The sequence below is a fragment of the Schistocerca gregaria genome, chromosome 10, assembly GCF_023897955.1.
Source record: "Schistocerca gregaria isolate iqSchGreg1 chromosome 10, iqSchGreg1.2, whole genome shotgun sequence".
NCBI classification, from domain to species: domain Eukaryota; kingdom Metazoa; phylum Arthropoda; class Insecta; order Orthoptera; family Acrididae; genus Schistocerca; species Schistocerca gregaria.
In genome coordinates this window covers 203,905,845-204,050,023 of record NC_064929.1, presented here as the reverse complement: position 1 = coordinate 204,050,023, position 144,179 = coordinate 203,905,845, and the positions used below count along the sequence as shown (strand labels likewise).

The 144,179-nt window shown below is 40.4% G+C and overlaps 1 protein-coding gene across 2 annotated transcripts; it reads right to left on the bottom strand.

Annotated features, from left to right (window-relative positions):
- Positions 1–54,342: 54,342 nt before the first annotated feature.
- Positions 54,343–140,461, bottom strand: LOC126293651 (F-box only protein 28). Of its 2 annotated transcripts, none has more exons than XM_049986933.1 (7): positions 139,880–140,461; positions 139,498–139,774; positions 99,262–99,510; positions 94,625–94,820; positions 74,623–74,836; positions 70,017–70,173; positions 54,343–58,253 (listed from the first exon to the last, which is right to left on the bottom strand). In XM_049986933.1, the coding sequence occupies exons 2-7, from the start codon at positions 139,747–139,749 to the stop codon at positions 57,603–57,605; spliced, it is 1,719 nt and encodes a 572-aa protein (XP_049842890.1). In that variant the 5' UTR covers positions 139,750–139,774; positions 139,880–140,461; the 3' UTR covers positions 54,343–57,602. The 2 variants fall into 2 exon arrangements, with proteins under 2 accessions (XP_049842890.1, XP_049842889.1); XM_049986932.1 differs by having other exon boundaries at positions 94,562–94,820; positions 139,880–140,300.
- Positions 140,462–144,179: the final 3,718 nt, after the last annotated feature.

The window sequence follows — 144,179 nt, the reverse complement described above, 5'->3', positions numbered from 1 at the left end:
CAAGCTACACTGCAAAGTCTGCCACTTGAGTTTGCTAAACGTCTCCACAACGCTATCACGCTTACCAAATAACCCTGTGATGAAAGGCGCCGCTCTTCTTTGGATCTTCTCTATCTCCTCTGTCAATGCGACCTGGTACAGATCCCACACTCATGAGCAATACTCAAATATAGGTCGAATGAGCCTTTTGTAAGCCACGTCCTTTGTTGACGGACTACATTTTCTAAGGACTCTCCCAATGAATCTCAACCTGGCACCCAACTAACCAATAATTATTTTTATGTGATCATTCCACTTCAAATCGTTCTGTACACATACTTCCTGATATTTTACAGAAGTAACTGCTACCAGTGTTTGTTCTGCTATCATATAATCATACAATAAAGGATCCTCCTTTCTATGTATTCGCAATACATTACATTTGTCTATATTTAAATGGAGAACAGGGGAGGGCAGGGGAGGCGGGGGGCAGTGAAAAATCGCACCACCACTCTTTAATTAAGAGAATATACATTATTATAACGTATAACAGTCTGGATGATTGACTGATCTGGCCTTGTAACATTAACGAAAACGGCCTTGCTGTACTGGTACTGCGAACGGCTGAATGCAAGGGGAAACTACGGCCATAATTTTTCCTGCAGCAGCTTTACTACATGATTAAATGATGATAGCGTCCTCTTGGGTAAAATATTCCGGAGGTAAAATAGTCCCCCATTCGGATCTCCGGGCGGGGACTACTCAGGAGGATGTCGTTATCAGGAGAAAGAAAACTGGCGTTCTTCGGATCGGAACGTGGAATGTCAGATCCCTTAATCGGGCAGGTAGATTAGGAAATTTAAAAAGGGTAATGGATAGGTTAAAGTTAGATATAGTGGGAATTAGTGAAGTCTGGTGGCAGGAGGAACAAGACTTCTGGTTTGGTGAATACATGGTTATAAATACAAAATCAAATAGGGGTAATACAGGAGTAGGTTTAATAATGAATAAAAAAATAGGATTGCGGGTAAGCTACTACAAACAGCATAGTTAACACATTATTCTGACCAAGATAAACACGAATCCCACGCCTACTACAGTAGTGCAAGTTTATATGCCAACTAGCTCTGCAGATGACGAAGAGATTGGTGAAACGTATGATGATATAAAAGAAATTATTCAGATATTGAAGGGAGACGAAAATTTAATAGTCATGGGTGACTGGACTTCAAGAGTAGGAAAAGGAAGAGAAGGAAACATAGTAGGTGAATATGGACTGGGGCAAAGAAATGAAAGAGGAAGCCACCTGGTAGAATTTTGCACAGAGCACAACTTAATCATAGCTAACACTTGGTTCAAGAATCATAAAAGAAGGCTGTATACATGGAAGAAGCCTGGGGATACTGACAGGTTTCAGATTGATTATATAATGGTAAGACAGAGATTTAGGAACCAGGTTTTAAATTGTAAGACATTTCCAGGGGCAGATGTGAACTCTGATCACAATCTATTGGTTATGACCTGTAGATTAAAACTGAAGAAACTGCAAAAAGGTGGGAATTTAAGGAGATGGGACATGGATAAACTAAAAGAACCAGAGGTTGTACAGAGTTTCAGGGAGAGCATAAGGGAGCAAGTGACAGGAATGGGGGAAAGAAATGCAGTAGAAGAAGAATGGGTAGCTTTGAGGGATGAAGTAGTGAAGGCAGCAGAGGATCAAGTAGGTAAAAAGACAAGGGCTAGTAGAAATCCTTGCGTAACAGGAGAAATATTGAATTTAATTGATGAAAGGAGAAAATATAAAAATGCAGTAAATGAAGCAGGCAAAAAGGAATACAAACGTCTCAAAAATGAGATCGAAAGGAAGTGCAAAATGGCTAAGCAGGGATGGCTAGAGGACAAACGGAAGGATGTAGAGGCTTATCTCACTAGGGGTAAGATAGATACTGCCTACAGGAAAATTAAAGAGACCTTTGGAGATAAGAGAACCAGTTGTATGAACATCAAGAGCTCTGATGGAAACCCAGTTCTAAGCAAAGAAGGGAAAGCAGAAAGGTGGAAGGAGTATATAGAGGGTCTATACAAGGGCGATGTACTTGAGGACAATATTATAGAAATGGAAGAGGATGTAGATGAAGATGAAATTGGAGATACGATACTGCGTGAAGAGTTTGACAGAGCACTGAAAGACCTGAGTCGAATCAAGGCCCCCGGAATAGACAACATTCCATTGGAACTACTGACGGCCTTGGGAGAGCCAGTCATGACAAAACTCTACCATCTGGTGAGCAAGATGTATGAGACAGGCGAAATACCCTCAGACTTCAAGAAGAATATAATAATTCCAATCCCAAAGAAAGCAGGTGTTGACAGATGTGAAAATTACCAAACTATCAGTTTAATAAGTCACAGCTGCAAAATGCTAAGGCGAATTCTTTACAGACGAATGGAAAAACTGGTAGAAGCCGACCTCGGGGAAGATCAGTTTGGATTCTGTAGAAATGCTGGAACACGTGAGGCAATACTGACCTTAGGACTTATCTTAGAAGCTAGATTAAGGAAGGGCAAACCTACATTCCTAGCATTTGTAGACTTAGAGAAAGCTTTTGACAATGTTGACTGGAATACTCTCTTTCAAATTCTGAAGGTGGCAGGGGTAAAATACAGGGAGCAAAAGGCTATTTACAATTTGTACCGAAACCAGATGGTAGTTATAAGAGTCGAGGGACACGAAAGGGAAGCAGTGGTTGGGAAAGGAGTGAGACAGGGTTGTAGTCTCTCCCCAATGTTACTCAATCTGTATATTGAGCAATCAGTAAAGGAAACAAAAGAAAAATTTGGAGTAGGTATTAAAATCCATGGAGAAGAAATAAAAACTTTGAGGTTCGCCGATGACATTGTAATTCTGTCAGAGACAACAAAGGATTTGGAAGAGCAGTTGAACAGAATGGATAGCTCTTGAAAGGAGGATATAAGATGAACATCAACAAAAGCAAAACGAGGATAGTGGAATGTAGTCATATTTAGTTGGGTGATGCTGAGGGAATTAGATTAGGAAATGAGACAATTAAAGTGGTAAAGGAGTTTTGCTATTTGGGGAGCAAAATAACTGATGATAGTTGAAGTAGAGAGGATATAAAATGTAGACTGGCAATGGCAAGGAAAGTGTTTCTGAAGAAGAGAAATTTGTTAACATCGAGTATAGATTTAAGTGTCAGTAAGACATTTCTGAAAGTATTTGTATGGAGTGTAGCCATGTATGGAGGTGAAACATGGACGATAAATAGTTTGGACAAGACGAGAATAGAAGCTTTCGAAATGTGGTGCTACAGAAGGATGCTGAAGATTAGATGGATAGATCACATAACTCATGAGGAAGTATTGAATAGGATGGGGGAGAAGAGAAGTTTGTGGCACATCTTGACTAGAAGAAGGGATCGGTTGGTAGGACATGTTCTGAGGCATCAAGGGATCACCAGTTTAGTATTGGAGGGTAAAAATCATAGAGGGAGACCAAGAGATGACTACACTAAGCAGATTCAGAAGGATGTAGGTTGCAGTAGGTACTGGGAGATGAAGAAGCTTGCACAGGATAGAGTAGCATGGAGAGCTGCATCAAACCAGTCTCAGGACTGAAGACCACAACAACAACAACAATGTATAACATTATGTTTTATAATAATGCTGATTCAGACATCCATAAGAGGTTAGTAGCCATATGTGCGGAAACTACCAAGTCACAGATCTGTGTTTCAATGGATATCAGAGTTCAGAGATGGCAGGGAATGCACTGAAAACTGCAAAAGCACTGGGTGTCCAGCAACTGCATGCAAACTAAACAATGTGCTGTGTTTCAATGTTTGATAATGGGTTACAGATGAATCACATTTGATGAACTAGAGAAGACCACAGGTTTATAACAGGGAACCCTCCATACCATCATCCATCAGGATTTGACAACAGGGAACCCTCCATACCATCATCCATCAGGATTTGACAACGAAGAATATGTGTGTATAATGGGTTCCCCATTCCCTCACCACTGCATAGAAACAGAAGTATGTGTGTTTATCCCAACAGTTGTTGTGCTAGTACAGTGGTGATCCAGTGGAGTTTTTTGAGCATCTGGTCACAGTTGATGAGTCACAGTTCTTCCACAAGGCTCCAAAAAATAAACGTCAGTCTGTGGAGTGTAAGCATATTGGAAGTTTTCATTCCAGGAAGTCACGGATGGGACTAGTTGTGCAGAACAAATGGTGACTGTGTTCTGGAATCAGGTAGAGATACTGCTGGTAGATTGGCTCCCTCCAAATATGACTCTCTGGAGTGATTGGTACTGCAATTCACTACACCATATCCACCAACACTTTCAACAATGCCACCACAGGAAGTGGGGCTGTTGCATTCTGCTCCAATACAACTGCGTCAGTCGCTAGACTATTGGCACTGTCCATAAACTAGGGTTTACTGTGCTGCTTCATCCTCTATATTTACTGGATGTGGCTCCTAGTGACTATGCCCTACTCAACACTATGATAGAGATCACGTGGGGTAAGAAGTTCACCACCAATGACAAACCTCACAAGTTGTCTATCAGTAGTCCCAGGATAGCCTCAGAAAAGGGTTTGCTATGCAAATACAGAAGCTACCAGAGGTTCACATACATTGATGGGGAAAACCTGTGATATAACTTGTAGGAATTTGTTCAGTAAATGGTTCCTGTGAAGGCAGGAAAATTGTAGCACAATTTTTGAATGTTGCAAGTGAATGTAAAATGTAATTTTAATGTAAAATTTTATTACTGTAAACCTGGTTAAAAGCAACTATCAAAAGCCATAATGTGTACATGATCATGTGATGGTATATAATTTTGCATTATTAAATTTGGAAATTTTCTCTTTGCAGTCAGAGGTACAAAGTTTTCTGTAGCCTTGCCATCTTATATTTATGAGTAACTGTGCAGTTTGTTACTGCTGTGTCAATGCAAACTTCCACATTTTGCACATAGTATTATACGAATACATATATTTGTTTGTGAGGTACTATTATCCTGTTTGAAGTTCTTCTTGGGTAGCATGTGGCAATGAAAGTTCACCAGCAGATGCCTTTACATCACAACAAGTATGTCATGGAGCTTCTAACAGTGCATGGATGCTGAAGGGTTGCTCAGAGAACACAGCATTAAGCTTCATCAGCAATGTACAGAAAAACGTTTTGTAAAAAATTCTGAATTTCAGTTGACTTACATTGATATCTTGAACAGAATGACCTATATGCCAATCAGTGCAGTTTTCAAAAACATCGATCATGTGAACCCCAACTCGCACTTTTCTTGCATGACATACTGAAAACTTTGGATCAAATGGATTAATTGCATGGGTTCAGTAGAGGATGTGGTAGACTTCAGGTTATTGGTAAAATACTGAGGAAGTGCAGTCAGTCTCCAAAGGAGATTTCTTACAAATTACTCTTGCGACCCATCCTAGAATATTGCTCAAGTGTGTGGGACCTGTACCTGATGGGACTAACAGGGCTTATTCAGTATATACAGAGAAGGGCAGCATGAATGGACACAGGTTTGTTTAATCCATGGGAGAATGTTACAGAAATACTGAAGAAACTGAAATGTCAAGACTCCTGAAGACAGACATAAACTATCCCAAGAAAGTATATTAACAAAGTTTCAAGAACTGGCTTTAGATGTTTACTCTAGGGTTTACATTTTTAACCCCCTACATATCGCACACACTGGGACTGTGAGGATAAGGTTGGAACAATTACTGCACCCACAGAGACATTCAAACAATCATTCCTCCCGTGCTGCCTATGTGAATGGAATGGGAAGAAAACCTAATAACTGGTACAATGGGATGTACCCTCTGCCATGCACCTCACGGTGGTTTGCAGAGATAGATGTAGATGATACATGTATAATGATGTCATACTGATGCAATAAATGTACACCATTATTTAATCCTGTGGATGCTTAAATCCAGTTCATGGAAGACTGATATAATAATGAGTATATTTAATTGGAAGATACTTCAAGAATAATAAATTTTCATGGACTTACGACCCAGCAGTCCTTCTCAATCAGGTGTCAATGAATGAATGTGACTTGACTTTTTCATTCAGTACAGTCTCCACATCACTCGCCCATGCCATCTAACATCGTGCATTTACATTCTGTTACAGTTTCAATGTATATATGCAGACTGAAGCAACAAATGAAAATTTGTACCAAGACCAGGATTCAAACCCAGCTCTCCTGCTCACTATGCAACTGCAGTAACCACTACCCCACCCTGGCACAGGGGCTGTGCACAACTGCACAAACTACTATAGCATGCCTCAATCCTCAATCAAAACTCCCAGTCATGCCTCAGCCCATTTGGTATTCCCTCTAAACTCAAACAACATTGTAGAGGCTTTCCACCTCTATTGGAATAGTATCTCAGTATCAAATTACTTGGGAGATTCTGCCTGAAACCTAGGCACAGGTTCATTCATTGCTTCAGTCTGCTTATAGAGGGTGAATCATCTAGAACTCGCACTGCAAATATTGCACAAATGGGCAGTGCTATTGATGTGCTGTTTTCACAGAATGGGTTGGTAGTCAGGGGTAATATCATTTTCTTTAAATGGAACAATGCCTATTGACTTCTACAAAAGAAAAGTAGGGTAAATTAGAATGTCAGTGGTGTTTGTTGAAGGATTCCATTGCGAGTCATTTACAAGATATTGTATGTTGAAAAGGTCCCATGTCGACACTTTTTTGTGCCATTCAATCTGCATAGTTGCTAGGTACAATGTTGTTATATTTGCTTAGAGTATGTTTGCATGTTGCTTGAGAGCATTTCACACCATGAAGCAATTATCCAAAAGGGACAGAAATCGGTAGATGTGGTGTGCACATACAGACAAACAAATGATTACAATTTCAGAAAAATTGGATGATTTATTCATGTTAAAGAGCTTCATAAATTGAGCAAGTCCACCTCTGGCCCTTATGCAAGCAGTTATTTGCTTGACAGAACTATTGTATGTCCTCCTGAGGGATATTGTACCAAATTCTGTCCAATTGACACGTTAGATCGCCAAAAACCTGAGATGGATGGAGGGTCTTGCCCATAATGTTCCAAATGTTCTCAATTGGGGAGAGATTCACCAAACTTGCTGGCCAAGATAAGGTTTTGTAAGTAGTAGAAATTATTACTGTGTGCACATGGGCGTTGTCTTGCAGAAATGCATGACCTGGATGGTTCGGTGTGGAGAGCAACAAAACAGGACACAGAATATTGTCAACATACCGTTGTGTTATAATGGTGTCGTGGATGACCGCCAAAGGGGTCCTGCTATGAAAAGAAATGGCATTCCAGACCATCGTGCCTGGTTGTCAGTCTGTCCAGGACGTGCAGACACACGTTTGTCCTGGGATCCCCCTGGATGGCATACCGACTGAGCTGTCACCCTCCGTATGGCCTGAAAACCATGAGTGATGATCTGGGATGCCATTTATTTCCACAGCAGGACCCCTTCGGTTGTTATTTACAGCACCCTTACAGCACAGCAATAAATCAGTGGTATTGTACACACCGTTTTCTTGCCCCTCATGACAAGCAATTCTGGGCTTGCTTTTCAGCAGCAAGATAATGTCTGCCTGCACACAATGAGAGTTTCAACTGCTTGTCTTCATGCTTACCAAACCCTAGATTGGCCTGTGAGATATCTGGATCTCTCCCTGACTGAGAACTTTTGGGGTATTATGGGCAAGGCCATACAACCAGCTCAACAATTTGTATTGTATTGTATTGTATTGTATTGTTGATGATCTAACATGCCATTTGGACAGAATTTGGCACAATATTCCTCAGAAGGACACCAAACAAGTCTACCAATCAATGACAAGCCAGATAACTGCTTGCATAAGGGCCACAGATGGACCAATGCACTATTGACTGGCTCAATTTGTGAAACTCTTTCTCTTGAATACATCATCCAATTTTTCTGAAATTGTAATTGTTTGTTTGTTTGTAAATGTACATACATCTACTGACTTCAGTCCCATTCAGATAATTCCTTTGTGTCTTGTGTGTGTGTGTGTGTGTGTGTGTGTGTGTGTTCTTCCAAACTATGGATGGTACTATTATGAAGTACAACCAGTATCCAAGAACTACAGTGCGGGGCTACCATACAGACCAAATGGGGGAAGGCCTCACACACTGGATGTATACGCTGCATACTGTCCAACAGGCCACACAACATGAAAACAGGTACATTATTGTCCCAGCAATGCTGTACTGATTCTCATGTCATGTGCTTGTGTTTCTAACTGTTGCTGTTGTTATTAAAAAAGCAATGACTGCTTTGGCAATTTTCTGTAATGAGCCAGTATTTTCAAACAATAGAAATTTTATGAATAAACATTACTCATTTGTAAAAAAAAAGTTTCATTTAAAACCAAAAAATACCACTGCTGCTATGGCACATTGACATGCCATTTTATTCTGTTATTAGCAAAAAATGGAAAAAAAACTGACTGAACTGAGAACAACCAAATACTGAAAATATCAATTATTCAGAACTAACATACTGATATCAGTTTTAACTGGTCAGTTTTTTTCAGCTACACTGCATACTGTATTAACAATAAAATATCACTACAAGGCTTAATGCTATGCGCACTTATGACAGCCAAATTTCATTGAGTAAATGAGAAACAAAGATGCTATTTTGAAAATCATCTTATCTATACTTTAATAATGACGTATCCCACTTTATCTATGTCCGGACAATTTGTCTGGCATAGTGGTTATTCTATTTACAGGCCACCATGCATAGTTATGATTAAAATTCAGGAAACTCTATTAGGTAATTGAATATTATCTCAAAATTCTGTAATTTAAACAACTTAATCAGCACATGTTATGAAAGTTCTCACCTGGCACAACTTAATCTTGAGTAATCATCACAGTCTAGCCAATTTGCACAAAATATTTATAAATTATAAACATAAGTCTTCCTTGTGAATTGTGTATCTATTAGTGAAAACTGTGTCAAAATGCCTTATGTAGTTCCTGAAGTTAGCCTGAAGATAAAGACAGAAAAACTTGGCTGGTGACTTTAATTTAAAATGTGGCAACGGCTCAGACATCAACAGCTCTGGAGCTGCAGCCCAGCAACCAAAATTAGGCCACAGTTAAAGGCCAATGCCCTGCCGGCTGAGCAGAACCAGACAACGTGGCCTCTGCACGAGGGATGTCATGTGGATTAATGCTGCACGACTGACTGATCTACCGATTACGCCACACCAGGCCATTGACGCTGCTACAGACATATTTTGATGCAGCCTCAATATAGGGGGTCATCCGCAACTGTCAGCATCTGGAAATGGAATTTAAACCAAGAAGACCAACCTGTCAGTAAGGCATCATAGTTGGGCCGTCCAATGACACAGAGCCCGTGTCGGTTGTCACCACATCTATGACACTGCCTCCACTGGGCCACGAACTGATGACCACTACCCAACCGTCAAACCCAGGCACAGGGGTGTCACGTCACTGCTGTACTGTCACCCTGCAGCCATCAGCCACCACCCACCAACATGCTGCGGTAGTCGGGCCACCACTACCATCCGTGGGAAGTGCCTGTGTCAGCATGTGCATACCGTGTGATGGGTCCGAGGATGACCCCCTGTAGTTTATAGTCAGTCTGTTTTAGCTGTGCTGAAACATGTCTGTTCATCTTCTTAAGTCTATCATGGACTCTGAACTGATCAAATAGTACACAGCACAAAACCCAAACAGCCATAGCTCAATCAGTTCTTATTTATTTTTCTTAAAGTTGCCAGTTTCAATGCTTCACTGGTGCCATCCTCAGACTGTTGCATGGTCTGTAAACAGACGTATCACAAAACTTGGTCCAGTACAACATGAGCCACCATAAAAATTTGGATTCCATGAATATTTTTAAGTGAGTACTCCCGTTGTACTGCACGAAGCTTTGTAGTTCATCGATTCACAGTACGCATATGGTCCTGAGGATGGCACCAGTAAAGTACGGAACTGGTTGATATATTTTTAAAGAAAAAAAAAGTTGAACTACAGCTGTAGTTTGGTTTTTGTTCTACATGATGCATTTTTTCCATCACTGAAGTGTTCTACCAACTGACTGGCTGCCTTCTTCACCCTCTCCATTGTCAACCTCCAGCAGAGAACCACTCACCCACACCTGCCCTTCAGTAAACGCCATCACAATATTGCTGTTAGGATATCCACTGGATGAGGATGATGATATTTGGTTTGTGAATGCTCAACTGTGTGGTTATCAGTGCCTGTACAAATTTCCAGTCTTTTCACAGCCCACTCTTCCCACTTTCACTAATGATGATGAAATGATGTGGACAACACAAACACCCAGCCCTGGAAATGGTCGTCCAATGGAACCTTGAAGAAAAGGAGATGCAGCAGCAGTGGAGTTCAGTGGACATTTTCAAGTAAGTGCCAGCAACAAGTGTTTTATTTTGGGCCTGTCTCATTATGCTTGCCCTTTCCTTTCTATTTTGGTTACAATATACACTTGTCTGAGCAAAGTGACCATCCTTGAGAAAGCAAAAACCCAGGAGACAATTCAGCATCTAGCAAATGAGGTAGTTGAGGTTATAGCTGACAATGAAGTTTTGTGTAGGGACATGAACTGTTTTAAGGGCGAAAGATGGGAAGGCTCATCTTCAGGCATGTTTTCACATATCCTTGATCCTGGTATGGCCTCATTGGTGGTGTCATTTTCTGGTAAATCTGTGGAAGATATTTTTGTATTCATGAATAAAATGCATACAGCTGTGAAATTAATGAACTGGAGTGATGAACAATTGTTAAGTGTAGCTCATTTAAATTTTATAGAGCATGCCAGGACATATATGAAGCGTGCGCACGAATAACACTCTATGGCACATTTTGGCATTTCGTAGAATCGCGTAGAATAATGCTGTGTACGGCAGTCTACATCACCTGCTGTTATAATTGACATGTTCACCGTCCGAGGGCAGCACTAAAGAGCGACGAGATGTGCACAGTTTTCGCGCCTCTGTGTGAACAATGCTGTATGTTACAAGGATGGCAGAGTGCGGCAAGGTGACGCTTACTGCAAGTGGTTTGAAATGTGCAAATAATGCACGGAAAAGTAACATTGTTAGTTGGCAGGATATTAAGAGGAAAAGGCTTCATGATGCTGGACTGGAACATAAATCTAGTTATCATTGGCAAAAAAATGGAATACTCAGTCTGAGTATTACTATGTTATTAAAGGAGAATGTGAGATTTGATAATCTAGTTGAATATTAGGTAGTAATAGTGATTGTTTTCGTGATTCGGGATCATGTATGCAATGCAGTAGTGTGCTCAAAAGAAGGATGCAAAGACATAAACCTGCAAATGAAATCAAACCTGTATGAAGAATATCATACCTTAACATATGATGAGAAGTCCATATACTTAATATAATCCATGGAAATAGGCATGCCAGCCAGGCACAAGAGAGGTAAAACAGACAATACTTCATGGCAACAAGCTACTTTCAAATACAAAGTTTAATCAAAAGAAGTGTGTCAAAAAACATTGCTCGACATATTGTCCATCACCCAGCGACGAATGCAGACTGTGCAATGTAAAGTAAAAAGTGGAATAACCACTCCTAAAGATGGCAGAGGAAAACATTGCAGTAGGCCACATGCCATATCAAATGATGACAGGGCTCTTATTCGGCAACACATATAGAGTTTTCCAAAGCAGATGAGCCGTTACAGCAGGAATAAATCCTCAAAAGAATGTCTGCACCCCTATCTCAACATCTGTAGAATGTATCGGTTGTTTATTGAAAAGTTTCCTGATAAGTCAATAAGCAGGTCATACTATCAACGTGTGTTTCAAACAAATTTTAATCTGCGTTTTGGAAGACCTAGATCAGATACTTGCAGACTGTGTGATTTGTTGTTTAACAAAATGATTGCAGCTTCCGATAAAATAGAACTGCACAAGATCGAAATTGAGAGTTAGTTGCATCATTCAAGGGCAGACCAAGCATACAAAGCCCAAAAAATGGTACGGAAATGGCTAAGAGGAATTACAATATACATGTTATATGTGTTGAGTTAGTTGCGTCATTCAAGGGCAGACCAAGCATACAAAGCCCTAAAAAATGGTATGGAAATGGCTAAGAAGAATTACAATATACATGTTATATGTGTTGACCTACAACAGGTTTTACATTGACTCATTCCACGGTATTCTACCAGAGACAGCTGTCATCGTATAATTTCACGATTCATGACATTGGTACTGGAAACATCACCGTAAATTTGTGGGGTGAATCCATCGAAAGGAGAGGTTCAGCTAAAATAGTTTCCTGTCTGCTTAAATTTGTGACACACAATTATGCCATGCTTAAAGAAGGTATGGAATGAAAACTGATTTTTGGTCTGACCGCTGTGTCAGGAAGAACAACAACTGGAGAGTTTTAGCACTTTATTTCTATCTGATCAGCTGCAAATACTTTACAGAAATACATCAGAAGTTTCTATGTTCGGGTCACAGTTTCCTACCTTGTGACTGGGATTTTGCAGTCATTGAGAAAAGAAAGAAAATGTCAAAAGTTATGGTTCCTTCAGAATGGAAGCACGTCATTGCTGAGGCCTTTGTCGATCCTTCAAAACTGACCATTCACGAGATGATGATGGAAGACTTCAAGGACATAGGATCCATCGCATCGCTTTTGAAAAAGCCACCTGCTTTGAAAATTACTGATGTACTTTGGTTGAAGCTGTGTACTGATGATCCTTGAGGTTTAAGCGAGCGTCGTACCCACAATGTGCTTCACCCATGGGAAAGGCACTGTATTGTGAAGCATGGTTGTGAACATCAAGTAAAAAATTCTCCATTGCCTTCTGAATTCTGGTTGCTCTACAACGGGACACTGCAAGATCATGAGGAGAAGAAAAGGGATCTATTGGACATGACAAAATATATGGAACCAAAATACAGGCAGTATTATGAAAACCTGCAGTGTGACAACTGACTATAATGTACTAGGTTTGAGGCTAAACTGGATAAACTAATGTTGTATTACATTTTTAAAGTTCAAGCAATCCAGTTTACAATAAATATTATTTAGTATCTTGTTTTAAATCTCTTACTTACTATTTTTGGATTCTAGACACCTAATAATTACAGCAGAGCACTGGCTGATCTGGAATAACGCTGTATATCCATTGCCATACAGCGTTATTCCATTTTAAAACTTACTTGTTTACAAAAAAATCTTTGCTTAGTGCAATTTTAAAAACCAGAAATTAATATTTTCCACAGTCTGTATGCACAAACAATACATATCTGCTATTACGTTATTGTATTGTATCAATTCTCTAGAACGAACAGTTTTTGTCAATTTCCCAACTGCAAAACGTGCCATACAGCGTTATTTGTGCGCATGCTTCATATGATGTGCACTGAGAAACTGCAGGATATTCAGCTCTTCACAGACTTTTAGGAAGGGTTAGTGGATCATTACAGGAAGCAGAATACCTTGCGATGTTATCACGAACAACTCAATACATAGTGCAGAAGCAGGTAGAATCAATAAAGGGTTTTGTGGGCATCTGCATCTACATCTACATCCACATGGATACTCTGCAAATCACATTCAAGTGCCTGGCAGAGGGTTCATCGAACCACATTCACAATTCCCTATTATTCCAATCTCATATAGTGCGCAGGAAGAATGAACACCTATATCTTTCCGTACAAGCTCTGATTTCCCTTATTTTATGGTGGTGATTCTTCCACCCTATGTAGGTTGGTGTCAACAAAATACTTTCGCATTCGGAGGAGAAAGTTGATGATTGGAATTAATATCAATACATATGAATTAATGAATAATGGTCATGCCAATAAAGTCATTTTGCAGGAGATGGAACAAAGCACACTGGATGCGTTTTTGTGGAGACTACCATCCAAAGTATCATAGAAAGTACAAATGGAGTTTCTGAGAACTGTAGACAAAGGGCAATTGCAGTAGCTTTGACTGAAACTGATTCTGTAGCTAGACCAAAGCAGAATCACATAGTGTTTAATGTGGAGATGGTGCATTATAGGTGTGGTGCACTGGGACACATTCACCGTTTCTATACAAAACCATAATGTTGAAGGTGCAAGCAAGAGGAGCACTGTGTTCAAAAATGCCCACAAGCACATACGTATGGAATACGGTAACACTTTCAGCCCTGTGCAAATGGTACAGGGTGTGTTGGTCAAAGCTGTGCAATGCTCCTAGTAAGTTCGACTATGGGACACCCTGGAGCAAAATCAGTGCTGAACATTTGTCTATTTGGATAATAGGTCATGTAAGGTGCTGCTGGATACAGGATCTCAGGTATCTGTGGCTAGCCAGAGTACACTGAGGACAGTGAATTTGAACCCATCATGCTGTAGGTTAAATAGTTTGGGTGGTAAAAGTGTGAATCTTCTCAATTCTACATTGTTGGGTTTCTGAGTCAGAGAGAGAGAGAGATTTACGAATGTGTGTGGAAGTCTTGCCTTTCACAGACATTAGCTATGATATAATTCTGACTTCTTGAGTAAACATTGCACTAAAGTCAATCTGCAGCAGTGCACGGTAAAGCCAGACAGAACATTGTTCCATCTCGCTTTTACAGCTGCAAGAGTCACAATGATGCACAGAATACTGTTATAACCTTTAATCACAATAATTGCATGGATATTCACACTCTCTCTTAGAAACAATAGCTGATCTCACGATTACAACTCAGTCTCCCGTATTCGACTGCCGTGCCGTGACATGCGGCCGGCGCCATTCGTAGCTAGGTGGCGCTCCCGCGCTCAGCCGATTTGCGGAGCGCCTCTATCGCCGTTTGCGCGTACTGTCGTGGTGGCACTGTTAAATGTCGTGACACTATCACAACACTTTTCCCCCCTTGAAAAAAAAACTCACTTCCTTGGAGACATGGACAGCGCGGAGACATCCATGGCCTCATGTGAGGCCCCGAGGAGATCCCGCGGAGAGACACGAGAGTATGGTCGAAAATGTCGAGGATGGAAGCTCGTGTGTGGAACGTGCCTCCTGGATGAGATGGTGGGTGAAAACTCCGGAGCAGCATCCATAGGTGTCATGAACCTGGGAGTGTGCTCCAGCGAGATGGGTCCCGGAGAAGGCGGCGTCGCGACTGGGGCCGGTTCCGGCATACTCGGAAGCGGCAGCGACGTCGGCTGCATCAACACGGACGGTAGATCGGCAGCAGTGACAGGACTGGCATCTCGGGCTGGTGGAGGCGAAGGATGGGGCGGTGGCACCGGCGTGGCCACCACTCGTTGGCGCATCTGGTCGTAATGGCGGACAACTGTGCCGTCGCCCGTACGGATTTCACAAAGCCGGCGGCCGCGAAGAGCCTTGACCACCCCTGGAATCCATTAAGGGCAAGATCCACACCCTCGTGCCCACACGTCGGCGCCCACCGAGTATTTTCCCACACTAGGGGACACAGTACAAGGCCTGACAGGGTGAAGCAGGTGCAGTAGAGTGCGCGGTTGGCGGCCATGCAAGAGTTCAGCAGGGCTGCGATCACCCAGAGGCGTGAAGCGATAAGAACTCAGAAATTGCAGTAGAGCATCATCTGTAGAAAAATCACTAAGGAATTTTTTCATCTGGCATTTGAAAGTGCGGACAAGGCGCTCAACCTCCCCATTCAATTGCGGATGGAATGGAGGTGCTGTAACATTATGAATCCCTAGTCCAGTACAAAAATCACGGAAGGCCTGCGAAGAGAACTGAGGGCCATTGTCCATGACGATCGTGGATAGAAGACCTTCTAGCGCAAAGATTTTGGACAAAGCCAGCGTCATCGGCGCAGTGGTGGGTGACGGACATCTAACAACAAACGGAAACTTCGAGAAGGCGTCAATCAACAGTAGCCAATAAGTACCGAGGAAGGGGCCAGCAAAGTCAGCTTGCACCCGTTCCCATGGCTGAGCTGGATCAGGCCACGGAGAGGGCATTGTACGAGGTGCCGCCAGTTGTTGAGCACACTGGCCACACACAGCAACCATATGGGCGATGTCTGAATCAATACCGGGCCAATAAACGTGCCTGCGGGCCAGTGACTTAGTCCGAGAAATACCCCAATGGCCTTCGTGCAACAGTTTGAGAACATCTTTGCAAAGAGAGGCTGGCACCACGACCCGTGGAGATGCGCCATCTGTGGCCAGAAGAACAATACCATCACCAACAGACAGACGAAGGCGCAAGGCATGGTAGTTGCGAAGGGGATCCGATGCCCAGCCCCTGGTCCTGTCCGGCCAACCTCGTTGAACAAAACTGATCACCCGACGCAGGACCGAGTCCCGCGCAGTAGCCGACGCAACCTGCGAACCTGTAAGTGCAAAGCCCTCGACCGCACGACGTTTTTCCTCATAAATGTGGAAACAGAGGAGTTCATCACGATCGATAACAGGGTCGGGGCCCTTCGGCAATCGCGACAATGCGTCAGCATTGGCGTGCTGGGCCGTGGGGCGATAGTGAATCTCATAATGAAAACGAGACAAGTATAAGGCCCAACGTTGCAGGCGGTGAGCCGCCTTATCCGGAAGCGACGCCAATGGGCTGAACAGGGAGACCAGCAGTTTGTGGTCGGTGATGAGGTGAAACTTAGAACCATACAAAAAAACGCTGAAGTTTTTTAGAGCATAAATGATAGCGAGCGCCTCCTTTTCGATTTGAGAGTAACGCCGTTGCGCCTCGTTGAGGGTCTTGGAAGCATAGGCGATGAGCCGTTCCGACCCATCCTCATACTGATGGGCGAGAACAACCCCTAGGCCATACTGTGATGCGTCAGTCGCCAGAACCAAGTGCTGACCCGGACGGAATGTGGCAAGACAAGGTGCAGACTGCAAATGAGCCTTCAGGTGTACAAAAGCCTGCTCACACCTGTCGGACCAACAGAAGGGGACGTTTTTGCCTAATAGCTGATGCAGAGGATAAGCTACCGCCGCTGCAGATGGAATGAATTTGTGATAATAAGCAATCTTGCCTAGAAACGCCTGAAGTTCTTTGACCGTAGATGGCTGGGGTAGAGCGTTAATGGCCGCAACGTGCTGACGGAGAGGACGTATACCCTCACGGGACAAGTGGAAACCAAGATACTCAATGGAGGGTTGGAATAACTGTGACTTGTCCAGATTGCACCTCAACCCAGCCGAATGCAAAACCCGAAACAGTGAATGCAAATTACGAAGGTGCTCCTCAGTGGAGGCCCCCGTGACAACAATGTCATCCAGATAGTTTATGCAGCCGGGAACGAAAGCCGTGAGCTGTTCCAAAAACCGCTGAAAAATGGCCTGTACGCTAGCGACGCCAAATGGTAATCGCTGGTACTGATACAACCCACAAGGAGTGTTGATAACGAGAAATTCCTAGGAAGTAGCGTCCAATGGTAACTGATGGTACGCCTCCGATAAGTCAAGTTTGGAAAAGAACTGGTCCCCAGCGAGCTTGGTAAACAACTCCTCAGGACGGGGAAGAGGATAAGTGTCAATGAGGCTCTGAGCGTTGACAGTGGCTTTAAAGTCACCACACATTTGCAGACTCCCGTTTGATTTAGAAACCACCACGATCGGCGATGCCCATTCGCTGGAGGTAACCAGAAGGAGAATCCCTGAAGCTGTTAACCTGTCTAGCTCAGCCTTGACAGGTGCACGCAACGCCACCGGAATAGGGCGTGCCCGGAAAAACTTAAGGCGAGCCGTAGGTTTAAGAGTAATGTGGGCTTCAAAATCCTTGGCACAACCCAGACCAGCAGAGAACACGGACGAAAATTCAGAACACAATCCATCCAGCTGTTGATACGGAATATCCGCAGATATGAGGTGCACATCATCATCAATGGAGAACCCGAACAACTGGAAAGCATCATAACCGAACAGGTTTTCAGTGCCCGCATGATCCACCACGTAAAACGTGAGGGGCCGAACAACAGACTTGTAGGCAGTGGAAGCATCAAACTGGCCCATGATAGGAATTTTCTGTTTATTATAAGTCCTCAGATTTCGCGTAACTGGAGACAAGGGAGCGGAGCCCAACGCCAAATACGTGCGAGAATTAATGAGAGTTACTGCAGAGCCAGTGTCCACTTGCAGGCGGATGTATTTATCCAGAACACGAACAGTAACAAATAACTTCTTTGTTTGAGAAAGCACACAGTGAACATCCATGTCCGACGCCTCGTCGTCGTCGACAGGAACTTTTAGGGGACTGACAGACAGAAGCAATGTGGCCTTTTTTCCTACAACGTTTTGGACACGCTGCCCTGTCGTGCTGTACGAAACAACGGGGGCAAGAAGGAAGTGCGCGACCAAACCGGCTTCTGTGGTTGCTGGTTTCGCTGCGAGCGTTGCGGCCCAACGCGACGTTGTTGACGCGAGTGAACTGCCGCCACATCGTCGTTCTCCTGTGAAACAGGCAAATTGCCCGTGCCGAGAGTTGACTGTACAGCGCCTACATCACACCACGCGTCGATTTGCGCGCCAGCAGCGTGAAACACTTCAAAGGATTGAGCGATGCTTAGAACTTCCGACAACGACGGGTTTGGCAGTTGTAGGGCATGTTGCCGAACTTCTTTATCAGGAGCAAGCCGTAGAAGAGCATCCCTAACCATTGAATCAGCATAAGACTTGTGATGTGTGTCTGTGACAAACTGACATTTCCTACTCAGACTGTGTAGTTCCGCCGCCCAAGCCCGGTAAGATTGATGGGGCTGTTTACGACACCGGTAAAACGCCACGTGGGCGGCAACGACGTGGGTGTTTTTTCGATAATAGCCAGACAATAAGTCACACATTTCTTGGAAGGACAGGGAGGCAGGTTCCTGCAGAGGGGCTAGCTGAGATAGCAACTGATAGACTAGAGGGGAAATCCAAGATAGGAATAACGACTTACACATAGGAGCGTCGACAACGCCGAAAGCCAAGAAGTGTTGCCGCAAACGCTTCTCATTATCCTCCCAGTCTTCAGCGGCCTCGTTGTAAGGAGGGAATGGGGGCAGAGAAGAGGAAGACAGACGATGAGTAAGCGACGTCGACAACGCCTGAATCACTGCCGTCAGCTGTGTTTGTTGAGCCTGAATAGTAGCCGTCAGCTGTGTTTGTTGTTCAATAAGCGCTTGCATAAGCTGTTCCATGTCTGCCCCGTCACGAACACGCAAATCCACAACGCAGTGAAAATATCCCATCCTTGTCGCCAAAAAGTGTTATAACCTTGAATCACAATAATTGCGTGGATATTCACACTTTCTCTTAGAAACAATAGCTCATCACATGATTACAACTCAGTCTCTCGTATTCGACTGCCGTGCCGTGACATGCGGCCGGCGCCATTCGTAGCTAGGTAGCGCTCCCGCGCTCAGCCGATTTGCGGAGCGCCTCTATCGCCGTTTGCGCATACTGTCATGGCGGCACTGTTAAATGTCGTGACACTATCACAACAAATACCAAGAAGCCAGTTAAACTATGTACACGGTCTCTTAGACTTGAATATTGACTTGTGGGATATGGGTATAGGAAGGCTGGTCTGAATGAACATAGGAGCTGATCTGTCAGTTAACACTGTGTGTGTGTGTGTGTGTGTGTGTGTGTGTGTGTGTGTGTGTGGCCTCTGCGAGAGAATGAGGTGCTGGATCAGGCACAATGTTTTGTATGATGAAGTTTGTCGTATGTGCAAAAGTTACACAGTAGCTGACTAGGCCTGCCATTATAGTTAATTTTGGTTCAGAGGAGGCAAGACTATTAAAAGGAACACTGATAGCTAATGTACAGGTTTTAAAGGACGAGTTAGAAAGCGATTTTAATGCAAAATACTGAAAGCTGGGCCAGTCTGATGATTTAACTGCACTGAGGGAAAAAGATATGGAAAGGTCATCAAAAGAATATGGAGGACTGTTTAACCCTCCTGTACCACTACCAGGTACAGCTCTGGTTGTTTCTTGTTGATGTTGTTGTGGTCTTCAGTCCTGAGACTGGTTTGATGCAGCTCTCCATGCTACTCTATCCTGTGCAAGCTTCTTCATCTCCATGTACCTACTGCAATCTACTGTACATCCTTCTGAATATGCTTAGTATATTCATCCCTGGTCTCCCTATATGATCTTCACCCTCCACACTGCCCTCCAATACTAAATTGGTGATCCCTTGATGCCTAAGAATATGTCCTACCAACCGATCCCTTCTTCTAGTCAAGCTGTGCCACAAATTCCTCTTCTCCCCAATTCTATTCAGTACTTCCTCATTAGTTACATGACCTACCCATCTAATCTTCAGCATTCATCTGTACCACACATCTCAAAAGCTTCTATTCTCTTCTTGTCTAAACTATTTATCATCCATGTTTCACTCCCATACGTGGCTACACTCCACACAAATATTTTTAGAAAAAGACATCCTTACATTTAAATTTACACTTGATGTTAAAAAATTTCTGTTCTTCAGAAATGCTTTCCTTGCCATTGCCAGTCTACATTTTATATCCTCTCTACTTCAATCATCAATTATTTTGCTCCCCAAATCGCAAAACTACTTTACTGCTTTAAGTGTCTCATTTCCGAACCCAATTCCCTCAGCATCATATGGTTTAATTCGACTACATTCCATTATCCTTGTTTTGTTTTTGTTGATGTTCATCTTATGTCCTCCTTTCAAGACACTGTCCATTCCATTCAACTGCTCTTCCAGGTCCTTTGCTGTCTCTGACAGAATTACAATGTCATCAGCAAACCTCAAAGTTTTTATTTCTCCTCCATGGATTTTAATTCCTACTCCATATTCTTCTTTTGTTTCCTTTACTGCTTGCTCAATATACAGATTGAATAACACCAGGGATAGGCTATAACCCTGTCTCGCTCCCTTCCCAACCACTGCTTCCCTTTCATGCCCCTCTACTCTTATAACTGCCATCGGGTTTCTGTAGAAATTTTAAATAGCCTTTCACTCCCTGTATTCGACCCCTACCATCTTCAGAATTTGAAAGAGAGTATTCCAGTCAACATTGTCAAAAGCTTTCTCTAAGTCTACAAATACTAGAAACGTTTTTGTCTTTCCTTAATCTATCTTCTAAGATAAGTTGTAAGGTCAGTATTTCCTCATGTGTTCCAACATTTCTATGGAATACAAACTAATCTTTCCCGAGGTCGGCTTCTACCAGTTTTTCCATTCATCTGTAAAGAATTCATTTAGTATTTTCAAGCCATGACTTATTAAATTGATAGCTTGGTAATTTTCACACCTGTCAACGCCTGCTATCTTTGGGAATGGAATTATTATATTCTTCATGAAGTCTGAGGGTATTTCACCTGACTCATACATCTTGCTCACCAGATGGTAGTGTTTTGTCATGGCTATCTCTCCCAGGGCTATCAGTACTTCTAATGAAATGTTGTCTACTCCTGGGGCCTTATTTCAACTTAGATCTTTCAGTGTCCTGTCAGACTCTTCATACAGTATCATATCTCGCATTTCAACTTCATCTACATCCTCTCCCACTTCCATAATATTGCCCTCAAGTACATCGCCCTTTTATAGACCCACTATATACTTCTTCCACCTTTCTGCCTACCCTTCTTTCCTTAGAACTGGTTTTACATCTGAGCTCTTGATATTGATAAAAGTGGTTATCTTTTCTCCAAAGGTCTCTAATTTTCCTGTAGGTAGTATCTATCTTACCCCTTGTGATACATGCATCTACATCCTTACATTTGTCCTCTAGCCATCCCTGCTTAGCCATTTTGCACTTCCTGTCGATCTCATTTTTGAGACGTTTGTATTCCTTTTTGCCTGCTTCATTTACTGCATTTTTATATTTTCTCCTTTTATCAATTAAATTCAACATCTCTTCTGTTACCCAAGGATTTCTACTAGCCCTCGTCTTTTTACCTACTTGATCCTCTACTACCCTCACTATTTCATCTCTCAAACCTACCCATTCTTCTTCTACTGTATTTCTTTCCAACGTTCTTGTCAATCACTCCCTTATGCTCTCCCTGAAACTCTGTACAACCTCTGGCTCTTTCAGTTTATCCAGGTCCCATCTTCTTAAATTCCCACCTTTTTGCAGTTTCTTCAGTTTTAATCTACAGTTCATAAGCAACAGACTGTGGTCAGTGACCACGTCTGCCTCTGGAAGTGTCTTACAGTTTAAAACCTGGTTCCTAAATCTCTCTCTTACTATTATATAATCTGTCTGAGACCTTCCAGTGTCTCCAGGCCTCTTCCACCTATAGAATCTTCTTTCATTATTCTTAAACCAAGTGTTAGCTATGGTACAACAGAGAATTCCCACTGCCAACAACCTGACAGTATACAAGAAACCATACAATGTCATCACTATTAGCAACTGGTAATGGAAGAGTTTACAGACCAACAGCTTCAGGATGGAATTATAGAAAAAGAGGACTATCCCCTGGCCATCCTCAGTAGTAACTGTGCCCAAGAAGTCCTCAGACAGGAAAAAGACTCACAGATTCTGCTGCAGTTACAGATTTCCAAACCAGCAAACTGTTACTGATGCATATCCCATGCCTAATACTACAGACATTAGACAGTCTGTGGTGATACCATTTCTTCACCACTTTAGATTTATGCAGTGGCTATCATCAATTAGAAGCAGCACTAGAGGATAAGCCTAAGAGAGCATTTTTGGTGCCATTTGGATACTTCCAGTGTTGTCAGATGCCTTTGATTCTGAAAAATGTGCTGGTGACTTTTGAACACCTATTAGACAGAATTCTATGAGGCCTGAAACCAAGGCAAGGCCTAGTATATCTAGATGACAACACTCCACTGACATCCAGGACGACATGGTGCAACTGCGGGAAGTATTTAAATGGGTGACCGTCGGTTTAGAAAAATGTCACTTTGTTTTGCAGGAGTTCCACTGTTTAGGTCACATAATTGACCAGGATGTGGTGTACCAACCTTGGCGTATGCTAGCAGTAAAATATCTTCCAACATCTAGCACAATAAAAGAAGCACAGTCATATCTTGGGATCACAAATACCCTAGAAAATACATTCCAGAATTTGGAAAATTGGAAATTTGTGGTAAGTTCTATGGGACCAAACTGCTGAGGTCATTGGACCCTAGGTTTACACACTACTTAAACTAACTTACACTAAGAACACACACACCCATGCCCAAGGGAGGACTCAAACATCTGATTGGGGAGGGGGGGGGGGGGGGGGGAGGAGATGCGCGAACCGTGCAAGGCGCCTCAGACCCCACGGCTACTTGACATTCACATGGTTCCAAAATTTGCAGAGGCAGAACCACAACCATATTTGTAATAAAAAAAAAAAAAGTGTAAAATTTTACTCTACTCCAGACTATCAATAAGCATGTCAATGGTTAAAGAGATTGATGACGATGAATCTTGTCCTCATTTCCCCAGACTATCAAAAACAGTTTACCTTGCCTTATGGTTCATACACCATGCTCTCTGCTGTGTCCTGAGCCTGAAGGTGGATGAGAAGAAACATCCCACAGCCTATACTTCCAAGCAGCTGAAAAAAAAAAGAAAGAACTGTTCAGCTATAGAAAAGGAAATGCTGACACTAATTTTTGGTATCACATATTTCCATTACTATCTGCATGGGAGGCATTTTTAAGGCCATAACAGATCACAGTGCACTAAAATAGCTTCTAGGATTAAAGAGTCCGACCAGTAGGCTAACCCAATGGCCTCAAAGTTTAGCAAAGTCGATTTTGAGTTAGTGGATCACCCAGGGATGTCTCGTGGTACCGCTGATGGATTGAGCTGTAAAGTATGCATTGTAACAAACACAAAACTCAGGCAGCTGACCCCAATTGTCAGTGATACACAGAGCACATGCAGCTCAACTCTAATGACAGAGTGCTTTACAAGCAAACACAATGTGGCTGCCATATCACTGTACCAGACTCTTTACGGGCTGAAGTGTTGAAGTAAGGCCATGATTCCATCATAGCTGGGCACAACAGACAATGGGCAACAGACCGGTGTGTTACGGACAATTACGGATTGCCACAGAGGAACCAATACATTGAATGCTGTGTAAAGAACTGCATCCCCTTGCGCTCAAAGAGTCAGACTGATTCATCAACAAATACCACTGCAAAGACTGCCTGAGGCAGAGAAACCATTTCAATTAATCAACCTAGACATTTTGGCCCTTTTCCACAAACACAAGCAGGAAATTGATATGTATTAACCATAATTGATCATTTTTTCCATTACTTGACCATGATCACTATACCACCCCAACAAGCAAACCCAGAGGCTAACACTTTTGTTAACCATTTGGTACTGAAATTCGGCACACTAGAGGCAACAACAATAGACAAAAGCATGAACTTTATGTCTAAATTGTTTAAGCAGCTATGTTGACTACTGCATTTTAAGAAGTTACAAAGTAGCACCATTCACCCAGAGATGAACAATAGAATAGAGAAAGTACATAGGACAATGTGCAAAATGCCAAGTTATTACTCTTTGTGAAGAACAGCCTCTATAATAGGGAATCCCATTACACTATGTCATCAGTGCACACATTTCAAAAATTCACAAAAACACGAGACATTCACACTATGAGGTTGTTTTTGATAGGAAAGTGCTCTCACCATTTTAATTATGTCATCCTATTCCAGGGGAGGATGTATCCCCTGTTTGGGACTTTACTAAATAGCTAAAAGGGATGTGGTGTCAGCGGAAAAAAATGAACACAAAAGTTCTAGAAAGACAGGAAAACATTCAGAATAAAAAAGCACAGTTATGTGAGTATTACGTCGGGCAGTGGGTTATCTAACCTTCACATTCTGAAGGGTGAAACAAAGCAGTTCATTCTATAGAACCACAGTCAGGCAGTTTAAATAACATTCCCAGTTAATAATCTTAACATACAACTCTTCACACAAACCACAGTTGTGCATATGAGTAGAATCCACCCTTTTGGAGGTGAACCAGGAGTACTGCTTCAGTTGGTGGCAGCTCCTTCAAAAGGTGAAGAGAATTGGGTAAAGAAACTAGAAGAAAGACAACAAGAAATACGGCATTGGGGCAAATTGTACCTGACATTGTTTCAACACATCCCATACAACTTAAGACCATGAGGTGATTTCACGAGCTATATATTTTTAATTACCTATCAGTTATTGGGTGTCATGAGTATATTTGTATTGTGTTATTTCTATGAGAAAGGTTCAGGGAGAACATTTGCATGCAGGCAATAGGTTAGAGAACTGTTAATGGAACATTGGCATGCAAAATTTAAATCAATTGATTTGTTTTATAGGTAGTTGGTATAAAAGTATGTAAGTGAGAATGAGTGAGTATTGTAGATATAAGGGCCATTTGAAAAGTAAGGAACTTTTTTCTACAGAAATTTTTGTTTGGTATAATTAAACAAAAATGTATTTCACATAAAATTTGATACCTACTTTCCTGCATACTCACCATTCAAATTTAGGCACTTGGCATACTATTGTACCAGCTTTTCTATGCCTCTTGCATACATGGTTGCCACAAACTTGTTGATCCATGGATCAATGGATTCTTCAGGTTCATCATCACTTCCATAGTGTTGTCCACTCAAAAAAAGCTTTCAGTTTAAGAAATAAGTGATAATCACTTGGGGCTAGGTCCAGATTGCACACTGAAACTGCTGAAGCAAGTCCTCTGTCAATCTCACTGCATGCCGACATGCATTATCATGAAGGAGGACAACTCCACTGGCGAACATTCCATGCCCCCTGTTCCTAATGGTGTGTTGAAGTCACTGAAGCACCAGACAGTAGGATGCTGCATTAATCGTCTTACCTCTAGGTGGGTAGTCAACGAGCAAGACCCAAACACCACATACATAATCTTCCTGGTGCTCAAAATTTGTTTTGCTTTTTCTGGTTTCATTGGGGATTGTGAATTAAGCCCTTGCATTTATTGGCACTTTGTTTTTTTTTTTAATGTGAAACATGATATCCAAGTCTCATCACCAGTGACAATATGATTCAAAAATCACCACCATCCTTTTCATAATGACTGAGAAATGTCATGCAACTGCCATTCTTTTGGTTTTGTGTTCATCTGACAAAATTAGAGGAACCCATCTGGTGCACACTTTTTTTACAGCCCAAATCTGCACTAACAGTCTCGTACAACACAATTCTAGAAATGTTTGGAAAGAGTGAATGCAAGCTAGTAATTGTAAACGCCTATCTTCTCAGACTTTTGTATCAGTCCATGTTTTGAGTCCATCAGCCACCACTGAGGGGCAGCCTGAGTGATCTTCATCATGAACATTCTTCCATCCCCCATTAAACATGGTACACAACTTCTGAGCTGACAATTCATTCATCACATTACCACAAACCTGAGTTATCTATCTCTCTGAATTTCAATGGGTCAGACTGTTTGCACATTTAAAAATCAGAAAACACTGCACACCTCACATTTTGCAGGATAGTCAATTTTATAACATATTTTAAAGTCATACAGCTAAGCAGTAAGCAACCATGTTGGATCATAGCTGCTGTGAAACTTGTAGCAAAGGAAGCTGAAACCCATTCCCATTTTGTTCTGTTATTTGTCTCCTTAAATGATATTTTTATGCTTTCTTAATTATCGTAGAGGGAGACCAAGAGATGAATACACTAAGCAGATTCAGAAGGATCTAGGTTGCAGTAGATACTGCGAGATGAAGAAGCTTGCACAGGATAGAGTAGCATGGAGAGCTGCATCAAACAAGTCTCTGGACTGAAGACCACAACAACAACAACAATTATCATTAGTGTTAGTGAGAGGTCTGCCTTAAGATTATGGTGTCATTCTGTAATTACAAGTATAAGACCAGGCCCAACTTTGCTAAATTACATTTGTCGGAATAATTTCCTAATTAATTTGAACCATTTCAAGTAATTAAGCTTGCTAAAGCTCAGGTCAGTTAACCAACAGTAACTATTTTCTATTCCAGTCACATTGTTGACATGTAAAAAGGTGTGATTACTAATTTACTGATAAAGTTATGAAAATAACCCATAGAATTCCTTAAAGTATTCATGTACCTAATTTCAAAAACATGGTAGGAATATCAGAACTAAATTAGTTTCTGGGTAACTAATGCTTTTATGTGTGGTATTGGTTTCTTTAGCTATTTTTGCAGTTTTGTCATCAAGAAGGTTTATTTCAATCAAAACTCTTATTGTAATATGAAGTTCAGACCAAACGCAATTTTCCTGTTCTGTTAAATTAATTTTAAAACTTCCTGGCAGATTAAAACTGTGTGCCCGACCGAGACTCGAACTCGGGACCTTTGCCTTTCGTGGGCAAGTGCTCATTCTGGAAATTAATTTTAGATGTAAAATTTTAATTGCAAATTATAAAAAATGCTTATTTAACAATGTGAAACTTCAGTAGCCATTTTTTCAGAGCTGTATAAGCTCTGGGCCTGTAGCCATTTTAAGTCAGTCTGTTCCAAGATTTTGGGAGTGGAACCCATGTCAATCAGAACCATAATAAAGTAATGGTGCAACGATGTGTTTAACTTAATACAGAACTGGACTTTGAACTAGAACTGTTAATAATATATGATGGTTGACTTGAATATGACAGACAGTCAGTGCCTGGAATCTGAGCGTCAAACCCATGTCAGTCTGAACCTTAATAATGTAATTGTGCGATGATATGTTGTCGTGAGTAAGAAGATGGACAGTGAAGTATGTCAGTAAAAAATGACTGCTGATTAACTTCGTATAAAAGTGCCACACGTATCATTTATCGGAGTGAGACTGTTGTATGTTGGTTAGGTTATACTACACAGTGACTATTGCTGTATAATTAGAAGGTGCAGTGTGAGTATAGATGGTAAATGAGACTCAATTACGTAATTAAGACATGGACTGGGCATAACTAGTTCAGTGAGGTGGTCTGAATCTATGGAAGTGAAACCTGTGAAACCAAATGCGTGTGTGTCAATCACATCATTGGATGTAGATAATGTAGTATCCACTCATATTTACAGCCAATTTTTCACCATGATCGCTGCCACTGAGGAACGACAAGCTGATGTATGACCAGCATTGTCATAAACTGAAGTGGAGGAGTACTGGTACCAGTGGTTGGTCAGCGGTGGTGGTGGGGGATGCAGTCATGAGTCAGAACAAAACATTCTTTACTTCCCGAATAACCCTCATAATTTAAAACAGATGCTTCAGAGGGCAACCTGGGGCATGAACATAATGAACTTGAAGATGCCTTTAAAGTGTGAGAGGGGCACGTAATCTGACAATGAATTTCCTCTCCCCATAGCATGTGGACTGGGCCCTAAGCAAGTACCAATTTATGAAGGGCAGAGGACAGCTGTACCAATTCCAGTTCTGAATGCAAAAGCAAGGATAGTGGAAAACCAGAAGATTATTGGTTGTGGTGCTCAAAAGCTTGTGGAGCAAATACAAAGTGGCAGGAGCTATTTGATACACTATGTAATCAAAAGTATCCAGACACCCCCAAAACATATGTTTTTTTATGTTAGGTGTATTGTGATGCCTCCTACTGCCAGGTACTCCATATCAGTGATACTCCATATCAGTGACCTCAGTAGTCATTAGATATTGTGAGAGAGCAGAATGGGGTGCTCTGTGGAACTCACGGACTTCAAATTGGGTGTCACTTGTGTCATACATCTGTATGCAAGATTTACACACTCCTAAACATCCCTAGGTGCACTGTTCCTGATGTGATAGTGAAGTGGAAACGTGAAGGGACATGTACAGAACAAAAGCATACAGGCCAACCTCGTCTGTTGACTGACAGAGACTGCCGACAGTTGAAGAGGGTCAAAATGTGTAATAGGCGGACATCTATCCAGACCATCACACAGGAATTCCAAACTGTATCACAATCCACTGCAAGTACTATGACAGTAAGGCAGGAGCTGAGAAAACTTGGATTTCATGGTCAAGGAGCTGCTCATGAGCCACACATCACGCTAGTAAATGCCAAACAATGCCTCACTTGGTGTAAGTAGCATAAACATTGGATAATTCTTCTTCTTCTTCAGTAGTGCTACAGCCCTTGGTGAGCCTTGTCTTCTTCAACAATCTTCCTCCACACTTCTCGGTTATTTGCTGCTCTTTTCCACCCCTGGACTCCCATACTGGTGATATCCATTATTACCTCGTCGATCCATCTTCTTCTAGGTCTCCCTTTTTGCCGAATTGAATGGATCATATCTTTCATCATTTTCTCTGGAATTCTATCCTCTGCCTTTCTCTCCAAGTGTCCTAGCCATTGTATTCGCTGTTATTTCACAAATTTTACTATGTCCCTGCCTTGTATTAACTTTTGTAATTCGGCATTGTAGCGTATTCTCCAGCCTTCTTCCTCCCTTATTGGCCCATAGATTTTGCGTAGTATTTTCTGCTCAATGGTTCTTAGTGCATTTTTACCATGTTCTGTCAATGTCCATACCTCTGAGCCATATGTGATAACTGGGTGGACTAGGGAATTATATATTAGCAGTTTAGTTTTTCTTGTAAGAAGGCTATTTTTTAAAAGTTGCATATTTGCAAAGTAAGCTCTGTTTCCTGCTTGTATTCTTTTCCTTATAGCCTTCCCAATGCTGTTATCATTTGTTGTTAGGGCTCCCAAGCAGTTAAAAGAGGACACTCCATTGAAGCCATTTCCAATTGATGTTTAGGTTTTTAGGGGTTCTTCTGACCTCAGATTGTAACTGCACTAGCCAACAGAAAGATCGCGAGAGGCACACATTGGCACAGCGCGTCACAGACAGTAGTTGCCGCAAGTAGAGTCTCGTCCACCAGAGGGCACACGATAATTTGGCCGCGACCTCTGCCAGCAGAACAACAACAACAACTCAGGCAGCATGGGCTGAGCTCGGTCAGTTCACATCAGGCATGCCTATGAGACAGTTCCCGGTCTACTGTGAAGTGCGACGGAAAATGTGAACCATGTTACAACAGTAACATTACCATATATTTTGTTTTGTTTTCATTTACTATGAGGCCAATTTTTAAGGCTTCTGTTTCCATTACCCGGTATTTTTCTAGGAGTGTATTAGTATTTCTTCCTACTATAGCAGTGTCATCAGCGTATGCACATATCTGGATAGTTTTCCTAAATATGGTGCCTCTTTTGTTGATTTTATTTACTACACTATGCAGGGCTATATTGAACAGGACAGTAGAGAGACTATCCCCTTGCTTCACACCTTTATTAATGTCAAAGCTTTCACTTGTTCTGCTAAGGACCTTTACTTTTGCTCTTGTCTCTGTCATTGTCATTCTGATTAGTCTTATTAATTAAGCACATATACCAACTTCTTTCAGTACTCTATATAGTTCTTGCTGATTTATGCTGTCAAAGGCTTGTTTGAAGTCGATGAATAGGAAATGCAGATCTACATCATATTCATAGAAATTTACCATCATTTGTCTTATCACAAATATTTCATCAGTTGTTCCTCTGTCTGGTTGAAAGCCACACTGATATTCCCCTAGTATGCCTTCTGCACACTTCTGTATTCTTTCGTTTAATGTACTTGTGAAGATCTTATACACTGTACTTAGGAATGTTATACCTCTTTAGTTTTCACATGCTATTCTTATAAATAGGGATTATTATACCAATTTTCCAATTATCTGGCATAGTTTCTGTTTCCCATATATCTGATATTAATGTGTGCAGTTCCTTTATTACAGCCTCACCACCAGTTTTTCTTAATTCAGCAATTATGCTGTCTTTCCCAGGGTCTTGATTGTTTTTTGACTTATGCAGAGCGTGGGAGATCTCTTGTAGTGTTGGCTTTCTTGCTTCACTGGTTTCATTGTCTACTTACAGCTCCAATCTTCCCTCCTGTCCAACTGTCTCTTCATCTTCTAAGCTGGTGCTTAGTGTATCTTTGAAATACTCTGCCCATCTTCCCACCATCTGTTCTTCCTCCCTTATCATTTTCCCATCTTTACTGGAGCAGGCTATTGTTTTTGGTTGGAATCTATTCTTCATTTTGCCTATGGCATGATAGAACTTTCTTGTTTCACTCTGTTCCTCTAGTTCTTCTAGTTCTTGAAATTTCTTCTTATTCCACTCTCTTTTATTTCTTTTGCAAAATCTGTTAGCTCTTCTCCTTAATTCTCTATATTGTTCCTCCTTATTTCTGGTTTCTCTCTGTAGCACTTTTGTTCTTGCCCTGTTCTTTTCCTCTATTGCTGACCTGCAATCTTCATCAAACCATTCTTGAGTTCTTCTGTTCCTTCTTATGCCTATTATTTCCTCTGCAGCATCCTTAATGGCTTTTTCAAATCTGTTCCACCTTTCATCTACTCCTACTGTGGCCTCTTCATTGCTCAACTTTCTGCTTAGTGTTACTTGTTAGTTTTTTACTTCATCAGGCGTGTTCAGTTCGTCATTCCTATTCTGTTGCCATTTGTTAGTGACAGTTTTTCTCTCAAGACTCATTTTATCACAAAGTGGTCTGAATCACAGTTTGGTCCTCTGCAGCTCTGTACACCCGTAACTGACGTGGAGTGGCGTGCAATCACTAAAATCTGATTGACTACTCCATTGGCTGGAGACTTCCAAGTACCCAGACAAATCCTTTTGTGTGGAAAGCAGGTATTTTTAATAATCATATTATTCCTTGCTGCAAATTGGCATAGTAAGTCTCCATTCTCGTTGTTTTCTTAATGTATTGAATATTTTCCAGAAACTCCATATGGATGTTCTATCCTCCCTATTTTTGCAATAAAATCTCCTATTACTAGCATCAGGTCATATTTAGGTACTGTACAACATACTTTTTCCAAGTCTTTGTAGAACTGTTCTTTAATTATTTCCTCTTTTTCCTCTGTTGGTGCATGTGCATTACCTATTGATATATTCCTAAATTTACCTCTTAGTCTGAGTCTGCACATCCTTTCATTTATGGATTCAAATTCTAGAAGGCTTTTCCTAACCTCCAAAGTTATTATAAACCCTGTTCCAAGTTGGCTTGTTCTTTCTTCTGGTCCACTATATACCAATGAGTACTCAGGTTTATCTATCTGCCCATTCCCTTGCCATCTTATTTCCTGTGGCCCCACTATATCATATTTGAATTTTAAAATTTCATTGGCTATTTCTTTCATTTTCCAGGCTGAAGTATTGTCCTCACATTCCATGATGCTACTGTTAGATCCTTTATCCGTTTCCTTTGCCGGGGTTGTGATACATGCTTTCCATCCAGTTTCCGAGGCTTCTGTTGAATTTCCGTAATATCCTTGTTTTACAGTAAGGGGTTATTAGCCCTCCCTGCCCTATGTTGTGGGACACACTTTGTCTGGCTCTTATGTTGAGACCAATCCAGCTTGGGTGTCACTGCCAGTAGCTATGCTACCGCCAGCATAGCTCTCAACTTCAACGAAGCACGCAAACCCTCCCGCCCGGCACTGAAGGTGCCTACTATAAGGCAGTGTCCTCTGGGAGGGACATTGGATGATTGGACAGTGGAAAAACGTTGTGTGGAGTGATGAATCACAGTACACAATGTGGCAATCCGATGGCAGGGTGTGGGTATGCCGAATGCCCAGTGAATGTTATCTGTGAGCATGTGTAGTGCCAACAGTAAAATTTGGAGACGATGGTGTTATAGTGTGGTCATGTTTTTTATGGCACTATCACAGCACAGGCCTACATTGCTGTTTTAAGCACCTTCTTTCTCCCCGCTGTTGAAGAGCAATTCGGGAATGGTGACTGCACCTTTCAACACGATCGAGCACCTGTTCGTAATGCATGGCATGTGGCAGAGTGGTTACATGGCAATAACATCCCTGTAATGGACTGGCCTACAGAGTCCTGACCTGAACCCTATAGAACACCTCTGGGATGTTTTGGAACGCCGACTTCTTTCCAGGCCTCACGGACCGACATCGATACCTCTCCTCAGTGCAGCATTCTGTGAAGAATATACTGCCATTCCCCAAGAAACCTTCCAGCACCTGACAACATATGGCTGCAACAGTGGAAGCTGTCATCAAGGCTAAGAGTGGGCCAACACAATACTGAATTCCAGCATTACCAGTGGAGGGTGCCACGAACTTTTAAGTCATTTTCAGCCAGATGTCCCGATGGTTTTGATCACATAGCGTATAACCTATGAGCAATGTATATGTTCTTATGTAACAGCCAGATGTAGTGATGTTGGAGCAGCAGTGGGCATCAAGCTCAAATTTTGATGTACAGACACAGAAAATGAACCTCAGCAGCTCGAGGATATGTTCAAGCAACCACAATCTCCGATGTAAGGCAGGGTGTGCTAAATGATACTCAAAGGGAATATCAGTTATTATAATCAGCTTTCGTTCATTTGCAGGAGCATCTACACCAAACTACATAAATGATCCTTTGAGTTCAGCAAAAATCAGCCTGGATACACACAGGCAGCACAATCCTAAATACAGTATTTGGCACCATCAGCATGGAAGATGTTGGGAATATAAGTGTGGGGTAGCAACAGGTACAGGCAGACATGAAATAAAACCAGGAGACCTTTGAGATACACACTATACAGTTAGCCAGCCACAAACAATGGAATATCGCCTCAGTTGTGTGACTGGTTTCGTGATTTCCTGTGATAAAGGTCACAATTCATAGTAGTAGACAGAAAGTCATTGAGTAAAACAGAAGTAATATCCAGTATTCCATAATGAAGTGTTATTGTTCCTGATCTATATTAACGACATAGGAGACAATCTGAGTAGCCCTCTTAGACTGTTTGTAGGTGATGCTATCATTTACCATCTTGTACAGTCATTAGATGACCAAAACAAATTGCAAAATGATTTAGATACGATATCTGTATGGTGCAAAAAGTGGCAACTGATGCTGAATAAAGAAAAGGGAGAAGTTATTCACATGAGTACTAAAAGAAATCCACTAAATTTCGATTATGCGATTAGTCACACAAATCTCAAGGCTGTAAATTCAACAAAATACTTAGGGATTACAATTACAAATAAACTAAACTGGAAAGATCACACAGGCAATGTTGTGGTAGAGCAAATCAAAGACTGTGACTCATTGGAAGAACACTTAGAAGGTGCAACAGGTCTACTAAAGAGACTGCTTACACCACGCTTGTCCACCCCTATTCTGGAATATTGCTGTGTGGTGTGGGATTCGCATCAGGTTGAACTGACGAATGACATTGAAAAAGTACAAAGAAGGGCAGCTCATTTTGTATTATCGTGATATAGTGGAGATTGTGCTACAGACATGATACGTGAATTCGAGTGGCAATCATTAAAAAAAAAGGTGTTTTGTTGCGACGGGATCTTCTCATGAAATTTCAATCACCAGTTTTCTCCTCCAATCGTGAATACTCTGTTGGCACGCACCTACATAGAGAGAAATGATCATCACAATGAAATAAGAGAAATCAGGGCTCTTACAGAAAAATTTAAGAGCTTGTTTTCCCTGTGCACCGTTCGAGAGTGGAGCTGTAGAGAGACAGCTTGAAGGTGGTTCATTGAACCCTCTGCCAAGCACTTTATTGTGAATAGCGGAGTAATCATGTAGATGTAGACAAGATAACAAGGAATGGTGAACAATACTAGGCAGTTATGCACCATGGCCACCATGACACATATCTGAGAGTCAGTGTGTGCAGTAAATCAAGACTTAGGGGTTCTCAAGAACCACTTTGAAACTGTTGACACACAGCTGACCATTTCAAGGCTTTATGCACTCTTGCTGAAAGTATCACCGAGACCTGCATGGAAGCTGTAGAACTGCAAGGAGCACTCCTTCACATGATCCGTGCCATATTTTTGCCACCTACGCAGTTTCTAGAAGGCAGTGAGACAGGGTTTTGGCATATTCCAGATTTTATTTGACCTGTACATTGAGCAAGCAGTAAAAGAAACGAAAGAAAAACTTGGAAAGGGAATGAAAGTTAAGGGAGAAGATAAAAAAAACTGAACTACAAAATCTTCTCGGGGTGTCAGCTGAGTGGCGTCGTCATCTTGTCGCAGTGTTTCAATGGATTCTGTATGCATCATCTTCAGGTGAAGTGTTGGGAGGCTGTATGCTGTGTTCCTTTATAGTTGCTAGACAGCTGTCAGATTCTGCACGCCAACCAATCACGTGCCAGAAGAATTACACGGCACTCTCAGCACTGCCGGTGGTGGTGGGATGTGTGTTGTGACTCCAGTATGGGTGTAAAATACTGGTGTCCATTCATTCCTGCCCTGGCCACCACCCCCTACAGACCAGAGTGCTCCTGCTGAATTTTCTTAACTGCAAAGTCCTACACTGAACAGAGATGACAAACTACTGTCTCGATTAATTACTTTGTCATGTAAATGCCCACACTGGAGGCACGATGCGCAGCCCCCCACCACCGGTGTGTGTGTGTGTGTGTGTGTGTGTGTGTGTGTGTGTGTGTGTGTGTGTGTGTGACAACACTACAAAAGGCACATTAACGGGCAAGGGATTAAAAGAAAACAGTATAATTAAATGTCCTTATACAGGTTTGTCAAGTGGATAAAACGAGGAATGCAAGCAGCTGCTTCTGGGTCATCCGCTAAAATTTCATCCAGAGTACATGGCAGGTCAAGATCAATGCGCAGTGTTTAAAATTCAGACAGGACATTAAAATGTGGAGTACTGTCAGCAATTGCCCACATGGGCAGAACGGCGGCGGCACAGCCGTCAGCAGATGGCGGTGGCTGAACCGGCAGTGTCCAATCCGTAACTGGGCCAAAACAACCTCCTCTCGCCATGAGGTGTTGAGTGTGCCGTGAAATACCACTGGTGTGTGATCGGCTGCAGGGCAGAATCTGACAGCAGCCCAGTGGCTATCAAGAAAGGCAGTAGACAGCATCCCAACACTTCGTCTGAATACGATGGATACGGAATCCACTGAAACATTGCAATAAGACAGTGATGCCACTCGGTCAATAAACTGAGAAGATTTCATAGCTGGAATATCCCAAGAAAGCCAGCAATCACACATAAAAACTGAGGTTTGCTCTCAGAGGCAGCTAGGCTTGGAAGAGAAGTTGAGTGGAATGGATAGTGTCTTGAAATAAAGTGATAGGAAAAAATCATCAAAAGTAACACAAGGATAATGGAATGTAGTTGAATTAAACCCCCCAAAGGCTGAGGGAATTACATAAGGAAATGAGGCAATAAGATTAGTAGATGAGTTTTACTATCTGGCCGGCAAAATAATTGATGATGACCAGGCTGAATACAGTGCTAAAAGCGTTTCTGAAAAAGGAGAAATTTGTCAAAATTGAATATAGCAGACCTGGACTAACAGTGCTCTGCAAGTGTGAGCACTCCAGCTGCACTCCAAGTGCGGCAGCGACTGGGACTGAAAGTTGACGAGGAAGTGGAAAATGGAGGCTTCAGCCAGGTGCTGCTAGAGCAAAGCAGTCACCTTGTCAGATGTCAAGCAGTTTTCTGATTATAATTCTTATGTTAAATTATATTTTCATTGTGTATTAGGAATACTATGGTAATTACACACTTGTTTAAAAAAAGGGCACAGTGGAGCAGTCTCATTGTCCAGTGCCGAATGGGAATTACCTCATTTTTCGTATCATTTAAGGGACACGTGGACTGCATAATAAGCCAGTACACTAATATGAGCTGAGAAAACACTCGCTGGATATCATTACAACACCAGACAGAATGACAGTATGATACATTTGTATTCTTACAAATGACAGTGAATGCTTCTACATCTACATCTACATCTACATATATACTCCACTAGACGCCAAGCAGTGTGTGGCGAAGGGCACAATTTGTGCCAAAGTCATATTCGCCCCCCCCCCCCCCCCCCCCCCCCCACTCGTGGATTGCGCAAGGGAAAAACGACTGTCTGAACACCTCAGTATGAGCTCTTATTTCCCTTATCTTTGAATCGTGATCATTGTGCAATTTGAAAGTTGGTGGTAATAATATATGCTCTACAACCTCGGTGAAGATCGAATTTCGGATTTTAGTGAGCAGCCCCTTCTGTTTAGTGCGCCGTCTATCTGCAAGTGTGTCCCACTTCAAACTTTCTATGAGATTTGTAAAGCTCTTGTGATGGCTAAATGTACCTGCCACGAATCTTGCCACTCTTCTTTGGACCTTCTCAATCTGTTGAATCAGGCCCAACTGGTAAGGGTCCCATACAGACAAACAATACTCCAAGACTGGATGAACTAACATACTATAAGCTATTTCCTCTATCGAAGGACTGCATCGCTTTAGGATTCCACCAATAAACTGCAATCTAGAGTTTGCCTTACCCGTTACTTGTGTAATCTGATCATTCCATTTGAAATCATTTCGAATAGTCACACCCAGATACTTGACGGACGTTACAGCTTCCAAAGACTGGGCATTTATTTTGTACTCGCTCACTGCTTTCTGTAGTGGAAGTGAACATTAGTGAAACAACTGAGTTAATGGTGAATAGAGTGCTGATAAAATCTTTTACAGCTTACATCACTAATTATTTGAATTCAGTATGTGTCTTAATGCAAGGGGAGAATCATTTGATAACAGGTATAGCGGACAAGACTGATGCTATTAAATGAAAAGCAATCCTACAGAAAAATCAGCTCCAGGTGCATGACATAGAGCACATCCTGTCAGCTCAAGGACCAGACAGAGCTGACCACATTTTAGTAATTGAAACTTTTCTTAATGAATTCTCAAGGGTATTCCAAGACATTGCACAAATGAAGACAGATTTCAAATTATTGTCAGACAATTTGACTGCTAATGTATCTCATTACTTCCAACTTGGGCTGATTGACATACCCAGATCAACAACCTGTTTGTCCACTTCAGGAACATAGAGGACTTCATAAAATGTTACCCCAAGAGCAATATTCTTGACTGCACAGACGAGCTGAGAAGTTATTTCTTTATTTAGTATAGCATATGTGGCCCAATTTTTCTTTTCTGTTATGAAAGTGACAAAGCCCCAATAACTTTCAAATTTAACAGATTTTAATTTGTGTAACTCCCATTTGTTTGACTGTATCACAAACTGTTTGACCTGATACATTACATATTCTAAAACCGAGATGTCTGTAAATGTACAAATGTGACAACTTAATGTGAAATGCTTGTATGTAAAGCTTTTTGTAGTTCTGCTCACTGTATCAGCACTGTATAATGTACTTTTTTACTGAAGAAATAAAAGTTACTGATATGGCAAAAAAAAAAAAAGACACATGATAATATCCTTCTTATAACAGTATGCACCAATTACTGCCTCCCAAAAGTAGTTGCACTGTGTTGCAAACACATCTTCCTAAGCTTACTAAGTTTCCCATGTGCGTAGCCTTTGGAATATAGCCATGCCACTCGAAAAGCTGCTCAGAATAGTGCTGTGGTGGGGGAAGTCGAAGCATCAAGTAGAGTCAACTGCACTTGTGGAGCGAGAGTGTGCTCTGGAAGCTCAAATCTTGACCAGGACTAGAATATAAATTTCTGTGTTTGGCAGTCTATTCTAAAGATATTTGATTTAAGTTTAGCCTTGTACAGGTGTGAAACTTGGGCGATAAGCAGCTCAGACAAGAAGAGAACGGAAACTTTCAAATGTGGTGCTAAAGAAGAATATTGAAGTGTAGATGGGTAATTTGAGTAACTAAACAGAAGGTACTGAATAGAATTGAGGAGACAAGAAATCTGTGGTACAACTTTACTAAAAAGAAGGGGTGAGTTGATAGGAAACATTCTAAGACATCAAGGAATAACCAGCTTAGTGCTGGAGGGAACTGAGGGGGATTAAAATTGAAGAGAGATACCAAGAGGTGAATACAATAAGGAGATTTAGAAGCATGTAGGTTGCAGTAGTAATTTGCACATGAAGAGGCATGCACAGAATAGAGTAACAAAGAGAGTTGAAGTAAACCAGTCTTCGGATTGGAGACCATAACTCACTTTGAAATACTTTTAGGAACTACACTGATGTGCCGAAGAAACTGGTATAGACATGCATATTCAAACACAGAGATATGTAAACAGGCAAAATACAGTGCTGTGGTTGCCAACATCTATATAAGACACCAAGTGTCTGGCACAGTTGTTAGATCAGTTGCTGCTGCCACAATGGCAAGTTATCAAAATTTAAGTGAGTTTGAACATGGTGTTTTAGTTAGTGCATGAGTGATGGGACACAACATGAAGTGGGGATTTTCCCGTATGACCATTTCATGAGTGTACTGTGAATATCAGAAATCCAGTAAAACATCAAATCTCTGACATTGCTATGGTCAGAAAAAGGTACTGCAAGAAAGGGACCAACAAGGACTGAAGAGAATCTTTCAGTGTGACAGAAATGCAAGCCTTCCGCAAATTGCTGCAGATTTCAGTGCTGGGCCATCAATAAGTGTCAGCATGCAAACCATTCAATGAAACATCATCGTGTACCCTTGACAGGCTCAGACAAGGCACAAAGCTTTGTGTTGTGCAGTCATCAACACTGACATTGGACTGTTGATAACTGGAAACATGTTGCCTGGTCAGATGAGTCTCGTTTCAAATTGTATCAGGCAGATGGATGGGTACAAGCATGGAGATATTATCGTGAATCCATCGACCCGGCATGTCAGCAGGGGACTGTTCTAGCTGGTGGAGACTCCTGTAATGTGTGGATTGTGTGCAATTGGAGTGATATGGGATATCTGATGTGTCTAGATACGATTCTGACAGGTGACACGTAAGCATCTTGTCTGATCGCCTGCATCCATTCATGTTCATTGTGAATTGCGGTGGAATCAGGCAATTCCAGCAGGACAGTGCGACAACCCACACATCAAGAATTGATGCAGAGTGACTCCAGGAACACTCTTTTGAGTTTAAACACTTACGCTGGCTACCATACCCGCAGATATGAACATTATTTAGCATATGTGGGATCCTTGCAAAGTGTTGTTCAGGAGAGATTGTCACCCCTCATATTCTTACGGATTTATAGAAAGCCCTACAGGATTCTTGGTGTCAGTTCCCTCCAGAACTACTTTAGACTTAAGTGTTGCGGCACTTCTGAGTACTTGTGGGGGGCTCTACATGATATAAGGCAGGGTTACCAGTTTCATTGACTCTTCAGTGAATGTTCATCCTTGGAAAACACACACACACACACACACACACACACACACACACACACACACACACACCACCATGTCATAAGCACTTTCAAGTGTTATTAATATTCTACATCTTTATTTTTGATGTGCATATTCTTATTTCCCAACTTCTCACCCTGGTAACAAACACACTTCTCCCTATGAGAGACCAGTCTATAGATATCTTCACTGTATAATGCTTGACTTTGTTGGTACGGCCAGACCTCACCTCTGCTTGCCCCACTTCTTCACTATCAAAGTGAAGTCCTTGAAGATGTTCTTTAACTTTTGGAAGGACATCTACATCTACATCGTTACTCTGCAATTCACACTTAAGTGCCTGGCAGAGGGCTCATCGAACTATTTTCATACTACTTCTGTACCATTCCACTCTCGAATGGCGCATAGGAAAAAGGAACATCTTTCTTTTCGAGTTCTGATTTCTCTTATTTTATTATGATTATCATTTCTCCATACATAGGTGGGTGTCAACAAAATATTTTCACATTCGGAAGAGAAAGTTGGTGATTGGAATTTCATAAATAGATCTCGCCGCAAAGAAAACTGCCTTTGTTGCAGTGAGTGCCACCCCAACTCGCATATAATATCAGTGACACTCGCACCCCTATTGCATGATAACATGAAACAAGCTGCCCTCCTTTGCCCTTTTTCGATGCCCTCCGTCAATCCTACCTGGCAAGGATCCCACACCACGCAGCAGTATTCCAGCAGAGGAGAGACAAGTGTAATGTAGGCTGTCTCTTTAGTGGTTTTTTTTTTTTTTTTTTTTGCATCTTCTAAGTGTTCTGCCAACAAAGCGCATTCTTAGTTTCGCCTTCCCCACAATATTATCTATGTGGTCTTTCAAATTTAAGTTGTAATTCCTATGTATTTAGTCAAATTGACAGCCCTTAGATTTGTGCGATTTATCATATACGCAAAATTTATTGGATTTCTTTTAGTACCCATGTGGATGACCTCTCACTTTTCTTTGTTTCGTGCCAATTGCCGCTTTCGCACCATACAGAAATGGTCTCTAGATAATTTCGTAATTGGAATTGATCATCTGATGATTTTACTAGACGGTAAATTACAGCATCATCTGCAAACAATCTAAGGGGGCTGCTCAGATTATCACCTAGATCATTTATGTAAATCAGGAACAGCAGAGGGCCTGTGACACTACCTTGCGGAGAGCCAGATATCACCTCTGTTATACTCGATGATATACCGTCCATCACTACGAACTGTGACCTCTCTGGAGGAAGTAACGAATCCAGTCACACAACTGAGATGATACTCCATATGCAGGCAATTTGATTAATAGTTGCTTGTGAGGAACGGTATCAAAAGCCTTCTGGAAATCTAGGAATACGGAATCGATCTGATATCCCTTGTTGACAACACTAATTACTTCATGGGAATAAAGAGCTAGCTGTGTTGCACAAGAATGATATTTTCTGAATCTGTGTTGGTTATGTATTAATAAGTCATTTTCTTCAAGATGAAAATCCGATGGGGCCAAGGCAGAAGTGTAAGGATGATGATCGATGACAGGGAACCCGAGACATCAGATTGTTGCAGATGTCATGGCACTCGTGAGGGGTCTGGTTACTCCATGTATGGATGAACTATGTGAAATGAAAACTTTATTACAGCACACTGTTCCTCATGCACTGACACACACTGTCCAGAGACATTAATGTGATCACCTGTCAAAAGCCTGAGTAATTGCCTTATGTGGCGTGGAACACTGTCAGACATGCAGGTAGAGAGGCTGTGAGGTTCAGGAAGGTACTGACAAGGATGTGGAGCCATGCCAAATTCAGTACTGTGACCAGATGTGCTAGGTTCCTTGGTTGAGAACCCATGACACATACAGTGCAATTGAGGTGGTCTCATCGATTTTCAATTGAGTTTAAATCTGGGGAATTAGTAGTGCTGGGAGGACAGTAAACTTATCCTTGTGCTCTTTGAACCACTCAAATACACTGCAAGCAATGTGACACATTCTATTGCTGGCACAGTCCATCATGCTGAGGAAAAACAAACCTTATGTAATGTAATTGTATAGATAAAAAAAATCTACTCACCAAACAGCGGCAGGAGAACACACGTACACAAAAAGGTATAACTTACACATCCTTTTGGATCCACTGGCTCCTTCCAGCAGAAGAGTTGAAGGGAAGGAAGAGAAGCAAAGGAAGAGGATTGGAAAGGTTTAGGAAAAGGGGTACAGTTTTGGAAAGTTACCCACAACCCAGGATCAGAGGAGACTTAGCAGGCAGCATGAGAAAGCCTTTTGTTCACTGCCAGGTCTCCGCAGACATTCTGTGAGAGCCTAAGAATATCTGCAATACTCTGGTTTTCTGACAAAAGAAACTCAATGACAGCTCTGTGCTTTGGAATGCACCTCCATTACAGATACCATTTTGAAGGCTGTGTATAGTAATGAAATCTATCAGAACTTCATGAAACTATAGGGGCTGAAGTGGGAATATTCCACAATGTCCCACAACAAATTACACATTTTTTCAAACTGAAATTCACCAAGAAAAAAACTGAGTTGCATTACTTATTGAAAGCTTCTCATACATTTTGTGTTGTATTGCATACAATCCTGCAATGTCCCAAACTCATAATTATCGTGCAGCTGATTTTAGACTGTCTGTTCAATCACTATTTTATATGGAATTACCCACAGTAACTGCCAGGATACTTTTTTGGGCAAAACCACCAACTTGCAAGACGGAAAAAAAAAAATAGTTGAAAGCTATCATGTGTCTTAATGCTCAACAAGAGTTATCACTGCTGCCTGCTGACAAAGGACATGTGACTGTTGTAATGAACATTGAAGATTATGAGCAAAAGTTAAGTTACCCGCTAAACCTGATGGCGAAGTGTGGATCTGACACATCAGATCACGCAGAAAACGTGTCAGATAATCAAGCTGTCTCCTCTCCCAATGCACATAAGAGAAATCTGCACAACACAGAGAACCAACTCACTCAGCTGTATGGGTAATCAAAAACTCAAAGATGGTTGCTGTGGCCTTCTCCACGAGACATCACGGTGCCTAGAGTATCAGCAACCAAACTGACAGCCTGCAGCCACAGTGTGCCCACCTTGCAGGCATGCCGCTGCACTACACAACCGACAAGCAATATTGGTGAACAGCCACAGCAATAACCACAACAACAACAACAACACCACAGCAAAGACGGCAGCAGCCACTACCGGCCCACATAAACATAAGGAAGAGGGCGCTACAGATCCCGGAACTATTCTCACACGTCAAACCACAGATGGAAAATAGTTCTGAGGTACACATCCGCTGAAGTGTTATAAAGGCTGGCGCTTGGCAGCACATCGGCAGTTCATCGACCGCCAGCAGACGTGGATAGCTGCCGCCTCGATAGCCCGGCTTGGATCTTCTCGCTGATCTCTGGATTAGGCTTGGTATATCGGAGAAGTCTCTGGCGGAGACTAGTAGGAAATTATTTCAGTTGTTTTCTATATTATTCTTGTATGTAGTTGTGATAAAAGATGGGTCACTTTTGTGTGTTGGTGTTATACACTCCTGGAAATTGAAATAAGAACACCGTGAATTCATTGTCCCAGGAAGGGGAAACTTTATTGACACATTCCTGGGATCAGATACATCACATGATCACACTGACAGAACCACAGGCACATAGACACAGGCAACAGAGCATGCACAATGTCAGCACTAGTACAGTGTATATCCACCTTTCGCAGCAATGCAGGCTGCTATTCTCCCATGGAGACGATCGTAGAGATGCTGGATGTAGTCCTGTGGAACCTTGCTGGTCTAGGAATGGTAGAACGATGGGTTCGATTACGGTTTGGATGTACCGTGCACTATTCAGTGTCCCCTCGACGATCACCAGAGGTGTACGGCCAGTGTAGGAGATCGCTCCCCACACCATGATGCCAGGTGTTGGCCCTGGGTGCCTCGGTCGTATGCAGTCCTGATTGTGGCGCTCACCTGCACCGCGCCAAACATGCATACGACCATCATTGGCACCAAGGCAGAAGCGACTCTCATCGCTGAAGACGACACGTCTCCATTCGTCCCTCCATTCATGCCTGTCGCGACACCACTGGAGGCGGGCTGCACGATGTTGGGGCGTGAGCGGAAGACGGCCTAACGGTGTGCGGGACCGTAGCCCAGCTTCATGGAGACGGTTGCGAATGGTCCTCGCCGATACCCCAGGAGCAACAGTGTCCCTAATTTGCTGGGAAGTGGTGGTGCGGTCCCCTACGGCACTGCGTAGGATCCTACGGTCTTGGCGTGCATCCGTGCGTCGCTGCGGTCCGGTCCCGGGTCGACGGGCACGTGCACCTTCCACCGACCACTGGCGACAACATCGATGTACTGTGGAGACCTCACGCACCACGTGTTGAGCAATTCGGCGGTACGTCCACCCGGCCTCCCGCATGCCCACTATACACCCTCGCTCAAAGTCCGTCAACTGCACATACGGTTCACGTCCACGCTGTCGCGGCAAGCTACCAGTGTTAAAGACTGCGATGGAGCTCCGTATGCCACGGCAAACTGGCTGACACTGACGGCGGCGGTGCACAAATGCTGCGCAGCTAGCGCCATTCGACGGCCAACACCGCGGTTCCTGGTGTGTCTGCTGTGCCGTGCGTGTGATCATTGCTTGTACAGCCCTCTCGCAGTGTCCGGAGCAAGTATGGTGGGTCTGACACACCGGTGTCAATGTGTTCTTTTTTCCATTTCCAGGAGTGTACTTGGAGAATTTGTTTTGGTTAATTGAACAGTCCAATAAATTGTTTTCGGACTTTGATCGTTAGTTTCTTCTGTTTACTCAGACATGTCAATGGGGTACCATCAAGATGGAGCCTAAGCACTCCTAACTCACTGGCATATAAATTGGTGAGTCATTTAGCCCATCTACTTCAGTCGCATTTGGGAAAGACAAATGCATACATGGAGGACTTGGGTCATTTCACTGAGTAGTTGATGAAACTAACAACTGGACCCAACAACAGGCTGGTCAACTTTAATGTTGTTCCTTTGTTACGCAAGATGCCACTCAGTGACACACTGCAATATAGAGATTCCATTTTCCTATAGAACATTAGGCATGGGGAAAACAAGCTGGTTAGAACTGATACTAGTATTTTAATTCTCAATAACTGGTATTTTTCGGTATTTGTTTGGTCTCGTTATGATGGTTTTTTTTTAATTTCTTGCTGATGACTGAGTAAAAAACAGCATATCAGTTTGCTGTAGCAGCAGCACTAAAATCTTTGGTTTTCACATAATAATACTGACTGACCCCTGTGTCCTCCTCAGCTGACAGGCATCACCGGATGCAGATATGGAGTGGCATGTGGTCAGCACACTACTCTCCCAGCCATTATCAGTTTTTGTGACCAGAGTTGCTACTTCTGAGTCAAGTAGCTCCTCAGTTGCCCTCACAACAGCTGAGTGCACCCCGCTTGCCAACACTGCTCGGCGGACCCATACGATTACCCGTCCAGGTGGCTAGCCAAGCCCGACAGCACTTAGCTTCGGTGATCTGACTGGAACTGGTGTTACAACTGTGGCAAGGCCATTGGCTTTAGATTATTGTGGAAGTTGGGAAAGGCAACCATCACTGCTTTTAATATCAGTGCTCACTCTTAGAAACTAGCAACAAACAGAATTGGTAGATCACTGCAGAGACAATAGTATCCCTGCTCTGGCAATTAAATGGTACATGTGTAGGTGAAATGTGCAATATTTGTCCGCACCTCATCTATATGATAGTTTCTCACTTTTATACTTTGACATCTGTTGTAGAGCAGAATGGTACTGTCCTTAGTCTGGAAGTATTTTATGAAGTGTGGTAGCAATGAAGTACAGTGCTCCATTTGCTTTACAAGATTAGAAACTGGAGGAGGCACAAGAGACTCATGAGATCATATAAGAAGAAAACATCCACAATCTTTCTTGGAAGAGGAGGTGAAGAGTTACAATAAATAATTTTGACTGATTGATTGATTAAATGAGGGGTATGGGACCAAATGGCAAGGTCATCGGTCCTGCGATTCCAAAGTGAGTTACAGAAGAAAGAGGGTCTGCTAAAAGTGGACAGCTCCAGTCGGGGATTGAAATTATACAATAATGAACATTAAACACATGCAATAAAAGCATAAAAGGTGAAACCAAATCTAAAATCTGGAAAGGGGGTGGGGGCGGTCAAGGGGTCACAGACCAAGAAGACGGTAAATAATTTTCAGGGCCAGATGGAATATCATATCTGCAGGGAGGGGGCAAAAAACAGTAGGTATGTTAAGGCTGATCTTGATTTGTTGAATAGAGCTAGGTCAGATGGAGAGTACATCTGTTCATTATTTAATAATAACTATTCAAGTGAACAAATTAATGTACATAATTATTGCTAAAATCTTGTGGCTCCTCTTACTGTAGAAAAGGCAAAGAAATTTAGCTGTTCTTTGAGGCTGTAAAAGGAGGTAATGAAAACAGATTAATTCCTGGTTTGCTTGGACTGCGTCAATATGGTCACTGGTGCAGCATGTAAAAATTAAGCGAGTAAAATTCCCATCCTTTTTAAGAGCTTGCAGTCTTTAACTTTCCAATTTTATTGTCAGAACATAAAATGAATAATAGTTTTCTATGTGTCAGCTCATCAGAGAAGCTCTCTGCGTCCTGCATACTGTTCTAAAGTGAGACAGGTATTTTCTTTTATTTTTATGGATTGTAAAATGACCGTAATCATGAAATATAGCACTAAGAAATGACCCATTTGTACCTCTCTCACTAATGTGAATCCCTTGTGTGTACTGGGACTAACAATTCCGTTGGGAATCATCCTCAAATTGCAGGCATAACTGATTTTAAAAAATTATTAAATTATTTTTCTCTCAGTAAGCCATCAACATTTTTTCTAGCCCCATCAGTAAATGCAAGTCACACAGGAAGAGATCTTACAAGGTAAATAAGACTGATATACCCACATTTTATTGGTGTGCTATAAACTTAGGTTAATAACTGAACCCTTAATTTTGTGGTTGCTTCAGGGTTAAAAATTGATACTATCGAAAACTGACTATACAGGGAAGTCACCAACTTGTGACCTTTCACTCTTGCTGTCACCATGCCCACCTACTTCATCTTCGCAAACTTTGCTGGAGGCAATAAGACTGACTTCTGCCACAGCCTCGACCCCACACCTCCAACTCCATTAGAATTTTTCAATCTTTTTTTCCAAGTCCATATTTTTTTTTACTAGAAGTAATAGCAATTACAAACTGAAACTCAGTTATTTCTGAAACTGGTTATTTTGAGCAGTTTTAACAGTTGTGTTGAACTGAGGACAGAAAGAACGAGTGTAACTGAAAACTAACTGTTTCAGTGATAACTGACATCCCTATAGGATATCACCAAACTTTCAGTGCATGTCTTACCATGAGCTACTTTATGTGGACTGGTGATTTTGATGAAAAGCTGGAAGGCATCTCCATGGGCAGTTCATTTACTTCAGTGGTTGCAAATTTCTTGATGGAGCAGTCTGAAAGACAGGCACTGGGCACGGTGCCCTGTAGGCCTCAGGTGTGACACACAAGCACAGCCAATACCTTTGTTGTGTGGATCCATGGTCAGGAACAGCCCTGTGTCTTCTGAAGGCATCTGAACACTCTCCACGCCAGTGTTAAATTTACTATGGAAGTAAAAAATTAGCCAGGTGCAAGCAGGACTCTCACACTGAGGTTTCCATACAGACTTAATTATGTATACAGACTGTTCACCAATTCTGAGAATTGAGACTCTCAATCTACATTGATACTGACAAGATATCAGTGCCACAGATTCCCAGATTTTTGAGACTGTTTCAATTTCAAGAATATATATATATATATATATATATATATATATATATATATATATATATATATATATATATATATATATATATATTCTTGAAATTGAAACAGTCTAAAAAATATGTGACAACAGTTGAACGGAATGGACAGTGTCTTGAAGGGAGGATATAAGATGAACATCAACAAAAGCAAAACGAGAATAATGGAATGTAGCCGAATTAAGTCGGGTGACGCTGAGGGAATTAGATTAGGAAATGAGATAGTTAAAGTAGTAAAGGAGTTTTGTTATTTGGGGAGCAAAATAACTGATGATGGTCAAAGTAAAGAGGATATAAAATGTAGACTGGCAATGGCAAGCAAAGCGTTTCTGAAGAAGAGAAATTTGTTAACATGGAGTATAGATTTAAGTGTCAAGAAGTCATTTTTGAAAGTATTTGTATGGAGTGTAGCTATGTATGGAAGTGAAACATGGACGATAAATAGTTTAGACAAGAAGAGACTAGAAGCTTTAGAAAGGTGGTGCTACAGAAGAATGCTGAAGATTAGTTGGGTAGATCACGTAACTAATGCGGAGGTATTGAATAGAATTGGGGGGGGGGGAGAGGAGTTTGTGGCACAACTTGACTAGAAAAAGGGATCGGTTGGTAGAACATGTTCTGAGGCATCAAGGGATCACAAATTTAGTATTGGAGGGCAGCGTGGAGGGTGAAAATCGTAGAGGGACACCAAGAGATGAATACACTAAACAGATTCAGAAGGATGTAGGCTGCAATACGTATTGGGAGATGAATAAGCTTGCACAGGATAGAGTAGCATGGAGAGCTGCATCAAACCAGTCTCAGGATTGAAGACCACACCAACAACAATATGTGACAAAAACATGCAGAAGGTAGGTGACCATTTTTACGAGGGCTGTTTCCTCCGATCGTCCATCTAAGCAAGTAAGAAGTAGGGAGGGGCCGGACCTGCATGTCATGAGATTGCGCAGCTCCCCCACCACAACCTCTGCCGTTTTCAGCTGCAGCGTGTCAGTCATAGCCGAGCTACGTCCGTGTAAACATGGCCGCTATGCTTGATGCTCCCGCCAAATGTGAGTCACAAAGTGTAAACCGTTTTCTGCAAGAAGAAGGATGTAGTGCTGCGGAAATCCATCGCAGAATGAGCAACGTGTATGGTAACAACGTTATGAGCGATGGTAGTGTTAGGGAATGGTGTCGAAAATTTAAAGAAACACGAACAGACATCCATGATGAATGTGGACAAGTCCGCAAGTCTGTTGCCACTGTAGGCCTCATTGAACATGTTGATCAGGTGGTGAGATGCAAATGAAGGTTTACAATTAGCGAACTGTCTGATGAATTTCCAGACATTTCAAGGTCTGCTTTGTACACAATTGTGACTCAAGACCTAGGCTATCGGAAATTGTGTGCACGTCAGATCCCAAAAATGCTGAGTACTGATCACAAAACGTAAAGGACGGCATCAGCATTATAATTTCTCACACGTTATGCCAATGAGGGTAACTTTTTTTTTTTTTTTTTTTTTTTTTTTTTAGTGTATTGTTACTGGCGATGAAACTTGGGTCCTCTATGACAATCCTGAGACAAAGGAACAATCCAAGCAATGGATGCACGTAGCTTCCCCAAGCAAGCCAAAAATGATTAAACATTCACTGACGAAAAGAAAAACAATGGCCACTGTGTTTTGGGACCATAAAGGAGTGCATCTGGTGGACTTTATGGAGCAAGCTACGACGATAACCAAGGAAGTTTAATGTGAAACTTTACGTCGTCTCCGCAGTACCATTCAAAACAAATGCAGAGGAATGCTTTCGTCTGGCATTGTTTTGAACCATGACAACACCCGACCACACAGTGCCAACATGACAAAAGACCACCTAAAAAAGTTTAAATGGGAAGTTTTTGAACATCCACTGTACAGCCCGGACCTAGCACCAAGTGATTATCACCTGTTTCGAGAACTGAAGTCATGGTTAGGTTTGCAGCGCTTCACTACTAACGAATAACTTCAGGACGCTGTCACGACTTACCCATCCTCACTGGCGCCAACATTCTTCGAGGAAGGCATCGAAAAGCTTGTGTCACGGTATGAAAAGTGCCTCAATCGTTTTGGCGATTAGGTAGAAAAATAAGTTAAGGCTTTACTGTACTTTTGGTGATAAAATTATTATTTTCTGTACATTTTTCAAAAAAAAAAACCCTCATATATAGTGATCAGTAGTTCTGCATTCAGGCTGAAAGTGTCACAGTGGTAGAAATCAAGACACCAGGCGAGTAGTGAGTTTATTGCTCTTACTACTTATTTCAGAATTTATCCATCATTAGATGTCTGGGAGCAATTAATGCACAGACATGGCATTTCAAGTTGAATGCAAAATAAACATTATCAGACTAGTCATATGAACAATAAAGTCTGTCCTTCCTGATGTTTGACTTTTATGATTGTGATCCCGTCAGCCTGAATATAGAGCTACTGATTGTTTTAATTTCAAACCAAACATCAGATAAAAAAAATGACACAAGAAATACTTTTTTCCTGTGATATAATCACAGATTCACAGTTTCCAGATTTTTTTCTTTGGTTGTACTTTGAAACCTTGCTTCTTGCCAAGTTTCATGATTCTAAACCAATAGTAAGTACCCTATAGGTTTTTATTAGTGAGTAACAAATTATGACCTAAACAGCCACAGTTTTTGGTTGGACTGACTTTTTACACTGCCAAGTTTTTCACCAAAAGAAACTCAATGACAGCTGTGTGGAAGGCACCTTCATTACAGACACAATTTTGAAGGCTACCTACAGTGCTGTCACCTATCTCAACTTCATAAAAATACAAGGGAAGTGGAAGTATTCCACCATGTCCCACAAAAAGTTTCACATTTTTAATCCAAAACGGGCAAAAAAAATAATTGTTGCCTTACTTGAATTCTCTTTGTAGTTGAGAGTTGATAAAAGATTTGGTGTTCCCTATATTATTTTCAGTATCACCTAAAACTTGACCCTATTACATGTTAAAGATAATTATCTTAATCAGGGGAACAGAAATAAAGCATGGATATTGCACATTTAATATTTGAACAACAATATGAACTGAGACAGACTGCTACTCACTACATAATGAACGTGTTACTTGTTGAGTGGCAGACACATACATTTAAAAGTAGACTAAGCTATTGGACCACACACACACACACACACACACACACACACACACACACAGAGAGAGAGAGAGAGAGAGAGAGAGAGAGAGAGAGAGAGAGAGAGAGCGCGAACACGCATTAAGGTCCAACTGGTGAGCAGTCATCTCAGCTGTTGTGGGTGGTTGGCACACAAAAAACGTGAGGGGCAGGGACGTGGAGGGATAGCATGATAAGGATGGGAGAAGATACTGTTGCAGAAGTGTGCAAGAGGAACAGGATGGTGGGCTGCAACGTACAGCATTGGGAAGGTGTGCTAGGCAAAAGGAGGGGGGGCTTGGGAGAAACAAGCAGAGAGCAAAGGACTACACATGTGTGCTGGGTGGGACAGCAGGCATGTGAGAGGCAGAGGTGCAAAGGCGAGTAGAAGGTTGAGGTCAGGGGCTACAGCAATGAAGGATATGTTGCAGGGAGAGTTTCCACCACAACAGTTCAAAGAAGCTGGGGTCGGAAAAATTCCAAATGCCACAGATATGAAGCAGCTGTCCACATCTAACACACGATGTCGGACAAGATGCTTGGCAACTTGTTTTGCTGTCTCTCTACCAGTTTGATGGTGCTCATTGTAATTGTACTTGAATTACATAACCATCACGGCACCTCACCTGAACCTCTCGATACCAGTAATATTCTACTGTGTTTCTGTTAACTACTTATATTTCTGAGACAACATTCAGATTTGATTTCATTTTTGATACATCGATATGTTTATATTGCAATAATATTATTCTTATGTGTATTCTTTCTTTTGTCACTACGATCTTTGACGTAAATTCGGAGTGCTGATTTTTTTTTTTACGTCACTATTGTGCTAACTTTGAAAGGTTTAATCTCCAAGAATGGTTTGTGAAGTGCATCTACAAAACTTTTGAATATAGCAGAATAAAGCCTAGTCCTCTTTGCATCTTAGCTTGGAATCATAACCACCTAGATTTTCAACGATTGAGCCATGCTTTTACAACGAGACCAGTGTGGGAAACACAAAAAGATGAGTGCCTAGTTTTTTTATTATGACATGAAATGACTATTAACTGTGCCCTAATGACACCTGCCACATAATATGACTGCTGTTGCCTGAAAATGCAGTATTTAGCAGCGTGAGCAACACCACAATTGTTATTAAATTCTGACCTTTGTTGTGGTAGGGTTGTTAGATCATACACGTAACGAGGAATGTGGCAAGTGGCCCCACAGTACCTGTTGTGTATTACTGGAGATATTTGCTGTTTACAACTTTTTCTTTTGGCTTATGTATCTGTATTTTATTAAGTGTTATTAGTGATATTTTTGCTTTTGACAGAATAAATAAAAGATTTAGTCCCACACAGTGTGAGATACAAGATTTTTCCAGATATTTTGCAGCCAAAGTTTGCAGATAAATAATTTTGTTGACAAAGTGAAATCTCTCACTAATTTTGAATATAAGTGAACAAACTTTATTAGCAGAATTATGAGAGTGAAGGACATACTTGGAAGCCTTGAGGCACAAAGTAGTCAAAGATGGCAATATCTTCTGCGCCAGCCATGCTGTCAAGGAATACCAATGATCAGAAGTTTATGTCAATAATTTATATATGTATGTATTTATTGAAAAAGGACTTGTTATTCATTATCCAGAAGGTCCCCAGTACAGACCGAAGTTGCAGTCCTGGTTTTTAGTAAAAATTAAGTTATTCTACAGATAAGAATATTTAACAAGTCAGGGGTTTGCAGACTATTCCAAGATGATCACAACGAGGTGACTTAAAATATAAACGAACCCTTGCAACAAATAATGTCCCCTGGACGACACCATTGCACAGTTCCAGTATTTGTGCGAATATAGGCAACACCTACACTTTTGAAGCAGGATTATAGTAAAAAGTAAATTTTGAATGTTGGCTGCACTATTAAATTTACATCCTATTGTGAAGTATTACTACTATGTACAAGATGCAGACACTAAATTATGTTGCCAACCTCACATAACTGAGCCACTTCACGTTATCAGCTATACATTGTGCAAAGCCACACAGGTTGTGGGAAGTTGGACACAGGTTTCATATAGATGAAGGGGGGGGGGGGGGGGGGAGGAAATAAAAAAAAAAAAAAGAGGATTATCAGTGGTGTTCAAGTGAAGGGAAACTTAAGACAGTTCGAAAACTCTGTGTTCGTTTTGAGAGCAAAAGTGCAAATATCCAGGTGTAAAAACAGGAAATATGGATATGCCACTACATTTGAAATGATTCAAATTGAGAGCTGCAAAATAGAACAAAAGTAGCTTTTTGCCAATTAAATTTAAAGTTTCATACGGGCGGGTTCTGTTCATCACAGAACTACAATTGCGCAATACCTGCCCTGAGCTTAATAAAAACAGTTTGATATCTTTCCTGTGTTACATGACCTAGGTTCAGTGCAAAATTTTTATTTACGTTTCCTAATAGGGAATGCTGACAAAGCCCATTCTATTTTCATATGCCAAACACCACAATAGTAAACAATATAGGGAAATGTAGTGTGTAAATATGTACATGTGATGCTTAAAATTCAGAGATTTCCTTTTTCATGAACAGCTACAGTATTTGCAAACATGGTTTAAGTTTTACTGCTATTTTCTTCAAGTCTAATGATTTACGAAAGTAACGAGTAATGGTATTAATTTCAACTCATAAAATATGTGCGCGTGTCATTTTGAAATCTACCATTTATGATCAGAGGGGTAAACATATGCTATACCACGATTTTTCATGTCAAAATTTCGGGGAAGAAAAGTATGGCCTATATTCGTGCACATATGGTATGTTTCAAAGTGAAAAGCATTTTCAGAGTTACACAAAGCTGTCCGATTATGCTTATTCCCACGATAAACTCATGACCCCATTTCTGAGTTCTCTGTTGACAGTTCAGTAAATAGACACCTGAATGTCAGTTTTGGCATAATTAAGGTGTGTTTCTTTCCAAAAGCACGGTTATGAAACTTATCTCGCTAACTTACCTCCCAAAAAATATAACTTCACAGAACCATACAGTTACACACATCACTGACAGAGTGGGTAAAAAGCAAAACAAATAAGTTCATATTTAATATATCCAGTTTATTAGAGATCATAGTAGTATGTACATACACACATCCATGCTTGTATGCTCAACTGTTGAACTAAAATATCTTGTACAATTCACTTTCTTTGTGTCATGGCTTTCATTTAAAGATATATCAGTAGACTTCAAAATATAAAACTGAGTGCCCCATCTCACTGCAACACTTCTACTCAAGCAACACACACACACACACACACACACACACACACACACACACACACACACACACACACACACACACACGAGTGGGATCATAAAATATATGTACGTATATTTATATATATATTTTTAAAGCTCTACTTTCCATGTACACATGTATGTAACATAACTATCACGTGCCCCTGGAAATAAAGACTGGAGAATCGATCCACATACATATTGACCTTAAACACACAACATCTGAAAACATTTTGCAATACAAGTAAAAAGTGAGAATAAAATCTTTTTTAAATTTTTCAAGGTCACTTCTAGACAAACGTTATAGTAGTCTTACAACTCTACCAATCAAATTTATCCCTTTTGGTCTCTTCAATGTGCATCACTCATATAGTCAAACCACTACTCATATCATGTACTTTATTAACATACATTATGTTACCACTAATTAAAATAATGTATGTTGCTCTATATTTCAGGCCACTGAAGCAAATATCTGCCAGTGGCACTAACAAAAATATTTTTAAGTAATTCCTTTGTGCTGGTCTCTAAACTGTGGTACCTTTGTAACAAAAACTGGGATGTGCACTTCCCTTCCATCTATCACAGTAATCGAAATGTAAATTCATGACCGAACAACATTCCTCAATATCGACGAGCACCTGCCTGAATTGTGTACAACAGCGAGAAATTTTACTCTACAGCTTACAAGCTAGGTCAAAAATTACAAAGGTGCCACAGCTTAACGAAGTGACCAGTCTACAACAGGATGATAGTTGTGGCAAGTACAGTAAGTAGGCTACAATACTTTTTTAAAATTTGTGGTGCACCTGTTCTGATATTTGTACAAAATAAAGAGTTCGTATTTTCTGCATGTACAGATAGAAGAAATCCTATCATAGAACACACGTTACTGTCAACATAAGAGCTTGGAAGTTAGGTTATATTCTGAAGAAAAAAGAAAAATACTGTATTGTGATGGTAAATATAATGTCTAATATTCACATGTTTATACAGAATTTATTGTTAAACACTCACAGTAAACTAACCACACAGCAAACATGTTTTGGAGAAACTGCTGGCAATATAATACTACAGTTACAAAAAGTAGGTACTTATAGTAGTCCACACATTTTCTTATTTATATTACACACACACACACACACACACACACACACACACACACACACACACACAGAGAGGCAGTGCCTAAAAGTCAGTAAACACTTTACCTTCCACAAAATGTCACCAACCTCCATTGAGAGGTCCAATTCAGGCAGCAACGAACCATTTTACACAAAAATAAACATTTCTCACACATCCCTGACTGCCTATGATGCTAAGGGATGCATTTTATCATAAAATAAACACTGCTGAAGCACAACTGTCAAAAAGTTAGAAAGACTTAAGAAGCTTTTTGCATACAGATGACTATTTCCTGTTTAACATCAAGCAAAAAACTGCACGAGCAGGTACTGCAAAGGTTGTATATTGAAACAGAACTCTCACACTCGTCTTGCTACAATCAAGCTACAACGATCAAATTGTACGCAAGCAACTGTGTAAAAGCTGTTAACATTTAGCAGATGAGATTCTTTGCTGCAAATAAATATTGTAGTGTTGTCGATTGTATTACTGCCTAGTGCATTTTCGTGCACACAAAAGTCTAACAACTGGCTCAGTTCAGTACAACAACTATGACTTTCCTTAAAACATTTCTTCAAGCACTAATATACTACAGAAAAAATGCGTAGCCCAATGATTCCTTAACCAAATAAATAGTTTTGTAACATGGCAGAACTCTTATAAAACCTTACAGGCATATTCCCTTATCAAGTTTCCTAACAAAATATTTCCTAACGTAATGATTTCTTAAGGCATAAATTTATTTACAGAGATGTTTTCTTTGCTCACTCCAATCAAAAGCTATGCTTCAATGTAACTCACGTTTTGCAGAATAGTAAAATCACAGTGCAAGGAGTAGTAGAGCATCCACACACCAAAATGACCATTTCTCCTAAAATTTGTCAGACTAACATTTCTAAAAATATCTATATCTTCCATCATTAAAGAATGCACGTACCACTTGCCCTTTGTTTTTGAATTTTATTATGCACAACAATGTGGAGCATTTGTTTAGCCAAAGTCCTGTTCTAGCAGGTGCAGCAATACAGAGTTTTCGAAGGTGCGCCTCACAGTCTTCTATCCTACCAAGAAGTTATTCTGAATTTTAAGCCACAGTTTTCATCTCTCACTTATACAAGTAACAGCACACTGTGTTAATGTTGATCATTTTTAGACAATTTCAAGTTTTTATCTTGTGCATCTCATTAATGTGTGAGCTTTAATTTACAGTGCACCAGTTTGTAGAAGTGAGGGCTAAAAGTTGCTGCCTAAAATCATTGGTAGCAATCTCAGTTAAAAATTTTTAATATCTGTTCAACGACCAGATATATCGTGCACATTAAAACAGGCCAATTGTGAAACCAATGTTAGCTTCCTTTCCAGTTTCCTCAAAAACTGTGCTAATTTCGTTTACTACGCCGGTAGCAGGGAGCACGAGAGTTTTCAGTCAACGCGTGATAGTTCCAGTTTGGCCAGAAGCAGGTAGTATTGTGCACATGTGTAAACAGACTTTTACATTTATTTGGTTTCACAAGTTTTATCTGCCACTAGCACCGTTCTCTTTTGAAGTGAAGACTTGTCTGCTTATTAGTGAAACTACACAGATTTTGTCACCTTCTCACAACAGCTATTAAGCTACAGACTGTAAGTGTAGTGACACAGTATTAATCGACTTGTCACAGATATTGTGAAGGTTGCGGGTGGGATACTGGGGTTTCCTACAAAGATGGCAAAAATACTATTCCTACTGCTCCACAGAATTTCTCGGAGTTTCGACACGATAATGGGATGGAACGGTTATTTTGCTTAGTACAATGAGCAAACCACTTAAAAGCACATTTGCAGACAAACTGCACTTTCCTGCAGAGGTGCGATTTCAGACTCTAAAATCTCGTGCTCCCGACCCGGCAGAGAACGCCACAAAACCTCACGAGAGAGAGAACGACCCCACCCATTACTGCACCTTCAGGCGCTTCCCTCTGCACTTGGACAGGCGGCGGACCCGTTTCGGCGAGGCCGATCCGTCTGCATCGTCGGTGCTGGGGGATCCGGGCCGCACGGCCACAGGCGTCATGGCTGCCTCTTCCTCCTGGAGCTCGGACGCAGTGTCACCACCCGGTGCCCTCCTCTTTGTTGCGGAGGGACACGCCCGGCACGCGACGGGGGTCGCTAGCTGCACGTGAGCCGCCTGACAGGCCGGCGACGAAGCTCCCGCAACTGCGCCAGATGTGGCCACCTCCGCTTCCTGGGACGCCGAGCTCGCACCTGCCGATATCGGGGGTTGCCGCAGCTGCGTCTGTGGCTCCTGCAGCTGCAACTGCTGGACCTGCACCTGCGGCTGGGGCTGCTGCAGCGGCACTTGCTGGGGCGCAGCATCGGTCGCGTCCGAGGCGGGCGCAGGCGGGTTGTTGACGGAGCCCGCGATAGGTACGAAGTCGACGGCGGCGAGGTCCAGCCCCTGGGGCAGTGCGCCCTGGTTGGCCAGCGCCTGCAGGTCCTCCGGCGGTGCGGGCGCCACTGCTACACCGCACGACACGCAGAGTGGCAGGTTCGCGGGAGACTTGGAGCGCCAGTATTGCAGCTCTGTCTTGCACTTGTTCAGCTCCTTAAAATGTACGAGTGTGACAACCTTTTTGTCCACATTCGTAGTAAAACATACAATAATCATCTAGGCAAATGTATAATGAAGACTACCCGGAAAGTACTGTCATTACACTGTACTATTTATTATTTAGTATACAGGGTGGTTCAGCTGTCCCTACTGGTGTTATTTTCTGCAGCCTGTAATGTTACACCCAGCCTTCAAAAACCACGAGTGAAATTTCCATTTTCTCTCAGTTGCTATGCAGAAACTATTATCCCAACAGAAACAATGAACGAGACTTTTTTGTAGGAAATTTAATGTTGTTAAATTTTGTACTGGGATATGTTTCTGCTGGAGGTCACAGTAGTAGAGTTATTCAAGAAAAACACACCCAAGTCATCTTCAAACTATCTACACCCCCACCTCCCCCACCCCCCACACGTGTCTCACCAGTCATGATTTTTAGTATGTTATTTATGGCACTCTCTCTCTTATCACTGTATAAATTTTCTAACCATATCAACTATTTCCAGTGTACACTGAAGCACCAAAGAAACTGGTATACGCATGTGTATTCAAATACAGAGATATGCAAACAGGCAGAATATGGTGCTGCAGTCAGCAACGCCTACACAAGACAACAAACGTCTGGTGCAGTTAGATCGGTTACTGCTGCTACAATGACAGTCTACCAAAATTTAAGTGGGTTTGAACGTGGTGTTATAGTCAGTGTACGGTCGATGGAACATAGCATCTACAAGGTAGCGATGAAGTGGGGATTTTCCCATATGACCATTTAACGAATGTACCGTGAGCACCAGTAATCTGAAACATAAAATCTGACATCACTGCAGCCGGAAAAAAATTCTGCAAGAATGGGGCCAACAATGACTGACGTGCAATCCTTCTGCAAATTGCAGCAGATTTCAATGCTGGACCACCAACAAGTGTCAGCGTGCAAACCATTCAATGAATGGTCATCGATATGGGTTTTAGAAGTCGAAGGTCCATTCGTATACCCTTGGTGACTGCACGACGCAAAGCTTTATGCCTCGTCTGGGCCCATCAACACAGACATTGCATTGTTGACGAGTGAAAACATGTTGCCTAGTTGGATGAGTCTCATTTTGAATTGTGTTTAGTGGGTCGACTTGTACGGGTGCGAAGACAACTTCACGAATCTATGGAGCCTGCATGTCAGTAAAGGACTGTTCAAGGTGGTGGAGGGTCTGCAATAGTGTGGGGTGTGTGCAGTTGGAGTAATATGGGTCTCCTGACACATCTAGATACGACTGACAGGGGACACGTACGTAACCATCCTGTCTTATCACCTGTATCCATTCATGTCCATTCTGTATTCCGACAGACCTGAGTAATTCCAGCAGGACAATGCGACACCCCACACATCAAGAATTGCTACACAGTGGCTCCAGGAACACGCTTCTGAGTTCAAACACTTCCGCTGGCCATCAAACTCCCCAGATATGAACATTATTGAGCATATACGGGATACCTTGCAACGTGCTATTGAGAGACCTCCACTGCCTCATACTCTTATGGATATATGGACAGCCCTGCAGTATAAATGTTGTCACTTCCCTCCAGCACTATTTCAAACATTAGTTGAATCCATGTCACGTTGTGTTGCGGCCATTCTGCGTGCTACACGATATTAGGCAGGTGTACCAGTTTTTTGGCTCTTCAGTGTATGATAACCATGTAGGTGAAAGCAATGAATTAAAATTTGTACCAACATCGCTATATAAACTCAAGTCTCCTGCTTACTAGGCGCATGCGCTATCTGTTACGCCGTTCTGGCACTGCAGGTATCACAACTGCACGGACTACCCTATAGTATGTCACCCTCACCCATAGAAATTTCAACTTGGGCCTCAGCCCATTGTTATTCCCCTTCTAACTCACATCAATATTGCCAAGGCTCTCTGATATTGGAATTGTACCAATGAGCAAAATAGAGTTAATCCCCCCTGTACCTCAGACATAGGTGACGATATCAACCATATAAAGGTGGTATTCCTGATACGTACCTGTATTGAGTACCACCTTTACCTATGATAGTTATTTAAGCCAAAGCAATGAATTAAAAGTTGTACCAGCACTGGGTTTTGAACCCGGCCACACCATTTACTTCCTACATCTGACCTTTCTGGTCTCTACTGAGTGGGCAGTGTAGTCTGTTGTTCTGTTAGTATCATTAAACCAAATGTGTCTGTATCTATTTACATTGACAATTCAGTTCAAACTTAATAATTATAACGACTGTTTCATGGGCACAAGGCCAAATGAATACTATGATGTAATCATTTTGTGGTTAAAATTCACAGTATGTTAGTTTGTGATAAACATCAGTTTTACAATTTGTAAGGGTTCAACTAAATCAATTGTGTACTAAGGCATCAATGAAGCCAAAAAGTGGGAAATTGTTTTTGCGATATTTGTGCAGTGATGGGAGGGAATGGCACGAACAATATACTAGAAATCCTGACTGGTGAGGTATAAGCGTGGGAGTGCAGATGTGTGAAGGTCAGTTTTCTACCTTTTTCTTGACTGACCTATGGCTGCCAGCAAAAACACACCTTTGTACAAAATGTAACTACATTAAATTTCCAACAAAAAAGGTCCTGTTCACATTTTCTGTGCATAGCAAGCAAAAGGCTATGAAAATCTGTCATGTGGTTTTTTAATGCCTGATGTAAAATTGCAGGTTGCGTAAAACGGCATTGGTGGGAGCAGCTCGATCACCCTGTATGCAGAACACTATTATATTATGTTTGGGATGTAAGGTAGTGTACTAATGAAAAATACACGAAACAGAATGCCACTGTTTTACATATATGGTACAATAATTTGGTAATGAGAAGTTCTGGTAGAATATAAATAATTAATATCAATATATATTACAAAAATAAGTGTACAATATGCCTGCTTCTTAAACTAAGAAACGTGTCCCACTGTGATCAAATGAGTTACGATGTGGTAGCCCCCTATCCCCCGTCCATGAAGAAGGCTCGTTTTTACCTGAAGGGCATGCTTTTGAAGATATAAAGGCTCGGTAGTATTGTCCTCCAGAACATTCGGGAACACAGCAGAACATTCCGCAATGTTCCACAATGATCCTAGATGTTCAGGAATAGTCTGGAACATTCTCGAACGTTCAGGACCGTCCCATATCATTGTGGAATTTTCCAGAACACACACTAATGTTGTGCAATGTTCTGGAACATCGTGGACCAGTCGAAGGCTTTTTGCTATGTTATGGAGTTCACAACTAGTGGTGCTGTCCTTTGAGTACACAAAGCAAGACCCATCGTGGGTTTGAATGTCAGTTACTTATCAGTGACGAACGGAGGAACCGAAAAATTATTGCAATGAGTGAATAAAAAAACATATTGAAGTGAGAGTAATTAAAGTGATACAGCAGTGACTGAATAGAAATCTAAAATAAAGTGTGAAGAATGTGTAAAGTGTACCTGGTGTATTTGTGAACAAAAAGTTGATCCGATTTATATTTTAGACAAAGCCCTAATGTAAACAACCAAGAGAGCTCATCCATTCTGGAGCAAAATTGGGGAGGGGGGGGGGGGGGGGGGGTAAGAGGGGGGGGGGGGGCAAAACTACTAAGAGCGTGAAGCACGTTTAAGTTCCCAATGAATGAGAATGGGCACCTTGAGAAGCAGACAGACCGAGAATTCAATCCAGCCCAGGAAATATCACCCTATGGCAAGTGCAGATGAGGGAAAGTAAACAGCAGAACATGACAAATGAAGCATCCCACTACAGCCCAACAAAACATAACAAACACAAAAACGTCGTAGTTAGATTAAAAAAAAAATGGATGAAACATGCTAATTCTGCAACACACAAAAATCAGTAGACACACACCAAGATTCTGTTGCACAAATGGAAAAATTCGGTGACCACCACTGAAAGCACCTCCATGTAATTTTTACATTATATGACCAGGGGAAACTCCAGAATGAAAATAATTTCTTCAAAATATGAAACCGTACCATGCCTGCTTGCAAATGACTTCTTTTGCTGTCACTCCTTTCAATGTTAACAAAGATGTAATCGATTACGTTTTTTCCCTCCATGGAAAAATCTATCACACCATGGGATCGTTGCTGCCACTACCAATGAAGACCATAAATTTATACAGGTATATTTCATCCGAAATGAAGAAACAGGAACTGATCAACAATGCAAAAATATCAGTGGATTGGGATGGTAAGCAGTCCGAGATGTACAGAGAATCTTATAGGAATACGATTAACTGAGTTACATATTCAAACAGCACTAGACTGAATGATGACTATGAAGTTATAATTTGAGCCGACAGAAGACCACATGGAGAATTACCATTGTTGATTTAACACAGCTCAAATAGGCTAAGTCGCCATCATAATGGCGAACAATGGAAACACAAGCTGTGACAATTGTAAAATGACGGAGAAAAGGATTGCAACACATTGCAGAGACACACCGCTGATATGATGCCCTCCAATATCCATTGATATTTCTGTACAGAGAAGACAGATAGCATTTTAATGTGAAAAAAATCCAATCCGAACAAGCAAACAGGCAGAGGAACAAACACAAATATGACTTCCAAGGAGTTCTATGCTTACCGCTTAATGATCAGAGACAATGTAACAATACTCGCCGTTTATTCCAACAGTTTCTGGTAGATATGTACGCAAAAAGGGAAGAGGAAGGGATGCTTTACATTAGACTGAATCAGAAAAAACTATGCATGAAAAAATACATCCACCTTTTACCCTCATCGCATATACGAAGTCCGAGACACGTGCACAAATACACTCAAGATGCCACGACCTTTATAGGAAAACATCGATGACATGACCTCTTTACAACAATCACATGCAACTCATCGTGGCCAGAAATCGAGGAACAATTAAGAAACTGAGAAGCCTCCCTGTATCGATATGACATAATAGCCTGAGTTGTCACAAAAACAAATTACATTTCTTGAAGTCATCATAGCCCAGTAACGCCAAATTTCCCTACACTGTCCTAACATAAATGTTCATTGTACGTACCATATTTATTCCTGTGGTTATTTCATACAGTAGTGTTCTTCTGTTAGTGCTGACATCTCCATGAAAATGCCATGATGAGAGCTAATGGCTGAAATTTTGTATTCTCAGCACACTATTGACACTGCGGATCTCTGAACATTGAATCCTCTAACGACTTCTGAAATGGAATGTCCCCTGCATCTATCTCCAACTGTCATTTCACATTCAAACGCTGTTAATTCTTATTGTGTGTTCTTAGTCATGTCATGTTGTGTTGTTGTGGTCTTCAGTCCTGAGACTGGTTTGATGCAGCTCTCCATGCTACTCTATCCTGTGCAAGCTTCTTCATCTCCCAGTACTTGCTGCAACCAACATCCTTCTGAATCTGCTTAGTGTATTCATCTCTTGTTCTCCCTCTACGATTTTTACTCAAAACGCTGCCCTCCAATGCTAAATTTGTGATCCCTTGATGCCTCAAAACATGTCCTACCAACCGGTGCCTTGACTAAACCTTTTCAAATGAATTACCTGAGTACGACTGACAACCTCTGCCGATGAACTGCTCTTTTATACCTTTGTACGTGATACTACCTCCATCTGTTTATGTGCATACCACCATCCCATAACTTTTGTCGCCTCAGTGTAGCTCTGAGCTGTAGAGATTATGATAAAAAATGCCCCATTGGCACAGATGCAGAAATTCTTGTGGGTGTGCCCAATTGTAGTGAAGAGGACCACATTGCTAGTTTTGAATAGCTCTCATTAGTAGTCTTCCGAATTTACTGTCCTTACACATAATCAAGAAATGAGGCATCTTCAGCACACCAAAACACATTTCCGGCTGTCAGCTAAGGGGGCTTTTTTCTTCACAGGTGGAGACATTATAACCCCAGACCACTGACTACTGTTTTGCGTGAGTGTTAGATGGCTACAAAGCTGGAGGTAATGACTGTAACTGGGAAACTAGAAGCACTGCAAGGCCTGTATACAGCAAATTCTCAAGCATTACGAACACAATGAGAATGCACAACACTGACCCTACTTGGAAAACGGTGCATATGTCAACTTGCTTACAGCCCATTCCCCAAACATCTACACCAAGTAGGAAGTATTGACACCAATCCGCGACTGTGGAGAACAATGACCTGCCAATCACGATGTGTTCAGTTATCTCCCTTTCCACGCATGTTGCCCCGTAAGTGTAAGTTTCACTACCTTTCTGTCATGAGGCTAAGCATGCTTGTTTTTCAGATTTCTGCCACTATCTTGTCTGCGAGGTATAACATTTTTGTCAAGCAAGAAACATTTTACAAAGTGAATGTTACCAATAAAATGGAAAATAGTTTAATTGAAGCCTAGTCTGCCATGCTCAAAGAGTAGATGCTATTTCAATACATGAAGCGTCAGTGACACTTCCGTTTTATTCTTTGTAGGATATATGTACTAGCAGCTGTGTACGAGTAATTGCAAAATGCGACTTCAGTCTCTAGTATATTAGCAACACAACTTTTGTCGTATTAATGTAACACATCACAGAGGTATTGGTTAATAGGTATGTTGAACCAAATTTGTAGATATTTATTTCTATGATTTTAAATCTGAAATGATGGATACTGCCTCTGCTTTAGGTCTTTCTTTCACATGTTACTCTGGACAGTATTTTCCAGATTATGTAAGATCGAAAGTGGTACCAGTTCGTCACTTTTACGGAACTTAGAATTTTATTTTGAAATATAATAAACGGTGAATAACAGTAAATATTAACTGCTATGTGTTTACTTTTTCCCTCTACAAACAGTATTTGCCCACTACAACTACTATATCTAAGAGGTAAGCTAAGAGGTGTATGATCTTTGCCCTTCTAAAAACTGCTGCATTTTTTCTGAACTTGTCTTTCCTTCTCAAACAAAATAAGAAAGACTTAAGGCCCTAGGATATTAAAAGGGGAATTAGAGCTAACAATTCAGGACCTCTGGGAAAAGAAGATTGGGCTGTGACAGTTTGCCAGAGACTGAACTACTTCAGTGCAGTTTCAATAATCAGATTGACTGAGATAGTAAACAGAATTTATGGTAAAGGAATTTGACCCCAATATCTACTTGAGACTATTCTACCATTTTTACCTATAAAGTGAATCACAAAAGAATGCAAGGATTTTTGTTTTATCGATCACATCACAATGGCTGTTAAAAAGTCATACTAAACATCAGTTTAGGTTTAGAAAGGGCGAACACTAAATGCAGTAGGTTGTCTGAGGATGGTTGGAGAAAATTGTAGAAATAAAGTGGTGTATATTTGACTTTTTGAGTGGGGAAAAATTAATTCAATGGAGTCAATCGATGAGCAGTCAGAAAAAAATGAGCAATGGAAGAGGGTTAGGTAAGGATAATCATTGTTACTGAAGTTGTACAACATTATAAGTGCTAGGAGGTTGATAGATACACAAACAAACACAGAATTCAAGCTTTCGCAACCAACGGTTGTTTCATCAGGAAAGAGGGAAGGAGAGGGAAAGACGAAAGGATGTGGGTTTTAAGGGAGAGGGTAAGGAGTCATTTCAATCCCAGGAGCCGAAAGACTTACCTTAGGGGGGAACAATGGACAGGTGCGCACACGCACACGCACACACACACACACACACGCGCACACGCACACACACACACACACACACACACACGAGCACGCGCACACACACACACACGAGCACGCGCACACACACATTTTGCTGCTTGTCAGTGTGGCAGGGTTCCAACAAAAGTAATAGTACAATGTCTGTAGCATACTGTCTCTGCTTATGAAAATAGTCGAAACATATAAGAACAACCACCGTAATGTACTCACTAAGTGGCAAGGGCACATAATACACAGTTGTAATCAGCAAGCTTTCGGAGCCAATGGCTATTTCTTCAGGCAGAAGGGTTGAAGGGAAATTACCAATCACAACTGTTTATTACATGTGTGTTCTGCCACCAGTTGGTGAGTAGATTTTTTATCTATCCAGTTACATAATTTTGTCAATAATTGACTGTTTTGTTGCACAATCACAATTTAATTATATAGTTTCTTTTATAACATGAGTAACAAAATAAGGTTTTCACATTTCTGAGATGGAAATTGGTATAAAAGCACACAGTGTTCTGTTGTGGTACTGCATTAATAGTAGGTTGTCCAACCTCCGTTCTTCCTATTACCTCAAAAATTATCTTCAGCATTGATTTTGCTGTGGTTTAGTTCTTGTAGTGAAATTGTCGCCTATTCTTTCCTTTTTGCACTTTTCAACTCACACATGCATTATCTTGTTGAAGACTTTCATTCCCTACGTCTCCTGGTACTGTTCTCAGATCATCCTAATAATAGTGAAATACATCTGGCCATTTAAATTTTAAACTTCTCACCACTGAAGATAATATCATACCATTCACAAATCCACACTATACTTTTCAGCAAACTTCCATCTATCATGTTTACGTATGGATGTGCAGCTGTTTCTCGAAGGCAAAATCTTTATCATTTTACAAAATTTGTTTTAGACATTAAGCAGTAATCGAAAACTATGAATCTACTTGTAGTGCCCTTTTTGAAAAATAAGGTGTACAGACGTGTCTGATCCATATGTTGTTATGAAAGAATGTATACATTTTTCTGTATATGTGTAATGTAATCTAAATTTTCCTGATAATGTCCGCAAACTTTTTGTTATATGGACAGAAAATAAATAAATAAAAATAATTTTTTCCTAATATGCTAACTGAGTGTCATAAGAAACAAATTGAATAGTTACAGCCAGTTTATTAATGAATAATTTCACTTGAGAATTTAAGCCTCAGTCTACTTTCAATTAACTGTTGTACAACAGAGGCTACAGTATAGGACTAAAGTAAAGCAATTTCATTTTTCAAGTTTGAGAATCAATCACTGGAAAAAATTCAAATCTAAAGAAATGCACAAAGTAAGAGTGCAGAAGTTTTATTTATTTTACATATAGCTTGGAGAACATGGCTGTTTGGTTTGGCACGTATTATAGTATTTGATTCTGTTCAAGTCAGTAAAAAAGGATCAGTTGTTCAGACATTATGAAATCCAATTTTCAAAATAAGTAATGGCAAAGTAAAAAGAGCTTGCTGTTCTTTTTTTTTTTAATTTCTTTGATGATGTTATGCTGAGGTCACTGAAAGTCATTGTTTACATAACAAAGTTCAGTACTAACAGTTTAATTACATATTTTCTAATCATTACGCGATTGCCTTTTTCAAAATTTAATGCCAAACATAACGTAAGAGTGACCACAGTTTTCTTTATCATTACACACTCACAACGTGTAAAAATCTTGTACAGGATTTTGGATGTAAACTGCCCTAGTGGGCTGGCGACCGTTAATTACTTCCTTTTCATTCATTAGTGTAACTTATGGATTCATAATCAGTGGTTTCCTTTTCTGTTCAGTGTTGTTTGTGAGTGAATGCACAAAATAACTTTCATTTTCCAAATTATAGGCCTGTTTGGTTTAATTATTTTTAGTAGACTTTCCATCAGAAGGTGATCCATCAGAAAGGTCAGTTGTACACTTTCCTCCTACTTATCGGTGTCACTCCTTTGGGAAAGACAGCCTTATACAATTAGAAAAAAATCCATTAGGCATACAAGTGATCCATGGTCATATTTTATATCGCAAGCAGGATAGGCCGATTGGTAAGAGGGAGGTTACAAGCAGGTCACCCGAGTGATTTGTAAGCAATCTCTTCTGTAGACTGATTGCACTTCCCCAGTATTCTGTCAATAAACTGAAGTCTATCACCGGCTTTACACAAGACTGAACCTATGTGATCATTCCATTTCATATCCTTACAATGTGTTACAACCAGGTATTTGTAAAAGTTGTCTGATTCCAACAATGACTTACTGATACTATAGTCATAGAATATTACATTTTTTGTTTTGTGAAGTGCAAAATTTTACATTTCTGGACATTTAGAGCGATTTTCCAATCTCTGCACAGTGTAAAAATCTTATCAAGATCTGATTGAATATTTATGCAGCTTCTCTCGCACAGTACTTTACTGATAATGGTGTCTGTTTCCTATCTGCAGTAAAGGAGAGCGCGCGCGCGCACACACACACACACACACACACACACACACACACACACACACACACACACATGCACACACACACATGCACACACACACAAGATGATGTCTTGTTATATATTGTACTACTGACAGCAAATGTGATAGCATTTGACTGCATGCTGGATCTCTCATTATTGCATATACACTGTGTACGACTATCCCAGCCAACAAAGTTACTTTTCCTACAAACATCCACGCCTTTATACAGTTTTCCACTAGAGTGTGGGAATGACAAACATTATGATAGTAAACCTGAATGTAGTAATAATTAACAAATCTTACAAAGAAAAAGGAACAGGTAAACTCCTTTCTGTATCTGAAGTTTAATGACATGAATCAAAGCTGTACAGCAGAAATAAGATATCTATGGGAAAGAGAGAATTTGCAAAGGTGAAGTCATTACTAAAAATTAAGAATTTCAATGGAGTTGAGGAAAAAATTTGCTACATAAGAGGTGTGGAGTGTAGTCTTATACAGCAGTGGATCATGAACCGTTAGAAGGAATGACAACGATTAGAAAGTTTTGAAATGTGGTTGTGGAGAAAAATGCTCAAAGTGAAGTGGACTTAAAGACTTAAGAATGAAGAAGTCATGAAAACAGGGGACAGGTTTCTGGAAGAGAATAAAATCCTGTCCAGGGCAAATGCTGAACAGGAATTGTCTGCACTAAAGAATTATAGGGGGAAAAGTGGCATGAATGAAAGGAAGAAGCTAGGAAGGGAATTGGAATGATTAAAGACTTCCAGAAATGGACAAAAACACAAACAGATGAAGGAACATGATCAAGACACTGAGAGCTTCCAGTTTGAATGTGTCATAATAATAATAATAATAATAATAATAATAATAATAATAATAATAATGGCGTGTGACGATGGTGCAAATCTTTCGATTTGACGCCACTTAAGCGACTTGGGAGTCGATGGGAATGAAATAATGATGATTAGGACAAGACAAGACAACACAACACCCAGTCCCTGAGCGGAGAAAAATCTCCGACCCAGCCGAGAATCAATAATGACATATACACTAAAATAGAACACTATCTCCATGTATCCCACAGGACCTGAGAAGGTTTCTGTGTCCTCTCCGCCCTCCCCTCAATTTTTTTTTCTCCTTCCAACACTTTACTCCCCTGAAGAGTTTCCAAATGCATTGGTGCCTGCCTACCTGGATGTGTGTAATAAATCATCTTTTATTCATTCAATGCATCGTACATCCTATGCCATGAATGAAAGAACTTTTATGGATGACAAAAGTCACTGCTCTTCCTTATACACTATTAAGATTGTGTTTTATCTGCTACTGCATATTAAGCACTTCTTGTAACATTGAGAGTAATATCATTTACTTTTATTGCTTCTATTAATTTTAGCTGGAGCTGTTGCTCCTGAAGGTTAAGTACTTACAAATATTCCTAGCAATACAAATGTAGAAATACAACAATTAACATAAGCTAGATATAAAGTTTTAATTTAGTGAATCTACAACTTGGGTGAGACACTAAGTTTATCTTGGCAAATTTCTGTCATATAGGGGTCATTTGAAATAAAAACAGCTAGCTCATTAAAAATTTAACAATGCAGTGTGCGAACCTGCAGCAATGTACTGAATTTCCGTGAAGTTTCTTCGTTCTTCTTGTCATTCTCATCAAGTCTTGCCGCATAGTCTAAAATCTGTTTCTGCTGGTCAGCTATCTTATTCTTGCAGTTCCGCAAGTCACGACGCATCAGCGACAGCTGGCTATTGTATCTGGACAGACATAACAAGCTCTATTGTAATATCACATGGCTTTGAATACATGTTCACAAACGTAAGAGGCAGGAATAATAAATGTAAAATAATAATAAGGTAAAAGACAATTCTTAGTATGAGTGATGACTACTGTTACACCAAGATCCCATCTGGAGAATACAAAACTATGTTTTTTACAACTGGTGAATATGCAATAAACTAAAACTGAAAGCACAGAAAACAGGCAACATGAATTTTTAGCTTAAACAGGAGACAATAAGATTATTACATAGGTTGCATAAATACAAAATGTATTGGTAAAGAGGGTTTTGATGGCATGTCAATGCAACAGAATTTCATCTGGGTTATTGCACATTAATAATGGGGCACGCCCAAAACTTAGGAAGGCATATACTCTCCTCCCATCTTCCAATGAATTGATGTTTGAACATAATGTTTAATAATTTAAATGTTCAGTATGTACCAATTGCATAAAGCATCTCCTTGACACTTTTAAGTAATGAGATGGTACAGAAATGGATGAGAGCTTTAAAGGTGGCTGTATGAATGAGCATAAGGAATGAAGCAGGCAACCTTCAGTTACTAATGACAGTTAGGTGGAGAAGGTTGATGAAACAGTAAGAGACGCTTCATGATTTTGACGTTGTGTGGTGAGTTTCTTTTTCATCATCACGAAGTTTGCTTTATGTGATTGTGACAGAATGTTTAAACTATTGAAATTTATGGTCAGGTGCTGATACCGACTAAGACGGTACTCAATGCTGGTTCTATGATGTAAGTGCTCCAATACTGATGGGAATTATGTAGAAAGTTAAAGTAAATGCTTTCACATGAAAATAAAATTGCTATGCTAAGTCTGCTTGTCTAATTTTTATTTCAAACTGTATGTAACTAATGGCCTAGTTAACCGAACCATTCACTGAAATATTTATGAAGAACAATTGAACAAAATGCACATACATGGAGATAAATTAACAACTTTCCTTCCTAAACAACTTAGTAAGCACTGAAAGTATCTTAGTAATATCTGAATACTTATGGAAAAGAGGTTTCAGCTGTGCCCCATGAGCAAAATTTTGGCAGGATCAACTTGAACCTCATTTATATATTGTAAGGCTTCTGAACTGCAATGATCAACCATCAGTAATAGACTTCCACACATTGCACATGTTACAGTGTATTTATATCCCTGTTAAGATTTTAATATTTTATGGTGGAAATTGAAAATAAATGTAAATTTTTGTTAATATCACATGTAATCCAAATGAGGATGTTAGCCAAACATTTACAGCAAACTGACAGATAGTTTTAGAAATTGTTATCATAACAACTTCATAGAGTTTCAATTCAATCCATGAAATATGCCAGAGAATCTTGCAAGTCCGCAAAGGGATACTTAGTTTATCACCTGCCTCAAGCACAAGGTGTCATAAAATGCCTTGAACATTTGTACCTTTTAACTGACAATTTGTGTGATATGCCACTCTGCTTACACCTATTGGAGATTATGACTCCCCAACAAGAAAGATAGTGTACATGTACCCACTGAAAGGTTTATTCAATTTTGTATGTAGTTTGAAAATATCATCACAGTGAATGTACACATGGACGGTTTATGGGACAATATGTTTTATGGATACCTTTACATACTACGGATACGTTAGTGTAATGCTGGATACAGCGAAAATCATATGATGAGCTTACTTCCTAAGCTTTCATGGGCATAATACAAATTCTGGAGGAGTTGACATCTTCAAAAAACTTTGAAGACTGCCCAGAAACAAAACTAGCTGACAACTGATGTCCATTCAGGCAAGTCAATTAAATGCATGTACTTTTCAATTCATTACATAAATTTCATGTTCATTTGGTGCATATGACAAAGTAACTTTTACTTCAATGGGTCATGAGCAGAACTGACATTTTGTGGCAGAATCGGTGAACTGAGGGAGCAACTCTCCTAGTCACTATGATTAAATGTTAATTGCATTTGTACAAAAATCAACTAATGTGGTATCTACACATAACTACCACTTAGTATTGGCTTGCTTGCTTAAACAAGGCTTGTAAAATTTCAGAGGATTATTTATTAGTACATATACTGTTAAGTTACTTTGAGAAACTTGGGCTACAGTTTAAATAATGCATTTTCAGTTGCATTGTATAATAATAAATAAGCAAGATTACGTAACATACTGTGATACCAACAAAACTGTTCTAAGACAAATTCATGCTTCAAATTTTTGATCAGTGACACACAGGTGTAGCTAATGAGTTACGCGAAAAAGAATTTAGAGGGAACAATTTAATACAGAATTTTAGTGGCCTTTATACTCTCCATTTGGGATAATTTTTTTAAACTCTCAAGCCCTTACAATGCAGGATAGTAACCAACCCTCCTTTCTTTCTTTAATGCAGGTTTTTAAAAAATATGTATAGTCAAGCTGGGAAACCTCAAATTGACCTAGAAAAGCTAACAATGCTATAACGTACGATTTTTGGAATATTTTCTCACCCTCATGTCACCAACTTGTGTCCTTACAAACTGTCAAACTGTTATTTTTGTAAGTTTTATCTCGCAATTTTGTGAATTTTAACAATGTAAATTTAACAAGTTCTGTTTCTCTGACCTATTTACTACAAGACTACTGTGGTAAGATAAAACTAAACACTTTTTGCTTAACATGTTCAAAACCATTTGCTCTTTCAATATCTTCACACGAAAGGTTCACTTGCTAATGATAACATAAGCTGGTGGCCTGAGAACACAAGACGATATTTAAAATCTTGCATTGTATGCATATGCTGTAGCTTACAGGCTTTTGTAGGCCAAGTTTAAGCTGTTCCCAGGCTTGATAGACTGCAGTGTCTTAAATTTATCATTTCTACTTCCTGTACGCCAATGTGGTACATTGTAAGCAGTTATCCTTTACATCCTGTATATGAGGTGTGATCAAAAAATAGCAGGAATTTAATTTTGCAAGCTTTCTATATCCGATTTTCAAAAAATATTGTTGGTACACGTCTTCCTCATGTATATTTTCATTTTCAGCTCTCCTGCACATTTAGTTTACTTTGACATTCAGAAACGTTATACGTTTTCAAGGGCTCAGTAAATTTTTACTTTCAAAAAAGATGGATCCAAGAATTTGAATTAAGTTTTGCTTGAAAAACACAGTAAAGTGCAGCCCTGCATTCAAAATGCTGACTGTTCCTTTTGGCGAATTTACTATGAGTAAGACAAGTGTTTATGGTTGCTATAAGCGTTTTGAAGAGGGTCGAGAAGATGTTGAAGACAACAACTGCCCTAGCACATTTATTACTGCAAAAGAAAATGTTTCTGGGGTGGGAGGGGGAGGGGGCACGGGGGCAACCACCATCATACAGATTGCTGATGACGTCGACAAGTCAAGTCCTTTAGCTCCTGTCACATGTATTTTTAGTACGTTTTGGGCATGAAATAAGTAGCACCAAAATTATTGAACTTCAACCGAAAGTGTTTTGTAGACATCGTTCAAGAACTGCTGAATGAAGCCAACAATAACTCAGAACCTTGGAAGAATGTTAAAGCAGGAGACAAAACTTGGGTATTCTGGTACAATGTCAAAATCAAGGCCGAATCGTCCCAATGGAAACTGCCTGAATAGCTAAGAGCGAAAAAAATTTGACAAGTTCGATCACATGTGAAAGTTGTTCTCACTGTTTTCTTCTATCACAGCTCTATCACAGCTGGATAGTACGTCACAAGTTCCTGCCTTGTGGTCGTATGGTCAATAAGGAATACTACCATGCATTTATGCTCTATCTGCATGAAGCAATCTGAAGAAAGTGACTAGAACTGTAGCAAAATCACTTTAATAAACTGCGGCATGATAATGCTCCCACTCCTATCTCAATGCTTGCTTATGTTATTTATTGGCAAAAAACAAAACTGTTACATTGCCTCAGCTACCATATTTGCCAGACATGGCCCCCCTGCAACTTCTTTCTATTCCCAAGGCTGAAGAGAAGCATGAAAGGATGTCATTTTGGCACCGCCAAAGGGAGAACAACACTATCACTGACGGAGTTGAAAATTTAAGAAAAGCGACTTCCAGAAGTGCTCCCGAGACTGAAAAAAAGCAATGGCAGGAAAGTTTTATATCTAAGGGGCATTTCTTTGAAGGAGACAAAGTTGACAACTAATAAATACAGTATCTTTAAGGGGAAAAGTTCCCGTTTCTTTCTGATCGCAACTTGTATAGCTAGGTCGAAGGTAACTGATGCAGGGACAGTTTGGGTCAGACTAGAGTTGTTAAAGAGTTTGAAAAATTGACAGACAAAAACCCTCCAGAACTCTGAGATCAACAAGTCACAATCTTGACAGTTTGAGTTACTTAGCGTGGCTTATTTGACTGACACATATGCCTAGAGGGTAAGCTCAATGTGAGTGCAGTTGACCATTACCTCTTCATGCCCTGCTTGATCTTGCGGATGCGCTTGCGCAGCACCATGTTTGACTGCGGGGGCGGGTCGCTCAGCTGGTCGTCCTGGAAGCACATGGCGGCAGCTGCTGCGGCAACTACAGACGCGGGGTCATCACCGTACATGTGGCCATCGTCACCGCCCGTGCGGCTGCTACCGGATGTGGAGGCGCTGTCCAGCACCAGGTACGGCTGATCTGCGCAAACACACACACACGCAGCATGCATCAGTACAACAAACGTGGTAGCCGACAGTCTCACACAGTGTGAAAATGAATATCACAGCTCAAAAACTTCTGGAACTAGAACCCAGAACCTTGTCTTTCATGGTCATCAGACTGACTGCACAATCCATGCAAGTCTCGCTTTTACAGCTAAAAAAAGTGAAAATCATTTTGGCAGACATAAATAAAGTAATATTCAATCGATTTTACAAGTAGAAAAATAGGAACAGATGTGGATATTAAGTCGTGTATCAAAACTAAAAGTTTAACTTGGTGCCAGATGTAAATTGCTGGTTCATGTGGTTGCCAGTTGGAGTCTCCTGCTGTTAACTAACTTACTCATTACCCAGTGTGCATTGGGTCGAGATGGCAATAAAGCGACTAAAGGCATTCACCTTTTCAACACGTGAGATTTTGTTACAATAAGGTCGTGTCATTTTAATTTTTGTCACAAGTACAGTACTGCATGTTGTACTGCTCTGCCTGAGGCACTAGTTTTTTATGTAAGCAGAAATCTGCAGGTTGCTGTGTTATCAACATAACTGTGCATGTCAGATAATGAATAAATAGGTGAGTGAGGTAACTGCACTGCGGAGACCTATAATGATAACCATATGAACTATTAACTTGCAAGTGGCACGGAGGTGAAGAATTTTGAGGCAAATTTAAGAATTACCCCAAGTTTCTACCTTGATTCACAATATTCATTCGTAGTCTTTCGAAACTGGTTAAAACTTGTTTAAACACCCTGTATTATGACAATGCATAGAAAGTTTTGATAGCACCTTAGACAGAAAAATGGTTGCCTTGTAACATTTGTTGGAGCACATGCAGGGCAAACGTATTTCACTATGGAAAGATAGGTACTGCCTACAGGAAAATTAAAGGCATTTGGAGAACAGTGAAGCAACTGTGTGGACGTCAAGAGCTCAGGTGGGAAACCTGCCCTACACAAAGAAGAGAAAGCTCAAAGGTGGAAGAAATATACAGAGGGTCTACACAAAGAACATGAACTTTAAGGCAATACTGAGGAGGCGAAAAGAGATACGATACTGTGAGAAGAATTTGACAGGGGAATGAGAGACCTAAGTCAGACAAGGCCCCTTGAGTAGACAACATTGCATCATAACTATTGATAGCCTTGGGAGAACCAGTCATTTAGTGTGTATGATGTAGGAGACAGGTGAAATACCCTCCAACTTCAAGAAGAATGTAATAATTCCCACTTCGATGAAAGCAGCTGCTTACACGTGTGAATATTACTCAACTATCAGTTCAAAAATGTATGGTTGTAAAATGACAACATGAAGTCATTACAGAAGAATGGAAAAACTCGCAGAACCCAACTTCGCGGAAGATCAATTTGGATTCTGGAGATATGTAGGAACATGAGAAACAATATTGACTTTATGACTTATCTTAGAAGAGCGAAATGACTTATCTTGGAAGAGCGGTTAAGGAAAGCAAAATCTATGTTTATAGCATTTGTAGATTCAAACAAAACTTTTGACATAGTTGACAAACACTTTTTGAAATTTTGAAGGGAGCAGGAGTAAAATACAGGGAGCAAAAAAAAACAGCTTGTTCAGCAACCAAACAGCAGTTATACATGTTCAGTGGGCATGAAAGGGACACAGTGGTTGAAAAGGGAGTGAGATACGGTTGTAGCCTATTCCATGATGTTATTCAACTTTTACACCAAGCAAGCAATAAAAGAAATCAAAGTAAAATTTGGAGTAGGAATTAAAGACCAGAAGAAATAAAAACATTGAGGTCTGCAGATGACACTAATTTTGTCAGAGACAGCAAAGGACTTTGAGGAGTAGTTGAATGTAATGGGCAGCATCTTGATAGGATGACATAAGATGAACAACAAAAGCAAAACAAGGACAATGGAATGTTGTCCATTTAAATCAAGTGATGCTCAGGGAATTATACAAGGAAATGAGACATTTAAAGTAGAAAATGAGGTTTGTTGTTTGGACAGAAAAACAACTGATGACGGCTGAAGTGGAGAGGATATGAAACAGACTGGAAATGGTAAGACAGTGTTTCAGAAGAAGAGAAACTATTTTACCTGTACTTAAGTGTTAGGAAGTCTTTTCTGAATGTATTTGCTGGAATGTAGCCATGTTCAGAAGTGAAGCATGCATGATAAACAGTCTTGACAATAAAAGAATAAAAGCTTTTGAAATGAGGTGCTTCAGAAGAATGCTGAAGATTAAATGTATAGATCGTGTAACTAATGTAGAGGTATACAATAGAACTGGGGAGACAAATTTGCAGGACATCTTGATTAAAATAAGGCATCAGTTGATAGGACAGATTGGGACATCAAGAGACCATCAGTTTAGTACTGGAAGTACGTGTAGGGGTGACCATCGTAGAGGAAGACAAATAAACGAATAAAGTAAGCAGATTCAGAAGAATGTAGGTTGCAGTAGTTATTCGAAGATGATGAGGCCTGCTCAGGATAGAAGAACACGGAGAGTTGCATCAAACCAGTCTTCAGACTAAAGACCACAACAGGGAGAATCATTTGGCTATTGCTCAACATCTAAGAACAAGGTTAAAAGGTCTACCTCATAGGAAGCAGATAGCACTTAAATTATGTTTTCGTTATGTTGGTAGTTGTTAATGATTGATAACGATTGTCAACATTTTAGCTGAAAGCTTTTGTGTGAGTGTGGCTTTTTAAAGTGATTACTTTAAAACTGGATGAACTGGAAATAACTTAGCACTGATGACTCTCTTGGATTGCTAATCACAAACGACAACTCGTCCAATGTTGATGAACGGTAAGGAAGGGTATGTTAATGTATCCATCGATTAAAAAATGAGCAACCAAATTATCAGGTCTGATTAAAGTGTGCGATTGGAGAAGTGAGGTGGCAGGATCAAATCCTGGTCGGGCCATGGAAATTTTCAGTCTGCCTTTTATCTTTTCTTCACCTCTACATGACATGAGGAGTCAACAGGAATGACTTGGGGTTCAGATTCCATGTTAAACACTATGTCCTGTTCCCCTGGTTGCATAAATGCTGTAGGTTAGGGACTCTAAAGTTAATGGACAGTTGCCCAATCTAAATACTTGCACTCCATTGAGCCACACAAATTGTTATAGTAAGCGAAATCAAATGTTGTACTTTTAAGATACTCCAGATGAAACTTTTCCCGAAATTGATAGGCTGAAAACTAGGAAGTGCAAAGTATTAGCTTGTTCCTGAAAAATCGTTACTGCAAGCTCTGTGGGATGCAAATACTACTTATCAAAGTGTTTCCCATATTGTCTCTCAAAGGATACAGCAATAACTAGGAAAAAATCTGTCATCTATCTTTTTTTTTAAAAAAAAAAAATATGTGAGAGGAGTATAAAAAACAAACAGAATCGATCTTAAAGCAGGACAACATACTTGCTCATAAAGGCGCTTCAAAAGAGAAAATTGAAGGGTAAATATAGCAAGGGAAATACTGACAGAATTTAAATAATTTAGGAGTAAAGGAGACCATTCACCTAATAGCAGAAGCATTGAATGTCGACAAGCACACACAAAATAGAATGAAAACTTTGCTAGCTTTCAAAAAAAATGGCTCTGAGCACTATGGGACTCAACTGCTGTGGTCATCAGTCCCCTAGAACTTAGAACTACTTAAACCTAACTAACCTAAGGACATCACACACATCCATGCCCGAGGCAGGATTCGAACCTGCGACCGTAGCAGTCGCACGGTTCCGGACTGCGCGCCTAGAACCGCGAGACCACCGCGGCCGGCCACACCTGTGCACCTACACTGAGCCAGTTCGACACACACTAGGGAGGTGTGTGTGTGTGTGTGTGTGTGTGTGTGTGTGTGTGTGTGTGTGTGTGTGTGTGTGTGTGTGTGTGCGCGCGCTCTCTCTCTCAATGCTTCCGCTATTCAGTGAGCAGTCAGGCACCTCAATGCTTCTGGACCCTCAGACTTTCACTTCAGAGATGAAACCTAACATGTTTTGTTTGTTTGGTGTTTAGGCTTGATACCACTGGACTAAATGTATTGCAAGAAGGAGAGTATATAAAAAATTAGTACGGCTTCACTGCCAAGTGGAAAACTTTCAACCTTGATTTCTTATTGTTCCACTTCATAAATTGAAGACATATGTATGTAACAAAATGTAGAAATGTGTCACAATTTTTTTCAGGGAAGGCTGGCAACAATGCTCTGCTGCCTGGTGACATGAGCTCTTTGTTCAAGATTTGAAAATAACGCATCTCTGTGACTGAACATACAAGAAAAGTTCTTACTGACCACAAATTTCAGTGGCATTTCATTAGATTTATTATGTAATTAAATAGCTTATTGTTTCATGATAAAGGAACCATCTCAACTTGTTTACGTGTTTGGACCTTTTTACGACAACTTCTCCTACTGAAGGAGTTATTAACATTATTTCTCGATTTACAAGGAATTGAGAACTGTATTTAAAATTTAAAGAATAACAATAACCAGCACGATCCATGCAAGTGAAACACACAGAATGTGGACGAATTACTGTACCACTACACATTTTAAATGCATCAGTTTTTATGTTTCTTAGATTTTAAATCTGACTTTATACTCTGTTAATCTGCCTCCTCTTATATTTTTATTACAAATATCTTAACTACACTTATCTAGGTTTATTTTATGAACTCCTGCATTTTTTTACTTTACTGCTAAGAAATCACAGCAGCACATAATGAAACCACTGTGATCTTTGTAAACAGGATAATCTTGTTGGCAAAACAGTGTACAAGATTATCAAGAAGTTATGTTCTTTTACATTTCTTCCATTAAATATGCAACATGCTTTTACCAAACCTCCATATCTTCTTGGCAACATGTTTTATGAGCTTTACTAGGGGTTTGCAGTGTCTTATGCTGAGAGAAAGGACTGGTTATGTGAAAGAGATGGAAAAATAGTAAATACTGAAAGGTAATAGACAGCAATTGTGTTACAGAAGGAGTGAAGGAGACAATGGCTGGCTGAGAGAAAGATAGGCATACAGTGGTAGTGGAATACAGCTGACAGGACAGAGCTACAAAAAGAGTGAAGAAGACTCCACGAACAGCGCAGTATGAAGACAAGGAAAATGTGGAAGTGGGTGAGAGCCAGTCATAATGACAGACACAGCCTATGACAATGAGGAAAGGAGGGGGGAAGAGAGAGGGGGAGGGGGAAGAGGGAGGGGTGAGAGAGAGAGTGTGTGTGTGTGAGAGAGAGAGAGAGAGAGAGAGAGAGAGAGAGAGAGAGAGAGAGAGAGAGAGAGAGAGAGAAGTGTTGGTGGGCTGAATGAGAGAGAGAACAGGCAAGTGGGAGTGCATGGGTATGAGTGATTCAGTGATGGACTACTGGGGATGGGAGAGTTACAGTTCAGGGAGTTTGTGAGAGTGAAGCAAAATCCATCTTAAAAAGATTTTGAATATGTTCAACATGCCATTTTTGTAGGTGCTGAAGAATGCAGAATGAGGCAGTCTGTTTTTTTAAGCAGGAGCATACTCACTTTTTGTACTCTGACAGGAACATTTTTCTGCTGGTTCAATAAGATGATCAGGGGAATAGCTCACACATAAGTAGCAAAATTATCACTAAAGTGTCATGTAGTCCCTGTGTTTGCGATGAGGAAACAGTTGTTGCTGGAATGGAAACTCAAGGAAAATGTATTGGTACCACTGTACAAACATCAAAATATTGTGAAGTATACGAGGGAGGAGACTACATTTGACTAAGGAAGTTATCTGGATGCGAGAGGACAGCTTAACTCATCTTTTTACAAAACAAATAAAATCAAAGGAGGAAAAACAAGACAACTGTGAAAGTGCAGCATTCAAGACAATGTGGCTATGCTGAATATGAGCTATGAAAGGACACCTAATCCTAAGAGATCCTAGTGCAATCTGTCTTCTGAAAGATTTCCTTGAACTTCAGTATTCTCTGTTCAGAGCTTGGAGTGCTTTTTCCTGCACACTGTATCCTACTTATTTCTTCTCCCTCTCACTCTTGTAACAACACTAAACTCTGAATTTTTTAGTCAAAGAATAAAAAAAAAGTTTGTTCAACCAAAGGCAAAAACAAATTCTGTCTTGTTGAAAGGACAGTGTGCAAGAATGACTAAAATGACGTTTCCTTGAAGTAAGCCAACTCTGCAATGGAATGAAAAATAATAAGATACAACAATGGCAGAGTGTACTTAGAATTTTTTACCAACACATTGAACATCTGAACACATTAGGGGCAAATTAAAGCCAGCCGGCTTCAACTGTTCCATTTAACTTTATTTACAAACTACTGCACAAATTCTGCCTTATGGCAATCATGGGCTGTCTTGCCATCAAAATTGTTCGACTATAAAGTGTCACTAGGTTAAAATCACACATAAATGCAAAGGCAGAGAAAGGAAGGAGGGAGTAATTAGAGAGAGAGAGAGAGAGAGAGAGAGAGAGAGAGAGAGAGAGAGAGAGAGAGAGAGAGAGAGAGAGAGGGGGGGGGGGGGGGGGGGGGAGGTGTCAATGTGTCTTCAATATGTCAGAAGTACCTTTTCCTTTAGGCATATATTTGGCTGGAATGATTTATCAAACTATCAAGTGCCACATTATGATTTTTACATGTATATTTTTTGTCATATTACAAATAATTAAGGAAAAAATATTTTATTGATGTGCAATACATTATTTATTTTACATATTACATTTGAGTTATATCACATATACAAAAAAAGATACAGTGCTTTTGCTCAGTTTACTGCATGTTTTAGGATAGATAATCCATGAAAATAAAATGATAATAGCAATTTTAAACACCAGAGTTACTGATAATATTTTGAACACTGAAACTCCCGCTTTGTATCTATGGTACCTCTGATTTGCAATGTGGAAAGTTTGAGAACTTACTGAAAATAGTTTTTTTCATTCAAATATTAACATAATGAATGTAAAGTATTCCAAATATCATACAGGGTTGTGGGTTCACTACTTCTTTACACGTTAACCCCTTAAGACAGACTGGTTAAACAAATTATGTTCCAGAAAATATTTTTTATTAGGGAACAATGTTCTTTAACAAACGACATTACATGTAGACAAATGTAGCTCTTGACGCTCAACATAAGGAGTTACAAATTTGTGAAGATCACAACAAATAAAATCCCAAATATGATAACGCTTTGGTTTTGATTAAAATATCCGTAACAACGCCTTTTTTAAAATTTCTGTGTAGGTATGAAGCTGAAGTAAGAATTTCACAATGGCTTTAAATATTAATAGCTGTGCAGTAAGGGCAAAAATAGTAAACAATGTACAGGACTACATTATAGTTTTCTCAACAATATCTCTATTGCCTTCTCACCTGTCTCCCATCTGCATTCCAAACATGGCTACGATCTGTCTCAAAGTCATTGTCAGATGAGGTTTCTTTGCAGTAGGTGGAATTATAGACAGAAAATGTTGGCCAATCAGTCATCTGAGGTTGGTGCTCGAAGACGTAGGACATAGGACTAGTGATGCAAACTCCTCTTTCTGGTGTTTTGAAATAATTTTCTCAAGAACAACAATATAGAATGCAAGGCAATTTTTACTATCCTCTTGTTTTTTGACTAGGACATGTCTTCCACAAAGTAAGTGCAATGAGGCAGAAAAAGATTTTCTTTTAATACCTCTTTCCTCTTTTACAAGTTGCCAGATTATTGTCCAGGTACCGATCTATCATATTTACTCCACTGATCACATAATCATATGCCAAAACAGCTACTGGCTTCAAAACTTGTGTCTTTTCTTAACACAATTCATATCACCGTCATGAATTGTCATCATATAGACATCTTTCTTAGTCATCCATCAAACAGCTGTCACTTGTCCCTTCTGAAAAGCAATAATTACCTGTTTTTTAGTTTCTTATAATGAAATGATAGAGCCGAGAATGGCTGCAATGTTCCATATGCATCAGTTCTGCAAGCAGAAGACTTAATATTTACTGAAGATAACATGGCAATCTTTATTCAGAAGTGCTGTTAACAGCACCACTACAATCAGTTCACTGTGGCGTATCATAATGTATTTCATCAAATTTCCTCCTCCTGTGAATGTAATAAATGACAATGCACAATGACATAGCATGAATGTCTTTTCCAAACCTCCCGCTCCTCTTTGATAGATACTTCAACTACCCAAGTTTCCCCTTATACAACAAAAAACTCTCACCAATAGTTCTATTTACATCTGGTGAGCAAAAACTTTAAAATTTGTCCTGCACAAACACCTCAACAGCAAATTCAATTTAGCTTCAGCTGTGTACGGTTCACGCAACTGTACACTGAATTTTCAGGTAAACACAGGCACTTTTTCAATGTAATAAATCAACACAAATCCTGGCTGGAGCACAGTAGACATATTTATACCTCACCACTGATGAGCTCCTGTCAAGTAGAAATCTGAAGAACTGCCACCACTTTCAATCTCCAATGAAGTAACATCACTTTGTTCACTTTCTGAACACTAATTGTCAAGCTCAGTATAGCTACAGAAATTCATTTTCATCCAAAGCTGCACAAAGTAAAGCTGATATCTTGTGCCAACCACTTCAACCAAAACATGACAGCCGAGCTACAAATACAGGACTGCATACTCTCTAGGGACCAAACACTTTGCTATCAGCACTGAAATTGATTCTATTTTCTTCCGAAGTTTGTTCTTAAGGTGCCTGAGTGTACTCTGGATATAAAGTTTCAGGGGGGTGGGGTGGGGTGGGGTGGGGTGTGAAGGAAAGATTTCAGAATGTTATGCTGTTTACACTTGTGAGCATATTTTATTTTATGGAAATGTTATATACTATAGCAAAGTACATTACACCACAAAACTGGTAGGAAAGTGTGATTTTAAATCTGATCTTTTAACTGTATAAAACATTCTCAATTTAAATATCACTAGAAATCAGGGTAAAATCTTGAATTTTCAACAAAATCTACCATAATCTCTTGAAGTAACAACTGACCACTGTGGTAACCATTAACAGCTAACAGAAAGCTCGTCATTTATCCTGTCTGTCATATGGGTTTCTGTCTGCCTTTTTCAAAATAAGGTTACAGGCCAATGAGATGAAATTCCTCATGTACAAAGTGGAATACAAAAAATTAGATTATAAAAGAAACAAACATTACAAAGTAATTGAAAATATCTGATATAAGCGAAAAGATTGAAGAAAATAGTCTAATATTGATATCCTATTTGTTGTGAATGGAGTAGATAAAATTACCACTATAATTTGGCAATATACTCCACAAGGTAAGAGGTGGAAGTCCAGCAAAACTATGGAAGTACCAAATGCAGTTGCACAAGACTAAGGCAGGCCTAATGCATTAACAAAAAAAGCTTCTGATTGGTTGGCATGCATATTTTACTACATCAATCTGCCAGATGTTGTACTCATGTCTCCAATGGTGGTGCCAGAGAACATCTCTCTCTGTCTTCTGTGACAATGGCTCCCTTCTACACACAACTAAGACTACATCTGCCATTAAGCCAGCTTAACAACAGAATCCCAGCATGTAGAAGTGTGGGATAACTTTAGTTTCATGAAACATTATTGTGTGTTTGTGAGACTGTGCCCGGCAACTGCTGATAATTCGGATAGACTGACACTAAAATTTTATCCCATTCATCTACATTCTGGATTCTTATTAGGCAGTGGAAATTGGAATGAGTGATCAATGCAACCCGAACGGGGCTATAATTTAAAGTCAAACCCCTGCTTAACGTGTCACTGGGGTTCAAACATTTTCTTTCAATGGGGGGTCTTGCCCAGGTACATGGAAGGAGTGCGACAGAATCAATTCAAGCACATTTACGTGATGTAAGAGGTATTCAATTATGAACTTACCAATAATTTGCTCCAAATTTAAATACAGCACGTCGAAAATTGCAATTTTCATGTGCTATTGTCATGAGCTTCTACAAAAAGAAATAGGAGGGCACTGAAACTACCACTAGATGCTAAATGGTTCGATGTCCATCCACGACTTCACTGAATGAGGGGTTCAGAGGCTCATCTGCTCAGTAAAGTAAGACAGATGGTGATCTGTGGCATCTCTGCCAAAAGCGCTCAATGCTGGTGCATGCGCAAGTGTTTTGGAGTGCACCATACATCGTATGTTGCTGAACATGGATCTCCCCACCAGATCACCCTTACAGGTTCACACACTGACAACGACATTGACGATTATGATAGATGTGGGCATGAGACCATCAGGACTTTACCGTCGGTCAATGGAAACCTGTCAGCTCTTTAAATAAGTCATATTTTTGCTACACTAGGTCGACAGTCATCCCCACAAATGCCGTTATTGAGGCGAACGGTGACTCGAAACGTGGAGCACGCCACTGATGCAGGTTTGTGGGAGCAGTATTATCGTCTCCTGTGCTTGCACTGGATCTGTGGTAGTAGTCCGAGACACGCCGATGGCTTACGAATCACCTGCACCTCTTCAGGCTCTGTGTCTTCTACATGGCGATATGTTTCAAGAGTATAATCAACCGTGTCTCTGAGCCAGAACTGTGCTACAGTTATTTGAGGAACATTATAGTGAACTCACGTCTATGTCTTTGTGACCCAATCTGCCTGATGTAAATCCTACGGAACCCATCAGGTTCACTATTGGTGTCATCACCGTGTACGCAAATCAGTACCCCATTATTTATGCGAATTAGATGACCTGTGTGTAGACATCTAATGCCACATACCTCCACAAACCTACCAACAAACTATCGTACCCTCAACACGTAGAATCAGAGATGCATTTCATTCCGAAGTAGCTGACAAGCTATTAAGCAGGTCGTCATAATGTTTTGGCTCAACAGTGTACATCAGAAACTCGACAATATGTTAGGAACGGAATAAGAACTACTTTTAAGAACTAAATGCAACACATTCTACAAATTAAAATTCAGTCTTTTACTTAAAGCAGGATTCGTTAAAAACTGGGAAACAATAGCACAGTTTTTATGGGAGTTTTGCAGAGACCGAAAAATATTTTTTAAAAGTGGGATTTCCTTCAAAGCGGGTCCATTACTTCAGCATTCTCACTGCAAAACTAGTGTGGGAACAACCTCTCAACAGTGAGAAACAGAACTGTGCCAAATTATTTACACTCCTAAGAGAAAGCTGGCACCACCAGTGCACACATGGACACTGCCTCTGGCAATATGACTTAATAACATGCGGATTTATCGCAACCTGTTGGACGCTCCTGAAGAAGAATATGGAGGATTGGGCCAAATTTTCATGATATTACACAGATTTGATGCATGAAGTAACCCGAGACTGTTCTACACGAGGATGTCTTTGTGAGAAACTTCTGTCTCGTGATCTCTTATATGTTGACAAAAGCGTGAATACATAGTTTAAAAACACTGTATCTCATTAAACCATGTCAATGCACTGAATTAAAATGCATTTCACTAATTTCATATGCATCCCTTGCAGCAATGTAATCCACCCTCCTCCACAGACCCAATTTCACTTTCAAGTCCTATTGGAGAATCTCTGGTAGTAGTGTTTGGAACTTGGATGAAGAAACATCAGTGACAACAATAATTTGAGTCGGGGCCCAGATGTGTGAAGCGGCTCTTAGCAGTAACGAGGAAATATGTGCTCAGGTGTGTGTCTGGCACGAATTTTCATTTGCCACTATATACTTACTACGTCTGTTCAAAATTTAGGATTGACGGTTCGGCAGGAGTACGAGGCGCAGAACACGGTTTCAAATATCCTGCATAGACTTAAACACCTGTAAGATTTAGTTACGAGAAACTTTTGCAATGAACATTTTACTAATTTTTTCTGATCCTCCTACTTTCTACAAGAAGATGTAAATAAGATTTTGTGTGTGTGTGTGTGTGTGTATGTGTGTGTGTGTGTGTGTGTGTGTGTGTGTGTGTGTGTGTGTGTGTGTGTGATGGTAAAACATATCATGAGAGAGCTGCCACAAATTTAAGACCTAAGACCTTTTCATAAAAATAGTACAAAAATTTTGTTGCTGTTGTCTTCAGTCCTGAGACTGGTTTGATGCAGCTCTCCATGCTACTATATCCTGTGCAAGCTTCTTCATCTCCCAGTACCAACTGCAACCTACATCCTTCTGAATCTGCTTAGTGTATTCATCTCTTGGTCTCCCTCTACAATTTTTACCCTCCAATACTAAATTGGTGATCCCTTGATGCCTCAGAACATGTCCTACCAACCAATCCCTTCTTCTAGTCAAGTTGTGCCACAAACTTCTCTTCTCCCCAATCCTATTCAATACCTCCTCATCAGTTATGTGATCTATCCATCTAATCTTCAGCATTCTTCTGCAGCACCACATTTCAAAAGCTTCTATTCTCTTCTTGTCCAAACTATTTATCGTCCATGATTCACTTCCATACATGGCTAACTCCATACAAATACTTTCAGAAATGACTTCCAGACACTTAAATCTATACTCGATGTTAACAAATTTCTGTTCTTCAGGAATGCTTTCCTTGCCATTGCCAGTCTACATTTTATATCTTCTCTACTTCGAACATCATCAGTTATTTTGCTTCCCCAAATAACAAAACTCATTTACTACTTTAAGTGTCTCATTTCCTAATCTAATTCCCTCAGCATCACCCGAGCTAACTCTACTACATTCCATTACCCTTGTTTCGCTTTTGTTGATGTTCATCTTATATCCTCCTTTCAAGACACTGTCCATTCCATTCAACTGCTCTTCCAAGTCCTTTGCTGTCTCTGACAGAATTACAATGTCATCGGTGAACCTCAAAGTTTTTATTTCTTCTCCATGGATTTTAATACCTACTCCAAATTTTTCTTTTGTTTCCTTTACTGATTGCTCAATATACAGATTGAGTAACATTGGGGAGAGACTACAACCCTGTCTCACTCCCTTCCCAACCACTGCTTCCCTTTCGTGTCCCTCGACTCTTATAACTGCCATCTGGTTTCGGTACAAATTGTAAATAGCCTTTTGCTCCCTGTATTTTACCCCTGCCACCTTCAGAATTTGAAAGAGAGTATTCCAGTCAACATTGTCAAAAGCTTTCTCTAAGTCTACAAATGCTAGGAATGTAGGTTTGCCCTTCCTTAATCTAGCTTCTAAGATAAGTCCTAAGGTCAGTATTGCCTCACGTGTTCCAGCATTTCTACAGAATCCAAACTGATCTTCCCCGAGGTCGGCTTCTACCAGTTTTTCCATTCGTCTGTAAAGAATTCGCCTTAGCATTTTGCAGCTGTGACTTATTAAACTGATAGTTTGGTAATTTTCACATCTGTCAACACCTGCTTTCTTTGGGATTGGAATTATTATATTCTTCTTGAAGTCTGAGGGTATTTCGCCTGTCTCATACATCTTGCTCACTAGATGGTAGAGTTATGTCAGGACTGGCCCTCCCAAGGCCATCAGTAGTTCTAATGGAATGTTTTCTACCTCCGGGACCTTGGTTTCGGCTCAGGTCTTTCAGTGCTCTGTCAAACTCTTCACGCAGTATCTTATCTCCCATTTCATCTACATCTACATCCTCTTCCATTTCCATAATATTGTCCTCAAGTACATCGCCCTTGTATATACCCTCTATACACTCCTTCCACCTTTCCCTTCTTCGCTTAGAACTGGGTTTCCATCTAAGCTCTTGATATTCATACAAGTGGTTTTCTTTACTCCAAAGGTCTTTCTAATTTTCCTGTAGGCATCATTTATCTTACCCCTAGTTTTTTATTTGTACAAAATTTGTACTCGGCATTGTTCATACATGGCTACATGTAATCTGCAGCAAGTGCAACACATATCTCGACTTGGGATAAGAGGTCCCTGATCCCTTCTCAAAAAAAACCTCTTGCTGCAGTCCGTAACCAACCTGACATCACTTCCTGGACTTCATCAGTTGAGAAGCATTTGCCAGACAGCTTTCTTTAGGTGAAGGAAGAAATGAGTATCACTGGGTGCCCTGTCCGGGTTATAAGACGGACAACTGACATACCACTTTAAAGAATACTGAAGTGCGGTGCTTAGAGCTGCTGTATGGAGCCAGACATTGTCACACAACGAACTTGTTTTGTGTCACTCTTGGAAGTTTAAATAGTTCTCAATAACAATCAGTGATGATTGTGTTCCCTTTGGCAAAAATTTTGCAAGTAGAAATTTTCAATCTCAGAACATGATTTTCTTGTCAGAGGTTGCCTAACAGAATTTTCGGACACATTTTTAACTGAGATGGAGCCATGTCATTCATTGTCTTTCCCACTCTGGCATTTTGCCAGCTGTAATAATCAGGTTCAAAAACTCTTTGTCTACCTTTTGAAATGGCCCAAAAATTTCTGAGTACCCTTCACATGATTCTCCTCTGTCAATGTTTTCAGCATCCCTCAAGTGCACACCTTCACGTACAACAATTTCCTCACAAAAATGGTTTGGAGCACTGATTTTCCGCCAACTTCTACAATCAAAACTGCAAGGTCCTGGACTGTCAGGCTGCAATCTTCATGAAGTTTAGCCTAAGTTTCTCCAACAATGCATCATCAATTTAAGACCACCTTCCCCTTCCATCCTCAATTTGCACACTGGTTCTACCACTCAAGAACTCAGCACTCCATTTCCTATCGTTACACTAGTTGATCACTCCACCACAGATGGCCTATGATGAATTTGAATTGGGCGTATCTTCTCCACATTAATAAAAGTGGATAACCACTGGCACCTCACACTTGGCGTGAGAGGGCACTAGCGTGTCCATCTCTAACAGCAGCCACCGATGATGTGCACGACCACCTGTTGTGGAGGCTGAAGCCCGCACGAAATAGTGTTGCCAACTAGCGGAAAATTTTGCCCATACTGCCACAAATAACAAATAGTTTTTAATTCTTTGAAAAGTCTCAAATAGGTCAACCTCTACCATGAAAAAGAATAGATGTGATACAAAAAAACAGGGGTCTGTATTCTGTGATACAGACTGAATTCCTGAGATGCATCTCATTTGGAAATAGTTCATGATACAGCCTTCACATAACACAGCAGGCTGACAAAAACACAGTGCAAGCAGGAAGTGCTGTGGTAAATATTTCGCAATATCAGGGGTTCGTTGGAGCGCCAGGTCTCATGGGATTGGCAGAATGCAACCTGTGCCTCCCACACAAGAGACATGACACTGATGAGCCAACGGAGACCGTAGGTTCCTTATATGAAAATACCTAGAAAATATATCTGAACCATCTCCAAAATTTTGTTGGAGTTCAAGTCCCTGATGTAGGTGGTACATATATTTTTGAATGTGGAAAGATGGTGAAGGAAAGTAACGCAGCATTTGCCATAAGTGGAAAATCACAAAATCTAGATGGTCAGTGAGAATTTTAACCACTATCATCTCAAAACAAGTCTGATGTCTTACTACTTTCTTTAGGAACCTGAATAAGAACTACATGTCACCACAAACATCATTTCTTATTAATATGTCCCCATTTTGATATACAGGGTGACACATGAAATGATCCAACATTTGCCTCTGTAAAAAAAAAAGTCTATATACATAAATGTAAGATACAATGTGTTCAGAACATATACTTGGGCCACTGAAACACGTTACTTGACAGTTCGTGTGTAGTTGGCTATACTGTGATTGCAAGGCTGCAATAACTGCCACCACATTCGCCCATAGCCGATAGCTCTGAAGTATGTTTCTTGAATGGAGGCTACAACCAATGTTTATGTAAGCCACTGCACAATAATGTATACATAGGTACAACAAAGAACATTTTTCTAACAGAGATAACTATGGAGAAAAATCATTAGATAGTATATGAAACTGGGAGATAAACAGCATGTGAAGTTAATGAAAATGTCTATGGGATGTTGCTCTGAATTGTTACCATAACAGGTGCATATAAAATGCTGTCTAATAATGTAAACCTATACATACAAAAGAACACACTATCCACAATCTCAGAACAAAATAAAGAAAAAGGTGCTTATCCTACTCAGTTGCAGTGAGAAAGAATTAAATCTGTATACATTTGCACTCACCAATTTATGATGTCAGTGGTGCAGCTCAATTCAATTCTCCTACACTATAACTGGAATTGGCATCAAAACCACTGCCACCACATTAACTGCTCACACAAATTTATAATTCCGCCTCATTTGTGCTCCTCTAATAAGCTTGCCAACATTGTCTACTTTGTTCCTCCATGAGGTGGTATCTACATTAACAAGACCTGCAAATAGCAGCCTTCCTGTTACTGTAAAGGACTTATTTCGAATGCAGGCCCTGACACCTCTCCAAACCAATTCAGTTGGGTTAAAATGGCAGTGATAATGCAGTAACTTAATTACCATTTTCACAAGTGACTAAAGCAGAAGTTTTTCATGCTAATGTCCACAGCAACGTGTCACCTATAACGACTGCACATTAATTTCTTTGTGGTCACTAGCTTTTGGAGCTTTGTCTAATATCAGAGAATGGTAACATACATTATTTATTAAGAACACTAACATTAAACTCTAGCAACAAATTTTGAAACTACTACAGAAATCACAGGTGATCCATATTCTCATTGCAGTCACAGGTTTTTCTCAATCGAAGAACTGAAGTCCTTCATGCACAAAACTGTTTGAACAATCTGCATGACTACAATTAATCGGGATCTTCTTCCCACTGGCTGACGACTGCTGCTATTTGAAGTGCCACCTGTGTGGCATTTATCAACTACTTCTCCAGTGTTTACCTAGGTTTCATTTAACCACATAATTAAACATATATCATTTCCTACAATTACGTACAAGAAAATACTATGTGCTGCAATTACATGAGATGCTTCAAGTAGCAGTTTGTCTGTCTACCTTTTGAAGCAGAAGCCTATACTTTTTAACCCCCTGAGAAAAGTTCACATTCTTTTAAAGAAATTAGCAACTTCCCTTTTGTGGGGCACATTTTCTTGCCATAATATCTGAGAATGTGCTGACTAACTGCATTGGTTTCGTAGGTCCTTTGTTCTACGCGGTTTACTTTAATATCTTTCAAGTCTGGAAGTAGCACCTCTTTCCTTGTGTTCTTTGTCCACCTCAACTGTCAGCACTCTCAGTTCCATCACTGTATGAGGATGTTTAGCAAAAATCTTTCTTTTAAACCACCGCTTAAAAAAATAAAAATAAAAAAGGGTGGGGGGGATGGGGTGGAGGGTTCAAATCAGGACTGTCTGGGGGAGAGTTTTGTCCCCAAATGAAATGATTACGATACCTGTATGAAATGCATTTGCTTTAAATGTTTCATGCACACGATGTCTGTGGCAACTTTAGCTGTGTGTGGTTTGGCTCCATCCTGCATGAACCACTGATTTTGTAATATAAACCCCTTTGAAAAAAGTCTGAGGAACAAAATTACTACACAGCATAATGTTTACTGTGTGTTCAAGAAAGAATGGCCATATTACCCCACGACTTGAGAGTGGTCCATATAATAAGGCCGAGTGCGATGCAGCTTTGCATGAAGCATATCTGGATACCCGGAAGCCTGAAACTGTACAATTTCTTTATTAACGTCATCAAAGCAAGATGTCTCATCTGAAAACCAATTCATCGATGTTTTTTTGTCCTTCACTAATTTAAGTGACATTTATCTTGTACGGATACAAATGCAAATCAATTTTTAAAATTTGGTGTACACATTGTCTAGAAAATCCAAACTGTGCTGTCGTTTTCCTAGTTGATTTGCTTGGGCTTCTTCAGTAACACTGCTCTCACAGCTTTGACATTCTGTGGAAAACCATCACTGGCAGGACATTCATGCTTCCTCTCAAAAACTGAACCATAACAATTAAAGGTTTTGTAAAGTCTATGTATGAGGGCAGATCAAATGTGAACGGGATTTTACTTTTTTGTAAATTCATTTATTAAAAACTCAAGGTAATTATAATTTATTTTTCCACATAGTCTCCTGCTTTGAGAATGCATTTGTCCCAGTGTATGGGCAGCTTTCTCATGCCCTCATCACAAAAAGAACTGGGTCGTGTTACCAGACAGATGCACATGAAGAAAATCCACTCTCGTCATCTTCAAATGGTCGCCCTCCTAGAGATTCTTTAAGCAGTCCAAATAAATGGAAATGGCAGGGCGATAAGTCTGGGATGTAAGGAGGAGGATCAAGTGTAGTCCCATGCATTTCCTGTAGCTTGCAGACAGAGCTGCAGTACGGGGTCGCACATCGTCGTCGAGGAGGATGACCTGTCAAATTGATCGGTCTTGTCTTTTGCAGTGTTATGCAACTCTCTTATTTTTCAACAGTTCGCAGTAGTAAGCAGCATTGATTGTGCATCGTTCATGCAAAAAATAAATCAGCAAAATGCCTAGCCGATTAAAAAAAAAAAAAAAAAAAAAGGTTGAAAGAATCTTGCCAGCAGACACTAGAGTCTTGGCTTTCACTGGTACTGCCTTTCCTTTCCTCCGCCACTCCCTACTGGCTTGTTTGGATTCTGGAGTGTAGTGGTGGACCCATGTTTCGTCAAAGGTGATGCTCCGACTCAAAAATGCATTATTTTCTTCCGCAAACCTCTCTGTAAGCCACAGACCTCCAAATGTCTCAACTTCACATTTTCAGTCAAAAGTTTAGGGACCCATCTGGAACACACTTTATGGAACTGTAGGTCATTTATGATGATTGCTTAACAGCTCCCATAACTGATTCTGACTTTTTAGTGCCATTTCTGATACTCTAGCCCGTCTATCGTCATCAATGTCTAACTGCATGAATGTTTTTGTCTGTAATGCTGGTCTGAGGACGACGATCGTGTTGCTGATTTTCCACACTTTCTTGTCCTTCCTTGAACTTTTTATGCCAAACAAAAACATGTGTCCTTGATAATGTTTTATCACCAAACTGTGCAGTCAATCTTTGGCAAATTTCTGCCACTGTAACTCCTTCACGAGCAAGAAATTTGATAATTATGCATTGCGCAATGGAGGGGGTATACTTGTTGCTCAGACATTGTGAGCAATACTGATGAAACGGCGGGAAATATCTAACAGCATGCTCTCCTCACTTCTAACGGTCCCACCTAAGCATAGCATAAGTGCAGTGTCATTCCTACCAACTGTTGATGTTCAGGAACGAAAATCCCATTTATATTTGATCCCCCCTCATAGTAAATGAGGGTGACCATCAGGTTTATAATGTGCACGTAACTGTCTCAGTGAAAGCAACACACTTTCAGTTTCAAAGCACCACGCTTTCAGTTTCATGAAAAAATAACCATTTCGAAACACTCGTCAACTATCAGTCTTACTTTATCAGACATCTTGGAATGAGAAACAATGCAGTCAGAAATAAAAAAGTAATCTTGAGCTACTCTCTCTTCTGCCAACAGAACACACAATAACAACCAATAACCTACAAAATTAGAGCAGAAACAAATGTTGGATCATTTTGTGTGCCACCCTGTATGAAAGGATTTTGGGTTTTGAAATTTAGTACATGTCACTCTTAATTCATCTGTACAAGTCCTACTCAATGCTCACTACACGAAAAACACACACACACACACACACACACACACACACACACACACACACACACACACAAAATTTTTGTCTGTCCAGAGTGCCAACAGCAAAAAACCTTGCTGCAGCTGTTTACACTCTAAGTAACCAGCCAACAGGGATTATTTACTCTTGTCCTGGCAGAATGCCTTGTAGCAGAAAGAGTACACACTCTTTGCACCCTCCCACTCACTGTTGTAGGCCGAGGCAAAGTCGAGGAAGTTCGCATTGAAGTAGTTGATTTCTGGCAGTTTCGGCTCTATAAACTCCTTGAAATACTCCATGGCCATAGTCGACAGGTCGAAGAGCTCGTCGGTCACCTTGTACGGCCGTGCCATGACAGGAGTCACACTTATGTAGTGCAGGATCCGATACACCTCGTCCAGAATCTGTAACATCAACGTCCAACTCTTACTACGCACAATTGCTGCAGCAAAAAGTACACGATTCCAAAGTTATCTGCAACAAACAATAAATACTCTGGCATGAAAATTTATTGCTAAGACTACACATAATGCCCAGAGGTGTCAAAATTAAGACAAGAAACAACAGCTGCAACACTGTAAAAAGATGTGAAAGAAGAAAATAAATGTGTATATTAACACAAGAAAGACTGGAAGAGGAGCCAGTTTGATGACTAAGTAGTTGATCCTGAAGTACCCAATCGAACAATATTTCCTTTTATACATTACATATATTTTTATGTATTATATATGGCACTACAGCGGGTACATAACAATGCGCACAATTGAATGCCATGTGAAAAAATTTCAAAGCAATCAGTGAAGAACTTTCTGAGATTCATGATTTTATAGCAACATTTATATTTTTATTTATACAAAATTACTGGTTTAAATGATGTAATATTTCTATTCCTCTGTCACATTTTAATCATTGTGTCCACTTTTTGAACTGTTCTAATTTTTTGTTCCTACCAATCTTTATGCATGTGAACTCAGTTTTATTTATTTATTTATTATAATATTTAAACATTTGAAAATTTTGATCTATTGGTAACAAGCAAAAAACGAAATAATCTATTTGTATTGCCCACGCAATGGTTTCAAAAATGTATTTTTCATTAGAAGGTAATATTTTTTGGATGGTAATTGCCGGACTAACATGAAACAAATTGTTATTGCACTATGTACAAAACAACAAACATAAAAATATAAATGAAAGAAGGGGTGTAAGTAGAATGAAATCAAAGTAAACTAAAGAATAGAAATAAAAAATGCAAAAACATGAACAAGAAATTCAACTGAAGTTCATACATAACAATAATTTAATTTACATAAACAAAGACTCCAAGTGGGGAAAAAAATAATAGGTAGAAAGGTGAGAGCAAATGAAAAGTTAATATGATAAAAATAACATGAGAAAGGAATAGAAATGAAAAATTACATTTAAACCACTAAACTGAATAAAAATAATGATCAGACATTTTGATAAAGAAAAAAATTCAAAGCATGGCCTGTGAGGACCGTACCTCAACCATTACAATACGTAACTGGCCTGTATAACATTCACTGCTTAAAGCTGTAGAGCATCACACAAAATTCTGTAGATTTTCCCCCCCGTTTATTACTCAAACAAGGGCCTGCCAGGACATCATACGTGGGACCTCCACCTACATCACTGTACAAGATGGCTTCAAAAAGTCTTTTAGGAACCTCTCCTTTGAAGAAAATTTTGGACCAAATTAATAACACCATTGAATGACTAGATGGAACAAGGAAGGATTTTAAAACATTAAAAGTTTCAGAATAAAGCTGCAAACTGAGAACACTTCTAGCATCTAATCAACTCTACAAAATTTTCAATCAAATGACAATGATCCCATTCCAAAGTGGCTTACAAGTGGCCAAATTCTCAACTTTTTAGAAGTTCTATATTGTGCATAAGTGAGAGAATTATAAGCTGTTGTATCCTGTTTTCCATAAAGCCTACACAGGATCTCTCTTCCCATGTAGGATCTTTCCCTCTTTACTTTTTAAGCAAATCTCAATTGTGTTTCAATAAGTTTTGTTACAGTTAGGAAAGTACAGAATAGATATTGTAAGTTCTGTATTTGTTAATGTTTTGTTATACAAAAGGGGGCTACTCCACAACAGACAGTGCAATCGATCTTTTCACACAGTTGCTATACCATAAGACCGGTCTGATTTTTTCCTAAAAGTGGAACATATAGGTATATTTTGTTTCGACACTTTAAGCAAAAAGAATACAACAACTTATGAGATAAATTTTACAAACAATTCTGATGAACATTGTAATCAATCTTAGAAATGATTTTTTTGGTTAAGGGTCTCTTGATCACTATATACAGTGAAACTATTTTTATCATATTTCGAACAAGTCTTATTCCCTGCTAAAATTCTATTCAGAATGAAATAATCAAAGCAGCTCTTTTCGCCCAAGACTTCAGTCTTTGCACAGCAACTTGGGTCACATTGTTCCATCTTATTGAGTACTCCAACTAACAAACTGGCTAAGTGAGACCTATACACAAAGGTGCATATTGCTTCAATTATGGATCCATACTTCTAGGGCAACAGGTTCTGATTAAACAGATGAAATTCAGTAGAGCCACATTATAATTTGAGAATCTCTCTGATGACATTTGTTGATACCTGTAATGAGAAATTCCTGCCCTCTAACATTTCTAATTTATTTGACATGATGGGTTGGTTTGTAGAGTCTCTTTAGTCTTGAGATGAGCCATCAGACTTCCAGAGACGTATCATCCACTTATTCATCAGATAGCAAAGGCAGATAACAGCAAGAATTATTGCACATCTTAACAGATCATGCAGTTGCTGACAAGAATGATACACAAAAGAATAGAAAAGAAGTTTGAAGACATGTTAGATAATCACTTTGGCTTCAGGAAATGGAAGGCTACTAGAGAGGCAGTTTTGAGATATCTAAATGTATACTCAAAGTCACCGTAATGTGCACGGCAGAGGGTATGTCCCTTTGTAACAGTTGTTAGGGTTTCTTCCTGTTCCATTTACATATGGGGCACGCGAAGAATGAGTGTCTGAATGCCTATGAGACTGGTACATAGGGTGTGGTTGTATATTTCTAGTGTAATCATTTAAAGGCAGTTCTTGAACTTCATTAACAGACTTTCTCAGAACAGTTTATGCCAATCTTGAAGAGAGTACCAGTTAAGTTCGTTCAGTATCTCTGCGACACTCGCCCACGGATTAAACAAACCTGTGACCATTTGTACTGTCCATGTTCAATATCCCTGTTAGTCCTATCTGATACAAGTCCCACACACTTGGAGCAATATTCTAGAACTGACCACATGAGTGATTTGTAAGTTGCTTTGTTGACTGATTGCACTTCCCGGTGTTCTACAAATAAACCGAAGTGTAACGAAGTGTTACACCCAGGTATTTGTACAAGTTGGCTGATTCCAACAATGACTCATTGACATTACAGCCATAGGATATGTTCTTTTATTTTGTGAAGTGCAAAATTTTATATTTCTGAACATTTAAAGTAAGTTGCAAACTGCTACATCACTTTGAAATCTTATGAAGATCTGACTAAATATTTATGCAGCTAACTGTAGGTATGCCTCCATATGAGCCCTAATTCTCGTATCTTACCTTCGTGGTCTTTAAGCACAAAGTATGTTAGTGGCAGTAGAATGGTTCAGCAGTCAGCTACAAATGCCAGCCCCTAAATTTTCTCAATAGTGTTTCTTGAAAAGAATGTTGCCTTCCCTCCATGGATTCCCAATTGAGTTCCCTAAGCATCTCTGCAACACTTACGTGTTGTTCGAACCTACCAGTAATAAATCTAGCTGTCCGCCTCTGACTTGCTTCGACCTGGTACGGATCCCAAACTCACTAGCAGTGCTAAAGAACAAGTCACACTTGCAACTCTTAATTCCTGTAATGTCTTCCACCTACAAACTTTATCTGAGCCTCTAATGCTGGAGCAGTGTTTATCAACAGGTCACACTAGATGTTACAAGTGGTTTTCTTCCAACAAATCTAAGTTCTACAATGCAGTTCTTCACTACTGGCTCAATATGTGTATACCACTATGTTAAGCTCACATATTTATAACATGACACCCCCAAGATGCTCAATTCTGTAATTTGGCAACATATGTAGCATTTGTTTATTAATCCTACCAATACCAATGTAATTTCCATTACTGAAGGGGTGATGTGCTTTATGCCTACCCTAAAGAGATTTCATTAATTGCTACTGACACATTAAACTTTTTAAAGAAGCAATGATCTGCATGTAAGGCCCAGAACCTTAAAATATATTTTACTACACATGCATATCAATGAATTTTCATAATACATAATTCAAGCTTCATGAACACCACAACAGATTTTTAGAGAGGCAAATTTGTTCATTTTGTTTACTTTTACTTACAACATACTTTTAATGAGATTTTTACGTGTAAGTAGGGTCCTGAAAACCAAAATACTGAATAACATTCATTATGGAAAGTTACAGACAATTTAAATTACTGAGCTCAGTTTAATCAAAAACTTAAAACATTTATGAACTTTGTAAAAGAATTAATTCAAAATTTTAAATTAACTAATTAGGCTGCAGTATTTTCAAAAGGAGAGCACAAAGTAACCTACCCTGCCTCTGTACTACGAGGGTGAAAGCACATTTAACAACATTTGAAGAATTAAGAAACAATATTTTCCTGCAGAAAACAGCATCAGCAGACTTTACTCTGGCCTTGGGTAAGTACTCTACTTTCAATATCATTACAGGCAAAGCCATTCAGCTTTCAAGATACTGTCAATTTTTACCTATTTACATAACCTGAGCGACTGACCTCGCCAGCAAAGAAGCAGCAGTGCTTGCGCTCTATGTGTTTGCCGAATGTCATCTGCAGCAGAGTCAGCCGCATGTGCAGTGTCTCCACAATGTCAGATTCGCACGCCAGTGGGTGGTTGCGGCGCGCCGACTCGCGGCGCGGCATCCTTGACTTTATGCTCTGGAAGCGCACTAGCATCTGGCCCTGCAGTCGCTGGAAGGTCGTGTTGAGGATGTGGCAGCAGATGCTGTTTATCTTGTGGCACACCTGCCGACAAAGCCGACACAGTCGTCTAAAATCTTAAAATTCTACGCAAACTGTACTCTGTACATGTGGATCGATTAACAATAACCTAAAGCTGAAAACATTTGACTGGTACAGCAAAGAGTTAGTCACTTACGCATAAGTGACATTATATGGTAGTCAAAAAGAACTCTACAACTTTGGAATGATATAGAAACTTATTAACATAACTGATAGAATCTGTAGATGTGTTATTTTGATGAAAACAACCTCCAGTAGTATCAAGTGTCATTCTGGTTCAATGTGACCACCATTTGTGATGCGACATATGTCCCACCGGTAACCAATTAATTCCCACACTTGTTGCAGCAAAGCAAGCTTGACTTCTGCAACAGCAAACCCCGATTCCCTTTTTCAGGTCAGCAAAATCGTTTGACAGGGGCAGAACACACAGTCTTTAATAAAATACCACTGAAACAAATCCAGTGGTGTCAAGTCTGGGAAGCGAGATGGCCATGTGACTGGTCTTTCACAGCCAATCCGTTTACCTAGCAAACGATCATCGAGCAAACTTAGAAATTATGAGAGGTAATGATGTGCACTGTCTTGCTAGTGGTCAACCATCTCAGCTGAGTCATTTTCATTGATGATGTAGCAGAGAGTGTTTCGTGACACCAAAACGCACAGCAGGCACACTCTGCACAAGTGAAAGTATTCATTTTAACTGCAATACATTGGTGCTCCTAGTGGCAGAATGGGGTAATGATGCACTACATGAATCACACTTGAGGTCATTTGCTACAAAATTACCTCTACCAATTCCATAAGTTATTTCAATAAATTTCTGTATCATTCCAAACATGTAAAGTCCTTTGTGACTACCTGTAACTAGCTGAATCATTTGACAACAATGAAAGAAGGAGCATGTGGCATTAAAAGTAATGGAACTGATGTTACAGAAAAAGACATTGAAACTTCCCAGCAAACAAACTGCATGCCAGACGGACTCGAGACCAAAATCTTAGATTTTCTTGGGGAATGCTCAACCGTAATCCATTTAGGTATGAATCAGGATCTATCCCCACAATTTTACTTTACCCAGCACCTCTTCAACAAGCAGCTCTCTGGCACACAGTTTTAATCTGCTAGGACATCTCAAATTAGCACACCTTCTGTTACAGAGTGGTAATCATTTTGGAAATGAGAACACTGTGTCAACACACTACAGAAATCCATCCCCCTTGTCTCTATTGAAACCCATGTTAACATTTACTATTACTGTCATTATACCTTTTGTTTCTGATGGTATTAGCCACAGATTCGGATGTGCTGAACTAATTAATATTATGTTATTCTTAATGTCCGCTATCATCAGTATTTTGTTGGGGACGATAATTATCCTTATACCACCTCAGACGTATATAATGGAACCACAAGCATGCACACGAAATTGTTTATTTTTTGTAATATTTTTGATCAAATGTTTGAGTGGAGTGAAAAGAAGACACTCTAGAAATTCTACAACAGATTTTTGTTGAAAATTTCCTAGGCAGACACAGGAAGAGGACAAAATGAGTTTCAAACTGATCTTCATGGTTGTCTACTTTTGCAAAAAATGGTTTATTGCTCAAATGTAATCAGGGCACTTAAGCAAACTTAATTACTGATTTGATGGAAAATTGAAATATTTTATGAACAGTTGTTGCTATGAAACTGAAGTGTTAAAAAATTCATTTCTTACAGGGGCTAGATTTTTGCACACAAGAAGTTACATTGGTGCAATATGTAACAAAATTCTGTTTTGAAAAACAAAAATTTGAACAATTTATATGTTTTGTGAAATTATTTGTCAATAGGTAAGAAGTATAAAAGATTTTAGAGAAATTTGAAATGCCTTTGACTGGTTCTCTAAATCATGTTTAACTTACAATGTTAGAATTTTAACGGTACCAAAGGATATATTTGGCTCTTGGATTATATACATTGTGCAGCCGTAATTACTGTACATGATTTTCAGCATCATTCAAAGATGCATCAAAAGCTGATTTGATTTGCACAGTGAAATAAAACAACAGTTATCTTAACTTGCTACTGTCAACAACAAAACTGTTATTATGCAGTTTTTCTGCCTGAGATTCAGGTGAAGCCTGCAGTACCCTTAGAAAGTACTAAGAGAGAGACCCTTTATCAGTTTATTATAAGAAAATTTCTTTAAGAATTAACAATGTGAATATTCTTTAGCTTTTAATCTTCCAAAATGAAGCATTGGAAGCCAAATGTGGAGCAGTTTTATCACCATCGCCACGTATCTACAGTTGGAGGCTTCTTTCCCTATACACATTGTGTGCAGGTGTTTCTTAACTTTCCCATGGGCAGTCACTGTACTACAATCAGCAATATTTTGTTTTGCATACTGATCCAGCTACACCGTTTAATGATGCTTAGGAGAGATTCCACTTCAACAAATGGAGTCATCAATCAAAATGGTTCAAATGGCTCTAAGCACTATAGGACTTAATATTTTAGGTAATCAGTCCCCTGGACTTAGAACTACTTCAACCTAACTAACCTAAGGACATCACACAGAACCACACCCGAGGCAGGATTCGAACCTGCGACCGTAGCAGCAGTGCGGTTCTGGACTGAAGCGCCTAGAACCGATCAGCCGCAGCGGCTGGCGGAATCATCAATCCTGTGAAACTTCCTGGCACATTAAAACTGTGTGCCGGACCGAGACTCGAAATTGGGACCTTTGCCTTTCGCAGCCAAGTGCCCTACCAACTGAGCTACCAAAGGACGACTCACGCCTCGTCCTCACAGCTTTACTTCTGCCAGTACCTCGTCTCGTAGCTTCCCAACATCAATCCTGTCCTGGCATGCTTCCCAGTTTGTTCATTGCCACTACTTTCTGAGTGACCATGGACCCATAGCAGTGCTTCCCCTTGTATCCCAAGGGCTCGATGACATTTTGCAACGATCTTTGCTATCACTGCAATGTCTAAGAGATTTCAGAGTTGCTCGATTTGCAGCATCTATGCAAATTCTACACTGCATGCAGCCTGGTAGCAGATTTCTCTACCTGGAATACTGTGGTCAGCTTCCCTAGAGAGAGAGCGTTCTTTCTAGTCTGTATCCCGTATATCCCAGTCCCTTTGTCTTTTTTGACCTGTCAGCAACACTATCTCCTGCACAATAGTGTGTTTCGTTTCTTCCACTACTTCCCATTTCGAATAGTTACATTGGAAGGTTTATTGAAGCAGTTGGAAGTTATTGTATAGTTGGCCAGTATTTCCCAGATCACTCATATATTTGCCACATTCATTGAATTATTGTGGGATTCTTGATATCTTAAAGATTTCCAGCTTTTAACCTATATTTCACTTCCTCCCTTTTAACCCAAAGGTGTAACGAGAGCATGTCAAGCATGGTCTTCATCCCAGCTGTGGGTATGCTGGTAATTATCCCTCTATACAGTAGCCCCATAATTTATCATGGGTTTTATTACAGTGGTGTTTATCAAGTAATAGGTATTAACAACATGATAATGCTCCATTAACAACTTATGATGCCACACTATTGTCTTTAAACAAGTCTCAAGTCTATCACTGAGTACTGCATCCATGGATTAAGTAGTTCATGATATCCAAGGGGCTGACAGAGTTACTGCCGACAAGCAGTATTACAACCAGAAACTTCACGAGATGAAACCACTAAGAAGTTGCAAATCATTGGACACCTACGGCAGTGTAACTGCCACGCACAAGGAATTTAACTACCGTACATACTTTGCACTTTGTGGATCTTCTGAATAGTATGCAGTCTAGAGCACGAGTGAAATGTTCCTGTAATCTGAAATTTAAATTACGTGCCAACTAATGAGCCAAATTCTCTACCTTTACGTGCCTGCGAGTTTTACTGGGCGACATATAATAGACTAGTGTTGCAAAAATCTAACACACAAGAAGGATAATTAAGAAAGGGAGCAAATTGTTTGTTAGACAGAAAATCATGGCCCAGTACTTTGAAGTTCTTGTTATCTAGAGCTGTGTCTTAGGCTAGTATTCATTAAATTTTATAAAACAAAGCTTCACAGTAGTTGTGCTGAACAATGCTGAGAAACTTATCCAATGTTATACAGTGATTCTCACACTTTTATCCAATGTTATACAGTGATTCTCACACTTTTATTCAATGTTATACAGTGATTCTCACACTTTTAAGTTAAAAATGCTTGAATTGTGAACATGTTGCTTTCAATGCAGCCTACAATGCAAAAAACAATGAAAACTATTGCACTTACTACTTAATCTATTTTAATTATAGAGAACAGCATATGCAATTCAGAATAAATGCACTATACTGTGCATAACATCATACCTAAAACTATATATTTGTTTACTGTGACCAGCATTGCAATCTATATTTACTGTACGTACATAAATCTTGTGTTAAAACAGGCCAGTCCTTAGATTTTCATTTCTTTAATACTGAAATTCAAAGGAAGGGATTATATCAGTGGTAGAACTAGCCTGCAGCAACAGGGATCCTGATGCCCATTACTCTTTATCTACAACTAGGATGTTGCAGTTTTATGGCAATGTGCACAACATTAGATAAAGTGCTATTAGACTTTACGTATCTATGATAGTTTAGTTATGACAACAATTTGTCTATAGGCTGAATTCTGAACGCACGTTTAGTTTTCAATTCCATTATCTGGGGCAGAGGTCTAAGCATGTGACATACCATTAAGTATAACCTCTAAGCGTGTTAAGTGGTCTACTTACCAAAAGTACTTACAATATTAACTTTAAATAACATGATTGAGACTTTTTTATAACAATATGAACAGATTTGATTTAAAATTTGAATGAGCCAGCCACCATGGTAATATATAAAAAACTTTTCTCTAAAATTTTAAGGAAGAAGGCAGACATGTCACAGCACCTTAAAAGTTTTACTGCAATGATTATCAGTTGAAACAGAGTGGAAGTCTGTAGTTACATTAGCTGCTGCTCTTTTGTCTGAATATATGAGTAAAAAACAGCCAACTAAATGTGATGTACTTTGATCTATATGCAACAGCTGAGCTGTTGATTTCACTAGGTGCAGCTTATTGTCTGTCACTTTCAGATGCTTTTCTTCCTATCTATGTATTATTCTGCACTTCAACAGTGATGTAATAGCATGTCGAAGGACAGCACATAAAAAATAAGGACGAAATTAAAACCTGAAAGTGCTATAAAATGTTTAGTTGCAACAATGAACCCTTACATGTCATTTTTCAATGTAGTCTCCCCAACACTGAATACGTGTATTCCATCACTATGGAAGTGCATAGATACCATGATGAAAGAATTCTTTCGGTCGTGTATGAAGCCAGTTGTGCACGCAGTTTTCACCTCTTCGTCATTTCTGAAATGTCTGCCTTCCATTGCTTCTTTGAGTGCACCGAACAGATGAAAGTCACTAGGAATGAGGTCTGGTGAATGAGGAGGATGTACCAGACATCCAAATTTAAATTTCCAGAACAGTCTCAACTACCCCACAGGCTATATGCTGTTGGGTGTTGTCATGCTGTAGAAATACTCCTGAAGTCTTCAGTTCTCGTTTACTCCTGATAGCAGGGCAAGTTGATTTTTCAGCATCTGTTACAGTCATCCACACGAGGCTTCAAAATTACTACATCTGTATTCCAGAAGAAAATTAGCACGACTCTTTCAGTCGACAGTTCTGTGTAGAATTTTTCTCGTTTTGGTGACAAACTGTGGCACAATTCCTTTCTTGACCTCTTTGTTTGTGACTGGTGATAGTGGATCGAAGTGTCATTGCTGGTAACAATTTTTCCCAGAAGTGCGTCACCTTCGTCATGGAAATGATGTAAAAGTTCTTCACAGGCACCAATGCGATGGAATTTCAATTTGGCAATCGGCTGACGTGGCACCCATCTTACAGTCATCTTCCTGAAGTGCAGTACCTTGTGAATATTATGCACTGAATCGAGACTAGTCTCTAAACTTGCAGCTATTTCATTTGCAGTTACGCACCTGTTCTTTACGAGTACCTCCACTAACGCAATGTTCTCATCCGTCACTACACGGGGAGCCTGCCATGGTCTCTGTGGCATCTTCCACAGAAGTTACATCACTTTTAAACTACCTACACACTCGCACTTGTTGCAAAGACAAGTATCACCATATTGCATTGTGATTCTGAAATGAATTTTGACTGGTTTGACACCTTCACTACACATAAAACACACCACAGATTGCTTCTCAATCACTGTGCATGCTGACAGCGGGGCAGCCGTCTTGTTGTGGATGCTGCTGCCTTCTCCTGCATTGTAGAATCACTGACTCCTGGCAGTCACTTTCTGAACCTCAAGGAACACTACTACTGCCACCTACCAACTCCATGACACCTCTTCAAAATTTTATGGAAAATCTAATGTTTTCTTTTGAATCATCCTTGTATCTAGTTATCCTGACACACCTCCTTGGCTGCTCCATCACTAATTCATTTTCCTGAATTCCCATGCGCTCTGGTACTCTGCAGAATGGCACTTTCTCCAAACTTCATGTGTGAAGAATAGATTCCCGGATGTTCTGGACTACTTTATCTGCTGGGTCCAAGTGCTGCAGAGAGTGAAGGTCACTCACGGAGTCTTCTCAGATCAGGAATTTAGCAGTCACAGCACATCCCACGTGCTCCAGTGGCCTAAAGATTGCTTATAATTCTGCATTTTAACACACTGCATTCTTGCGATATCAATCTTGAGAGTACGATTGGGGGAGGGGTAGGAGAGCACCCAAGGGAGACTCCACATTTAGAACAACCTGTGAATGTATCATCAATATAGATGTGGTGATAAGTGTCTTATAATATTGTACTGAAGCAACGGATAATCCAGAATGGAATAATGTCAATATTACGAAAGGAACAGACTGCTTCTCAACATCATATAGCAGAGATACTGAGTTGCAGATAGGCACTATAAAGAGACTGTAAGAAATACGCTTTCAGCCAAAAGGCTTTCTCCCTTCTTCTGGCAGTATGGCTTCAGCAGCCAGACAGTGGTGTGTGTGTGTGTGTGTCTGTGTGTGTGTGTGTGTGTGTGTGTGTGTGTGTGTGTGTGTGTGTGTGTGTGTGTGTGCTCTTATGCTTATCTGCAACTCACTATCTCCACAACATGGTGAGTAGCAATCCATTCATCAATAGTAACCAGGGTAAATTGGTGTTGGCTCCAACTCTGGATTTGGGTTAGCACTTTGGTCACACCAAGTGACTTCAGCTCGTGCTTCACATTGATCCCAAGTGGTCTCATTCTTTGACAGTTTGAGAAAAGGCATTCGTCTGTTGGTCAAGGAATTTTAGGGCATGGCAGTGAATTTAGAACAGCAGGGATCTTATGTGCTCGATACACTATGAGGAGTTGCTGCCAAATGGTGAGTGGCACCTCCTCCACACACAACACGGAGTGGATATGTGGCCGATCCTGTGAACACCCGTGGCCAACCTGATCCCCTCATGGTGGATAGCATCAATGAATTTCATGTAAGACATCCTCACTGATATATCTCACAAAAGACTAGTAAAACTGGAGCAGACACATCCTGCCCTCTCCCCAGGACTTGTGGCTAAGGAACTTCAATATTATTTTCTTTACCTATTTGCAGCCTACTCTTTCCACCTCCTACATGTAAGCTGTAACTGAGAAGTAGTTGTTCCCCCCTCCCACCTCAAACCCTGCAACAGCAACACTAAAATCATCCACAAATAAGGAGCACTGAATAGGAATCCTCACTACACACATACTGTTTTATGGCTGTGACAAATAACAGTTTAAACACTCCCCTGGTGAACACCATTCTCCTCTTCAAAAGTATTTGAGAAGAAGTTACCAAATAGGTACCTACAAGAGCATTTTTATATGAAGAGTTAAATGAATATGGGTAGATACCCATTCGAGCCCATGGGGAGAGCTGCCCTAGAATATTTCATCTCCCGTTAGTGCCGTATGTCTTACTGATGTCAAAATACATCCTTATAGAATGTTGTTTATGTAGGAAACCGCGCTGGATAGCCATCTCTAGCAGAGTCTGGCTGTCACAAGTGGAGCAACACCTGTGAATCCACACACAGGGATCAAGGAGTTCCATGTTCTCTAATATCGAGACCATACTATGACCAACCATTTGCTTAAAGACCTTTCCTGCACAGCTTGTCAAGGTGACACTTTTGTAACTACTGGAGCATTTTGGTCTTTTCTGCTCTGACGAGTTATCAAAACTGCTTCGCTCGATAAGTTCGGAGACCGTGCCATGTTTGACATTTCAAATTAAAATATTCCACAGGGATTTACTTTAACTACATATGCATATTTTTCAGCTTGATGTATTGGAGTTGGTCATGACCAGGCACAATTATGAGCCTAAGTCAACAGTAAATAAACCTCTAACATGCGGGAGGTCTTATAGGTTACTTTATTACAACTTTTAAGTGTTCTCCACTCATACATATAGTGTCCCAGGGGGAATGCTCAATATTCAGGGGGTGTGATAAGAATGATCATTTGAAAAAAAAAAAATAATAATAATAATAATAATAAAAATAAAATAAATAAATAAATAAAAAGAACTAGTAAACACAGGCTCTAAACTGCACACCTTCAAGAGCTACGAATACTTGTTCAAGAGAAGAGATGTGTTTCACAAGAGAAGATGAACAAGTGCTCATAGAACTTTAAACCGTGCATTTTAGAGCCTGTACCTGGCAGTCTGTCCCATGTGAAATCTTGCTAATAATATAAGGGTTGTCTGAGAAGTTATCTACCTCTCCCAGAGTTCACAGCACTACACACGTGATTTTGGTTTTTTGATTGGTTGGTTGGTTTAAAAGAGGGGAGGGGGGCAAGGGACCAAACTGCTAGGTCATCGGCCCCTTGTTCCGAATAAAACAATGCCATGAGGGTGAGAATAAAATAGATGAGACATTCAACACAAAACAGAAAGAAAGGAAAGACCACAAGAACGAAGGAAAGGCAACGAACACTAAAAGGGACGAAAGAGGGCAAGAGGACAACAGAGAGATGCGAGAAACAGAAGAGAGTAAAACAAGAAAGCAGATTACAGTCACTGGCTGACCACGAAAATAAAAAGGAAAAGCCAGCCACCCTGCAACACATTAAAACCTTCACCCTAAAAGCACTAGGGTGGAGGACACAAGAGTGACAAAGGACAGATGCTAAAACTCAGATCCAATGATAAAACCCACTCTCACGGATGAAACATAAAACCAAATCAGCTGATGAGGCGTTGTCTGCTAAAACCAATGATAACGAGCCCGGCAAGGTGCACAAAGTAGCTGTGGGTCGCCCAAGCTTGGCCAATGTGGAGCCGGCAGAGAACCACATAGTCGCTGCGAGGGGCCCGCATGGAGGACTGCCACACATCTGTAGTCTCCTTAATGACATGTAGTTTGTTGTGCATACTGAGACTACGCCATTCCATCTCCAAAACCTGAAAATCCTGGTGGCGTAAAAATGAACGCAGGTCAGTTATTGGAATGCCGATCTTCATAAGCGGTTTCCGTGTAGCCTGTTTGACCAACCTTTCAGCAAGTTCGTTGCCTTGAATTCTGACATGTCCTGGGGTCCACACAAACACCACTGAATGACCAGACTGTTCCAAGGCACAGATGGACTCCTGGATGTTTGCTTCCAAAGTATGATGAGGGTAGCACTGGTCAATAGCTTGTAGGCTGATCAAGGAGTCAGTACACAGAAGAAATGACTCCCCAGGGCATGAACGGATGTGCTCAAGAGCACGAGATATGGTCATCACCAGCTCTGCACTGAAAACACTGCAGCCATCAGGCAAGGAATGCTGTTCGATATGTCCTCCATGGACATACATGAAGCTGACATGACCATCAGCCATCGAGCAGTCTGTGTAAACTGCTTCATGGCCTCGGTACATGTCAAGAATCTAGAGGGAGAGGCAGCAGTCTATGCGTACGCGATTGGAACTCAGGTATACATGGTAAAGGCACGGACTCCAGTTCAGAGAGAAGTGATCGGACATGAACTGCAATTGTAAGCCCTGACCTGGGCCGCCGTTGAGGGAGTTGAACCCCCATGGGTGAGAAAAGGAGACAGTAATTCGGATGCGCAGGAGAACTAGGAACATATGCAACATAACTGGTGAGCAGTTGTGAACGCCTGATCTGCAATGGAGGGACAGCAGCCTCCATCAGTACACTTGTCACCGGACTCATCCTAAAAGCTCCTGTCACTAATCGAACCCTGCAGTGGTGCACAGAGTCGAGTAAACGCAATGCTGAGGGCACTGCCAAACCATAAACCAGACTCCCACAGCCAAGGTGGGATTTAACAAGGGCTCTCGGCTCTTTAGAGATGCAGCAGCATAGAGCAGTCTGCAGCCCAGTTGGTGTTGCTCAGGCAGCGGAGGGCATTGAGGTGCTGCCAGCACTTCCGGTTAAGGTGACAAAGGTGACGAAGCCATGTCAATCAGGTAGCGAAAACAAGTCCTAAAAATTGATATGCCTCTACAGTGAGGAGATTGTCAGTAAGGTAAAGTTCTGGTTCCGGATGAATGATGCGACGTGGACAGAAGTGCATGACACACAACTTTGCAGCTGAAAACTGGAAGCCATTGGCTGGAGCCCATGACTGCACCTTGTGGATGGCTCCCTGTAAGGCGTTGCTCAGCAACACCAGTACTGGTGGAGCAGTACGAAATGCAGAAGTCGTCTTCATACAGAGAGGGTGAGATGGATGGTCTTAAAGCTGCTGCTACACCATTAATGACCACTAAAAATAGAGATACACTCAATACCGAGCCCTGCAGGATGCAAATCTCCTGGATATGGGGAGAACTATGGGAGACACCAACTTGGACACAGAAAGTACGAAGCTACAGGAAATTCTGGATAAAAATCAGGAGCGGGCCTCGGAAACCCCACACGTATAATGTGGCAAGGATATGTCGTCGCCAGGTGGTGTCATACACATTTTGTAAATAAAAAATGGCAACAAGGTGTTCGAATCTGGAAAAGGCTGTTTGGATTGCTAACCGCCGACACACCCCATGTTCCAACGGCTTACAAAGAATGTTGGTGAGGCTAATTGGCTGATAGCTATCCACATCAAGTGGACTCCTGCCAGGTTTGAGCACTGGTATGATGGTGCTTTCTGCCAGTGTGATGGAAAGATGCCATCACACCAGATCCGGCTGAAGATCACGAGGAGATGTTGCTTGTAGTCAGACGAAAGATGTTTAATCGCCTGACTGTGGATCCGATCTGGCCCAGGAGCTGTGTCGGGGCAGTGTGCAAGGGCACTGAGAAGCTCCCACTCTGTAAATTGGGCATTCTGGGGTTCACTGTGGCCTGCAGCGAAAGAGGAGACTTTCCCTTCCATCCGTCGTTTGAGAGTCCGAAAGTCTTGGGGTAAGTCTCCGACCCAGAGGTGCGAGCATAATGCTCAACAAAATGATTGGCAATCGCGTTTGCGTAGGTAGATAATACACCATATATGTTAACACCAGGGTTTGGGACCCAAAAACTTGTTTGATCTTTGCCCAGACTTGGAAAGGTGATGTATGGCGCCCAATGGTCGACATGTATCTCTCCCAACACTCCTGTTTCCGTCTTTTGATAAGCTGGTGTACGCGGGCATGGACCTGTTTAAAGGCTACGACGTGCGCCAGGGAAGAGTGCCGCTTATGCCGCTGTAGAACTCACTGGCACTCCTTAATCGTCTCGGCGACTTCCGGCGACCACCGAGGGACTGTCTTTCACTGGGGGCATCCTAAAGAGCAAGGATCACATTTTCTGCTGCAGAAACAATTGTGATAGTCACCTGCTCAATCACCACATTGATGTTACCACGTGGGGGGAGATTCACCAGTTACAGCAGAGGTGAAAGTGTCCCAGTCTGCCTAGTTTAAAGCCCATTTGGGCAGTCGTCTGTGGGCCTGACACCAGGGCAGTGACAGGAAGGTGGTCACTACCACACAGGTCGTCATGTGCTCTCCAGTGGATAGACAGGAGAAGGCCAGGACTGCAAACCGAGAGAGCAATGGCCAAGTATGTGCCATGTGCCACACTGAAATGTGTAGCGGCACCCGTATATAAGAGGCAGAGGTCGTATTGTGACAGTAAATTTTCGACATCTCAGCTTTGGTAGTAAGCACGGTGCCACCCCACAAGGGGTTATGAGCGTTAGGAAAGGTTTAGGGAGTTGATCAATCAGTGTAGACAATGCCTGCAGGGGTACTAGAGGAGGATATACGTTGCAGACAGTTATTTCTTGCATCGTCCTTATCCTGACAGCCACAGCATCAAGAGGGGTTTGAAGGAGGACAGGTTCATTGTATACCGAGTTCAAGCACTGTACACAGAGTTCAAGACCGACACAAACTCCACCTGACACTATTATAGTCACTATGGTTCTTGTAATGTCCCCTAGAGCCGTAGAGGGTGGGGGGGGGGGGGGGGGGGGGGGGTTCTGCATTTCCGGGAACTAGGTTTCCTGAAGGGCAATGCAGAAAGCAGGTGTACAGCTTAAGAGTTGCCGTACCTCAGCAAGGTGATGGAAAAATCCGTCGTAATTCCACTGGAGGATGGCGTTATCGTGTGGCTGGGAAGGCATGAAATGAGCAAGGAGGCAGGTTATGCCTCAGGGTTGCCTGCTGCCACCGATTGAGTATTTGTAGCCATTTCTGTGGTGGATGAAGCATCAGTGAGATCCACGTCCACAGGGGACAGTAATATCTCCACCGCATCCTCAGATGCATAACTGATAGCGAATGGTGGTGTTGGGGGCACCAGAACATCCTGTTCCTTAGCAGACTACTACTTAGTTTTCTTGCTCTCTCACTTCTCTTTAGGGGCTTGCTGGGAAGATTTTTACAGAGCAGCTTCAGGTACGGAGGAAGACAGTGAAGCTCTTTGTCCAGCAGCTTTTGGCTCCTTGAGCCACTGGTGAGTGTCTGCCAGGGCACTAGTGGAGACCTTGAGAGAGGGGGCCCCAAGGGACCCCTTCCACACAAGAGAAGCCGGAGGAGGCTGTAGTTTGGTGACATAGCTGCAGCATATGTCAAAGTCCACCAAATGGGGTGTAATCTTTCAAATTTACATTTAGCCTCTGTGTTAATCTGTCCAGGGTCTTTTACTCCATGATGATCTGCTCCTTTTGGAGTACGGGTAGTCTGGCGAGCAGGGGGAGTGGTGCTCTCCACAGCTGATGCAAGTGGGAGGAGACGCACATGGAGTATCTGGATGCAGTGGACATCCGCAGTCTCAACATGTGGCGCTGGAAGTGCAGCGGGAAGACGTGCCCAAATTTCCCGCACTTTAAGCACCGCATAGGGAAAGGTACTTACGGTTTAACGTCACAGTGGTAAACCGTCACCTTGACCCTTTCAGGCAATGAATCACCCTCAAAGGCCAAGATGAAGGCACAGATAGCAACCCTGTTGTCTTTGTGTCCCCTGTAAACAAGCCGGATGAAATGAACACCCCGCTGTTCTAAATCGGTCCAGAGCTCGTCGTCAGACTGCAAGAGGAGATCTCGATGGAAAATAGGCCACTGGACCATGTTGAGGCTTTTATGGGAAATGACAGAAACACCCAGCTTGTCACAGGTGGGATTGGGATTGGGCTGGGGGTGCTTTTGCATCTTGGACAACACTGTCACTTTTCCAAACTTATCTTCAAGGTGTTCAATAAAAAATTGTGGCTTCGTAGGTAGAAAGGATTCCACATCAGTTCTGCAACAGACTAAAAACCGAAGCGAATATGGCTCTCTCTGTTTTGTAACCCTATTTTCCTCCCAAGGAAGGGAGGTAGGGAAACGATTTAGGGTCATACATGTCAGCATAGTATTCGATCTTGCCCTTCTTAGAGACTGCTGGTGATGTACAGACACGAGCAAGAGATGACTTAGTCCGCTTCATTGCCACCCATTCAGATCAGGGGCTGTCCACACAGGTGCCATCCAGACACAGCAAAGGCCAACTGGCATGATTGCCACTGCTAGGAGTCCCGAGGCCCCAGGAAGACATGCACCTTGGAGTTTACAGCTCAGGCATCAGCAGTGTGATCCCTGTGTTGTTGGGGGGCTGCTACCAAATAGATTCATGAAGGCCCCACCACAAGGGACTGGCTACCATACTGAATATTGGGCACAGAGAAATCGAATATTGTCATAGAGGCGAAAGAGGACAGGAGACAATGGAAGAAGATGTCATACCCCGGGAAGTGTCCTCGCCTGAACAGTTGAATTGCAGGTGGAGATGCAAAGCCATGATGAGAGATTCAGGAGATCGAACCTAAGGGAACTAATGGATAACTCTTGCACCATGCACGGCATCCTTCCCCATATGGCCCACACTTCTGTAGAATATTGAAAGTGGCAGGTCAAATCATAGAATGGGACCCGAACTCATAGGGCTGTAAAGTGTGAGACTCCTTTTAGTCGCATCTTAAGCAAGTGATAAAAAATCTTCATAAAATAATGCTTAACACTGACCGAAGTGCACTTACAGCGTGCATGTGTACGGTGGCTGTTCACCTTCAATTTTCACCACGGGTGGCCAAGAAAGCGTCTGAGATGATCCATGCAAAGGACACTCAAGAAGTGCAATGCAAACCACAAATCAACAAATTGCATTATGTTATTTTGGAAGATCCAACACATGAACGTGTGTTAAACTGCTATTCCTCAGAGGATGTCAAAGGAATGTGTTCATCCCATGTTGCACCTGGAATTTAACGTGAGAAAGCTTTGGACAGGAAGTGTGCCACATGTGCTCACTGCGGATCACAAATTCATTCTTACAACACTTTCTAAGTATTGCTTGGTGTGTTTTAAGAAGAATGGGAGTGACTATTTGTATTGACATGTGACAGTATTGGAATATGGGTTCATCACTACCTGTCTGAATGCAAGCAGTCTATGTAGGGGACAGGAGCCAGTTCTTCAGATCCATTTAAGACAAGGATAGTGCTATCGGCAGAAAAGATCAAGGCGTCTGGTTCAGAATGTTAAAGAAATTTTGTTGACCGACTATCTTCAAACGATAAAAATCATAACTGGTGGCTACTACTATCAAGCATTCATGACAACAGACCTAGGTTAAAGAAGGAAAAACAAAATCATCTTTCATCAGGACAATGCACTTGCCCATAAAGTTGACTTGGAAATGGGGAAACCGAGGGATATGCACTATGAAGTGCTGGAACATTAACTCTGTTTGCCAGATTTGGTTTCTTAGACCTCTATCTATTCTCAAAACAAAAAATTCCATGATGGTCAGTGCTTTTTGTTGAATTGTGAAGCCACTGAGGCTGTGGATGAGTACTATGCAGCACTTCTGGAGGAATACTACACAGAGGGGATAATGGCACTGGAATACCATGGATGAAATGTATTGAAATTAGAGGAGATTATGTTGAAAAATAAAACTATTTTGAAAGCATATATTGTCGTTTTTACTATCAGGCCAAGAACCTTTCAGACCACCCTCATATTTTCATATGACTAACATCCACCAAAGGGATTAGTTTTCAAAATCCATGATCGATATTTATTTTGTATTACCTATATTCACTTCTACATAGAAATCCCAATGTATCATATAGATATGTGCATACATTCTTGGATGACACAGACCTATGCCCTGGGGAATGCACTGAAAATATATTGTACAATTCAGGAACTGTGAAATATTAAACACAGTCTTTTGATATTTACCAAAAACCATGAACTCCAGTAACTACAGGACAAAGTTGACATTGACGCATAAATAAAGATTCTGTGAGTAAAACAAAAAATTCCATTACTTTCTGACCATACCTCATAATCCAATGAACAAATATAGAAATGGTGCTTACAGCACTGTGCATCATTAAGCACTGATTTAATGAGTGTACACCATACCTTACCATGTCCAAAGTAGTTTATAACTGTACCTAAAAAAGGACAGGTTTTCAAAAGACTACAAATGGTAAACCATAAACTATTCTAAATTAGAGTATTCTACATTTAAATAATTGTGGTACATGAATTTAATTTAAAGTACCATATATTTTTCATACAAAATTTAGAACACTTGGTTAAGGTAATTTTATTTAACTAAAATGAATTCTTAAGTACAAAAAAACTATTTACATACGGAGAAAACAACCTTGAAATTGATACCATCCTCTTTCTTTTATGATTATCTGTAATATGAAAAATTCTTACACTAGCACCACAAAATTATTAATCAGATTTTCTTTTTTAAACAGTTATGCATATTTTACAAAGTTTTCTTTGATTGATCTAAAGTTAAATAGAATAAAATAAACTGGATTATCTGCTTCAGTGTCTAAGTCCACATAGTGATTAAATGGATATACATGAACAATTACCTATAAGCAGTATGGTACTAACAAATAACCTAATAAGCAACAAGTTAACCTAACTTTTCTTACTCTCACTCAGCAAGCCGTCCCATAATTATGAAGAGAAAACTTACCACTGCAAAATCTGGATCCACTTCATCCTTAATACAGGTCATAACAAAAACCTGTTACAGTGACAAGCTTACTTTTAGAGGTAACTAACGTATCCAAAAGCTTCATGCTACGCAAAATGTGCTAGTGCAAAAATCATCAGTTGATCAGTTGCCATAGGAAATGGTAAGGAACCAACAAAATACAGGGTGGGGCAGAGATGACTAAGCAGTTTCAAGGTATATCTGCTCAGAAAGGAAGGTGGGGGGGCATTGCTCATGGTCCTCCTTACTTATGCCACTGACCCATGTCAGTAGCCCCACTTGGTTTGGACCAGATCACACGGGGATATTGCCATTCATGCGCATTTTGGAAAAGGCCAAGGTTTGATTGCAATGCAAAGAGCTTTTTGGAAACAGTTTAACATTCTGAGCAATACTACCACACCACGAAGGAATCAGTAGATGTGAAGTATATGTACAGTCCAAAAAATGATTAGAGTTTCAGAAAATTTTTATGATTTATTCAAGAGAAATGGCTTCACAAATTGATTAAGTCAACAATGTCATGGTCCACATCCAGGCCCTTACATGAGCAGTTATTCAGCTTAGCATTTGACAGTTGGTGGATGTACTCCAGAGAGATTATACCAGATTCTGTACAATAGGTGTGTTGGGTCATCAAAATCTTGAGATGGTTGGAGAGCCCTGCCACAATGCTCTTAAAATTCACAGTCTGAAAGAGATCCGATGATCTTGCTTGCCAAGGTTGGGTTTGGCAAGCAAGATTACAAGCAGTAGAAACTCTCGTGTGTGGGTTTTGGTCATATTGCCGAAATTTAAGCGATGGAGGGCAACAAAGCAGGGTATACAATATCATTGACGTAACACTGTGATGCAAGGGTGCCAAGATGACAACCAACGCAGTCCTGCTATGAAAAAAAATGATATCCCAGACCACCACCCCTGTTTTTCAGGCCATATGGTGGAAGAGAAGTTGTTACCCCACCACTGTTTGGGGCATTTCCAGACATGTCTTCACTGATCATAGGAGTCAGTTTGAAGGACTCATCACTGACAAGAAGTCTACTTCAGTAAATGAGATTCCAGACTGGAGACATGTCTCGAGCTGCCCTGGACAGTGGTGGGGTACCAACTTGACTGTCTTCCACCATATATGGCCTCAAAAACAGGAGTGATAGTCTGGGGTGCAATTTCATTTCATAGCAGGAACCCTCTGGATGTTTTTGCTATCATCCTTACGACACAGCAGTGCGCTGATCATATTTTATGCCCCCGTTTTGTTTAATTTCATGGCTGACCATCCTGGGCTTACTCTTCAGCAAGACAATGCACACCCACACATGGTGAGAGTTTCTACTGCTTGTCTTAGCACGTGTCAAACCTTACCTTAGCCAGCAGGTTGCTGGATCTCTCCTCAACTGGGAACATTTGGACCATTATGGGAAGGGTCCTCCAACCAGCTCGGAATTTAAACAATGTAACGCACCCATTGAACAGAAACTGGCAAAATATCCCTGAGGTTGATGTTAACAACTCTTATCAATTTATGCCAAGATAAATAACTGCTTGGATAAGGGCCAGTGGAGGCCCCATGCGTTACTGACTTGCCCAATTTGTGAAGATCTTTGTCTTTAATATACAGTATAACATGTATGTCGCATCTAATGATTTCTGTCCTATTCTGATAATTCCTTCATAGTGCATCTTTTGTCACAATTGGCCCTGGATTCAGCAGTTGGAGGAAAATGATAACACTAAGAAAATGTACATATGGCTGACACAGATCCATCATAACATCAGAAAATGCGCAGCTGGTGGGAGCAGCAGTTGAGCAATAGCAGAGATGTTCTACTCACATGCTATTGTGTTGGGTATTTCAGACAGCAGTTTGAGGAGGATCCTGCATTTCGATTTTAATTTCCTTCCCCCCAAAATAATGATGGTTCAAGAATGAAGCCCTACAGACTAAGCCAACCTCTGAAATCTTTGTGAGCAAGTGCTTGCACAGATCCCTTTGGAGGCAGCTTTCTTCAGTAGCAACAACACTCATTTTCCTCTAAATAACACCCAAATCGCCACTAAAGACTGTTACACTCCTTTAAACTAATGTCGTGGGGCACATGATCACAATCTGATGTGATAGGCCCATACTTCTTTGAGAAAGAAGGCATGACTGAATTTCAGAACTTCCGTTTGTCTTTAAGGAACTTTTAGTTCTACGAGGATGGTGCTACAGCTCACACAGCCTAATTTCATTTAATATTTTGAGAAAAATGTTACTGGGACATCTGGTCCCTTCGAGAGTAATGTTGGATGGCCTGCATGGTTACCAGATTTGAGCATTTGGATTTCTTTCTTTGGAGGTATCTGAAAGAAAAGGTGTTTAAATGTTACACTACCAGAGCTAAGGGGCCAGATTATTGAAGTGAATGCCATACTGCCACAATAAATGTAAACAAGCTGTTCAAAGCTTCAGAGATGGTCTCCAAAAATGCGCTGCTCCTAGTGGCTGCCATCTTGAGGATATTAATTCAACACTGAATTAATATAAAAATGCTTGAACTAGAGACTTCGAAAATAATTTTTTTTTCTTCTTCTATATATCCTGATTTCTTTTTCATAACTCCTCACAACTGCTCCATTCGTTCTGATGCACCCTGTACAACAGGGTTCATTTCTGAGCATGTAGGGAATTTTTTCTTGGTATGACTGGGAGCAAGAATAGAAAATTAAAGGAGTTAGAAGTGAGAGTTCATTCAATACCTGCAATGGAGAGGAAATGAAAATATTCCGTAAGACCAACAACAACAACAACAACAACAACAACAACAACAACAACAACTACTACTACTACTACTACTACTACTACTACTACTGTAGAGTCCCATTAATCCAAATTATTTGGGACCAGACCCTGTTCGGATTAGCCCTTGTTGTTGTGCACTGTTGAGACCTTTGTAGTGTCTGAGGTTAGTGCACTGCCAGTTGTCTCGCAAAGTACTTGATTCTGTTAGTTATCAATCACTGGCACGCATAACAGTTGTCTTGCAATAAAGTGGATGAAGCTCTTTTCCTTTGGTTTATGCAGGAAAGAAAAAGGGTAACTCCTTTGAGTGGAGCACAGGTTCAGGAGAAGGCTGTCTACATGAACAAGTTAACGAATGGTGATGAGTCCTGTAGTGCGAGTACAGGTTGGTTGGACAGATTCAAAAAACAGCGACGGAATCCATCAGCTAACAATTACTGTAGAGAAGCTTTCTTCTGACCACGATTCAGCAAAAGTATACTTGGGCGAGGTTGAAATAATGATGAGAGAGAGAAAGTATTTCCCCCAAACAAACTTATAACGCTGATGAGAATGGCCTTAATTTTAGGGCATTGCCAACAAAAAGCCTGCCATCAAAAGCAGAAGACCATGTTCCTGGCTTTAAAATGTGCAAAGATCACGTGACTTTATTAGTGTGCAGCAATGCCGCTAGCAGTCACAAGCTGCCTTTAATGCTGAGTGGTAAATCTGCTAGGCCCAGAGCTTTTAAAAACTGCAGCATGAAGTCCCTTCCCATATATTATCACAACTGGAAAAGAGCATGGATGGATGGATGGATGGATGGAAAGCTGTTCAAAGAATGGTTTCACGGGTAGTTTGTTCCCTCTGTTCGACATTTTTCTAAGGAAAATCATACGTCTCCCCGTGCAATCCTTTTGACTGATAACACGTCATCTCACCCTGCCACTGAGGAATTACGTGATGGAGAAATTGTGGCGAAGTTTTTGCCGCCGAGTGTTACACCACTTCTACAGCCGATGGACCAGGGCGTACTGCGAACATTAAAACTGATTTACAGAAAACAATTTTTAAAAATCCTGATCCAAGATGATAGCATTTCTTTAGCGGACAAAATAAAGACCAATGTGAAGGGTGGTGATTATTGGGCTGCTGAGGCATGGCAGAATATTTCAGAAAATACTCAGAAACTGGGGACATCTGTTGAAATTCAGGACAACCTAATTGAAAATGAAGTGGAAAATTCTACTACAAATGATACAGACAATTCCTTGATGTGAAGAAGCTAGTGAAGGAGGCATAGATGAATGGATGGCAGCAGATGAGGCATGTGTGGAGAACCTTACTGACTGATTTAGTTGCTGCTGTGACTCAAGACTACGAAGAAGTGGACTGCTGTGACAGAAGTGATACTGAGCCTGAAAGTGAGAAAGGAGAGCTGGTGCCTCACAGTGACGCAGCAGGAGCCCTTGACCTCGCGCTACGTTATTTGGACCAACAGCCCACTGCTACACCTGCTGATTTGATGTTTATGAGACGATGGCCCAACTATGCATCATATAACAGACTGTCTTCATTACGCCAAAAAACAATGACAGTTTTTGTCATCTAAAACATGGAGATAAAATGTCCACTGTATTTTAGTAAGTTTGACATTTTTTCTTTCATTGTTAAAACCTAATGTTTCCTTGAAAATTTTTCTAATACACATTTACTGTAATGTGTAAATTAAAATAGTGTGTATGTACAACAGTTTACCGCACAGTTTTCATTAATTAGTCTTACATTTTTCATGTTTGGATTAACCGAACGCTCAGATTACCGGGGTTTGGATTAGCGGGACTCTGCTGTACTATTCCTTGATTTGCATCCAGATCTTGAAGTCAAGTTGACAATATTTTGAAGGTAACAAAGCCTGTAATTTGAACAGTAGCTGTTACATTTCTGATATGTTAACCTGTTCGGGGGAAAAAAAAAGAAAGCTTTTTAGGCCTAAAATGTTCTCTGTGATCTTTACTTCATCCCACATTAGCCAGAATCTCAATCACAGAACTACAAGGTAATATGTCAAAAATGTGTGTGTACACCATTCACAGAAAGGGAGGGGGGGGGGGGAGAGAATTTACATAAAGATCAATGCAGCAGCTTGCAATTTCAATGATGGCCTAATATGCAGCCAGTTACAACTTCTACACAAAATGGAAGGAAAGTCTATCGAGCTAGCAGAGCAGCAGATGACTAAAGCTGCCAAAGAGGCCTGCCGAACAACCACGACCATGAAGATGGAGGGGACTTCCTTTCAGATCTGGAAGGGCTGCTGTATGGTCCAGGAACTACTGATTAGATGTTTCACTTTACTACAAAACTTTAAACGTGATATATATATATTTTTTCAAATTTGTGGGAAAGAGAACTTGAGAATGACATGCACGATTCTGATAGAAATTTGATGCCAGCAATCTAAACCTAACTATCAGCGGACACAGCTGTTTTGCGATATCTTCAAAAGTTTGTTTTGGTACGTACCTTTGCCTCGAATTTGTAGATGAAGAAAATGACATATGGTTCAACACATCATCATCTTGTAACTAAATATTTTTCAGTTATCCTATATATTCCAATTTGAAACATACTGAAAATGTCTTAAGAAATTGTTTTGTTACAGGCATAATGAGACTATTTCAGGAATTGCCACCAACAACCAATGTTCCAATTGCAAGGGGTCTATCCACCTGGTGCAGCAGTTACAAAGAATGTCCGATGTGTACACAAAAATGATTTCTTAAGTGTAAGGAATAAAATTGTATCATCAGCTTTGTCAATACTTTTTATCTTAGTGGGGAGGGAGGGAATATGCCATCTATTTTCATATATTTGAAGATGGCTATGTAGCTGTGCTCTATTTTCAAAGTATCCATAATGTCATGTTTCAACCTGACCTACCTTGATACAGAGGGTGTTGACTGCTGTCCTAGTCAGCTAGTTCTCAGATACGTCACCCACTGAACACACCTGCTCACAAGTTGCCAACACACTGGCATACCACCCTTTGCCAGCGATTACAACTGATGTACTCTGACATGGAGTTAATCCTCCGGTGGGTGTGCCGCGGCACATGCACTGCAAATTTTTGTGAGTGTCCCTTGGTTGGTGCTAGTAATCTGCTTCCTCGGAAACTAGTACTTTATCTTCATTGTAGGTGGAGTTTGTGTAATGTTTGAACCAGATCTGGCCATTGTTCATTTGCAACACCATCATTAACTTCAGTTCAGCCTCTGTGGCGTGATTGCTGCTACACACCTGATCATGTAAGTATTTGTTAAGTTTCGTTTGGTTACGATTTGTTAAACATATTTTCAATGCTTATTCCTATTTGCAAAATGGCTGTTGTATCAGTATATTTAGAAAGTGATATTTTACAGGATCGTGGAGAGATCCTAGAAATACTTTTAGACTTTTTTGAAAAGAGTTGACATGTTATGAACCCAATGACGATTTTGGTATGGAAGAGGAAATTACTGAAGCTGACAACCACAACAGTGAATCTGAACAGTTGCAGGAGGGAGATGATAGTCAGGAGAAGACTGCATGTGATGTTACAGCATGTAACTACACATTTTATATTGAAAAAGACAATGAAATTATCTTGATTACTCAGCTGCTAAATGCAGGAAAAGTGAGTGGTAAAACATCACCAGAATTTTACTCTGACCAAAAGGGACTGCCAAGAACGTACTTCCACATTTAGATGCGTTTATCACTGAAAACATAAAAGGAGGTATCAGAATTACAGTTCACACCAACAGATGGTTTGGGAGCAAAAGTAATGATAGCAACTATTCAAGACTGTAAAGACATCACAGTACAAGAACTTCATGCTCTTTAATTGGCATAAAGAAAGGTAATCATACAAACTGCAGTGAACTGAGGGCATATAATGGCACTGGTATGACTATCTTAAAATCGCTTTTCAGTTACAAATGCTTATTTTCTTTTTACAGCACTTAGGTTCGACAATTACAGAAATAAGATTTGAATGAAAATCTACAAATAAACTGGCAACACTTTGTGAATGTCATCAAAAAACTTGTAAATAACGGTATTGCTCACTGTAATGTCAGAATTTGTTACAATTTATGAAATGCTGCAAATTTTTAGAAGTTTTGTTCAGTACATTCAAATAAGCCTGCTAATTATGATCTCAAAATATATGCCTTTATGTAAGCAGACTTTTATACCCTAAATATTGTACTGTACTGTGGCAAACAGTTGCCGGGCCTTACCTTAAACCAAATTATCCTGAAGACGTAGTCAAAACAAATAACTACCACTAACGGGACAAATAGGAATGTTACGATCGAACTACTACATCCGCTCTGATTTTGCTGGATAACAAGTTTGCCACCATTGGCACTTTGAAACTAAACTTGAGCCAGAGCTGTGATTCTCTTCTACAATGCACAATAAAAATGAAATAGATGTCGACAGGGGAAAGTATCAAAAAGTTCACACTAACAAAACCAATTGGTGGTTGGATGCTGTGGATCAGACGTGAAAAAAAAATTTTATATATATATATATATATATATATATATATATATATATATATATATATATATATATATATATATATATATATATATATATATATTAAAAATAAAGATTCCAAGACTTACCAAGCGGGAAAGCGCCGGCAGACAGGCACATGAACAAAACACACAAACACACACACAAAATTACCAGCTTTCGCAACCAATGGTTGCCTCTTCAGGAAAGAGGGAAGGAGAGGGAAAGACGAAAGGATGTGGGTTTTAAGGGAGAGGGCAAGGAGTCACTCCAATCCCGGGAGCGGAAAGACTTACCTTAGGGGGAAATGCTCGCGCACACATGCGCACATACACGTATCCATCCATACATATACAGACACTGCTTGTGTCTGTATATGTATGGATGGATGGATGTGTGTGTGTGTTTGTGTGTGTGTGTGTGTGTGTGTGGGCGCGCGCGTGCGAGTGTGTACCTGTCCTTTTTTCCCCCTAAGGTAAGTCTTTCCGCTCCCGGGATTGGAGTGACTCCTTGCCCTCTCCCTTAAAACCCACATCCTTTCGTCTTTCCCTCTCCTTCCCTCTTTCCTGAAGAGGCAACCATTGGTTGCGAAAGCTGGTAATTTTGTGTGTGTGTTTGTGTGTTTTGTTCATGTGCCTGTCTGCCGGCGCTTTCCCGCTTGGTAAGTCTTGGAATCTTTATTTTTAATATATTTTTCCCATGTGGAAGTTTCTTTCTGTTTTATTTACATCGTCATTATATATATATATATATATATATATATATATATATATATATATATATATATATATATATATGACAGCTGGAATAACCAAGAGATGGCTGCTCACATTATTCTACTGACATTTTTATACAGCAGGATTTAAGTCAAACCATCTTAAGCCATAACAACCCAGATAATAAAATTAGGCAATAACTATTTCTAGAAAACCTATTGTATAGTCCTAACAATGAGTGAACTAACAAACCTGAAAAATATGCAAATATTCCTTAACATGGAATTTGTCACATACCGTTATGTGTACAACACAGAAATGTCAGGATGAAGACACTGTGCAACAGTTAGACAAACAACGCCTGCAAGAAACACTCATCAGAACATTCCGTGTTTCTCCTGTGATGCTAATGAATAGCAGACGCAAATTTGGTCTGACTAAAGATTTATACCGAAATTATTTTAATAATATGACTGCTTCTTCACTTATTTTCATATCAAATAAATAATAAATGCTATGACAAGCTGTTTTATTTCAGTATTCACTTTCTGGTTTATCTAACAATAATGATGTACTGACGAAATTGTGGCATGAATGCTGCAGTGCGCCTGATCTCATCAACTCTGATGTGTACCAACTGGAGGGTTAAAGCAGCACAGAATCCAACATTAGTTTCACTCAATACCCAGCCAAGTTACAGCAGTCCTTGCTGTTGCCAGAGGGGGCAGCACTCTACTAAATTTTGAACCCTTTATTCCCCGTATCACCTACAAATTTAATCATCAACACTACTTAATATACTGTTGTTGCCTTCAGCTCAACGACTAGTTTGATGCAGCTCTCCATGTTACCCTACCCAGTACAAGCCTCTATCTCCAAATAACTACTGCAGCCTACATCCTTCTGAATCTGCTTACTGTATTTCTTTGTCTCCCTCTATATTTGCCTCATCACCCATCCCAATTTCCTTCCATTATTAAACTGGTGGTCCCTTGTCTCAGAATGTGGCCTATCCACTGAGCCCTTGTCCTAGTCAAGACGCATGACAAATTTCTTTTCTCCCCAATCCTATTCAGTACTTCATAAGTTACTTGATCTTCCTGTCTAACCTTTAGCATTCTTCCGCAGTACCACATTTCAAAAGCTGTTTCATCTCGTCTGGACTGTTAATCATCCACATTTCAGTTCCACGTGAGGCTACACTCAAAATATCTTTAGAAAAGACTGGCTGACTTGAATGTGTACTCAATTCCTCTTCTTCAGAAACCCTTTCCTTGCCATTGTCACTTTACATTTTATAATATACTCTGTATTTTGGACATAATCTGTATCACTTCAGACAGGTGTGGTTACCTTCATAGTCTCTGATGTGATTGAATTTAGCATTTGTTAGCATTCAGGAGTAAGTAAGAAATACATATTTTTTTTAGTTTTCTTAAAAAAAAACCTCCTGCCCTAAGATACAGGCCTCCGAAGACAACACTGCGAACACAATTCTGAAGATGCAAATTTCGAATTTTTTTTAAAAGTACTGTTCTCTCTTAACATTTCTAGATATTTTATTAGTTTCTTTATTTGAAAGCTAATTGATTTCTGATTATAATAGTATCCTCCGTTTGAAGATAACTGTCAAAGTTCTTTTACTGTCAGCTCTAATTTTTTTTCAAAAATGCCAATCCAGAAAAATTATATTTTTTTCCTGCTGATTAGTACCATGTAGTATCACACTCTCTGTAAAGCAGTGCTTCCACTTTCAAGTTGGACGGGTTTAATTTTACAAAATCTTTTTAACTTTCAAGGGTAATGTATGTCTTCAGTTGTTTCTTACTAATTTCTATGTTATAATGCTTATTTCTATTGTCTTTGTTGCAGTTATTTCTTTTCACTTGTCAGTTTCTTTGTCCTGGTTCTTCATGGCAGGTTTCTGTATTTTAATTTTTCAGTGCTAATTTGTTTACCGAAGAGGCTTCTAAGAAACCTGAGACCATCCAGTGAGTTCTGTGTTTTCACGAGGAACTTGCCAGTTGACAGTTGCAGTTTGTTTTGTGAAAAGGACTGTTTGAAATGTCTTCCGACTGGGGCCACAGGAGAGTGAAGTGTGCTGACTATTTGCACATCCATAAAAGAGAGATAAGGGACTTCGTTCAGGTTGGGAATTAGTGTTCTCATTTGAAGACTGTTTCAAAGTGAAGATGTTTCCCGTAACGGATTTGTGTTTTGAATGTTGACAGAACAACAATGATAGTATCTGAACAAGGTGAAGCTTTCCATGGTGCAGATGATGGAGATTTTGCATCAACAGAGGAAGAATTAAATGCCCTGAATGCAGTTATAAGTGATCACACAGGACGTGACTCAGCACATGCTTTACTAGCAATGCGCAAAATTCTTCAACTGCAAACAAGGGTACAGAAGATTACCATTATAGATCCTAGTCATTTTTAAAATCATTATCAGCTCTTTGAATTGAGCATGTCACTTGTACCAACTGACTGTTTCTACAGTGCTACTGGTCACGGGAAGGGGTCTTGTGATGGTGTAGGCGACCTGCTGAAGCACCATGCTACGAAACAATCTTTCTAGACCAAATACAGCTGCAGTTCAGAATGCTCAGGATTTTACAAAAGTCGTGAAATCTTACACATCCACAGCCCTCATTCTCTTGTCTGAAGAGGAAATCAAAGAATTCCGTGAGCAGAAAAAATAAGAATGGTTCACACAAACTACTCCAGTGAAAGGAATTCTGAAGAGACATTTTTGGACTCACAATAATGGGATAACTCATATTGCACACACTTTAAAGAGCAACAAAGAAATTTTGTTCGTTCGGTCAGTACCTCAGAAACAGTAGGATGATATTCAGACTCGCAACCTGAGAAGGCGATGTTTGTAGCGTGAATGTATGACTGACTGGTGGATTGCAGAGATTATAGATAGCAGTTATGAGTTAAACAAAACTGTAGTAAACATTATGTTACCACATGGACCAGCTGCTGGATGTAAGTTTAGGTTTCCTGCTGGATATAGGTATCCAGCTGAAGGACAGTGCTCATTTTCTGTTCACAATGTAAGTGCTCCAGTTCCCACTGATTCAACAGGAAGGCATCAATCTATATCAAAGGAAGATACTGAAGCAGTGGAGCATGTTTTTAGTTCATTTACTGGCCAATTTCCATACAAAACAGAGTGCACAGAAGTTGTATGAATTGAAACATTGAAGTCTTTGGACCTTTCACATACATTTTGGAACCATTTAAAATGCTTGGGGGGGGGGGGGGGGGGGGGGAGGTACCTCTTATTCATCTTTCAGAACTAAGATCATGTTAAATAAGAATAGTTTTTGATTTTTATGAGCTTGTTATGTGATAATGTGGTAATAAAACAGGTTTTATGTATGGCAAAAATTTCAGTTGTTTATAAAACCTGATCAACCTAATTGTGGAAGCTCCCTTTTCAGAGAATGTAGAACTACATGGTACTAATCAAAAAGAAAAAAATATGGATTGGCATTTTTGAAATAGTATTTTTTCCATAAATTATAAAGAAAGTTCAGAACTTGATAGTAAAAGAACTTTGAGTGATAAGTCCAAAGGAGGATTTCTTTGTAATCACAAAGCAATTATGTTTAAAATAAATAAACAAACAAAATATCTAGAACTGTTCCAGAGATACAGCATTTTAATTTTTTTTCCAAAATTCACATATTCAAAATGGTAAGCATGGTGTTATCTTTGGAGGTCTATATCTCTGAGCAGATTTGGATAAAACAAAAAACTACATGTTCCTTACTTAGTCCTTCATTTTAACATATGCTAAATTAAATATAATATCTGAGACTATGAAGATAAGATTTTTTCCTAGCCTGCCTGAATTGATATGGGCTATGCCTTTGGCCATCATCAGTTTTTTGCTGCCCAAATAGCAAAATTCAGCTACTACTTTTAACATCTTACTTCCTAATCCACTTTCCTTAGCATCATCTGATTTAATCTGACTACATTCCATTACCCTTGTATTACTTTTACTGATGTTCATCTTATATCCTCCTTTCAAGACACAGTGTACCCTTCTCAACTGCTCTTTCAAGTCCACTCCTGTCACTGACAGAATTACAGTGTACTCTAAAATTTTATTTCTTCTTCCTGAACTAATTTCTTATCCAAATTTATTGTGAAGAGTTAACTGTGCTTGTTTCTAAGAACACATGGAAAATGCCTCTGAAGAAATTCATCACATTTATTTCACAGTATTTCACTGTGTTAAGTAACATCATTACCAACAAAATTCTAGACTGCAGACTATGGGAAAGAAGGCCAACAAGCCCACACAGTCACAGTCATGAACTACAGTTAGCTAAATAATAGCCAACAAGAAAATTAATAAACTTTGGGAACATTACTATTATTACCCCTTGCAGCTCAGGAAACAGGAAAGTCAACAATTTTTGCCTGTTATCAACACTAGCACATCAAAATATGTGATGTGAATAGTTGTATGGATGCACGGTGTCTTATTTATGACATATTGGAAAGTACAGGCACCACACATGCACATACCTGATTCCCATCAATGGGAACTGAATCAAACTTCTTCAGGCCAGATGCACAATTATGTCTGGTCTCCTGCAGGAATCTCAAAGTATCAAACATGGAGGGAGAAGCCACGGATAGGGACTTTGGATAGGTGGTAGTAGGTGGGAATGTGGCTTGGTCATGAGGCATGCTATCATAGTCCACAGAGTTGCGATGAACACTGTGCCCGAGTGGCTAAGTGCTTAATGCAACTGCCTAGTAAGCAGGAAATCCAGAGTCTGAATCAACAGTCCGGTACATATTTTCATTTGTCCCCACTGATTCCATGAATGTTCCACTGCAGCCGACATCGATAGTGTCCTCCCTCTGCTTTCTTTTCTCCCCTGTCCAGTTTTTGTATATTTTGATTGCATTATCTTACAAGCTTACACCTTAGTATGCGACAATTTTCAGCTTCATATGTCTACATTTTGCCGAGACGACGAGGAGGATGAGATAAGTGTTTAATGTCCCATCAACAATGAGGTCATCAGAGAAGGAGCACAAGCTCTGATTAGGGAAGGATGAGGAAGGAAATTGGCCATACCCTTTCGAAGGAACCATACCGACATTTGCCTGAAACAATTTACGGAAATCATGGGAAACCTAAATCAGGATGGTTCAATATGGGTTTGAGTCATTGCCCTCCAGAATGCAAGTCCAGTGTGCTAACCACTGTGCCACCCCACTCGGTATTTGCCGAGAAGTAGGGGTCTTGTCAGACAGACAAAGTCAGAACAAATGACAATTTGTTTTGGCATGACAATTATGATTCAACAATTTTGAGGGTTTTCCTTCAGTCATGCTATGAATTTTTTTCTTAAAAAATTTCCTGATTATATGTAAACAGGGAGCACCCTACAGGCATTGAGTGAGCTTGCAGGTCTCATAATACGTGATAAATGACCGTATATTTTTGATTTCATTGGCATAGAAGCTTAATTTTTTACACCGAAAGGGACCTTAGACCATTGTATGTCACAAATTTCAGCTTTATACTTCTACCCAATCTGGGGGAAAGAAACGGAGGAACCTCTTAAAAGTAGGACAGGGAGAAGACACACAGACAATGAAGTGAGCCTGAAAGAGCTCAGTTTTTTACTGACTCAGGCAGGGACCCCTAAAATTCATCAGAATTTGTTACCTACATAGGCACACCCATCCTGAATTCAAGTGAAGCCATAGAACCTCACTTTGATCAAAATAATTTTCTGATGGACAGGTGGCAGCGGGGTGGAGCAGAATTGTCACCTTTCACAAAACATTCCATATGCTCAGGAAAACCTGTCACTCCTTGGAATCTAACCAGCAAGGCACTTACTGTGTCTGCAGAACAGACAAGAGCAAGCACACGAAACCCAAGAAACAGCTGTGATTGATGCATGGCCCTATCACTCTACTCTCAGAAACATCACAAATTTATCTCTAGCGAGGTATTTCCATTAGTTTACAAAGCCTTGATCACAAAATACTAGCATGAGTTATCTTAAGAAGCTCAATTTCGGTTCTGGAGAAATGTAGCAACACGTTTCTTAGAAAATAAGCTAAAATTAGCTAAAGATGATATCTATGATCATAGCTCCTACCCCTCATCTTATTAAATATGTACTTACAGCAAGCAGTAAAGGAAATCAAAGGGATATTTAGAAAATTTATAGAAGTGCACGAAGAATAAAATTGCAACTAATGTTTGCTAATGACAGCATAATTCTGGCAGATAAGGCAAATCAAATTGGAGATCAGATGAAGTGAATAGATAGTGGCTTGAGAAAGAGATTATAATCTGAACATCAACAGAAATTAAATGAAAGTAAGGCATTTAAGTATGAAATAGGCAATGCTGAAGGAATCCGAATATGAAATTAGAGAATGAAGGAAATAGGTAAGCTTTATTACTTGGACAGCAAAATATCTTATGTTGGCAGAAATAAAATTTATAAAAATAATGCTGACAACGGCAAGAAAAGCTATAGTCAAAAAGATAAATATACCAACATGAGATACAAATTTACGAGTTAATGAAAGTAATCAATTTTTGAAAATCTAATGTAACTCTATAGATAAAATTACCGAGCAAGACATGAAAGAACAAACATATAAAGTTATAGAAATTTGCTAGCTTTCTAAGCCAGTGACTCCTCTTCCTGGCAAAAGGTCATAGGGAAATGAAGAGGGGCTTCCAGATAAAGGACTGGTGAAGTTAAGATAACAGGAAAAGTCCAGGAAAATTATGCGTAACACCAGATCTGGGGAGACTTATCAAGACAGGATGAGAAGGAAAGACTGACTGTTGGAGCCTGCACTGGACAAGATTGGAAAACCCAAGAGCTTAAAGGTTGAAGGTAGGTTAATAAACAAGACATAATAATAACAAAACATAGTGCACAAGTTAATAAGAGTGGAAAGCAATGTGCACTGTAGTATGTGGTAGAGGTGGGGGAGGAAGGGAACAGGCAGATCAGAAAACAAATGATATAGAAAACTAACCAGGAGTGAAGAAAGAAATATTTACTGGGCAGAAATGCCAAGATCAAATTTATGTAAATGAAGGCCAGCAAGAGACGAGAACCAAGGACATGTAATGCCAGCCTCCACTGTGGAGTTCTGAGAATCTCTTGTCTGAGGGAAAAATCCAGAAGACACGTGTGGTGAAACAGGCACTGAGGTCACATCTGCCATGCTTCCGAGTATTCTCTGCAATTGTATATTGTGTGTTTTCGGTGTAAACCCTTTGTCTCTGATCATTCATGCTAACTGATAACTTGGTGGGAGTGTAAGAGGACAGACAGAGGGTGTACAGTGGCAACACACAATATCCTGTTGCAGAGTATGCTCTATAACATGAGTTGCAAACTCTGTGCCTGTTTCACCACACATGCCTTCCAAATACTTTTCGTCCCCCGACCTGGGATTCTGGGTGACTTTTCTGAACTCTCCCTATTTCCCACCCCTCACTTGTCCTTTACTTTCTGTTCAAATTTTACTGCCAGGAGGAAGAGCCACAGGCTCCAAAAACTTGCAGATTTCAATACCTTTATACATGTGTACTCCTGCTGCTGCTTGGCGAGCAGATTTTTTTTTATCTATTCAATTAAATTAAATTTAGTTGTCAGAAGGTTTCAAAGTAGTCTTCATGTAGCCTCACAGGGAATTTAAACTTAGATGATAAATATTACAGACAAGAAAACATAAGCTTTTAAAATGTGGAAGAATGGAGATGCAGAGATCTGGGGTGTCAAGTGACTTGTTGAGAGGTTGACAGGAACACCCTGAGGCATTCAGAAATAACTAATTTGTTAAAGGAGGCAAGTGTGGGTAAAACAGAACTATTAAGTAAGGTTTGATTTTGGTTAGCAGATTCAAGTTGATGCATGGTTCAGTAAACATTTAAAGGTGAGAGGCTTGTGCAGGACAGATTAGCATTGAGAGCGGCATCAAACTACAAATATCATGAAGTTTCTGAACCTTTGTTCCTTGATGTCACATGGCATCATATTTGGAGGAAGCTTAAGTTCAGGACTAGAGCGTAATACTGGACTTCCACCTGAAAGTCAAGGAGCACCACAGTTAGAAATAAATGGATAAACCACAAAAATCCTCCACATTGTGCCACACACAAAGAGACCCGGCCTACAGACAGATTGGTGAGACTAGATCTGACAGGCAGGGCTTGCACATTAATGGGAAACGATGGGCTTCAGATTTGCAGGCCCAGTCCATTAGAGATACCTGCAGAAATCGCCTGGAGTTTTGGCCTGTTGTGCAAGTTCACTCTTGTGGCCAGCTATTCACGGATTACAGACACCACGTTGATGAAATGAGACAGCAGTGATCAATGTAACAGGTAACTTGTACAAATGCTCTGAGAAACAGTACTAGCAAGGATAGGTAGGAACTCACTGTAAAGATAATTGCCAAGCCACAGACACGCAAGCAGAGAAAACAATCACACTCTCACAACTAAATTTTCGGTCATAGCCTTTGCCAGAAAACGAGAGCACAAACACACTGATACAATCACTCAGACAACTTGTGCGTACACGGTCGCTGTCTCCTGCTGCTGCGTCAACAATATCTGAGAATCAGATTGAAACAAATCATTCCTCAAGCCTCCCTGCCTCTCAATAGCAACTGCTAGCCTAGTGGCACAAAGTGATGGCAGTGTACTGACTGCAGTGGCAGGAAGGGGAGAAACAGTATGAATGAGGGAGTAGGGAAGCAGCGTGCAGCCAGCGATGATGCACGCTATCTTAGTAAACAAACCATTTCATCTACGGAGACAAAAATGAGATTTTTCCAATGTCTTTTTCAAATTGACATCTGCTTGTCCTGTTTCAAATTCCATATTATACCTCTATTTCCAGAACTAATGGCAACCCTAAGATGCTGACTGGAATTTTGCTTCCTTTTGAGTAATGTATGTATGAGGGCATCCTGAAAAGTAATGGCTCGAAACTTATGTGAAAACTCAAATCTTTTTAATGTAGTTAGTAAGATAAGGAAGAGAAGTTTGGAGCGCCGGGAAGTGAGTTAGGTCGGTTCATTCGGGTGAGAGGACCGAACAGCGAGGACATTCGCCCCATAAAAGTAGGGAAGGATGGGAAAGGAAGTCAACTGGGTCCTTTCACAGGAAACATCCTGACATTTATCTGAATCAATTTAGGGAAATAACAGAAAACCTAAACAACTTAGGTAAATCACAGAAAACCCAAATAATTTAGAGAAACCCCGGAAACCCTAAATCAGGATGATTGGACCTGGGCCTATACCGCCACCCTCTGAATGCGAGTCCAATATGCTAACCACTGCATCACCTCACTCGGTCAAAGCTTTTTAAATGAAACAGTAACATTCTACATCTTTACTTTGCATGTCTACTTATTTATTTCTCAACATAATCACCCTGATGATGAGCACATTTCTCCCAATGAGAGACCAGTTTGTTGGTACCGTCACCATACAAAACTTGACTGTTAACAGAGCCACAATCTCACCTCTGCTTGCACCACTTCATCGGTATCAATACAAAATTATCAAAGGTTTTCTTCAAATTTTGGAAACGAATGAAAATCAGACGATGCCAACTCAGGGGGGTATGGAGAATGGTCAATGACAGTGAACAACCAAGTCATCTGATTCTTGCAGATGTCACAGCACTCTTGTGGCCTGGCAGTCATGCTGAAGGAGTGTGCGCTCCATGTGTGGACAACCTCTTATGCCTTGAGAAACTATAACACGCCATTTCTCACATACTGAGACAGCACCACGTTACATGCTGCACTTAGAAGCTCTACAGCGTTGAAGGGTTGCAACTCATTTCAGCAATGTGCTAAGTTGACTGAGCAATATCTCAACAGGTATTGAGAACAGGACAAAAATATGGAGACATTACTTAGTAACGGGTTTGATCTGCAGCACAACATGGCACCCTCACATGAACACTATAGCATCTATGCTATCATAGATCAGTGGAGAAATAGAAATTCCAGTGAGAATTTCAATTAAGACATTTCTTGAATTCTACTCTCAACCAACCTGGCCTTTGTCCTGAACTTAGACCTTGGGCTACACTACAGATCAGTGTCAATCATAAAAATGCTTATAATGACAGACCAGTCACAGCCGAATGTAAGAAAAATGGTTCAAATGGCTCTGAGGACTATGGGACTGAACATCTGTGGTTATCAGTCCCCTAGAACTTAGAACTACTTAAACCTAAACATCACACACATCCATGCCCTGAGGCAGGATTCGAACCTGCGACCGTAGCAGTCGTGCAGTTCTGGACTGAGCGCCTAGAACCACTAGACCACTGTCTTCCTTCACAAATGGAAAGTATTTGACATTCTATCAAAGTGAGAACGAAAAACAAAGACAAAGTAGCCTCCCAAATTTGTGATTGTCTTGAAGAAATAGACTTTAGCATCATACTGATCATGGAGTCATTAGAAACAGAGCACCAGATTCTACTGAACTATGACAAGAAAAACGCTGAAAATCTGAATCGCAAAGACTTGAGAGGGATTTGGAAGATTCTGCTTGTAAATGCAAGCCTATTTGAATAAAAAATGGTCCATTTCAGTCATAATACAGTCAGCATCACTAACATTGTTGACTAATTATGGCATTGCATACAGAAAAGAAAGACTGCAAGGAAATTAAGTAGATGAACACTTGGCAGCATTTACACTGTGTAGTGAATGACATTCCCTTCAACTGTGGATAGGTCTAAGGTAATGTCCCCTAGCAGAAAGATGTACAACAGTACCAGATCCGAAAATTTGTGTTAAACTTCAGAGCATCTAATAGTTTTAAATATTTAGAGGTAGTACTACAAAGTGATACTAGAAGAAAAAGAAATTGAGGTCTGCAAATAGTTTGCCTGACAAATTGAAAAAGGAGCTCATTGCCACAATGCTGCCAGCTGGTATAGCCATCATGAAAGAGGAACTGTTATACTGAGGGAACATAAATGGGGATTTTTAGAAGGTAGACAATAGTCTACCAAAACACTGTTGGTAATGTAGTAACCCACAGTACCAGGTAGTTTTCAAATCTGCACCACCCATCATACATTTCACACAGAGATTATGAGAGAAATTAGGGTGTGTACATAGGCATACAACAGCAGCTTTTCCTCCATTACATATGCAAATGGAACAGGACAGGGGCCATCCAACATACATAATAAGATCCCTCCACTAGACACTACATTCGTGTGGGGAATATTTATTCAGGTAGTCATTTGACACTGTACAGTATGCCTTTGATTAAAGTTAACTCTAGTCCTAAGTTACCCTACCTAACAACTCTCCAGATTAAATAACAAACTGATTGTTGACACATTTAGCGAAGTTGTCACTGAAGGATACTAACTCTGCACTGAGTCAACAAAGGATCCTCTGAAACATTGTTTTAACAAATTGAATCATATCAAGCCTCTCAGTAATGTGCAAAAGTAAAACTACTAAGAACTATTAAAAATAATACCACAAACAGGGAAAGTAAATTTCAGTATGATTTTTTTTTAACATAACAGTTCACTGAAGTAATGTAGTAATGGTAAGTCTAAGTGCAAGGAAAATAATTTAGAAGGTACATGTACTGAGTCAGTGAGAGCAAAATAAACAAGATTGAGAAACTTGCTATGTTTCAGATGAATGCTTTTTCAGTAAACATTATACAGTGGGGCCTCTAATTTTTTGCAATTTATTTATGATATATGTACATCAGTATATTCAGGCTTTCCCGTTACTTAAAGTACATTTCCTGACTTCAGCTTGCAATTTTGGTTTTTATGTTTAAAAGAGTTAGATGTGGCAAACTGTGCTTGAATATGCTGTAGATGTAAACATTAGGCTCCACTACAGGTTCGCAGGAGAGCTTCTGTCAAGTTTGGAACGTAGGAGACGAGATACTGGCAGAAGTAAAGCTGTTGAGTACCGGGCGAGAGTCGTGCTTCGGTAGCTCAGATGGTAGAGCACTTTCCCGCGAAAGGCAAAGGTCCCGAGTTCGAGTCTCGGTCGGGCACACAGTTTTAATCTGCCAAGAAGTTTCATATCAGCGCACACTCCGCTGCAGAGTGAAAATCTCATTCTGGGAACAGTTCAATCTGGTAACAAGAGCCAAGTTTAGCTTTCACATCTGTTGGCTTTGTCAACTCTCAAATTATCACCTTTCAACCTAACTTAGACCTTGGATTACACTAAAGATCAGTCTGTCACTCCAATGAAGACCCCCCCCCCCCCCCCCCTCCCTTGTGTGTGTGTCAGCCATACTCTGGAAACCACCATGAAGATTAAGTGCATGGCAGATGGTGAGCCCTATCGTACTGATCATCAGGGTTTCTTCCCATTCCACTTACATATGGAGTGCTAGAAGAATGACTGAATTATTTTAATCTTCTCCTCACAACCTATGAGTGAGATGTAGATGGTTGCATATATTCACAGAATAATCATTTAAAGCTGGTTCCTGAAACTTTGTTAACAGATGTACACTGAAAAGTTTCTGTCTATCTATAAGAATCTTTCAGTTTAGTTCCTTCAGTATCTCTAACTCATTTCCAGCTGTGACCATCCATGCTACCCTTCTCTATATTTCCTCAATATCTGCTGATTAGTCCTACTTGGTATGGGTCCCACGCATTTGAGCAATATCCTAAAATGTGTCAAGTGATTTGTAAGCAATATCCTTTGCAGCATTCTATCAACAAAATGGCATCTACCTCCTGCTTTAACCATGACCAAGCCCATGAGATTGTTCAATTTCACACCTCTGTAAGATGTTACACACACATTCATATGAGTGGACCTCTTCCAATTGTGACTCATGGATATTATAGTAAGATTACTACTTTCTTTTACATTTCATCAAGCACAGAGTTTTACATTCATGAACTTTTAAAGCAAATTTGCAATCTCCACGCCACTTTGAAATCTTATCGAGACCTGACAATATTTATGCAACTTCTTTCAGATAGTGCTTGACTACATGTAACTGCATCATCTGCAAAAAGCCTGAGGTAATTATTAATATTGTCTGCAAGGTCATTAATACATTAACACGAACAGCAAGTATCCCAACACACTTCCCTGGGGCACACCTGACAATACACCTACATCTGATGATGACTCTCCAAGCTAACATGCTGCATCCTACCTACCAAAAAGTCCTCAATCCAGTCACAAATTTCACTTGATACCCCATATGATCGTACTTTGGACAATAAAGGTATGTGTGGTACTGAGTCAAATGCTTTACGTAAATCAAGAAATACTGCATCTACCTGACTGCCCAAGCTTTCAGTATGCCACGTGAGAAAATTGCAAGTTGGGTTTAGAATGAACGATGTTTTTGGAACCTATACTGGTTAGCACGGAGGAGGTCATTCTGTTCTAGGTACATAATCATGCCTGATCTAATAAAATGTTCCAAGATTCTACAACTAATCAGTGTCAAGGATATCCTATGGTAATTTTGTCAATCACTTCTACTACCGTTCTTGTGGATGGGTGTTATCTGTAAGTTTTTGCAACTACTGGACAGCGTTTACTGTTCAAGGGATCTATGCCAGATTATAGTTACAAGAGGGGTAAACTCAGCTACACATTCAATATAGAATCTGAAAGGGATTCCATCAGGTCCTGGAGCTTTGTTCAATTTTAATAATCTTAGCTGTTACTCAACACCACTGACACTAATACTTATTTCATTCATCTTGTCAGTGATATTAGGAATAAATTGGGGCTATTCACCTGGATTTTACTTCTTGAAGGTACATTTGAAAATTGTATTATGCATTTCAGCTTTTGCTTTGCTAACCTTTATTTCAGTTCTCGTCTCATTTGATTGGGACTGAACATCAATTTTAGTGCCACTAACAACCTTTACATATGTCCACAATTTCTTTGTGTTTGGTGAAAGATTATTTGACAATATTCTACTATAGTAGTTACTGAATGCTTCTCATATTCTTCTCTTGACAGCCAAATGCGCTTCATTCAGCATCTCCCTACATGTATAGACCTACAGTTTGTTTTATATCTATTATGCAGTAATCTGTTTCTTTAGAAGGTTATTCAAAGTGATTGTGCACCACTGGGGGATCCCTCCCATTACGAACTGTTGTACTGGGAACATATCTAGCCAATGTACAGATTACTTTTTTAAACCTGAGCCATAGTTCCTCTGCACGCTCCTGTCCTGTGGCAAGAGCGTCAGGCTCCCCATTGAGATACCACCACTGATTTTTTTTTTATCAGGTTTACTGAACATATGTATCTTTCTGCTCATTTTATTTGTGCTTTGTATTCTGTTGCCACAACCACATCATGGTCAATGATACCAGTTTTGATGTGGACAACCTTAAAGAGGTCACGTCTATCTGTGTAGGGTTCGAAACTGTGTGTTCTACATAGTTTTCTGAGAATATATTTATTAATGTTTCACAGTACATGCCATCTTATGTCTATAATGCACATCTTTGATCTTTAGAAAACACACGTCCTTTGCACGATATCACATCTAGTATTCAGTGGTTTGTTGCCTTTACTATTTAAATTTTAGGGCTTGACAAAGCAACTCAGTTTAAGACTCTTGAGTGTGCAGCACAGATTTGAACTAAATATGGCAGCCATCTTGGTATTTAAACAAGATACTTATCAAACCACTTTTGTTGCTATTCAGCAGCAGCTTGGAGGGGCTAAAAAACTGAAAGCAAATTTCAACACCACCAGTGGACAAATAGCTACTTCTTCTAGAGCACAACCTGCTGTGGTTAAAACTGAAATTAATTTACTGTACAAATAAAATACCAGAAAGGTGAACAACTATTTGTTAACTAAGAAAATGCTGGAGGCAGTGGCAAATATTAGGAATGTTTCTCCATAGAATAGAGACAAACACACAATTGCAGATTCATGGAAGAAAATAAACCTCAATGACAAGATGGGCTTAGATTAAAATTTATTTTCGGCTGTCCACTGAATCTGAATTTTAAAAACCTTTCTGTGCCATACCACATTACCTTCTCTACACTAAGGTCATATATGACGCACAAAATGGAGGAGGCTAGATAAAAATTCGAAATTCAGGCCTACTTCCTCCGCAACTAATCTACGCGAGAAGAGAAAATCGCAAAAGACGAACATACAACATATTTGACTTCTTACCATTTAGTAATATTTGGAAACATTACACACGATCTAAAACTTAACACTATAGTCAAACAATGCATGTAGAAAAAAACCCTACAGCAAACTTTTCACGATAGGCACGAAATTTATTGATTATAGACCCGTAGAATGCACAAAAAAATCTGAACTTACCGGACGAAGATGTGCTACATTTTTAAAACTCAGGTACGAAAAGATTTTCTCCAGAATCTCGGCAGGAAAGTCTAACAAAGTAGGTGGTGGTTTTGGTTCGGCTGGCTTCACAATTACCACGCTTGTACTGGGTTCACAAATTGACGTTTGTACCAAGCTAGTGCGAGCTGATTTGGACGGTCCTGGTTCGGGCCCCGCTGTAGGGCTTTCACCTCCACCGCCAAAATTTCCGGAGAGTCTAGTTGATACCATGATTCTTCTTGTTTCCGCCGCTCTCCTTAAAAATGTGATTCAATGCTCAATATTATAGTATTACTTAAAGAAAAACATTCGCTACACACAAAGCACCACACAGATTACAGCGGAATAACTTCAATCGTACCTTAATAATATCTCCTTTACTCGTTTTAACGAGTAATTTCAGCTTCCGTTTACGCGCATGTTCGATATGAACTACCTCGCAGCAGTCAGAACGTAGAAATTTTAAATCATAGCATAAGCTACGCCACGGAAGTGAAGTCTTGATAGATCAAAAAATGGTTGATCATACCCTCAAACAGCCAACAACTCACTACATCTGCAACCTTAATTCATGGAAATTCTCGGCCTGTTCCGCGACTTTTATACGTTCTACGTTAATTTGATCGTTTCTGAATATACAGAAGCAGCTCTCGCACGACTCAACAAAGACACAAAGCTACAATTAATTATAAAAATTGGCCCTGTCTGAAACTACTCCGTTGGACCCAGTGCCAAAGATCTTACGTGAAGCTGTATAGCTATCTAGCTGAGCGCAACACCACCTAATAATAATAACTGTGATCCGTATGTAGCCGCGCACAGTGGCAAGTTCGCCAACCTTTAATGTATTTGCAAATTAATGTTCTGCTGGTTATTCGAAAATGGCATATTGTCTTGCGTACCACAAAACACAGTTATTCATTATGAGTATGACTACACATACAATTCCAACTACTCGAAATGTCTTAAAGTTCCATTCTAGAGCCAGAGATAATGAAACATCTGTTATGGACTTGTCTATTTTGACAATTACGACGCAAATAATACCATTACAATATTTGGAGGTGGTAAGACAGAAATGCTGAATCAAGATAGCGGAAATGTGCTCTGCTAAGAGCTGCGAGAAGCATTAAACCTACACCTGGATTGATACGAGTTCAAAGATTAGAAGTACGAGGTTGCTAAATTTCGTACTTAAATTTACTGCTTCCTTTACACATTATGATACAACTGTACCTGCACGTCACGCACCACTGTGTTCTGTTACTGTCGATCAAGGCAGTTACATCTAAATCTGAGACTGCAGCAATACATTATTTCATCCAGTTAATCTTTTTCGATATTTAGTTCTCTCACCCCTATACAATGAGAGGACTTGTGATGTAAATTTCCCATTTTATTTCTAATTATTCAAGCTTATTTACTTTGGCCTAATACATCAGTTGTGTTTTTTCTTTAGTTCAATTTAATTTCTTCGGCTACTAACCAAGGATCTCCAAACTGTATTCCATTTGGTTAATAACGAGGACACATTCGAAATGAAATGCAGTATTCACTCGGTTAACGCACTACGTGTAAGTAATGTAGATCTCTAAAACCAGTTTCTAGTGACTGCACAGAAATTTGTGTAGCCTACTATTCAATCGGGTGATGCTGAGAGAATTAGATTAGAAAATGACACACTTAAAGTAGTAAAGGAGTTTTGGTATTTGGGGAGCAAAATAACTGACGATGGTCGAAGTAGAGAGGACAAAAAATGTAGACTGGCAACGGCAAGGAAAGCGTTTCTGAAGAAGAGAAATTTGTTAACATCGAGTATAGATTTAAGTGTCAGTAAGTCGTTTCTGAAAGTATTTGTATGGAGTGTAGCCATGTATGGAAGTGAAACATGGACGATAAATAGTTTGGACAAGAAGAGAATAGGCGTTTTCAAAATGTTGTGCTACAGAAGAATGCCCAAGATTAGATGGGTAGATCACATAACTAATGAGGAGGTATTGAATAGAATTGGGGAGAAAAGGAGTTTGTGGCACAACTTGACTAGAAGAAGGGATCGGTTGGTAGGACATGTTCTGAGGCATCAAGGGATCACCAATTTAGTATTGGAGGGCAGTGTGGAGGGTAAAAATCGTAGAGGGAGACCAAGAGATGAATACACTAAGCAGATTCAGAAGGATGTAGGTTGCAGTAAGTACTGGGAGATGAAGAAGCTTCCACAGGATAGAGTAGCATGGAGAGCTGCATCAAACCAGTCTATGGACTGAAGACCACAACAACAACAACAACAACACTATTCCATATGTTCCATTTTCTGTAAGCTACCAGAATAACTGAAAAATAGTGATTTCGAGTCAAAAGGCATAAGGCTCCCATTTGGTGTGCTGATTCTTCCATTCTCGACATGAATGTTACCAGCAGTCAAGAACTTTTCACTGTATTGGGTTAGGTAGTTATCTGTATGTACTATTTGTATGTATCTATAACCTTTATATTGCCACTCTGTGAATTATATGTTCAGCAGCTTGTTCCATAGCTGAATAGCTTAGACTCAAATGACGTAATGAAACCCAAGAGAAAATTAAAGAAAAGAGATATACACACATATCAAAAAAAGTTTTGCATCAACCCAGTTTCCAGAACTGCTGATGATAGACGTTGACTGTGGATATTGTATCGCAGACACCGTCCTTTTGACTGTTCAGAGATGTCACTAAACCCACCCTAAGATGTAAACAATCATGCATGAGCAGCGCCTGTTAGATGGACGGGGTCCGACAGCCAATCAGTTCCAGTCATTCCACTTGGAAGGAGGTACACGGTCAATATCACGGTTAGACTGCGTCCGCATTGTTACTTTGGGCCAGGAAGCGCTCTCAACAAGAGAAGTGTCAAGTGTCCAGGCGTCTCGGAGTGTACCAAAGCAATGTTGTTCGGACATGGAGGAGATACAGAGAGACAGGAGCTGTCAATGACTTGCCTCGCTCAGGCCGCCCAAGGGACACTACTGAAGTGGATGTCCGTTACCTACGGATTATGGCTCGCAGGAACCCTGACAGCACCCCACCATGTTGAATAATGCTTTTCGTACAGCCACAGGATGTCGTGTTACGACTCAAACTGTGTACAATAGGCTGCATGATGCGCAACTTCACTCCCGACGTCTTTGGTGAGGTCTATCATTGCAATCACGACAACATGTAGTGCAGTACAGATGGGTCCTATAACTTGCCGAATGGACCGCTCAGGACTGGCATCACGTTCTCTTCACCGATGAGTGTCGCACATGCCTTCAATTAGACAATCGTTGGAGACGTGTTTGGAGGAAATTCCATCAGGCTGAGCGCCTTAGACACACTGTCCAATGAGTGCTGCAAGGTGGAGGTTCCCTGCTGTTTTGGGGTGGCACTATGTGCGGCCGACGTACGCCGCTGGTGGTTATGGAAGGCGCCGTAACAGCTGTACAATACGTGAATGACATCCTCCGACTGATAGTGCAACCATATTGGCAGCATATGGGCGAGGCATTGACCTTCATGGACGACAATTCGCGCCCCCATCATGTACATCTTGTGAATGACTTCCGTCAGGATAACGGCATCGCTCGGCCAGAGTGGCCAGTAGCATGTTCTCCAGACGTGAACCCTATCGGACATGCCTGGGGTAGAGTGAAAATGGCTGTTTATGGACGTTGTGACCCGCCAACCACTCTGAGGAATCTACGCCGAATCGCCGTTGAGGAGTGTGACAATCTGAACCAACAGTGCCTTGATGAACTTGTGGACAGGCATGCATCATTGCAAGAGGAAATTCTACTGGGTATTAGAGGTACCAGTGAGTACAGCAGTCTGGACCACCCTCTCTGAAGATCTCACTGTATGGTGGTACAACATGCATTCTGTGGCTTTCATGAGAAATAAAAAGGGCGGAAATGATGTTTATGTTGATCTCTATTAAAATTTTCTGTACGGGTTCCAGAACTTTCGGAAACAAGGTATGCAAAACTTTTTTTGGTATGTGTACTTTATTGTAACTCTATTGGATACACTTAGTTCAGAGAAATCTGGAACGTCACATCATAACAAAACAGGTTGTTTTTGTAGCCTCCAATTAAAAGACTGGTTTGATGTGGGTCTCGACACTGGTCTATCCTATCACCTACATCTGCATCTACATATATACTCCACAATGCATTGAGAAGCACATGGCACAGGGTACATAACAAGTACCAGTTATTAGATTTTCTTCCCATTCTGTTGAGCTATGGATTCCTTCTCTGCATGCTGTAGTTATTTTAATCTTGTTCTCATGATCCCTATGTGAGTGATATGTAGGGGCTTGCAGTACGCTCATAGAATCATCACTTTGAACCCATTCTTGTAACTTTGTTGGTAGACTTTCTCAGGATAGTTTACGTCAATCTACAAGAGTCTGGCAGTTCAGTTTCTTCAACATAGTACTAACACTCTTCAGCATGTCAGGCACACCTTTAACTGTTTGTACTGTCTTTATTTGTACCTTACATGTTCAATACCCCCTGTTAATCCAATCTGGTATGGGTCGCACACACTTGGGCAATATTCTAGAATGGGACACACAAGTGATCTCTAAGCAGTCTCCTTTATAGACTGATTACACTTCCCAGTATTCTACCAATAAGAAGA

What these genes read in the sequence shown, in the direction of transcription:
- LOC126293651 (XM_049986932.1), bottom strand. Translation starts at nt 139,749, where the DNA reads ATGGTATCAACTAGACTCTCCGGAAATTTTGGCGGTGGAGGTGAAAGC. An exon ending in ATGTAGCACATCTTCGTCCG is followed by an intron (nt 99,511 to 139,497) that starts GTAAGTTCAGAT and finishes CTTTGTCGGCAG; the next exon opens with GTGTGCCACAAGATAAACAG. An exon ending in GCTGCTTCTTTGCTGGCGAG is followed by an intron (nt 94,821 to 99,261) that starts GTCAGTCGCTCA and finishes TTGATGTTACAG; the next exon opens with ATTCTGGACGAGGTGTATCG.